Genomic DNA, 129,537 nt, shown 5'->3' on the forward strand with positions numbered 1-129,537 from the left:
CCCTTCTTCCTCATACGGACCAATAAACTTCCTCCAAACATTCCGAGGCCCAAAGCATGATGGGAATGAAATTACCTGCAGATTTGGAGGAGCGGCTGCGGCGCATTCAGGGTAAATCAGAGAGCAGAGCAGCCAGTTTGTCGGGGCTGTTCATTTGTTAGTGCGCCGCAGGTCCGATTCCCCCTGAGGCCGCAGCGCCGCAGCCCGCCCGCATCACTTCACGCCGTGGCGCCGCAATATGGAGGCGGACGACGCTCCCCGCGGAGGACGCAGTAAATAAACTCTTATGGAAATGTCTGTCTGTAATGTCGTTTTGTCACAATCAATTTCCCATTACCCGTCACCGTGGCAACACATACATCACATAACACACACAGACACACTCATATAACACACATAACACACACACATAACACACACTCTCTCTTGTCCCGGTGAGGCTGAAACTCAGTTTGAACTGCAGGGCAGAAAAATGAAAAGAAACCAGGAGGGACGAAGAATCAGAAATGAAATGAAGTTTCAGACGAGGTTGGTATGGAAAGAGGAAGAGGAGGTGAGGAAGAGGAGGGACAGGTGAGGAAGAGGAGCAGGCCCGTGCTTCAGTGGATCTCAGATCAGACAAAAGAAGATGTGAGATTTTAAAAACAAAATTTCATCACTTTCTGCAAACTGCTGCTCATATTGTTAATGTCTCTCTCAGACTAACACACACACACACACACACACACACACACACACACACACTCAGTTACAGTGGTGACATTTGTCTTTCATCATCATGTAAAGGTCACCAGCCAACAACCAAACACTGCAGCTTTATTAGCATCACACACACACTGTCAGTGTGAGTGTGTGTGTGTCCGCTGCTGATTCTCTCAGGTGAGAGTAACACCCTCCACCTGTAGCAACCCCTGACTTCCATGGAAACTGTGACCTGTGAACCAGAGCATCTGGGACTTCCTGCGGCCGCAGCAGCGGCGAGTGCGACGGCCGGCGGCGGCAGCGCGTTCAGGTTCAGCCTGCGGGAACCGAACCGGCAGAATCGGGTAGACGGAGACGTTTGAAGCTTCAGCACTGGAAACGTGCTGAACACGGCGGCGGCGTGCTGATGCCGAGGGACTCGGCACAAAGACAGTTACAGTGTGTGTGAGCGGAGCCACCAGAGAATTGAAGCTTCCAGTTTAGCAGGAACAAATCATGCTTTTGTTTTTAATCTGCAGCTGACTGATCTGTGCATGTGGGCGTGTGCATGTGACTGCAGCCTGCAGACAGAGAAGAAGAAGTTGCTTTTATTGTAGATCCATCAAACTGAAGGATTTGTCTCCACTGGGAGCCTGAAGGAGCAGCTCTTAGAAACAGGAAGTCCATAAGCGTTCGACAGGCGGCGCTGATGAACATCTGCACATCTCATTACCACCAATACTGTTCATGTTCTAACACCTAATGGGTCAGGAGGAGCTGCTGCCTCTACAGCTAATATTTTGGGCGAGAAGCGGGGTCACCTGGACAGGTCGCCAGTCTGTCGCCGGGCGACACAGAGACAGACAGGACACACAACCACACACACACACTCACCTAGGACATGTTTCTGGACTGTGGGAGGAAGCTGGAGAACCAGAGAGACCCACCATGCACAGGGAGAACATGCAGAAAGACCCAGGGAATCGAACCCAATTTTGTTCAGTAAACTTTAATCAAAGTCCAGTCCATCTGCTTAGTCAAAGTCCGGTCCGTTGGGGCTGTATGAACGCTAATTGACCTCTGACCTCTGGTCCTCCGAACCTCGGTCTGGGTTCGGTTGAAGTGAACTCTGGTTTGGTTTGAACGCTAAGCGGACCGGAGACCGCTCCAGAAGCAGGAAGTGGACTACAGCACAGGGCATTCTGGGTAAATGCAACCCTAGCCAACATGTTAGCCTAGTGCTAGCAGCAGAAATGGTTCCTGGTTTTTAGCCAAAGATAAAGAGAAACCCTCCAACTGCTAAAACCTGTGGGAGAAATGTTGGTTTTGAAGAATCCCAGCTGCTGCTGGAGGATCTTTATTCCATGGAATCAGATTAAATCCTGACCCTCATCATTCCCAGGATTCCTGGTGTTCCTGCTCAGCCGACAGACTGTAAGTGAATCCAGGCTCCTGCCAATATCTGATAACCAAATATGGACGTCCTGCCGGGGGCGGGCCATCTGCAGCAGCAGCCAATAGGAAGCTTCCAAACAGAAGCAATAACTATCAATAAACTGCAGAGACTGTGATGGCTGCAGGGAGACGGACCGCAACACAGACCGCTCACCGGGTTCTGGTTCCGGTCGGGTTCTGGTCCCAGTGGGTCAGGTTGGTACCAACTCCTGATCTGAAAACAAATCATACCAGATCTAATTTTTTATACGTTTATCAGGCAATCAGAAGGCAACTTTTAGATTCTGTCCATCCAATCAGCAGCTCTGGTTCTGACCCGTGTGGTTCAGATCCTCAGAAACAGAACTGGCTTCATTAAGCGAGGCCCCGCCCACCGCCCCTCTCGTCCAATCAGAGAGCTCCTTTGATGTGGAGTTTCTGTGAAGGCGTCCTTCAGCCGACCCGTCTGGCGGCGCTGATAGGGCCGGTTCTGACGGGTCCGGCTCAAAGCTCTGGGCTTCAAGTGTCTCTGCGTCTGTGAGCGAGAGCGATAAGCGCCGGCGCCGACCCGGCCGCCTCATCGGAACAGAGAGAGACGAGGGAGCAGAGTGCGGCCTGCAGGAGGCGCCACGGCCGCACCGGGCCGGGTCAGAACCAGCTACATAGAAGGATCGGAACCAGGACCGGGCTGGAGGTCCGGATGGTTCAGAAAGATCAGAACCAGAGCGAGACTGGAACCTCAAAAACCCAAACTTGCAGAGGTCTCGGGGTCAGAGGTCAATTAGTGCCGTGCTGCAGGCGCTGAGGTGATGGATGGCGGTCGCCATGGCGACAGAGAGCTGATTTAGAGACAATGAGATTAATGCTGCGAAGCTCGATTCGTCATCCTGAGACCCGGACCCTGCTCACACACCGCCTGTGTGTGTGTGTGCATCTGATGCATTGTGGGGACCAACGCCGGTTCTGACCCGGTTCTGTGGTGGGTTGGGATGTGATACGTTCACTGACTGCTTTCGTCACGTCAGACTGCAGACGCTTTGGAAACTTTCAGCTTGAGCTCCAGGTGTGGAACTGGACCGGACCGGACCTATTGCTTTGGGGAAGATTGTGACCGGGCCAACCGGACCTGGATTTTTGTCGGGTTCGGCTGACGGAGCTGCGGCCGGGCTGAGAGGGTCTGTGGGCCTCAGGAACTCTGCTGAGGCTGACATCATCACCGGGAGCCAATCAGAAAGCGGGTGGGAGTCCTGCTCGGCGAGGCGTCGGGTCTTCTGGGAAATGACGTCCGGCCGCTGTGGGAGGAAAACAGCAGAAATCCAGCTTTGGTTTCTGGTCCTCACAGATTCACCTTTACAGACACAATTATTCTCAAATATTGGGACGGATTTATCTGTCACACCGAGATGAAGGGACGGAGAGATGAAGGGTTATATTTCTATCAATCATCCTCTCTCTCCTCCTGCGGGGCTCAATCATCCTGCAGATCTGCAGATTGTTTCTGCAGGTGGAGACATTTTAAATTGATCTTCCACCACCTGACAGACGGGGAAGCTGTGAGGAGAAGTCAGCAGTGGGCCCAGATTTAGAAAACTTCCATCCATCCATCCATTTTCTGTTCACCCTTGTCCCTAATGGGGTCGGGAGGGTTGCTGGTGCCCATCTCCAGCTACGTTCCGGGCGAGAGGCGGGGTACACCCTGGACAGGTCGCCAGTCTGTCGCAGGGCAACACAAAGACATACAGGACAAACAACCATGCACACACACACACTCACACCTAGGGAGAATTTAGAGAAACCAATTGACCTGACAGTCATGTTCTTGGACTGTGGGAGGAAGCCGGAGTACCCGGAGAGAACCCACGCATGCACAGGGAGAACATGCAAACTCCATGCAGAAAGACCCCGGCCGGGAATCGAACCCAGGACCTTCTTGCTGCAAGGCAACAGTGCTACCAACTGCGCCACTGTGCAGCCCATTTAGAAAACTTACAGTCTTTAAATATCGTAAGTACTTTAACTAGGACTTCATACCCAGGGGAGGAGCTGATGAAGAGTTACTGATGTTTTTACTGACTGAAGGGAAGAAGGCTGGCGCGTCCAGTTTGTCCTCCGCAGACGAACCGAACCCGCTGAGGAACGAAAGCGTCTCTGTGAGGCCGATGGCTTCGGTCGGTTTCTGCTCGGTTAGCAGAGACATCTGGAGGATCCTCAGAGAGACGATCAGCTCATGACAAACAATCCATCTGGGATTGTTCAGCAGCAGAAGCCACGCCGGAAAAACGATTCAGCTTATTTTATAGCTCACAAAACGTTGACATTCCAGTTAATCCTTATTATCAACCACGCACCAACTTCACTTCATTCATCTAAACAGTTTCTAAAGAAACCCAGCAGAGCATCAAGTCGTTAACCTCCAGGACTCAGTCCTCCTGGACCACCAGGGGGCGACAGTGGAGAGAAAAAAAACTCCCCTTTAGCAGGAAGAATCCTCCAGCTGGTTCTGGTTGGGGTAGAACCAGAACTGGAGTCAGAGTGGAACCAGAGAACCAAACCGTCTGCCTCCCTGCAAAAGTGAAATTAATCAGAAAATAAAGTTTTTAGATGGATCTGATAATCAGAACACCCTGAGCTCTTTCAGCCATAACTTACTGCTAAATCAGCCGTCCAATCAGCTCACAGACTGGGGCCCAACAGCTGTCTCCATGACGACAGGCAGGAAGTGGAGCTGTGACAGGTGTGAACAGGTGCTTCACTTCATCATCACCTCATTAATGAGTCCACCAATAAATTTCAGAACTTGTTAATAATCTGTCACTAATGGATCGGTGACACACACCTTAACCCTGGCAGTGTGTGTGTGTGTGTGTGTGTGTGAGAGAGCGACGCCACATCGTTAGCACCTGTTAGCCTGTTAGCGCCCACCGACGACATGAACTGAGAAAAAGCTCGTCAGTCACACTTGGATTTTTCACACACACACGTTTCAGGCTTGGTGTGTCCGTGTGGGTGTGTGTGTGTGCGTGTGTGTGTGTGTGTGTGTGTGTGTGACCTGCACTTTATATGATGAAGAACATCAAGACCCAACGGCTGCTTGGCGCCATCTGTGTGTGTGTTCTGTTAATGAAGCTATGTCATCAGTAGCGTTCCTCTAATTAGCCTCATTAGGCGCTGCCATGGCAACCAGTTTGTTTACACACGTGCACCTTATGTAAACAACACGTGCACGCTCCTAGTGACGAACTGTGAGAATTATTATGAACAGCAGCGGAAACAAAGTTTCTCATCTTCATCTGACTGCAGAGCCTCCTGATCGTCGTTTTCGGGTTCTGGCGGTCCTCTCTCACCTTCTCTCACCTGCTGCAGAGTTAAAGGAAGCAGCTGTAGTAGTGAATCGGATCAGAGCAGGTTCTGCTGTTCTTTTGGGTCTGGCTGCTTGCAGGGAAACCAGATGGTTCTGTTTGTATCTGAACGGCTTCAGCTGCTGTTGCTCTTTTTCTACTTGATAATCTCATCGCAGACGGAGGCTCCGACACCAAACTGCTGCTCTGATCGGTTACTGTGTGATCAGTGTGTGTGTTACTGTGTGATCCACACACTGATCATACAGTAACACAGTGATCACACACAGTAACATGTAAAGCTGTCTAATCAGAGCGCTCTGCAGGAGGTGACGGGGAGAAGAGGAGGCTAATTAAGTGATGACACCTCTTCATCAACACACACACACACACACAGTTCAGAGTAACGATGTCAGCCATAGAGGCAATTATCTTGTGCGAGGGCGAGCGAGCACAGAGATGGTGGACAGATAAACAGAGAGAGAGACAGAGTGTGTGTCAGTTTTTGTATTAATTAGTATGTTTCTGTTATTGAGCGTTCTCTGCTGGGACTCGGTGTGTGTGTGTGTGTGTGTGTGTGTGTGTGAGAGAGAGAGAGATCTGTGCTGCAGGAGGTTGTTTAATGAAACACAGCAGATGAGCCCTGATAATAAGGCCTCAGCAGTTCCTCTCCACCCATTATTTGGCCCGGTGTGTGTGTGTGTGTGTGTGTGTGTCCACGGCTTATAAACTTGTGTTAACAATTAGAAACTTTACTGAAACTCCAAACTAAGTTTATTTCAGAGGAATCAGATCTGATCAATCACTGTAAACCAGTGGAGCCCACAGTGGGTCCTGGAGGCCCGGCATCCTGCATGTTCCACTTCCTCCCTGCTGGTGGCAGTAACTTCCTCCTCAGCAGGTCAAAGTTCATCTAATGAGTCGTTATTGGATCCAGGTGACTTAAACCAGAAAGGGAACCGACACATGCAGGATGCCGGGCCTCCAGGACCCACTGTGGACTCCACTGCTGTAATGTTTCCATCTGTTTTCTTAAATATTACATTAGAGGAGGATTTCTGGAAATGGCAAAATTCAAAATATTTTTGCAGAAATGTCTTACACTCGAGGTGGTTTTGGTTTTTATGAAAAACAGTTAATGTGATAAATAGGTCTGTGCCTTACCAGAGGCATGAAGCTCTGACTGCTGCTTCCTGTTATGTAGCATCAACATCTGATTAAATCACGTTCTGCGCTGCAAATCAGTAGATGGAAACACGCCCAATTCTGTTTTTTGTTTAACGGCATTTGAAAGGTTCGCTCAGCATTCTCATTACAGTCAGGTGGAAACTGGCCACTGGTTCTGCACTGGTTCCACTGGTTTTGTTGGGAACACTGAAAATGAATGTTTTTGCAACAAGTTTTAGAGATCTGATCATAATTGATTGGAAGTACACGGTTCATAGGAAAGGAGCAGAAATGACTGATTTGAGTTTGACACATTTTTTGAAAAAATTAAATGAATTAGTAGAATAAACCGATGCTGCGTGTTTAACAGAACGGGGATTCCTTGGCTCCAGTTTGCTCACAACAAAAGCTTTCTAAAGTTTAACATGAAATCATTCTTTTTTGATATGTTTTGCAGAACAGTTTGAATTTCTGTCCGATTTCTGGGTTTCAGACACGCAACCCAGATGATGCACGAAATTCAGACGGGGGTCCGGAAGTGAATTTTAAAACAGAGCAAAATGGATCGCAGCCAATAGCTAATGCCCTAAATGGGCTGGCACGTATATTTAGGATATGATCTGTATTATCTCTGTCCACATAACTAACTATCTGAGGCTGCAGAGTTCATATTATACCACAAGCCAGAAAAAAGTTTTCAAAAGCCTGGAGAATAAAATCATTAAGTTTCAGGTTGGATCAACCATTTTGGATCAAAAGAAGCATTAAATGACTGTTGACTTGTTTCTGTCGGGTGAGTTGTGCTATTTTAAGTAATTAGTCTAGGATAACGATGCTATCGCTAGCAACAAGTTTACCCATGCTATTTCATGTTATTTCATTTGCGGAAAGAAATTCAAAATGCTGCATTAGTTCTATGCTGTAAAAAAAGAAGAAATTCCCAGACGTCTGCCATTTCCTGTCCAGCTGGATCTGCACAAAATTGGAAACCCTTCAATTTTTTACCTGGTTTTCTACAAGCAAAACAACTGCAAATAATAAGAATACAACTTCTTGTCAAGTTTTTTTATTTATTTATTATTATTATTATTGTTATTACTACGTTTAATAGTAGTAATTAAACGTAGATCCAGTGTTTCTTGGATCACTTTATGTGAGTGAGAGGTGGTGTAATCCCAGCCATGTTAACGTGAAGGAACAGATTTGTAGCCCGGACATTGAACTTCTGGCTGTGGGAATGCGGCCGTGTTATTTACCGAGGGAGTTTACGTCCGCCATTTTGATGGCTGTTTACATTCCCCCATCAGCTGATGCAGCGGTGGCCTGTGACGTCATCAGCTCTGACACAGCCAAACTCCAGACTCAACACCCGGACGTTGTTATTGTGTCTTGTCTCTTGTCTTGTCTCTATGCTGTAACTGCGAAATAATTTCCCTGCTGGGATGAATAAAGTACTTCTATTCTATTCTATTCTATTCTATCTCTTGGTAAGTAATTTAACTTCTGTAAACCCAAATTCATGTTGCGTCATATTGCATTTCTACAAAGTAGGTCAACCATTGGCAGCAATCTCTTGGTGGCCAGAGAGAGTCAGGAAATAGTCACAGGCAGGATTGGGAATCTACATCACCTGCTGCACTTAGTCATCTTAAAAAATAGTAAAGTAAGATATAAACTGCAGATGTCAGCACTAAGTTAGATGCTAACATACAAACCTTTCTGGGGACAACCAAGCTAGGGTGCAAAAAATAGCATATTTTACCCTACATATGAATTCTTGTCTTTCTATGTAACTGTCCAATAAAAAATCTGAAAATACAATTTAAATGATCCAATCGTTATCTGTTAGAAAGTGGCGCTGCAAACTCTGGCGTTGTTAGTTTCCGCACCTCCTGTTTTTTGATTGTTGATCCACTTTTCTGATCTTTTTTCGTTAAGTTTTTTGAAATTAACTCCCTTGTGACCTTCGAAACACAAAAATAACGTTTATCTTTCTCTCTATTAGAACAACTGGAACAACCGTACAGGACTCAGACTTTAGACATTTTGATGCCGGATCAACAGATTTACTTCCTGACTCCCAACTGCATTGCGTGACGTTGGTGCTGCGTCATCTGCAGCCCAGCAATTTCCACTTTTCTCCAGCTAGCTTAAGGTTTCCAAGGCTAATAGCAGCCAGAGGCATAGCTCACTAAGCTTGATCCAATCAGCAGACTCTCTGTGCCTGGGAGGGGCGGGACCATCAACCTGATTGGCTGATGGGAAATCAATCGGTGCCAGCTATTGGTCATTGAGGACGTCACCAAAATGAATATTAAAGTTGCATTGCATCGCTTTAAAAGATTTTCAACATTTTTTTTTACTTTTTTTTTTTCATACTTACAAACTGATTTTAACTCTTGAATTACTTTTTAATATTATTGTAGAATAAGATATGAAATTGTTATTCATTTCATTTCTACTTCTGTAGCGCCGTCTGCTGGGTTACATGTCCATCCATCTGTCCGTCTGTCTTCCTGAACTGACAGAAAGAGCTAAATAGATGAATGTTTGTCTCTTTCTTCACTCTTCGTCCTCCTGTCAGGAATACCAATCATGTCTCTGTGAATCGGTGCATCAGTGTGTGTGTGGGTGTGTGTGGGTGTGTGTGTGTGTAAGTGTATCTTTGTGTGTGTGCACCGGGGGAGCAGTCGCGGCGCATCATCAGTATTCAGAGATGGGCGGCTCTCTGAGCCTCATCCTGACCCAGAGTTTGGAGAGCATCTCCAACATCTTACCTGTGCCGTTGCCACGGTTACCCAGTGTTTTGATAGGTGATGAAGATGAAACGGGAAGATGAGCCGAAACTGGAGGAGGAGCTGAAGCGGGCCGGGTCCGGCAGAACGGACTCCAGAGTTTATTCTCTCTGTAATCAGACGCTTCCTCACTGCTATTAAAATATCACACACGCTACGCGGGGAGGGTGTGAGGTGTGTGTGTCTGAGGCGTCCGATGGGACGCCGCTGTGATGCGAGATGTTGGGGTCGCGACCCTGTCTTATTAGTCAGTGTGAGACACTTTGAGTCGACTCCATTATTATCTGACGTATCAAGAAACTCTGGAGGAGCAGAACCGGTCCGATTGGTTCTGAGGGGAGTTGCCCGCCTGTTGCCCCTCCGTTGCCCCCTGTTGCAAACTTATTTGTGTAGCACATTACGTCCACGTCGCTCCTTCCAGTACGGGTTTCTGTTTTTGCACGGCGTTTTTTTTTGTTTTTTTTTGTCATTTTAGCAGCTTTAGAAAAATCCATACATTGAACGGTTAGACCCCCCCCAAAAAATTACAGAGCATCTAGTTTGACAGGAGCAGTTGAGTAAAAATCAAGACAAAAAGAGGTAAAGACATGAGTGTAAAGCTCCCATGAAGACTGCACGGCGTTTTAGTCTCCCTGTAGGTTGTTTTGTATTTTTAACTCTTCCTGTCGTGCAATGCGGCTGTGGAACATGAATCTCTCGTCTCTATTGCTAGATTTGTTTCCAGTTTGTCGTTTCCTCTTCCTGTTGCTGTGAACTCGGGTTTTCTGCAGATGAGAATAAAATGTGACGTGCAGAAAAACTTCCTCTGTAATGAGACACAGAGACTCAATAAAATGTGTCAGTGAGCTTTGGAGAAGCTTTCAGCCGCACAAAGCGACGCATTAGCGTGAGATGTGTGTTTGTGGACGGGATGAATGTTGTAGAAGTTAATGTGCAGAAATGTCAGCGTTCATCTTTCTTTCATTACAGACACAAGTTCCCCACCAGAGCTGATGTCTGGCATGAAATAAATATGAACGGGGTTCGCACTGGTCCATTTAAGACGACGTGCAGCACGCTGACACAACACGTGCACGGATTAACACGTGCACGGATTAACGTGCAGGTTAGCATGCAGCCGGTCAGACGCTGCTGCAGCCTGCAGTCGACACTTCAGATTAAAACTTAAACAGTTTTGGAAATGAACATCTTTATTTAGTAATTATTAACATTTAAAATGAGCATCAGCTTGTGTGTGTAAGTCTGTGTGTGTGTCCCAACTGGGTTTGGCAGAGACGCAGTTTCTTAAAAGCCAGAATAAATATTAAAAGCAGATGAATATTTTATTAAAGATAAATTATTACTTCTGAGAGCCTGTGTGAATAATGCAGCGTCTTGTTGCAGCGTCGTGTTGCTGCGTCGTGTTGCTGCGTCGTGTTGCAGCGTCGTGTTGCTGCGTCGTGTTGCTGCGTCTTGTTGCTGCGTCTTGTTGCTGCGTCGTGTTGCTGCGTCTTGTTGCAGCGTCGTGTTGCTGCGTCTTGTTGCAGCGTCGTGTTGCTGCGTCTTGTTGCAGCGTCGTGTTGCTGCGTCTTGTTGCTGCGTCGTGTTGCTGCGTCTTGTTGCTGCGTCGTGTTGCAGCGTCGTGTTGCTGCGTCTTGTTGCTGCGTCGTGTTGCTGCGTCGTGTTGCTGCGTCTTGTTGCTGCGTCGTGTTGCTGCGTCTTGTTGCAGCGTCGTGTTGCTGCGTCTTGTTGCTGCGTCGTGTTGCTGCGTCGTGTTGCTGCGTCGTGTTGCTGCGTCTTGTTGCTGCGTCTTGTTGCTGCGTCGTGTTGCTGCGTCTTGTTGCTGCGTCTTGTTGCTGCGTCGTGTTGCTGCGTCGCACCCTAACCCCACTTATAATAAAATTCACTTTTCATCAGTTTTCTTTCCTCTGTTTGAACTTTTTATTACCTGAAGATTAAAAAAGCTTCAATATTTAGAAACAATTCATATTCAAAACTCCCATCATCTGTATGACAATACATCCAACCGAACATCCAACCGAGCATCCATCCATCTATCTGGATCACTTGGCAGAAGAAGCTGCTGGTGAAGCTCAGCTGATTCATCATTACTGACTTCTTCCAGCTGCTGGAGTGCGTGTGTGTGTGTGTGTGTGTGTGTGTGTGTGTGTGTGGGTGGGTGGGTGGGTGGGTGTGCGTGTGGGTGAGAGAGAGAGAAACAGGTTTTTAGCTCCTTGTGGGGACCTATCTCTATAGAGGGGGTTGTGGGGACCTCTGCTTCTTGTGGGACGTTTTGGTCCCCAGCAGGGAAACGCTGCTCTTGTTTAGACTGAATGGAAATCGATGGCAAGTCCCCACAAGACAGGAAAACACGACTGTGTGTGTGCGTGGTTCCTCACACACCTCCAGCAGGTAAATTGGTGTGACTTCACCTTTGTCCCTCCTCCTGCTAGTGCTGGGCTGTGATTGGCTCACACTTCTCTAGAGTGACAGATTGATGTGATGGCCAGCGGCTAACACTGGTATTAAACACCTACACACACACACACACACACAGAGAGAGAGAGAGAGAGAGTTTGCAGATAATTAGCATGTTCTGGTCAGCGTGGGACCAACCCAGAGTTCCAGGAATAAACCTGGAGTGGTTGTGATGGAATCGGCTGAAATAGTTTCCAGTACAGCCACTGGGAAGTTCCTGCTGGTGGAGAACCAGCTGGTTCTGATGGAGCAGGTTCCACCTCAGAACCTGCTCCATCTCGCTGCTTTATTGTCCTCAGAACTTTACTCTCAACTTCAGTTACTTACAGTAAAAATAAAACCCTAATGACCTGAACTAGTGTTGGACTGAGTAAACATCAGGTTCTGCTGGACCTGGTGACCCCGGTGACCCCGGTGACCCCGGTGACCTGATTTAAACAGCTTTTAGGAATAAACTGCAGGATTGGATCTCCAGCAGCGAGGCTGAACTTGTTTTAATCCCAGAGATTAAAAGTCAGAATGAGCCGTTTTCTGGGATTTTTATGTCTGCATTAATCAAAGATATTATTGATATTAATAACGATGACGATCAGAACTGGGTTGTTCATCGGAACCCGGGTCACCGCAGAACTCCATCGCTTCCATCTCCATTTTTCAACTTTTATTTGTTTTTCGAGAGAAACTCGAGGAATTCAGTTTTTCCTCAGGGATCGTTCTGTTTTATTCTCTTTCAGAACCAGAACCTTCTGGACCCAGTGAGACTTTCTGATTCAAAAATTATGTAGTTACTGAATTGTTGTTAATGGAAACATAAAAACTCTTAATTCGGAGTAAAATTTCCTGCAATATTTTTAACTTTCTTCCTAATTTAATGATTCTGAGTTTAAACAGACATTTTATAATGAATTTACAGACTTTAGTGAATCTGATGTTTTTACTTTAAGGTTCTTTAATAAACAAGAAAAATATGATTCATAGCTGAGCTTGTTGCGTTTTTGCAGATTTGATGTTTCTGTATTTTTCTGCAGGTTTTTAGTGACTGAAACAGAAAGTGCAGTTTTTGGGTCAGGAAGCCTAAAAGCATTCAGATCAGCGATCAATATTCTGCTGATGCTTCCCAAGCTAAAATCTATAGAACTGCCCTTTAATTTTAAGTTTTTATGTTATTTTATAATAAATTTCATTTTGATCATTTTATTTCCACAGAGTTGATTCTCTGAATAAAAACTCTTTTTTTTTCAAATCAGTTCAAACAAAAAAACTGAAATAATGAAAAAGGTTTTGAAAAAATAGATTCTTTATTCTAATCTTGACATTTTTATAATTTGTTTGCCGACAGCCAGAGGATCAAATTTATTCAATGACTTAAACACGTAAGTAATATTTCAGAGGTTTTTATTTTTGTTTTAAAATTATGACCTTCTCATGTAAAATAATTGATAAAATGTTATCTTTGCAAATTACATGAAAAATACATTTGAAACATTGAAAGGTTCATGTAACGTACTCTGAATGAGTCATGCATTAAAAATACAGAAAATTATTCCAAAACAAAATATAATTTCCATCCACACTGTAAAAATACAAATGTGAATAATATTAATGATGATAATATAAAGATGATTTGTGTTCAGTGGAGTTCATTTTACAAACCGCTGAAACAAAGGAAGCTGCTCTGTGTGTGTGTGTGTGTGTGTGTGTCTCTGAGTGGAGGGCAGGACCACAGCTCCCCCTGCTGGCTGCTTCTCTTACTGTTCCAGACATTTTTCTCATTGTTAGAGATCTTTACACACACACACACACACACACGTACACACACACTCACACGCACACACACACTCAGACGGATTCAGGACTCACAGAACTGACCTCTGAGTCTGTTTCTGATCCGGTTCTGATGTGGTTCAGTCTCAACAGAGCAGCAGGTCTAACCAGTCAGAACCAGAACCAGTGATTGTTTCCTTCCAACCGGACCGACTGGATGTTCTGAAGACACAGCTGCAACCCGCTCAGACCTTCGGTCGGTTCTGATGTGACCCGGTTTCTCCCTGCAGACAGGAAAGGTCCAGCCTGATTGAAGCCTGTTAAGTAACCAGGTCTGGCCCAGCGGTACCGGCTGTTTTGCAACTCAGACTGACCCATCCTTTGGATCTGCAAAGCCCCTCCTGGTCCTCCATCTCTCCCTGGGAGCCTTAAGGTTTGTCCTCATCCAGAAATCCCTGGTAGACCAGAACCGATCCGGTCGTCCCAGCAGGAGTAAAGTTCCTGGACGGCACAATGGCTCCAGGAAGATTCAGCAGCCAGCCGCCTTTCCACAGGGCAGGAGAAACGAGTTGCCCTCTGTCACGCCTGGGACCATGACCTCCCTCTGTGCATCCCAGCCCTCGGTCCAGGTTCGAATCCGGGTCCTCTGTTTCAAACCGATTAAGGGCTGATCTATGGTTTCACTTCCTGAGCTGCTGGACTCTTGTCCAGATCATCCTTGAGGCCAACTGAAGGTCTTCCTCTGCAGCCTCTCCAGGTGTTTGAGAAGTTTTTGCTTCTGTGACACCAGGAGCCATCAGGCCGTACCAGGAGCCACCAGGCCGTACCAGGAGCCACCAGGCCGTACCAGGAGCCACCAGGCCGTACCAGGAGCCACCAGGCCGTACCAGGAGCCACCAGGCCGTACCAGGAGCCACCAGGCCAACCAGCATCCAGGAAACAGAACCACAGACACAGACCAGATGATGGGACCTGCAGATGTTTATGGAGTCTGAAGGCGTCTCACTTGTTCCCAGTTTGGTTTCTGAACATCTTCAGCTTCAGTGATACCGGTCCAGTCCCCTTCCAGAACCTCCCGTGGTTCTGATGGGATGTTCATAAACAGACTCTGTTTTCAGTCATCTGACCCCCAGCTTTTTCTTCTCATGTTTATTTAAATGATTTTATATTCCTCCTCCTCCTCTGTCTTTGAGCTGCTCTCAGGAAAATGACATTTTGAGCAGCAGGGTGAGAAAAGCAATCTGCTTTTTTCCCTGGAGAGGAAGAGATGTAAAAACCGAGTGGAAGAGAGGAAGGAATCTGCAGAGAGAACGGGCTCCTGCTTCTCAGTTCAACTGCAGTTTGTGGAGTATTTTATTTTGAAAAATATCAGCTTCCTCCTCCTGACCAGGAAGTTCTATCACCTCATTACGCTAACTGGACACTAATGTGAGACATTAGCGGGACGTCAGAGTCGCTAGCGGGACATTAGCAGTATGTTAGTAGTACGTTAGCAGGACATTAGAGAGATGTCATTGTTAGGTCAACGGTACGTCAGTTGGACGTCAACAAGACGTTACTGGCACTTTCGAGATATGTTAGCGGGACGTTAGCAACATGTTAGCAGTAGGTTAGTAGTATGTTACCATATCCAGCTCTTAGCAGCTGCAGTAGAGAATTTCTTTACTGTTCATGACAGGAGCATGCTGCGGTGAGTTGTCTTAAGTAACCAGGAAAACCTGGAGTGGAGTTTTAGCGGAATGGCTTTCCTGTCAATCAATCAAATGGAACGGATTATTTCACCAAGCAGCAGAAACACTGCTGGAGCAAGTAGGATTTACTTATAAATATGGGAGGGCCATACAAATATTTTTCATATTTGAGAGGGAGAAGTCTCCTTCACCCAAAATGATTGTGATGTTCATGCCAACTGCGACTCCTATCTGATTTTTTTTCAGGGCAGACTGAGCGGCCCGTTTCCCACCTTTTCAGCCTGTTATGATTTTCTTGGGGTCATAATTAAAACGAGAGACGATTCTTCGGGAAAGAGCATAAAACGTAGAGGTAAGAGAAAAGACTCTGGGATGTGTTGGAATCAGTGGCGGTTTGCAATGCCTGGACAGCTGCAGGAGGTTGGACGCTGCTGGACAAGGAGCCACGTCCTGAAGAGCTTTTTTTTTTTTTACCCCTCCAGGGGGCCTTTTGTGGGCTCTGGTGTCTCTTATATGAAAATAGGCTGACAGGAAGGGGGGAAGACATGCGGCAAATATCATCGGGTCCGGGAGTCGAACCTGCATTTCGAGGCCTCCAAATGTGGGTCGCGCTAACCGCTACGCCACCACGCCACGCCCCCTGAAGAGCTTTTTCACAGCTTTTAATCTCCAGTTCTGTGAAATGCTGTAAATCTGGTTAATGTTCAGATTCTCCTGAATTCAGCATCTGATTGCTCAGAATCACCAACTCCTGATCCGACTGACCCTGCGACTACAGGAGCTCAGAGGGGTCAGATGCTGAGTGGGTCAGAGCGGGTCCAACAGAAAACACTGCGGTCCTGCAGGTCAGCAGGATCCAGTTGGTCCTGCATGTGTTGACATTAATGTTTTCCTCTGCTTCACTCTCTGGGAGGCTTCAAGCTGTCTCAACCAGTCGGTCCCAGAACCGTCTGCAGCTGAAAGACAAGATTCTGATCGGTTCTGATAGGCTTTGACCGGCTCTGATCAGTTCTGACCGTGTTCTGTGGTTTCCTGGATGTTTGTGTTCCGGATCTAAAGGAAGCATTTGTTTTATTTCAAGTTTCAATTTAAGCTTAAAGCTGCAGCTGCAATAAACACACTTTTGCAGTGGCAACACACACACACACACACACACACACACACACACACACACACCCTGCAGAGCGATCTGCTGTGTCAGCACTTTGTTGCTTCATAAATATGACTCCTGTTTTGTCCTGATTGGCTTTGCGCTGCAGCGGCAGCGAGGGAATTATTGATTGATTTACTCTGCGTCTCGACAATAATTGCTCACCAGGGGAGGGTGTGTGTCGGTGTGTGTATTGGAGGGAGTTATTATTACCATTTTAAGAGAGAAGGTTTCAACATTTAATAAAGAAAATGATCAATAAACAGCTGAGACACTGAGAGGGAGAGTTTCACCATGAAGATGATAAAGCAGTAAACCTTTAGCAAGCTAATCTACTGTTAGCATGCTAATCTGCATTTAGGTAAGGATGCATGTGTCTGTACTAGTTATCTCAGTGACAGACTAACAGCCAGGTGACCTCTTACCCCTGACCTCTGGATGGACAGATTAAATTGGTTTTATTGGAACAGTGCATATTAATGGATGTATAATTTTATCAATATAACTGATTTAGCAAAATGCTAATTTCCATCCGCAGTCCCATAAAACAAACACAAGTTACAAAAATAACATTAATACAAAAATATTAAAAAATGAGAAACTGTCTTAAGAGATCAAAGTGTTCTGACTTTCAAAATGTTTATGAACTGGAAGGATGTTTTCTTTTTTATTTACTGATTAGCAAATAATGGATTGATAATCAGCACTTACATCAGTAACCCTGGTGAAAACAGCAGCTTCAAACCAGTAAGAGATCAGTCTTAAACCAGTTTAAAACCAATATGAAACCAGTATGGGGTAACTGAACGTTTTCCTTCTACCTGACGGAGCAGAGTCTGTTCTGTCTGTGATGGCCTGATGTCCCACAGTCAGTGAACATGTTGTAGGCTGCTGTAAGGTCAGAGGTCAGACGCTGCCTGGCTCTGAGGCAAAGAGAAGATTTTCCCTCTGAAAGAATCTGCAGCTTCGGCTTCCTCACCTGTTCCTCAGCAACTCCAGAACAGCCCGCTGCCCCCTGCTGATTTAAACCTGCCTCCTACCCCCGCTGCCCCCCGCTGATTTAAACCTGCCCCTCCTCCTACCCGTCGCCCCCTCCTCAATCTTTGTCTCCATAACGACTCCTAAAGACTTCCCACTCGACTAACCTTCTTTCTCTGAGTGCTGCCGCGTCATTGGTCGGCCGCTGACATTTTGTTAGACATCATTAAGGTGGACGACACCATAAAGCACCCGAAGGCGACACCCCTTCACCCCCACCCGGGGTAATACCTCTCGCCCTGTGGGGGACACGCAGCAAGGGGGGAGAGTTATGAGTCTTATTTAAGGTCCCGATTAACCTTCTTTCTGTACGACTAATCAATTTTCACGAGTCGGGCTCCATAAAGACCCTGTACAACACACACACACACACACACACACACGATCCAGATGTCTCCGTTAGAAACAGAACCAGAATCCCCACTGGGTCAGGTGAGGTTCCATCCTCCCCAGGATCAGGCTTCCTCAGGTAAACTCGGTGACCTGAGGCTGTCTCTACCCGTCTGACCCGTCTCACCCTGACCCCCAGGTGAGTTTATGTTCTGAAATCAGGGTCAAGGGTTGAAACGGTGGGCTTGTGTTCAGAGTCGGAGGTCAGCTCAAAGTTTCTACTCACGTTTGGATCTATTTCATCAGGATGCAAATGTTTCAGGTTAAACTCTGATCTTTCATCAAACTGAAAGTAATTGAATCTCTTCATCTTTCCTCCAACTTTTCTTCTTCTGTCATCCGTCTTCATCTGTTTCTCTTTAGCCGGTCGAGCCTCTCCTCCGTCTCCATCACTCCATATTAGCTCCGTCTCTCCTCTATTACCTCCCTCTTTCGCCCATTAGTAACACCTGAATCCTTCTATTAGATTCAGGAAGTCGGCCTCATAAATTCGCCGGCGTGTGCGCGCTGCTGGGCGACGGCTCACTGTTTTTGATAATGAAAGGATCTGGGCTTAAATTCACATTACCTTTGTGATGTACTTCATGCTTGATCATATGGGGCTCTTTGATTTTATTAACGTCTGTGAATGGATTTCTGGCTCTTTTCCCGTCCGTCTCCGTCTGTCTGCCTCCAACGACGGCTTCGTCCTCCGAGGAGCCGTTGAAGGTCGGGGTCGCCGCTCCGCCCGCTACCTGCTGATGGCCTGCTTAAAGGTTAGCGTGTGATTTCTGACTCAGAACAAACCGGAAAGATCATTTTCTCTGTTCTTACTCAACCTGACCTCCTGCAGGCTTTGGACACCGAATGGAACCTGCTTTGGTTCTGAGAGATCTACACCTGAGATTTGCATGGCAAGCTGTTGGCCAATTTAAAAAACTTTAGGAGGACTAGGTTTGGTGTGGAGATACACAGCAGCAGCAACTCGTCATGTATGAACCTCCCAAAACCTCTGGAGAAAAAAGAAACATGGCTGACCTGAAAGAAGCAATGGTTGGTGGAAAATGTTTCACAGAGAGAAACAGATACAAAGACTTGTGTGACGTCCACCAGACGTCTTGGTCCTCCATGTCAGTTTCATCTTCTGTATCTTAGATTCTCCTACATGTTCCCATCACATTCTGGTTAGCTACACATTCAGCAGACTGGGATTTGTTTGTGCTTGGAGAACACCAAACCCTGCCCAGGACACCGCAGGGCCCGGTAAAGGAGTAAAGGAGTTTGGTTAGGGTTAGTCCTACAGAGTGAGGCTAGGGTGGGTCGAGAACTATTGTAAGAGCTGACACAAAAGGTTCTGAGGTTCCTGATCGATCCGCATTCAACCTCAGCTGAACTTCATCAGCTGAAGTTCATGACTGAAAGATCGAGTAGCTAAAATGTGCTTCCTGTTTGCAGCGTCTGGACTCGTCTACCTCCACTCTGTCAGACCCACAGTTCCCTGCTGAGACTATCTGTCCTTTTGGGAATGCCTCGAGGTCCCCAGGATGACCTGGACACCTGGAGCAGGTGTTCTTCCTGAGCTTTGATTGGCCAGAGGTTCACACCTGAAATCTTCCAGATAGAAGAAGCTGAACTGAGTGAGGAAATGTCAGAGAACCGACTGCCTGTAGGGGGCGCTGATCAGCACCGCTGTGTGTTTGTTTCATTCAGGGGTGTGTGTGTGTGTGTGTGTGTTCTGGTCCACCATAAAGCGGATCAGACAGAATTAATAACTTTCAGGTCAATACCAGCCGCTGCTGCTTCCAACAACACCAGTTTGTTGACTCACGTTTGATCCCAGAAGCACAAAATGAAATTGATTTGACTCGAGTTAATTTCCTCTGTGTGTGTGGGCGTGTGTGTATGTGTGCACACAGGGAAGCAAACATTGTTAGCTTTACAAGCTGATCAGTCAACTAAAACTACATCACTAATTAAAAGCCTGCTGTGATGGTGTGTGGGTGTGTGTGTGTGTGTGTGTGTGTCTGGCTGTGGGTCTGACGTTGAACTCTGGACGGGTCAACACACGCGCACTTTTCTGTTTTTTCCATTTCTCCTCTTCGTTTGCTGTCACGCCGTCTGTCATTCCCCCAAACCGCCTCTGTCAGTCAGTCAGTTACTCAGCCGACACATTACAGCTTCGACACACATACTCAGGAGCACACACCCTCAGGAACACACACACACACAGGAACACACACCCTCAGGAACACACACACACTCGTAGCTGACCATCATTGCCAGTCTGCAGTGAGGCAGAAAAGCTTAGTAATAGCAGGTCATCACCTCCTGACTCTGACTGACTGTGTGTGTGTGGGGGGGGCTATGTGCGCGCGCGTGTGTGTGTGTGAACCAGTTGGCAGTCTATTAGTGTGCTGTGATTGGCCGGCATAGAGCAGCTGTGTGATGTCAGTCAGTGTAGCTGAAAACTGTAAAATCTGCAGAAAAGTTTTTGTGTTGACATCAGAGATGATGATGATGATGATGAATGAGATCATGGTAGTGATGATGAAGATGATGTTGGACTTTATGTGTGATGGTGTTTCCTAATAATAAAAGCTATTATTTAGTTGTGGCTTGTTGCCTGTTGCTCCAGTAATAATTTACAACAGGAATGTTGCCGACTGATGTCCCAGTCAAAGCAACCAGAGTTCGGCTGCTAAAACTTTGGATTTGGTTTATAGTGTGAAGAGTTAAAGTGGGTCGATGATAAATGGATTGATAATCTCTGAAAAATGAGTCAGTTCTGACTGGACTACAGGGAGAGCATGCAGAGCCAGGCGGGATTCAAGAGCAGGTCACCACTTTGTTTCTCCGTGATTTCATGTTTACTTGGATCAGCGACTCTCAAGACCCGAGTGTAGACAGAAACCGCCGGTTCCTGGATCCACTGTGTGGTAGGGATGTGCAATACGGCATAAACTTCATATCATGATACATATTGTGATGGGTGGGTAACAATATATGTACCAATATGATACAATGGAAACAAAAGAAATCACACATTAACTGAATGAAATGTATTTGTGTTCAAACTTGTATAACATTTGTTTTTGTGCATGTTATATGTATGTAATGTTAATAGTTTTTTAAAGTTGAGCTTAATCTTGATGACTTCCTGGTTTCTCTATTTTAAAAACTTGAATTTAATGGATCTCTGCATCGATTCCTGTCTTTTCTTCCCAGTTTTGTGACTGGAACCAGTAACCAGCTGCATTCGCTGCCAACTCCTCATTTTATGGAGGCAAAACAGTTTCCAGGGTTTGCTGATCAGGATTAGAGCTGCACATCATTTTTCTGAGTTTGGGCCAGTGCTTGGATCAGTTCCAGAACCTTTTTCTGTGTCCGTTCGGACCGGTACCAGGAGTCGTGTGTGTGTGTGTGTGTGTCTCACGGCTCCGATAAACGCAGCCGTTTGTTTTTGTGTTTTGACGTTTCCAGCTGTTGAGCAGGTGAAGATGATTGGAGCTGAGGTCTGCATTAATATTTCAGATTGCACTGGGATAATTCATGCTCACAAACCAGAGCTCGTTATGCATGTGAGCGTGCACGTTTATACATGCACGCTCACATGCATAACGAGCTCTGCTGTCGCTGAGCTCCTGAAAAATTCACCTTTAGCATCAAAGTTTAAAGAGGATCTTCCTCTCTATCTTAATGAATCTCACTTCATTTAAACATTTAAATAACTGATGACAGCGAGCAAAAAGAACACACTATGCACACACACACTGCACACACACACTATAGACACATACACACACGCCAACACACACAGAAAGTTGCCATGTTTATGTTAGAGAAGTCTTGTAGAAACAGCCTGAGCAGAACCACTTAAACGGCATCTGTGTGTGTTTGTGTCTATAGTGTGTGTGTGTGTGTGTGTGTGTGGGCATGCGTTGGGGTGTGTTTGCGTGTGTGTTCAGCTCATGTTTGTGTGGTCTGATCATTCATGTGTGTCAAATTGCTGAAACAGGAAACCTCTCATCTCTACTTAGCTCCGGGCTGAACGCTGTCCAATCCATAAACCTGCTCTGAGATCGTGTGTGTGTGTGTATAGTGTGTGTGTGTGTGTCTGTGTGGTTTCTCCTGCAGAACTGACCTCTGCTTAATACTGTTGTTGGACATTTTGATGATGTGATTGACACACCTGCACATAGTGATTTATTTATCTGCTGATTGGTCCCAGCGTTTGGTTCCACCTATTGGTCACGGCGTTTGGTTCCACCTATTGGTCACGGCGTTTGGTTCCGGCGTTTAGTTCCACCTATTGGTCCCAGCGTTTGGTTCCACCTATTGGTCACGGCGTTTGGTTCCACCTATTGGTCACGGCGTTTGGTTCCGGCGTTTAGTTCCACCTATTGGTCCCAGCGTTTGGTTCCACCTATTGATCCCGGCGTTTGGTTCCACCTATTGGTCCCAGCGTTTGGTTCCACCTATTGGTCACGGCGTTTGGTTCCGGCGTTTAGTTCCACCTATTGGTCCCAGCGTTTGGTTCCACCTATTGGTCACGGCGTTTGGTTCCGGCGTTTAGTTCCACCTATTGGTCCCAGCGTTTGGTTCCACCTATTGATCCCGGCGTTTGGTTCCACCTATTGGTCCCGGCGTTTGGTTCCACCTATTGGTCACGGCGTTTGGTTCCGGCGTTTAGTTCCACCTATTGGTCCCAGCGTTTGGTTCCACCTATTGGTCACGGCGTTTGGTTCCGGCGTTTAGTTCCACCTATTGGTCCCAGCGTTTGGTTCCACCTATTGGTCCCGGCGTTTGGTTCCACCTATTGGTCATGGCGTTTGGTTCCGGCGTTTGGTTCCACCTATTGGTTCAGGCATTTAGTTCCACCTATTGGTCATGGCGTTTTGTTCCGGCGTTTAGTTTCACCTATTGGTCCCGGCGTTTGGTTCCACCTATTGGTCATGGCGTTTGGTTCCGGCGTTTGGTTCCACCTATTGGTTCAGGCATTTAGTTCCACCTATTGGTCATGGCGTTTTGTTCCGGCGTTTAGTTTCACCTATTGGTCCCGGCGTTTGGTTCCACGTATTGGTCATGGCGTTTGGTCCCGGCGTTTGGTTCCACCTATTGGTCCCGGTGTTTGGTTCTGGCGTTTGGTTCCACCTATTGGTCCCGGCGTTTGGTTCCACCTATTGGTTCCGGCATTTAGTTCCACCTATTGGTCACGGCTTTTGGTTCCACCTATTGGTCCCGGTGTTTGGTTCTGGCGTTTGGTTCCACCTATTGGTCCCGGCGTTTGGTTCCACCTATTGGTCCCGGCGTTTGGTCCTGGCGTTTGGTTCCACCTCTTGGTCCCGGCGTTTGTTTCTGGTGTTTGGTTCCGGCGTTTGGTTCCACCTATTGGTCCCGGCGTTTGGTTCCGCCTATTGGTCCCGGCGTTTGGTTCTGGTGTTTGGTTCTGGCGTTTGGTTCCACCTATTGGTCCCGGCGTTTGGTTCAGGCATTTGATTCTACCTATTGGTCCCGGCGTTTGGTTCCGGCGTTTGGTTCCACCTATTGGTCCTGGCGTTTTGTTCTGGTGTTTGGTTCCGGCGTTTGGTTCCACCTCTTGGTCCCGGCGTTTGGTTCCACCTATTGGTCCCGGCGTTTGGTTCCACTTATTGGTCCCGGCGTTTGTTTCTGGTGTTTGGTTCCGGCGTTTGGTTCCACCTATTGGTCCCGGCGTTTGGTTCCACCTATTGGTCCCGGCGTTTGGTCCTGGCGTTTGGTTCCTCCTCTTGGTCCCGGCGTTTGTTTCTGGTGTTTGGTTCCGGCATTTGGTTCCACCTATTGGTCCCGGCGTTTGGTTCTGGTGTTTGGTTCTGGTGTTTGGTTCCACCTATTGGTCCCGGCGTTTGGTTCAGGCATTTGATTCTACCTATTGGTCCCGGCGTTTGGTTCCGGCGTTTGGTTCCACCTATTGGTCCTGGCGTTTGGTTCTGGTGTTTGGTTCCGGCGTTTGGTGCCACCTATTGGTCCCAGCATTTGGTTCCACCTATTGGTCCCGGCGTTTGGTTCAGGCATTTGATTCTACCTATTGGTCCCGGCGTTTGGTTCCGGCGTTTGGTTCCACCTATTGGTCCCGGCGTTTGGTTCCACCTATTGGTCACGGCGTTTGGTTCCGCCTATTGGTCCCGGCGTTTGTTTCTGGTGTTTGGTTCCGGCGTTTGGTTCCACCTATTGGTCCCGGCGTTTGGTTCCGCCTATTGGTCCCGGCGTTTGGTTCTGGTGTTTGGTTCTGGCGTTTGGTTCCACCTATTGGTCCCGGCGTTTGGTTCAGGCATTTGATTCTACCTATTGGTCCCGGCGTTTGGTTCCGGCGTTTGGTTCCACCTATTGCTCCCGGCGTTTGGTTCCACCTATTGGTCCCGGCGATTGGTTCCGGCGTTTAGTTCCACCTACTGGTCCCGCCGTTTGGTTCCACCTATTGGTCACGGCGTTTCGTTCCGGCGTTTAGTTCCACCTATTGGTCCCAGCGTTTGGTTCCACCTATTGGTCACGGCGTTTGGTCCCGGCGTTTGGTTCCACCTATTGGTCATGACGTTTGGTTCCACTTATTGGTCCCAGTGTTTGGTTCCACCTATTGGTCATGGCTTTTGGTTCCGGCGTTTGGTTCCACCTATTGGTCCCAGCGTTTGGTTCCACCTATTGGTCCTGGCGTTTGGTTCCACCTATTGGTCCTGGCGTTTGGTTCCGGCGTTTGGTTCCGGCATTTGATTCTACCTATTGGTCCCAGCGTTTGGTTCCACCTATTGGCCACGGCGTTTGGTTCCACCTTTTGGTCATGGCGTTTGGTTCCACTTATTGGTCCCAGTGTTTGGTTCCACCTATTGGTCACGGCGTTTGGTTCCGGCGTTTAGTTCCACCTATTGGTCCCAGCGTTTGGTTCCACCTATTGGTCCTGGCGTTTGGTTCCGCCTATTGGTCCCGGCGTTTGGTTCTGGTGTTTGGTTCCAGCGTTTGGTTCCACCTATTGGTCCTGGCGTTTGGTTTCACCTATTGGTCCTGGCGTTTGGTTCCGGCATTTGATTCTACCTATTGGTCCCAGCGTTTGGTTCCACCTATTGGCCACGGCGTTTGGTTCCGGCGTTTGGTTCCACCTATTGGTCCTGGCGTTTGGTTCCACCTATTGGTTCCAGCGTTTAGTTCCACCTATTGGTCCCAGCGTTTGGTTCCACCTATTGGTCATGGCATTTGGTTCCGGCGTTTGGTTCCACCTATTGGTCATGGCGTTTGGTTCCACCTTATTGGTCCCAGTGTTTGGTTCCACCTATTGGTCATGGCGTTTGGTTGCGGCGCTTGGTTCCACCCATTGGTCCCAGCGTTTGGTTCCACCTATTGGTCACGGCGTTTGGTTCCGGCGTTTGGTTCCACCTATTGGTCATGGCATTTGGTTTCGGCGTTTAGTTCCACCTATTGGTCATGGCGTTTGGTTCCACCTATTGGTCCTGGCGTTTGGTTCCGGCGTTTGGTTCCACCTATTGGCCACGGCGTTTGGTTCCACCTTTTGGTCATGGCGTTTGGTTCCACTTATTGGTCCTGGCGTTTGGTTCCGACGTTTGGTTCCGGCATTTGATTCTACCTATTGGTCCCAGCGTTTGGTTCCACCTATTGGTCATGGCGTTTGGTTCCACCTATTGGTCCTGGCGTTTGGTTCCGGCGTTTGGTTCCGGCATTTGATTCTACCTATTGGTCCCAGCGTTTGGTTCCACCTATTGGTCACGGCGTTTGGTTCCGGCGTTTAGTTCCACCTATTGGTCCCAGCGTTTGGTTCCACCTATTGGTCCTGGCGTTTGGTTCCGCCTATTGGTCCCGGCGTTTGGTTCTGGTGTTTGGTTCCAGCGTTTGGTTCCACCTATTGGTCCCGGCGTTTGGTTCCACCTACTGGTCCTGGCGTTTGGTTCCGGCGTTTGGTTCCACCTATTGGTCACGGCGTTTGGTTCCACCTATTGGTCACGGCGTTTGGTTCCGGCGTTTAGTTCCACCTATTGGTCCCAGCGTTTGGTTCCACCTATTGATCCCGGCGTTTGGTTCCACCTATTGGTCCCAGCGTTTGGTTCCACCTATTGGTCACGGCGTTTGGTTCCGGCGTTTAGTTCCACCTATTGGTCCCAGCGTTTGGTTCCACCTATTGGTCACGGCGTTTGGTTCCGGCGTTTAGTTCCACCTATTGGTCCCAGCGTTTGGTTCCACCTATTGATCCCGGCGTTTGGTTCCACCTATTGGTCCCGGCGTTTGGTTCCACCTATTGGTCACGGCGTTTGGTTCCGGCGTTTAGTTCCACCTATTGGTCCCAGCGTTTGGTTCCACCTATTGGTCACGGCGTTTGGTTCCGGCGTTTAGTTCCACCTATTGGTCCCAGCGTTTGGTTCCACCTATTGGTCCCGGCGTTTGGTTCCACCTATTGGTCATGGCGTTTGGTTCCGGCGTTTGGTTCCACCTATTGGTTCAGGCATTTAGTTCCACCTATTGGTCATGGCGTTTTGTTCCGGCGTTTAGTTTCACCTATTGGTCCCGGCGTTTGGTTCCACCTATTGGTCATGGCGTTTGGTTCCGGCGTTTGGTTCCACCTATTGGTTCAGGCATTTAGTTCCACCTATTGGTCATGGCGTTTTGTTCCGGCGTTTAGTTTCACCTATTGGTCCCGGCGTTTGGTTCCACGTATTGGTCATGGCGTTTGGTCCCGGCGTTTGGTTCCACCTATTGGTCCCGGTGTTTGGTTCTGGCGTTTGGTTCCACCTATTGGTCCCGGCGTTTGGTTCCACCTATTGGTTCCGGCATTTAGTTCCACCTATTGGTCACGGCTTTTGGTTCCACCTATTGGTCCCGGTGTTTGGTTCTGGCGTTTGGTTCCACCTATTGGTCCCGGCGTTTGGTTCCACCTCTTGGTCCCGGCGTTTGTTTCTGGTGTTTGGTTCCGGCGTTTGGTTCCACCTATTGGTCCCGGCGTTTGGTTCCGCCTATTGGTCCCGGCGTTTGGTTCTGGTGTTTGGTTCTGGCGTTTGGTTCCACCTATTGGTCCCGGCGTTTGGTTCAGGCATTTGATTCTACCTATTGGTCCCGGCGTTTGGTTCCGGCGTTTGGTTCCACCTATTGGTCCTGGCGTTTTGTTCTGGTGTTTGGTTCCGGCGTTTGGTTCCACCTCTTGGTCCCGGCGTTTGGTTCCACCTATTGGTCCCGGCGTTTGGTTCCACTTATTGGTCCCGGCGTTTGTTTCTGGTGTTTGGTTCCGGCGTTTGGTTCCACCTATTGGTCCCGGCGTTTGGTTCCACCTATTGGTCCCGGCGTTTGGTCCTGGCGTTTGGTTCCTCCTCTTGGTCCCGGCGTTTGTTTCTGGTGTTTGGTTCCGGCATTTGGTTCCACCTATTGGTCCCGGCGTTTGGTTCTGGTGTTTGGTTCTGGTGTTTGGTTCCACCTATTGGTCCCGGCGTTTGGTTCAGGCATTTGATTCTACCTATTGGTCCCGGCGTTTGGTTCCGGCGTTTGGTTCCACCTATTGGTCCTGGCGTTTGGTTCTGGTGTTTGGTTCCGGCGTTTGGTGCCACCTATTGGTCCCAGCATTTGGTTCCACCTATTGGTCCCGGCGTTTGGTTCAGGCATTTGATTCTACCTATTGGTCCCGGCGTTTGGTTCCGGCGTTTGGTTCCACCTATTGGTCCCGGCGTTTGGTTCCACCTATTGGTCACGGCGTTTGGTTCCGCCTATTGGTCCCGGCGTTTGTTTCTGGTGTTTGGTTCCGGCGTTTGGTTCCACCTATTGGTCCCGGCGTTTGGTTCCGCCTATTGGTCCCGGCGTTTGGTTCTGGTGTTTGGTTCTGGCGTTTGGTTCCACCTATTGGTCCCGGCGTTTGGTTCAGGCATTTGATTCTACCTATTGGTCCCGGCGTTTGGTTCCGGCGTTTGGTTCCACCTATTGCTCCCGGCGTTTGGTTCCACCTATTGGTCCCGGCGATTGGTTCCGGCGTTTAGTTCCACCTACTGGTCCCGCCGTTTGGTTCCACCTATTGGTCACGGCGTTTCGTTCCGGCGTTTAGTTCCACCTATTGGTCCCAGCGTTTGGTTCCACCTATTGGTCACGGCGTTTGGTCCCGGCGTTTGGTTCCACCTATTGGTCATGACGTTTGGTTCCACTTATTGGTCCCAGTGTTTGGTTCCACCTATTGGTCATGGCTTTTGGTTCCGGCGTTTGGTTCCACCTATTGGTCCCAGCGTTTGGTTCCACCTATTGGTCCTGGCGTTTGGTTCCACCTATTGGTCCTGGCGTTTGGTTCCGGCGTTTGGTTCCGGCATTTGATTCTACCTATTGGTCCCAGCGTTTGGTTCCACCTATTGGCCACGGCGTTTGGTTCCACCTTTTGGTCATGGCGTTTGGTTCCACTTATTGGTCCCAGTGTTTGGTTCCACCTATTGGTCACGGCGTTTGGTTCCGGCGTTTAGTTCCACCTATTGGTCCCAGCGTTTGGTTCCACCTATTGGTCCTGGCGTTTGGTTCCGCCTATTGGTCCCGGCGTTTGGTTCTGGTGTTTGGTTCCAGCGTTTGGTTCCACCTATTGGTCCTGGCGTTTGGTTTCACCTATTGGTCCTGGCGTTTGGTTCCGGCATTTGATTCTACCTATTGGTCCCAGCGTTTGGTTCCACCTATTGGCCACGGCGTTTGGTTCCGGCGTTTGGTTCCACCTATTGGTCCTGGCGTTTGGTTCCACCTATTGGTTCCAGCGTTTAGTTCCACCTATTGGTCCCAGCGTTTGGTTCCACCTATTGGTCATGGCATTTGGTTCCGGCGTTTGGTTCCACCTATTGGTCATGGCGTTTGGTTCCACCTTATTGGTCCCAGTGTTTGGTTCCACCTATTGGTCATGGCGTTTGGTTGCGGCGCTTGGTTCCACCCATTGGTCCCAGCGTTTGGTTCCACCTATTGGTCACGGCGTTTGGTTCCGGCGTTTGGTTCCACCTATTGGTCATGGCATTTGGTTTCGGCGTTTAGTTCCACCTATTGGTCATGGCGTTTGGTTCCACCTATTGGTCCTGGCGTTTGGTTCCGGCGTTTGGTTCCACCTATTGGCCACGGCGTTTGGTTCCACCTTTTGGTCATGGCGTTTGGTTCCACTTATTGGTCCTGGCGTTTGGTTCCGACGTTTGGTTCCGGCATTTGATTCTACCTATTGGTCCCAGCGTTTGGTTCCACCTATTGGTCATGGCGTTTGGTTCCACCTATTGGTCCTGGCGTTTGGTTCCGGCGTTTGGTTCCGGCATTTGATTCTACCTATTGGTCCCAGCGTTTGGTTCCACCTATTGGTCACGGCGTTTGGTTCCGGCGTTTAGTTCCACCTATTGGTCCCAGCGTTTGGTTCCACCTATTGGTCCTGGCGTTTGGTTCCGCCTATTGGTCCCGGCGTTTGGTTCTGGTGTTTGGTTCCAGCGTTTGGTTCCACCTATTGGTCCCGGCGTTTGGTTCCACCTACTGGTCCTGGCGTTTGGTTCCGGCGTTTGGTTCCGGCATTTGATTCTACCTATTGGTCCCAGCGTTTGGTTCCACCTATTGGCCACGGCGTTTGGTTCCGGCGTTTGGTTCCACCTATTGGTCCTGGCGTTTGGTTCCACCTATTGGTTCCGGCGTTTAGTTCCACCTATTGGTCCCGGCGTTTGGTTCCACCTATTGGTCATGGCGTTTGGTTCCGGCATTTGGTTCCACCTATTGGTCATGGCGTTTGGTTCCGGCGTTTGGTTCCACCTATTGGTCATGGCGTTTGGTTCCACCTTATTGGTCCCAGTGTTTGGTTCCACCTATTGGTCATGGCGTTTGGTTCTGGCGCTTGGTTCCACCCATTGGTCCCAGCGTTTGGTTCCACCTATTGGTCACGGCGTTTGGTTCCACCTATTGGTCATGGCGTTTGGTTCCGGCGTTTGGTTCCACCTATTGGTCATGGCGTTTGGTTCCACCTTATTGGTCCCAGTGTTTGGTTCCACCTATTGGTCATGGCGTTTGGTTCCGGCGCTTGGTTCCACCCATTGGTCCCAGCGTTTGGTTCCACCTATTGGTCACGGCGTTTGGTTCCGGCGTTTGGTTCCACCTATTGGTCCCGGCGTTTGGTTCCACCTATTGGTCATGGCGTTTGGTTCTGGCGTTTAGTTCCACCTATTGGTCCCGGCGTTTGGTTCTGGTGTTTGGTTCCAGCGTTTGGTTCCACCTATTGGTCCTGGCGTTTGGTTCCGGCGTTTGGTTCCGGCATTTGATTCTACCTATTGGTCCCAGCGTTTGGTTCCACCTATTGGCCACGGCGTTTGGTTCCACCTTTTGGTCATGGCGTTTGGTTCCACTTATTGGTCCCAGTGTTTGGTTCCACCTATTGGTCACGGCGTTTGGTTCCGGCGTTTAGTTCCACCTATTGGTCCCAGCGTTTGGTTCCACCTATTGGTCCTGGCGTTTGGTTCCGCCTATTGGTCCCGGCGTTTGGTTCTGGTGTTTGGTTCCAGCGTTTGGTTCCACCTATTGGTCCTGGCGTTTGGTTTCACCTATTGGTCCTGGCGTTTGGTTCCGGCATTTGATTCCACCTATTGGTCCCAGCGTTTGGTTCCACCTATTGGCCACGGCGTTTGGTTCCGGCGTTTGGTTCCACCTATTGGTCCTGGCGTTTGGTTCCACCTATTGGTTCCAGCGTTTAGTTCCACCTATTGGTCCCGGCGTTTGGTTCCACCTATTGGTCATGGCATTTGGTTCCGGCGTTTAGTTCCACCTATTGGTCATGGCGTTTGGTTCCGGCGTTTGGTTCCACCTATTGGTCATGGCGTTTGGTTCCACCTTATTGGTCCCAGTGTTTGGTTCCACCTATTGGTCATGGCGTTTGGTTCCGGCGCTTGGTTCCACCCATTGGTCCCAGCGTTTGGTTCCACCTATTGGTCACGGCGTTTGGTTCCGGCGTTTGGTTCCACCTATTGGTCATGGCATTTGGTTCCGGCGTTTAGTTCCACCTATTGGTCATGGCGTTTGGTTCCACCTATTGGTCCTGGCGTTTGGTTCCAGCGTTTGGTTCCGGCATTTGATTCTACCTATTGGTCCCAGCGTTTGGTTCCACCTATTGGCCACGGCGTTTGGTTCCACCTTTTGGTCATGGCGTTTGGTTCCACTTATTGGTCCCAGTGTTTGGTTCCACCTATTGGTCACGGCGTTTGGTTCCGGCGTTTAGTTCCACCTATTGGTCCCAGCGTTTGGTTCCACCTATTGGTCCTGGCGTTTGGTTCCGCCTATTGGTCCCGGCGTTTGGTTCTGGTGTTTGGTTCCAGCGTTTGGTTCCACCTATTGGTCCCGGCGTTTGGTTCCACCTACTGGTCCTGGCGTTTGGTTCCGGCGTTTGGTTCCGGCATTTGATTCTACCTATTGGTCCCAGCGTTTGGTTCCACCTATTGGCCACGGCGTTTGGTTCCGGCGTTTGGTTCCACCTATTGGTCCTGGCGTTTGGTTCCACCTATTGGTTCCGGCGTTTAGTTCCACCTATTGGTCCCGGCGTTTGGTTCCACCTATTGGTCATGGCGTTTGGTTCCGGCATTTGGTTCCACCTATTGGTCATGGCGTTTGGTTCCACCTTATTGGTCCCAGTGTTTGGTTCCACCTATTGGTTCCGGCGTTTAGTTCCACCTATTGGTCCCGGCGTTTGGTTCCACCTATTGGTCATGGCGTTTGGTTCCGGCGTTTGGTTCCACCTATTGGTCATGGCGTTTGGTTCCACCTTATTGGTCCCAGTGTTTGGTTCCACCTATTGGTCATGGCGTTTGGTTCCGGCGCTTGGTTCCACCCATTGGTCCCAGCGTTTGGTTCCACCTATTGGTCACGGCGTTTGGTTCCGGCGTTTAGTTCCACCTATTGGTCATGGCGTTTGGTTCCACCTTATTGGTCCCAGTGTTTGGTTCCACCTATTGGTCATGGCGTTTGGTCCCAGCGTTTGGTTCCACCTATTGGTCACGGCGTTTGGTTCCGGCGTTTGGTTCCACCTATTGGTCCCGGCGTTTGGTTCCACCTATTGGTCATGGCGTTTGGTTCTGGCGTTTAGTTCCACCTATTGGTCCTGGCGTTTGGTTCTGGTGTTTGGTTCCAGCGTTTAGTTCCACCTATTGGTCCCAGCGTTTGGTTCCACCTATTGGTCACGGCGTTTGGTTCCACCTATTGGTTCCGGCGTTTAGTTCCACCTATTGGTCCCAGCGTTTGGTTCCAGCGTTTGGTTCTACCTATTGGTTCCGGCGTTTGGTTCCACCTATTGGTCCCGGTGTGTGGTCCTGGCGTTTGCTTCCACCTATTGGTCCCAGCGTTTGGTTCAGGCATTTGATTCTACCTATTGGTCCTGACGTTTGGTTCCACCTATTGGTCCCGGCGTTTGTTTCTGGTGTTTGGTCCCGGCGTTTGGTTCCACCTATTGGTCATGACGTTTGGTTCCAGCGTTTGGTTCCACCTATTGGTTCCGGCGTTTGGTTCCACCTATTGGTCCCGGTGTTTGGTCCTGGCGTTTGCTTCCACCTATTGGTCCCAGCGTTTGGTTCAGGCATTTGATTCTACCTATTGGTCCTGATGTTTGGTTCCACCTATTGGTCCCGGCGTTTGTTTCTGGTGTTTGGTCCCGGCGTTTGGTTCCACCTATTGGTCATGACGTTTGGTTCCGGCGTTTGGTTCCACCTTTTGGTCCCGGCGTTTGGTTCTGGAGTCTCCTCCTCAGCAGATGTCCAGCCCGCTCCAGGATCTTTGGGACTTTTTGAAGTCAGAAGCGTTTGAATGCTGCATCTGCTCTGATGGACCAGAGGCTCCAGCTGGGCTGAGAATTTAAAGCTTCATTGTGAAGATGGGATGAGTGAAACCATCCTCCACTCAGCTCTTACCGACGGTATTTTCCAGTTCTCTTCCCAGTTTGTAATTATTGATGCATGCGTCGCCTGCAGCCTGTTTAGCATCCGGAGCTCAGCCGCTCAGCCTTTAGGCTCGCTTGGCTTCTCCTCTTTCTGCTCGCATATTCAGTCAATTATTTGACTCATTTGCTGCCTAATATTTAGATTTCTGGGACTTCGTCTCCGCTAGCTGCCTAATGGACTCAAGGTGGCGTTAAACTCTGTAGCGTTCTGGAGCAGTTTAAGGCAGACATGTTCCTGCATGACCATGCTTAATATTTTACCCACTAAGTAGTTTTAATAACTGATGCTGCCTGAATTAAACATGGCTGCCCAGAAACACACTGTCTGAGTCAGCCAATCAGCAGCCAAAGAGCCCCAACTCTTAGCTTTGATTGAGAAAGAGTTGAAGTCAAAGTTCAGTTCACTTTATTTTGGTAAATTATCAACATTAAGCACAGAAAGTCTGCTGCTTTCTCCTACTACTCTGCTGTTCCTGACATCAACCTAAAGTTCTCTCTTGGTTTTTTATTCTTTGCAGAAGCTGCACTTGGTCTGCCGTTCTGTTTAGCCCAAGGATGCTTCACGTCCGCCCTTAACTTCCCGTTCATGTCGAGTTCAACGGCTGAAAGCTGTAAAAAGTATCATTTCTCCAGGCAGCCATGATGTCACTCTGAGCACAGCAGCTTCCGTAGAATGCAATTTATTAAAAAACAATTTGTTTTAATCAGAAAGAATAAACTGAAGATGTCTCGCCTGTTTCTGTAGTTGATGGGTTCTGTTTCCACCCTCGACCTTTGACCTCCAGCGAGGCTTGGCGACCAGAGGTCCAACATGTAGAGACTTCAGGAACCTCAGGTTCCACTTCCTGCTTGGCGGAGCAGACAGACCTTTGCTGTTTCCTGTTAGAAGTGTCGACTACAACAGAGCTCTGGTGACCGGATCAGAACCAAAAAACCGGGTCAGAACCAAAAAACCGGGTCAGAACAGAAGGAACTGGGTCTGGGAAGCTAGTGGCTGAAGCATCAGTGCCTTCCATGAAGGACGACGGAGTCCTTGCTCGAAATTCTGTGAAAGAAGTGAACGGAGCCTCGTGCCGGAACTAAAACGGCGAGTGACTGAGGGTTACTGCGCATAATGGAAACCCTGTAAATTCTAGACACTAGCAGGTACCATAGAATTGCACAAAAATCCGTGAGGAACGACGGAGTCCCTGAGCGAAATTCCCTGAAAAAGGTGTACGGAGCCTCATGCTGGAAGCCCGTTGAAAGGCTGTTTTAAATTGCATGACTGTGAGCGTGACACAGTAGGAGTGTGTCATGAATCGGTGCGGTGAGGCAGACGCAGCAGACCCAAGTAAGAAGAATGATGATTTTAATCAAAAAGAAACAGTCCAGCAACAGGCAGCACGCACATTAGACGACAAGCGACGAGGACCCGACAAAGAACAGACACACAGGTGACACTAAATACACTGGGGGTAATCAGGGAACAAGAAACACCTGGGAACTAATCAAGGGGAGAACAGGACAACACGGAGACACCGAAAACTCGAAATTAACACACAGAAAACACAGAACACGACAGAGTGGAACCGATAAACCTTTTATGGATGGAAAAGCAAGAACCCCCACTTGATGACTTTGTGTTTCTGTGTTTGATGTGATGTAAAGCACTTTGAAATGCCTTGCTGCTGAAATGTGCTATACAGATAACATTTGATTGATTGATTGATTCAGGCTTTCAGTGTGTTCATTAACTACTGTATGGCATGTCTGTTCTGAAATCCAGTGCTCTAGGGGCCCTCTATCCACTAGGGGGCAGTTCTGAGTTAGTTTCCAAGTTCAGAGGTTGGGCTCAGACAGCAGTCAACATGGCGACCCCCCACTGGGCCTGATGGGATTGTTTGTCGTCACTCTTATGTGAGGAAAGGCCGGCGCTGCCTCAGGCGCCCGTCGATCCGCGCCGATGTGTTTGTTTTTGGTTTTTGGACAGAAACAGTTTCTGTCCAGCTTCCTGCCTGGGGATTGATAAAGTGTATTCATTCATTCAGTAAGTAAGTAAGTAAGTAAGTAAGTAAGACATTGGAAGACCACAAAGTGTCTCGAGCTAAATGAGTGGATTAAATCAATGACGGATACAGCTTCTTATGAAGTCATGCTCAACAACATGGATGGGAACAGGGACATGGAATGGGATAGCTTTTGGGACTCATTGAAAAGAACTATGGCTTCGAGTAATGTATCTGGATGAAGTCTGATTTTCCCGGACAATTACCTTTCTCTCAACTACTGAATGTTTTTGAATTGACACTGTAATATACATATAATATATGACTGTACCCTGGGTATTGGGGGGCGGGGGGTGGTGCACCAGCCTTTTTTGTTTTTTGTTTTTTTGTTCTGTATTTGTGTTTTATGTGAGATAATTTTCAGAAAATCAATAAAAAATTTGAATTACAAAAAAAAATAAGTAAGTAGTGTTTATTTTCAGAGTGAGGCAAGTCTTTTTGTTACGGGTGACTGTGGCTCTGTGGGTAGAGTAGTTGTCTAGTGACCGGAAGGTTGTAGGTTCAATTCCAGCTTCCTACTTAACCCCAAGCTTTGAGTGATGAAAATGACTGGAAAAGCGCCATATAAGTTCATGTACCGTTTACAGCGCCCCCATGACTACAGGTGGTACTGCAATCTGTTGCATCATTGGATCAAGCATCCACAGGTTGTGTGTGTGTGTGTGTGTGTGTGAGGTATAGCAGAGATTTTAATGACAGCTGGAAGGACCAATCACAGGCTGTGGCTCACCTGGCTCAGGATGATTGACAGGTAATTTACCTGCAGGTGAAAACTGTGTTGGGAGCAGTGAGGCCGGTGATGATGATGATGGTGATGTCAGCTCTGGTGATTGATTGTGTTTCCGGGGCGACCGGCTCTGTGCTTTAACATGAATGATTAATTCAGTTGTAATTACCAGGAACTGATGGACTCTGGAGAGCCTGCTGGGAATCCTCCTCATTCAGCAGCTGGTTCTGGTTCTGGCTGGATCAGGATCGGCTGGTTCTGTGTCAATTGTTTAATAGTTTGTTCTTCGGCTGTGACCTGATGTCTGGTGATCATGTGACCTCACAGGGACAATTACAGTTGAGGATGAGGAGGATGAAGAGTATCTAGATGTTGGGTTCAGTCTCAGGATCTGAATTGCTCAGCGGTTCCTCTCCTCTTCCTCACTCTTCATCTCTGTCGTCCCTTCAGCGGGTTGTGGCTGCAGGACTCTGAGCGCAGCGTCTGATTGGCTGCCGAGCCTTACAGGAGGTCGCTGTGATTGGCAGCTGGGAGGCTGCAGGAAGAACACAGACCGGGGGGGAAAGAGGGTGCAGTGTGTGGGTGTGTTGCAGTGTGTGTGTTACGGTGTGTGTGTGTGTGTGTGTTGCCGCTCACTGGATGTTTTCTCGTTTTCAGACCGTTCTCTGTAAACCCTAGAGATGGTTGTGCGTGAAAATCCCAGTAGATCAGCAGTTTCTGAAATACTCAGACCAACCAGGCCACGTTCAAAGGCTCTTAAATCACCTTTCTTCCCTGTTCTGATGCTGGTCTGAACTGCAGCAGATCGTCTTGGCCACGTCTACATGCCTAAATGCATTGAGTTGCTGCCTTGTGATTAGTAAACTGCTCATTTGTGAGCTGCTGGACAGGCGTACCTAATAAAGTGGCCAGTGAGTGTAGTATATTGTCCAGGAGTGAAGCTGAAGGAACCCATGTTGTTCCCTCAGGGCTGGACTCCTGCAGCTCTTACAATCAGGAGGTTGACAAAGTTAAAGTCCTTCAGGTTGTCGCCGTTTTTCAGTCCAACATCCTGTTTGGCTGAAAAAGAAAAAGTTGTCGGTCTGAGCAGGAAATTTACATAACAGACGTTTTTTTACATGTCTGGTACTACAAAACCCACAAACCAGTACCAGTCCACAGTCCGGTGCCTGGAGACGTCTACCCTGAAAACATTTTCCTCCTGAATTTCTACTGGATTATAAAAACAGACATGACCTGACCTTTTACCTCCTGACGGGTCAGCACCACCAGAAGTGGATCCAGGTTCCCAACTAAGTCTGGTTCATTCTCTTTGTTGAGTTAACTTGACCAGAGATTGTTGTTGTCCTGCTGTGTGTGTGTGTGTGTGTGTGTGAGAGAGAGAGAGCCACTAACATAGACTCACTTTTATAGGATCATTGAAGTCTGATCTTAATTGGACATAAAGCAGTCGTTCTGGACGTGAAGTCATCAGAGTTTAAATCTGTCAGACTGTCTAAAGGTCGACAGCAGCAGAGCTAAAAGCTAATGAGGGGGATAAAATCCACTCTGTTATGCAGTGTGTGTGTGTGTGTGTGTGTGTGTGTGTGAGAGAGAGAGAGGCTTGGTATCGGTGTCTGTGTGTCATTAGTTGGGCTCTAAACCAACATTAACGACACTCATAAAAGAAAAAGTGAGAGTTTTAATGTGAGGTGGTCACCATCCAGAGGGTGTGTGTGTGTTGTGACCAGAGGCTGGTCAGCTTGTCCCATTAATGGCCCCTCCCACCTTAACGAGCTAAAAATGAGACCTCGTTAAGGCTCCACCAATAAAACAGGTTGTGATCATGGCAACTAACCTTTCAGTCACGAGTCTCTGGACTTAACTGGACTTTAGAACTTCTGAGTCCAAAGTGGCGAACATCTGAACACACTGATCAATAAAACTGATCAATAAACAATAATTAAACAAGTTAACATATTTCATCAAAATTCTTGAAATACGTTCTGATGGGGAAAGACTAAAACTACTAGTGTTGTAGTTTCCACCAGGCGCTTAATCTGAATTTTTACATTGATTATCAGACTTCTGATCTGATCTTCATTAAATATTGATAAATATTGATGCAGACCCTGAAATGATCCAAGTTTACCATTGGAGTCTATCTTAGATCCAACCGACTCACTCCTGTCCTGCTGGCGGCGCTTTGAGAACGACGGACCAATCTTTAAATTTAATCTCTCCGGCCTGGAGGTGAATTAGATTACTCTAAATATTTATCATAATAATGCTTTGACAACTGCAATCTGTTCCACTCGTGACATTTCTCTAATCTGGGAGAAATCCCAGATTAGATCTCAGTCCAAACAAAGTTCTGTTGAGCCATCGACTCCCAGCAGGAAGGACTTCTTAAATAAAATGGATTCTGTTAGTGCTCCACCCTGAGGAAGTGAAGCAGCGCTGAATGTAACTAAAGAACCCGATCTGATGGTTCTGATCCAACTGAATTTACTGAAATGTCCAAAGGATTTGCTTCTTCTAAACCTTCAACTTGCTTGTTGGACCCAATCAGAACCAGATTATTTAATGAAGTGTTTCCCTTTTATTACTGCCCCCATCATCTGTCTTTGGTCACCAGAACAAAACCAACAGAACAGAACCAACAGATCAGAACCAGCTTTGAATCGGGTAACCCTTTAGCTTCCTCTGGGATTCGGAGGAGATCCGATCTGACTTCCAGCATCCTGAGAACTTTATGAGTGGAAAGGAGGCACCAGGAAAAAAGCGACCTGCCACACATCGAAGAAACATCAGGAATGAAAGATGAAAGGAGGACGAGGCTCGTTAGCCGCCACGTGTTCTCCTACGTTACCATGGAAACGCCTCAGCAAAACTCATGGTCCCACCACTGAAGGAGAAACAGCTTGTTTCGGTACGGATCGTCCACCCAGCAGCTGGAACTGGTTTCCAGTTCAACATTCTGGGATCTCCTTCCTCATCGCTTCCTGGTCTTCATCTCTTCCTCTTCCTCATCTCTTCCTGGTGTCTTCCTCCTTATTGGTCACATGATGCCGCCGCCTCATCAAAGTGGACGAAGCTCTTCTGACCTTTCTACCTGGAAGAGGCACAAAGGCGTCTGGTTGATGGAGCTTGGAGGCAACAAGCAACAACTGGACACTTCCTGTTTCATCACCGACTTCCTGCTCTGCATTGTAACTGTGGCAACAGAAACGGCGCTTTAGTTCTGCTAAACATGATTTATGTTTCAAATGTACAAAATAAGCAGGTAGGTATTTCTACCCACAATTCATCACTGACTGACACCGGCAAGGTCGATGCCACTGGACCAACCAGAACCAGAACCTCTCTACCCTGACCAGGCCATCAGCGCCAGAACCTCCTGATGTCATCTGGACATGTGGTTCTGATCCAGTTCTGTTCCTCAGTGTTCTCCTTTAGAGTTTTGTGCTGCTGAGAAAAAGCTGGAAAATCCTTCATCCTACAGTGACAGTGTGTGTGTGTGAGACTCTGTGTGTCCTCTGATCCACGATCACTCTAGTGCTTAGGACGGGCTCCAGGTCCGGGCCTGAAAACACATCAAACAGGTTCTGGAGAATCCTGGAAGGTCCTGGAGGAGCCGAGGGACGGAGACCGGTTTGGTCCAAATCAGCAGAACAAAGAGACGAGATTTCCAGAAGGCTGGAGTCGATCCAGAGTTGGTTTATCAGAGGAGCCGAGGAGGAGCCGAGGGAGCTGCTGCTGGAACACACACACACACACACACACACACACACAGTTTTTTCTGCTGTCTTAACCTCTCAGTCGTGTCGCCATAACGCCACCTGCTGGCAGGAGGGTGAAATGTCAGAATATCAAAATAGATGCTATTTCAGGTCAAAGGTCAGATGGTCTGAGTCCAGGTGAAGGAGATATGTTCTGGTTCTGGTTCTGGTCCTGATCGTCTGCAGCAGAGTCTCTGCTAAGTGAGGAAGAGGAAGGTCCGTGGGGATGAAGATTTTCCGCTCGGGTTCCTTCGACACGAAAACGATGAGGAACAAGTTGGACCGGGGCGGGGCGGTTCCTCAGGGACCAGAACCAGAACTAAACGCTGAAACACCGATAAGCACTCACCTTCATCCTCCTCCTCTTCCTCGGTTCTTTCGCTCCGTTGGTCCAAAAAGCTTCTGGCCTCATGAGACTCTGGACCCGTCCTCCCTCTGACCTCCACCTGCAGGTCCGGTTCTCCAGGTTCTGTTCACCGATCCGATCCGAATCGACAGGAGGAACCAACCCGTCCTGTTGGCTCTTCACTTCTCTTTCACCTGCAGCTGATGTCACTGACGATGTCACAGCGTCTTCTTTATGACCTTTGAACTCTGTCATTCTGCTCTTACTGCTGATGATTTTTTCACCAGTGGGTCTCAGAACCCGATCTACAGGATGGCTTTGGGCCCCATGAGGGAATTCTTCCTAAATACAGAAGTTGGATTTGTCTCCATCATTGATGCTCGGCAGGTTTCTACTTCCTGTAACTCCATGTTGGTCCTAAAGAAATCGATTATAACTTCATAATTTTCAAATAGTTGAATATTGTTTATGTTCTCAAAATTTGAGCCTATGAGTTTTATATAAAGTTCAATTTCCGCAAAACAATCATAAAAAAGAAAAGATAAATTAACTTCACCGAAATAACTCTGCTGCCCTCTGCTGCACCGTCTGTGGAACTGCAGCACAACGTAGACCATTATTACTCACTTTAGTTTTTATTCCTCTGACATCATGTCAACAACTCTGAGGTCAAAGATCAACAGGTCACAGCTTCCACCTTCGATCCTAACTAAAGACAAAAGTCAAAGGTCAAGGCTCTGCAGCCTTCAGGGTCCAAACATCCATTTCTGGCCTCATCAGGTTCAGACTCAGATTTATTCATGACATTTAATTATTGTTACAGCAAGAATCAAAAGATAAAAAATAAAAAGCAATAAAACATACAAAAAAAGACATCAAATATAAATCAATACATGATGGGAAGAGTACAGTTGCTCCAAACATCAGTGATATGGAACAGAAATTCACCAACAGTCAGATAGGAGTCCTACGGAGGCCCTTAGGGGACACATTAGTTCATGTGTTATGACTGGATACTATAAGCTTTTGTTACGGTGGCCATCTTGCTTTCTGCTATTATATGAGGCTTTCATCTCATTGTTTTCTGTCTTTTTCTTTAGGAAAAGGTTTAGGTTTCTTTTTAAACCTCTGATATAAAAAGAAACTTTCCGTAAGTAGGAAAGAAAAAAATACATCCAAACTATTTGGACTATTTCTGAGTTATTATCGTGGGGTAGGGTTGGAGTTAGCATAACTCTGCTGCAATATTTGCTGGTCTATTTTGTATACAGTCACAAATGTCAATTTAAAATTTCAAATATATACACATTTAAAGAGCCTCAGTGTTTATTCTTAACTCTTTGGTGGAAAAAATTATTTGAAAATTGATTTATTGACTGCATGTTTATGTCTGATTGTGTAGATTGAGATGGAAACAGACCTTTAACCGTTCAGACCAACAAGAGACTCACTCAAAACAGCCAGATGATTTATTACCTGCAATAATAACTCAGAAATAGTTCAAATAGATTGGATGTATTTTTATTTATTTCGTACTTACGGAAAGTTTCTGTTCATGTCAGAGGTTTGTGGTTCATTTCTATACTAAAGAAAGAGATAGAAAACAATGAGATGAAAACCTCATATTATAGCAGAAAGAAAGATGGCCACCGGGAGAAATGCTTACAGTGTTCAGTCATAACACAGGAACTGATCAGGACATGACTGATCACAACGTAAAAGGTTTTGCGAGTGATGTTTAAAGAGATATTGTTTCTTTTTAGTTTAGGCTTAAATAAAGAAAAAAATAAAACTATCCAAAGAGGATAGAAGCATTGTCATTTCAGGCGTTGATATTTGTAGAAAATTCTGTTTGAAAATCAAAAAGTTATCAACCTGATGAGGAGAAACTAGCTCTAAGGAAATATTGCTGGTGCATTTAGTGTTGTTGTTTTTTTTAAAGGGAAAAACTTTTCCAAACCTGTCAGTTATTAAACTTGAAAACACATAAATCGCTCCACTGGCGACCTGTCCAGGTGACCCCGCCTTGCACCCGTTGACTGATGGACGGACGGACGGACGGACGGACGGTCCACCGGCAGGTTGGAGACTGAAGACAATTTTCTAAAAAAACTTCTTTGGATTGTGTACAAATATAAACTTATTGATTAACTAATTCTGAATTTATATGGAAATGTAAACCAACAGAATAAAAACTATATCAAGTTTTTTTTACCAGAATCTTCAACTATCAGCCGTTTTAATCTTATGAACAAAAACTAATAAACTGTTCTTTTCAACCAGAACCACATGTTTCCAGCAACAACCAAAACCGACTGTCTTGAAAACCTTAATGACCTTTAGGATAATCCCTTTCTGAATTTATTTAATACTTACTGTAATTAATGCACTTTTTGTATTTTTGGTGTTGAAATACCTGCAATAAAGTTACAGATGTTTGGTTGCTTTTTCATAATTTCTTTATAATTGGTCATTGACTGGAGAAAGTCCAACTGTGGATGAACATTTTCATGCATATTTATTTGTAATATTGCCCTCCCCATTTATTAATGTTGCTTATTTTTTGGTGTTATTTTTTCATTTGTTATAAGAATGGAAATGTTTTGTTTTCTGTTCAGTGTTATGTTTATTCCATAATGTAAATGTGATGTATTGTTTTTTTGATTGTTCAGTAAAGTTGTTTAAATAAAATATTTGATGTTAATTTAACAGACTGCTTTTACGTCACTGAATTGTTTCAAATATTTTTAATTGTGAATTTAACTCTACCACTGTGTCAGTCTCGCGATAGTTTGTCTAGACGTTAATTGGCTTGCTCTACTTTGACGTCACAGCATTTGAAATCTGAGAAGTCATGGAAAAAGTTACAAAGGCTTCTCAGCGTTACGTATCAAGCTGAACGAAAGACAACTTCCGGCTCAGTCAGATGGTTTCAGAATAAAAGCATCGAGTTGAATAGATTCCAGTTGTGGAATACTGGATGTATTATTACTATTATGGGTTGTCTTTTAGTGTTGGGGTGAAGGAAGATAAACGGGAGGACAAAGTTCAGAGCTCAGGAAATTATATTATACTATTACACAAGTGGCTAAGCAGAAAAGATGGCTGGATATTAAAAATAAAACAGTTTAATATCCTTATGCATCACTTTGGCACAAGAAAGCTGCAGCAGCTGCCAGGACAAGACAAAGGCTCTGGCACGTCCTCACCACCAGGGGCGGCAGAGCTCCCAAACGTAATACTCCAGTACACTAATACTTCTTCAAAATAACTTTACTCAAGAAGAAGTAAAAAATAGCTGCCCAAGACTCAAGTAATAGTAAAAAAAAAAAAGAGTTTAAAAAAAGGTATTTTTTCACTCTTACTTGAGCCCAGGTACTAAATAACTGATTAAAATTTGATTTAATATTTTAAATCTTGACACCAGGCAGACCAAAATATGAAATATAGCATATTTTTCGGACTATAAGCCGTTACTTTCTTCTCACTTTGAACCAGACGATTTGTAGGCCGATGCGGCTTTCCTGTGGATTTTTCTTCAACCACCAGGGGGCTCTTTAGCAGGAAGTGAATCATTGGGAGTCAAAATTGGAAATCAAAGAAGAAAGTGCTGAGTTTCATTTAGAACAAGCTCATGCCACAGCAGGCACGACCCAGAAATGTCTTCAAACTCATTTCCCCACTTCATGGAAACCACAGGAAGAAGTTCATATGATGTCGCTTTTAAGTTGAAGGTTATCGATCTGGCAGGACAGGAGGGAAATACAGCCGCTGCACGTAAACTCGGCGTGAACGAATCCAAGGTTCGGCGTTGGAGACGCAGGGCTGCGTCCTTAATAGCAGATTTATTAAGGACGCAGCCGAGAGCGGCGGAGATACCAGGGGCTTGTAGCCCCATGAGGCTTATATATGTACGTTTTCAGTTTAAAAAACAAAACAAAAAAAACTTTGTGGATCAATCAATCAAATGTTATTTGTATAGCACATTTCAGCAGAAAGACATTTCAAAGTTTGTTGTGAAGTGTGGGGAGTTAATTACAAGAGCTCTTTACATCCTGTAACCGTCCTACAGAAACGAGCCATTAGAATCATCCATAATGTCGGTTATTATGAGCATACAAACCCGCTCTTCATAATATCCAGAATTCTCAAATTTGAGGAGCTTGTAGAATTTAAAATGGCTCAATTTATGTTCAAAGTATCTAAAAAGTTGTTACCTGAGCACATACAGAGCACGTTTTCTGAAAGAGAAGGGGGGTATAACTTAAGGGGTCACTCAAACTTCAAGATCCGCAATTTTAGAACAACAAGAAAGAGCTTCTGTATTTCAATTAAAGGTGTAAAGTTATGGAACAAGTTACATGAAGATTTAAAACAAAGCAATAGCTTAATACAATTCAAAAGAAAGTACAAGGAGGTAATTTTCAATAGATACACATATGGGTGACAGAAAGCAATAAGGTGTGTATTGCAGATAACAACTTGGTGTAAGGGTTTAGAAAGACAAACCAGCATAAAATGGGAAAATGTATGGGTAAATATTAGTAACTGTTACTTCTGACTGCCATTTTGATTTTGATTTTTTTAATGACAGTAGGACTCTAAAGTTTCAAGTGTTTAAGGGGTAGGAGTTTATAAGTTCTCACTTCTTCCTACCCCATTTTGAGCATGATATGTTAACTGAAACAAAAAAAATCTGTATTTCCTCTTCTTTTTTTATGCACTTCTTGTTACTGTGCACTATTTTATTTTTATATTTGTATCATGTTCGAATAAATTTCATTTCATTTCATTTAAAAAAAAAAAAGTGCTTTACATCATTACAAACACAGAAACACAATGCAACATAGAATCAACAATCAAAACACGACATTAAGTCAAGTTCCATCAATAAAGTGGATGTGAGGTGCGATCTATAGTCTGGAAAATATGGTAATTATGACTGAATTCTGGAATTTTAGTAGTTAAAATGAACCAAACAATACAGTTATAGTCAAGTCAATTTCGTTTCAATGTAAGCCCAATACTTCCGGTATCATGTATATGGATCATCAGCCTCTGATGTTCCAGCAGAGAGAAAATAACATAAATATGGAAAATAACACGAGACCAACAAAGTTGGTAAACAAACAAGAGGTCTCACTCTCACATAAACTGTAGGACTGCATCTGATGTTTGTGTGTGTGTGTGTGGTTAAAACCTGTTTTTTCTTCATTCAGTGAAATTAGAGGATCCAGAAAGTTTACTCTACTAAGAGTAACAATTAATCTGACTCAAATAGAAATAAGAAGTGCGGTGAAGTAAAAATACTAACCGAAGTCAATTTTTTCCCAAAAAGTTACTCCAGTAAATGCAACTAGTTACTACCGCCCCCTGGATTTCTCTGGTTTCCGGTGTTTCTCCTCATCCAGGTGACTGCAGTCCAGCTAAAAAGCCTGTTAATAATCCATCTGCTGGGAAACACGCTAACAGACTCGGATCAATCACCGGATCAATGCGTTAAAGGCTTCCGGCCTGCGCCTTACGCACTTTTATTGTGAAGGTGGGCGTCATTTCCGTACCCGAAGTGTATGATTGCTGCAAACTTCATGTTGCCGGTCAGCAGAAGGTCGGACAACAGCACCAGCAGCAGTGTGTTTGGGGCTGGTTACTGGTTAACTGGTTAATTGGGTCCCGAGTTAGTTTACTGGGAGTTTAACCGGAAGCTGCTCGGTCGGCCGGTCAGTTTGTGCTTTCCAGGCCGGAAACAGTTTGGAACTAACAGGCTAATGTTAGCATGCAGGGAGCTAACTTGCTGAAAAGGAAGGGGGCGGAGCCTTGGATCTGCCAGCAGGTGAGACATACCTGGAGGAAAATGAGGTAGAGGAAGGTTAACAGGAAGAGACTAACTCAGCTGTAGTTTAACTAACTAGTCGGTGGTTAATTTAAACTAGTTGTTTATCAGTCATTATGATGTTTTCACTGCTATTTTCTCCTCTTTGTCCTTAATTATGTTCTGGTACCGTCTGACCCGAACCCTTAGAACGCACGGTACTGACCCGGCTAGAACATTCAGCTGATGGACTCCAGTTAGTCATCAGAGGAAACAGAAAGGTCAAAGGTCAAACTTGTATTTATTTCGAACATGATGGAAGTATAAAATCAGACACGTTTTTTGCACCACAATAATCTTAACAATAATCTTAACATGCTCGAAAAGGAGTAGGAAGAAGTAAGAGACTTATGAACTCCTCCCCCATAAACTCATACAATATTTTCAGATAGACCCTCATTATTAAATCAAATAAACAAGGTTAATTAATTAGCCGTTTTATCTGGGTTTACACTAGGGGTTGCTAGTCGACTAGTCGATTCTTTACTCTGCAATGACTTTTACGGGGCCAGTCCATTACTTGCAATCGTGTAACAAAGGTGATTTTTCCAAGAAAGTGAACAAGGTGAATTCGCCAGACAGCTCAAATGCATAAAAATGTAAATAATTTACCAAAGAGAAACTGAAAATTCCAGATAGGGAATAGAGGCGTTGCGTGGCGGCGCAGTGGTTAGCGTGGCGCCCCGCATAGAGAGACTAGAGACCGGGTATGTGCAGTCCGACTCCCGCCCTCGGTTCGCTGGGCCCAGGCCTCTCTCCCCTCTCTGCCTCCTTCCTGTCGGGTTGCTGTCAATTAAAAGCAACTAGTGCTGAAAAACATCTTCCTAGAGACTACAGGAGTAATGTGGGACAAGGCGTCATGATGTCGGGCTTTTTTATCCCTCCGGCTGATCAGCGTCTCTCTGCTATTGAAGCTTCTAACCTGGCAGCTTTACGCTCTTATAAAAATACAAGTCGTTCAACTCCTAGTTTACACATATCTAATTATACACACCCACACACTCATATGCTTTAGCCTGAATTCACACACACTAGTGCTAACTCACACCCATATTTCTATATCTTGTGAAAATGACCTCCTTACGTTTCCCCTTAAATTGTATTAAATTATGACTTTGTTTCAACTCCTAATTTAACTTGTTCCATAATTTTTCCCCATAAATTGAAATACAAAAGCTAAGGGTAAATTACGAATCCTTCAGTTTGAGTTTGAGTTTTATCCTCCTTCTCTTTCATAAACATGCTCTGTCTGAGATCAGGCAGCAGTTTATTAGACGCCTTAAACATAATTTGAGCAATTTTAAATTCCACCAGATCTTCACATTTAACAATTCTAGATTTTCAGAATAACGGGTTTGTGTTCTCATAATAACCAACATTATGGATGATTCTAAAGTTTCTGTCAAACACTCAGTGGATGTAAAGAGATTTTGTAATTAATTCCTCAAACCTCTCAACAATATGTTAAATATGGCAAAATCAGAGAGTTATATAGAATATGAAGTGGTTTATTATTCAGAACATATCTAGCTTTAGTTTATTCTGTAAATGTTTAATTTGAGATTTCCAACTGATTTAGTTAACTACTCTGAGAAACTTATTAACATAAACCCTTTCTAGAGTTACACCCTCTGTCTGAACTCAAATTTGAGCTTTTTTGTAACATTTTCCAAAAACCATGATTTTACTCTCATCCAAATTTAGTGATTTATTGTCAAATAAATTATTCTTTAATTTACTGATTTCTGAGGCGATTATGGAAAGAAGTTGTTGTAAGTTTTCACCAGAGACCAGAATATTTGTGTCATTAGCAAATAACACAAATTTGAATACGTTAGACACTTTGCTTGTGTCGTTTATATACAAATTAAATTAAACTGGTCCCAGTTCTGACCCTTGAGGAATCCCACATACAATCTCCAGACAATAAGATTCAATATCTCCCATGAATGACATGAATGAATTTAACAAATAAAACGAACACATGAATAAAACCTTTAAAAATTTGGACCAAGAGTTTTTCAAGCCAGATGTCGAAAACTCATTATGACCATATATGGTAACAGGAAGCTGAGGCCTGTCCCGGTGGCTGTTGGAGGTTATTGATGGGTCTTTACAGGACATCACTAACTGTGATCGGGTTAAGGGAATATGGAAATAACAATAATGTTCTAACAATAACCTCAGAGCCATATGGCGGCTGGCTGGTCCTGCTGCTGTGCTGCCCCCTGTTGGTGACCCGAGGCCAGTTTCCTCTCATATTGTTGAAATGGAGTCAGAATCTCTTAATGATGAATTTTAAAGCTGCATATGAAGAGCTTTGAGTGGCCTAATCAAAGTCCAGGCTGATAGAGGTGCTGACCTTCAGCAGGTCATTAATGCTGGGCAACCCTCCAATGTGTCTGAGTGAGTCAAAGGGTCAAAGGTCATTGGTGTTCATGGGGAACGTGTGGAGCAGGACTCAGAACCGGTTCTGGTTCTGACCCTGTTGGCAGGAAGCGATTAACACATCTGCATGGAGTAGATCTATACCTCCACTGTCAGCCCCACCCAAACTGCGCCTGATGATGTCACTGATGATGATGTTGATGATGATGATGACGACCTTTGGTTTCAGAAGCGGGTGTGTTTGGAGGCGGAGCTCCAGATAGAGTATCCAATGGAAATGTCCCATGGTGTGCCTGTGACCAATCAGCAGCAGGAGCAGCAGGTGCGTGCCAGTTGCCATGACGCCAGCCAGTGGATTGGTTACCATGGAAACCGAGGCAGAAAACTTAATAAGAGGCTTTGCTGAACAATGGACTGTCGTGTGGGGGCGCCGTTGCCATGGAAACCTGTTAACATATTCTGGTCTGCAGGTCGGATTGACCCGGACCGGATCTCAGCACCGCTGCCCCCGCTGTCTGGGAGGAGAACCGGTAAGAACCCGAGGCTGGTTCTGGTCAGGGAGGGTCTAATCTCTGTTGTCTGTGATGTCATCAATCAATCAATCAGATGTGAGCTATCAGGTGATGTTAAACATGATGATTCCAGGGTCACATCAGCCACATGCTGGGTCAGTGAGAGGAAGAGGAGGAGGAGGAGGAGGAGCTCAGAAACCGTCCAATGACATGCCTTTCCATCCGGTGGAAGAACCAATCAGGTGCCTTTCTGTCGGTTTCCCAGGAAGTTTTATCTGGAAACTCGACGTTCCCTCAAAGAGTCAGTGAGTGATCACCCAGCGTCGCCATGGAGACGGGTCAGTCAGCACCATGTGACGGTGTGTTCAGAGACTCTGATCTAACGTGTCTCTGAACACACCTGATTCCTGATTGGCTGACTCAGACTTGGCGATGCGTTCGCTGCCATCAGGGCTTTTCCCGACTGCAGACGCTTTCTTCTTCTGTGGTGTGGAACCGCTCCAGGCGTTAAAGACTATAGTGCATGTCTTCCTGGTCATGTTTACTAGTATCTTGAGAGGCTTCTATATTTTTAATTCAGACCTGACTGAATGTAAGATAGTGTCCAGCTGACATCATTTCCTGCTCCAGGTTGACCAATCAGAGAGCAGTTTTTGTACTGTAGGCGGTTTTTAAAATAAAACGTCTGTGAACGGCTCTGGTGTCTGATTGTCCCTCGATCAGGTGGCTACAAGTGAGCATCACGTTGTCCAGAGGGTCTGTACGCCATCCAGTGATGTCATCAGCGCCTCACTTTGAGGCTCCACCCACTCAGGTCATTGACATGGCGCCTATTCACAGAAAGCCCGAAAACCGCTGACGGCCATTTTGCTAATGGGCTGAGATAGGAGGAAGGCAAACTAGGTAATAGCACCACCTCCTCTCCTTCACACACACACACACACCCCCACACACACACGACCCCCACCACAAGATCCTGACCTGAAGGACGGACCTACTGGACCTCAAACTACCGGGGAATTTCCTGCTGATGTCTCTGAATGCTTCTGCTGTCTGTCATGCAGTTCAGTTAATTAATTAGTTTAAAGGGTTTCTACGGAAACAGTCCAGCTTCGAGTCGTCGACTAGCAGCAGCTCTACAGATGGTTTAAACTCCAGATCCCATGATGCCCCAGGGCTGCTCCTCCCCCAGCGCAGGGTGGAGAGTGGGAGGAGGAGCGGAGGGGGAGTTTGGGAAAGAATGCCTGGAATTCATTTCCTGTCAAACAACTTTCACAGCAAGGAGGAGACGAAGAGGAGACGAAGAGTCATGTCCAAGTTTGAGACGTTGCTCCAGAGTGTGAAGGAGACGAGGGACTGACTCCTTCTCCTCCTGCTGGGATTCTGCCTCCGGGAGGAGGAGCGCTGACTCCTGGTTCTCCTGAAGGAACCCATGATTCCTGCTGCAGGAGGAACCGGACCGACTCCTGCGGGGAAACTGGGCTCTGCTCCTGCTGCAGGAGGCGCAGCATGGCTGAGCCGCTGCTGAGGAGAACCTTCTCCAGGCTGAGGGGCAAAGAGAGGAGGCGCAGGAAGACGGAGCCCAAACTGAGCGGTGAGCACTTTACCAACTGCCAGTGAGTGCATCACGATGGTCAGTGAATGCATCACGATGGTCCTCAGGGTCAGTAGAACCTGCTGGAACCAGTAAACCTAGAACTGGACCCGGGTCCAGGCGGCCATCGTCTTCACTTCTGCTCTGTCTTCTCAAACCCGCAAACAGCCGCTGTGGTTGTGTCGGCCCTTCTCTGCCAAGGTCAGGGGCCCAACAGGTGGTCAGGGGCCCAGCAGGGGGCGCCAGTTCTTGGGGTCGTCTGGGCTGCTTGAACTAAATGAATCCAGGCCATTTACTGTTTGATACCTGGGATCAGATGAGGATGAGAACCTGCTGGAACCTGGAGCAGACGGTTCTGACGAGGGCTGTCGTACACAAATATTTTAGGAATCGAGTAATCTATCAATTATTCTTATGATTAATTGAGTAATCAGATAAAAAATTTGATAAAATAAAATATTTGTAAATCTAGCATAACATCAGTGTTATCAGATATCAATATCAGTCCAATTTTTCATTTTTGAGCTTCCCTAACAATAACTTTTCTGTAGTTTAGAAAACTAACCTGTAACAATAAATCTCACTTTCTAAGTTAACCTGAAGAAAAGTTATACAAAAATCTGAAATTATATTCAATGTACCAATAAAGAGGCGGGCTCACAAATACGCTTATAAAAATTGTCTATGATCCAGCTTTTGGTTTATATATTCATCTCCAGTCAGTTTAATAGATGAACTCTGACCTTGCCCAGACATTTAGCTTTGTGTTCATGTTAGCCACAAGGCAGCGAAGCGATCAGCTGCTGCTGTGCAGGTTTGTCAGAATCATGGCAGCAAACCAACAAAACGCAAAGAACTTTGCCCATTTTTCCTCCCAAGCTAACCGAGTCAGCTGAGTAAAGCTGTTAGTGACTGACTGGTAAATGTTAGTTAAATGATGACTAGCTAATGTTAGCTACATGGTAACTAGCAAAGCCAATATATCACGTTGAGCTTGTTAACAAGAACAGGCTACTAATTTTGTTATCTATGTTCAAAAGTACTAATTACATTTACTTTAGTAACTTTTTTGGAAAAAAGGTACTTGGAAGAATAGTTTTACACTTTGTTCTCTTACTTGACTAGATTGATTTTGCATAAAGAAAACATTGGAAACATTAGATTTTCGCAACATTTGAGCATAATTACTCAGTGTTTTATACATGTCACTGTTTATATCCTTATTGTTTATTTTACATTAATAAACATTGCTATTTGAAATGTTACGTAAAGGTTTGTTTACGTATTTATATTAAAGTAAAAGCTCATTTTACTTTTATATAATCTGCCCCCTGATAACCTCTGGCGGCTCCAGGCGTTGCGCCAGTTAGGATGTTTGTCAGACATTATCGTCAGTAAAATCCTCCCAGACCGAACTTGAAAATTGGACCCTATGCTGCTAACACTTAGCTTTCATCAACAACTCAGGTGGAAGAGAGAGCGCTGCGCAACCCATATAAGAACCCGACCGGAACCCGGTGTGCGAAATAATAAAACATAATTTAAGGAAGCTGAGCTGCGTCGAAGCTTCAAGGAATTTTAATAATTGAGGTACTTGAATCATTCGAGGAATCGTTACAGCCCTGGTTCTGATAGGTTCTGGACCATCTGGAAGGATTTCTCTGAGCCCCAGACTTGGAAGTAAATCCAGACCCGGGCCTGAGCCTGTGATTGGGTCGCTTAGCACACCGCCTGCACACGTATCAGCTTCCTGTCATTAGCCCTACTGAACTTCCTGTTTATGTGTCCGGATGGACCGTCTCACTGCACTGGTTCTGTTCATACTGGAGCAGAATTGCTGGTGTAGAACTGGGCCTATTGGTTCTGAAGGAGACAAACTGGACCCTTCGGGGAGGACTGATCTCTTCTGACACCAGAACCCAATGAGAGTTACCTCAGAACCTGGCAGAACCGCCGGTCCAACCCAACGTTTCTTCCTGTGTCGCTGACTGCAGGCCGGGTGTGTGTGTGCGTGTGGGTGTGTGTGTGCCTCTGTCCTATTTATTAACTTTCTGAAGACCGATGGGCCTGATGGGGCCCACGGCCCGTTCCTGATACAGTGGACCCCTTGAGGTCCGGTTAAGGCGAGTTCGGTTTATGAGGTTTGGGTCACTAACCTTCACTGAAATGAATGGAAGTTTATACAAAGTCTGAATGTGGGTAGAAATACACACACGTCTGCATCTGCGTGTGTATGATGAATAGTGAATACTCAGCAGTGTGTGTTGAACACAGAAGCTCCTTTCACATCTGTGCAGCTGTTTATTCAACCTCTGCCCCTCCCCCTCCTGTTTCTAGCTCTCAGACTCATTCAGATGACAGGAAGTAAAGCCAGCCTGTGGAGAGGGTCACTTCCTGTTTGGTCCTGCTTGTAGCCTCAGGAAGCAGTTGGGCAGAACCCTCAGAACTATTAGGAGGCATTTTTACCTTAGGACATCTGAAGAGTTCCTGATAAATAAAAACTTCAGTTGGGTCAGTTGGTTCTGGGTCAGTTGGTTGTCAGTGGGCCCGTCACAATAACAAATGTGCTGGATGATAAATTGTCCCAGAAATGATTGCAGCAGCTCTGCATCCTGCAACTTTTCTCTGTGCAAAGGGAACGTGCGCATCAAGGGAATCTCTGACCCACTGGGCCAGAACCGCAGGACCGGAACCGGGTTCTGGTGTTAGTCTGATGGTCCTTGTTTGGCGTTAAACATGAGGCAGAGTTAAGTCTGTGTGGCACTCTTCTCTGTCTCTAAACATGTTTTCATTCTGGAGTGACCTCAGCATCAGGTTAACAGATCGACCAATCAGAGAAGAGGATAAACGTGTTTGTGTTTCACACAGAAACATCCCAACCAGATAAACGCAGAGCAGAAGCAGCAGCCTCAGGTTGCATTCAGCAGAACAACACGGCTTATTCACGCAGCTCGGTCAGACGCTGATGCTGCCTGTCATGAGACGCTGCTCTCTACTGAGCATGCTCAGAACACTAGCGACCAGCTGCCCCTTCACCGGTCTGAACTGGTGAAGGAACTAATGCATGGACTGGTTTTTCTTGTTGCTCGGCTCAGACACAGATGACATTCAGAGTTGTCTTTGCGAATTAAAAAGAAGATTTTATTTACCTTTATACAAAAATACAGCTTGACATACTCGGTGCCTAACGCTCCTCAGAAGAACGGAAACCGAGCACTGCACCCCAACGTTCCAGGAACACACATCAAAAACCGTCGCATTCAATGACATAAAGGAAATATCAGTTGCTAAGTTATCAAGCTACAATGAAAGATGAATGAACTTATTATAATAAACAAAACAAATTGGGTGGGGTACCTGTGAACTATAATACACATGAACAGTATAATAAATAAATAAACTAATAAATTCGGTGTCTCACATTCTGAATCATTCTGGGACCAAGTTAACCAAAGTGGTTCTACATAGAAAGGCTAAAAACCCAAACCTTGCTAACAACTTCCCACGATTTATCAGTGGTCATGATCATGCTGGTATTTCTCTGACAAATGAAGCTTAATGTGACGTAAATTATAGAGTCTTTGAAGTAAGGATGTCATGATAACAGCCAGTCAGAGGTACACCGTCTGTAGAAGACTGTGTGCGCCTGAAAGGCGCTAATTTCAGATCACTCATCAATTGAATCTTCCTCGGTCAGAAGGAATAGGCCAACCCCACCGGTGCAGCTTAGAAGGTTTATTGATAGAACAATAGCAGGTCAACGGGAGGTGAAGTCACAGCCGATGGTGAGGTGAAGACAGCACCGAGGTGCCCGTACTTGGTGTGAGGGGGTGTGTTTGTGTGTGTGTGTGGTTATCTGAAACAGAAAAAACAATAAAGGTACATATTAAGAGCCATGCGAGCAAAAACGGATACATGTACAGTAGATACAGGACGGAAATGGCCTGCAGCACCACAGAAATCCACCGGAGGGCGCCACAACACCACAAATGAACCGTCGGTCAAATGCAACAAACATCCAAAACCATCAGAACACATGAAATGAACGGTAATTCCCTCATATACTAATACAATAACAATATATATCTGGCAAAGTATAATACATAACCTGAGCTATTATAAGTAAACGCCTGCATTGTCGGCAGCCAGAGAAACAAGAGGACGTCATCACCTCCTGGGCCAACAACCGACACAAACACAAATATCGTACATGGAAATGTATATATAGTTACATCATAAAAACGCACACAGGTTTCATACACACGGGATTACAAAAGGATTGATGTGGATGCTACTTCAATGCCACCGAGCCACACAGAAGCACTGAAAAACAACCAGCTCAGCTACGTAAAATTAGAACTACAAAATGAACAGATGCATCTTGGGTAATGCAGTGCCAAACAAACAGACGGACTTTTAACACCGTCTCTTTGTAATGACTTCAACAATTTAAATCTAAATGCTCCTCTTGGGGTGAATCAACTCTGTGTTAACAGTGAATAGTCGACAGTCTGGCTGCTAGGTCCTGAGGAGGTTTTTCATTTGAAACTTGCAGTACACAAACCCAAAGTTGCTCAATTCTGGTCTGCAGGTGTTTCATTTCCTGGCCAAATACAATCTGCCATTGTTTTGGCAAACTTACACACTGAAGCAGAACTAACTTTGGTGACCTCCGGTTGTTGTAACCGAGTGTGGATGTTGCCCCTTGTGGCCGCTGGTGTAAAACCTCCCTGTGGTTGCTGCTGTCTCTAATGTCTCTGACGATGAAGCTGCCAGTTACTGGAGTCTGCTTCTCAGCAGGTGAACCTGGTTGAATCCTGGAGAGACTGGTTGTGACCTGGAGTCTAGAACTGTCGTAGCTTAGCATCAGTGAGCCGGCCTGAAGTCTTGACTGCCTGGTCTATGCTGGAGGAGGGTTACCTGGTGGAAACCCTTGATCTCCTACAGAAAGAAAGCTTTCATCAAAGACTATAGAACTGGATTTGGAAAAATAATTGGGATTCAGTTGAAAGACATTATAAACCAATTCAAGTCCTGATCAGTATTCCAAACTATAAAAAGGTCTTGATGGATTCCACCTTAGAACGAACAGATTAGAGTCTGTTATCCCCACTGTCATTCTTTAAGTAAACTGTAGCTTTAATGCCATGACTTGACATCTGCTCATGATTTTTGTGTATTCTTTTTTTATTTCTTGATGTATGTCTCCAATTTGTCTAATTAATTGTTGCATAAAGGTGTTTGTGTGAATGTGTTGGCCCCCACCACTAGTTGCAAATGAATTTCCGTTCAGAGACTAAATAAAGTGAACAGGAAGGCAACAACACCCTAACCAGAGAAACGGAGAAGCTAAGCGAACCTTAGGGCAGGAAATGTGAGACACCAGCAGGTTATCCAGAGCAGAGGGCGTGTTCACGTGTTTGATGATGCAGAACTTGAAGGTCCATTTCTCAACCTTCTGTTTGTTTTCTTCAGAGCCTCCAGTCAGCTCTACCGCCATTCAGACGTCTCCATCATCACCATCACTGAACATCATATACAGCACTGTAACCGCCGCCCGCCCTGACTCCAGCTCCCCTCCTCGAAATCACATCACGGTTGCTAAGAAACAGCAATGGGCGCGGCAGGAAGCTTCTTGTCCGAGCTCCACCCACATGACCTCTGACCAGTGGTCGTCATGGATATCCCACCATGAATCTGGGCTGACCTGGAGCGACAAGGTATTCAGATGGGAGGTGGTTCCTGTTGATCCATCATTGTTCTCTCTCTGTGTGGTTCCTCCAGTTTTACTTCAGCTTGATTTCAGTTTGGTGACGGATTCTGCTGCTTGTCTCTCTTGAAGGTTGTAACTCGTGTTGCCGTGTTTTCAGGCGCATGCTGAAGCCGTGCCGCTTAGGGACGCAGTCATCAGTACGCACCAGGAAGACTCCCAAGCTTCAGGGGGCGCCACTGAGATTCCCACCCCAGGAGTCAGCGCCAAGCTGTCCGGCCAGCGGGCGTACCTGCAGAGCCTGGAGCGGAGCAGCCGAGCATGGGTTCTGTCTTCAGGAAAGTCCCAGGCTCCGGATGATGAGTTCGGGCCTCTGGAGGAGAACAGCAGCAGCAACATCTGGTACAACCCCATCCCAGAGGAGGAGGACGGAGGAGCCCCACCGACAGAAGAGGAGGTATGGAAGAGGAGAGATGAAGAGCAGGAGGTCGCTGATCTCAGAGGACACGGTTGTAGCTGTGAGTGCCCACAGGAGGGCTCCAATCCAAGCGTCAGTCATCAGGTTCATGACATTACTGAAGAAATCTCAGGTAAGCTGCTTCTTTCCACCAGTTGCTGTGTGATTGCAGTGAGTTGCTCATTGATTATCCGTCCGTTACAGACTGCCCTGTCTCAGACTCAAGCCCCGCCTCCCTAAACAAAGGGGGCGGAGCTGGGAGTGTGATGGACAGGCTGAGGTCTCCTGGTACTGTTCGGAAACTCTCTTTAAAAATGAAGAAACTTCCTGAACTCCGGCGAAAACTCAGTCTACGTTCATCTTCCCGTACTAACCGCCAGACCGGCGGAGGAGGTGGGGACGAGCCAACCAATAACAACGCAGCATCATCCCCGGTGCTGGCCAATCAGAACGTCATCAGCAGGTACCATCTGGACAGCTCTGCCCCCCCAGTGCGTCCTCGCCATCGATCATCAAGACAACGCTCCGCCGGCAAAGGAGGTTCTTCCTTCTTTCCTTCACTTCCTTCCTTCCATCCTTCTTTCCTCCATTCCAGGCCTCTGGTTCCCTCAGATTGCTTAAGTTAAACTATTGTAGTAGTTCATTAGTTGAGCCATTAGTCACTAATATGACTTAGTTACTTAGTTACCATACTAATGGGTGAACTTTTCCTGGTGGAGGTTGACTAGCTGCTGAATTCTTGAAGGCTTAGTTAAAACCTCAAGGCAACAGTCGGGTTGTTGTTTCTAACACTAGCTGCTTGCATCTGCTACATAGATTAACTCTCTTGGTTAGTATCTGGTAATGTTCTGGATGACGCTGTCTTCTGCTGGTTAGCTAGGCTAGCTGGGTTAGCTGGACTAGCTGACCCTTTGCAGTTACTCTTCCTCCTCAGGTCTGTGATTGAATGTGAGGTTGGGAATCGGCTTCTGTATCTTTGGTATTTCTTCGTCCTCCTTATTTGTCCTTGTCAGCAACCAAAGATGTGACTGATTTGTGACCAAACTGTAGAGTCAGGTACGCTGCTAGTTAGGATTTTGGTGAGCCTAACGAACCCAGTAGCCAATGAGCCCCTTTTATTTCTATCAGGGTACCTCAGTGATGGAGACTCCCCTGAGCTGTTGCCCCGGCAACAGGCTGCTGACCTCACAGCATCCCAGGAAGCTTGGTGTGACGTCAGTTCGTTTCAGCTGTACGTGGGCTCAGATCCGCCGCGATGCAGCCAGCGGGTGACGGGGTTACTGACAGTGCACCTGCTGGGCCTGGAGGAGATGAAGAGCAGCAGGTAAACTACAGCTGACTGGTCAGAGCTGGTCCTGGACTTTGACTATAAAATGGAAAATGTGCTTCCAGTTTGCAGCGTAATGTTTCTAAGCCTCTTTTGGTCCCAGATCAGAGAACAGCAAAGAAATCTTCTTGGCCATCCAAATCGATGGGGTGACAAGAGCCAGGACCGCCCTCTTGACCCTCAGAGGCCACACCCGGCCCCTGAACCACACCTTTCACCTCGACTTGGAGAGGGCCCGGCAGCTTCGCATCGTGGTGCTGACACCAGGTACCGGCTTAATTCTAGGGGGTCCAAAACCCAACCCCAGCTACGTTTGGATAACCTGGACCTGGACCTGGACCCGGACCCGGACTCGGACCCGGACCTGGACCTGGAACCAGAACCAGAACCAGAACCAGAACCAGAACCAGACCTGGGCCTGAACCACTCTATCCTGGAACCGGACCTGGACCACCCATTGTTAGGACTCTTGGCATAACAAGTGCTTTTTGTTTAGCTCCATCAGCGGTGGGCGGAGCCAAACCAGACCAGAGTAATTCTGCTGGAGGTCCAAACAGGAACCGGGTGTGCTGCCTGGGTGGCGTCTCCATCCCGCCGCTCTTTAAAGGTCGATCACATTCCACCTGATATTGGTTATTGATCCTGGAGAAGTGATGATGGTTGAAATCTGCCGCTTGTTTCTCTTTCAGGAAGTCGCAGTCAGCAGCTCTGCCTGAAGCTGGAGCCCAGAGGACTGCTGTACGTCAAACTGACTCTGCAGGAAAAATGGGACACCCAGGTAACCTGGGAGATCCTGGTAAACTCCATAAATACTGCTGTTGCAATGCGCTGGGAGTCCCATAGATGGCGCACTGGGTGTAGTGGTTGTCCTGGGTTCCATTCTCGGTCTCAGGTCATTTACTGCTTGTCTACTTCTTCTCTCCCCTCCTTATATACTGTTAAATAAAAAACACTAAAATAGAGGCTAAAATATCTTTACTAAAATAAAAGTCACATACTGCTGTAAAAAGTCTAGAGGTGCTGGGAATCTGAACGTTTGTGTCGGCAGCACGGCAGGGATCCATCAGCGCCGGCTAATGTGTTTGGGGTTGAACTGCACCACCTGGTGGAGAAAGAAGGAAGCGCAGCTCCAGTTCCCCTGCTGATCCAGAAGACGGTGGCAGAAATAGAGAGACGAGGCCTGAAGGTGGGAACTAAGCTTTTTCTATTGCGACCGCTCCGACCCCTCAGTACCGACCCAAGACTGAACCGGACCTGGGTTTGTTCAGGTGGTGGGTCTGTACCGGTTGTGTGGTTCCGCTGCCATCAAGAAGGAGCTGAGAGACGGGTTTGAGAAGAACAGTTCAGCCGTGTGTCTATCCGAGGACCGGTACCCCGACGTCAACGTCATCACAGGTCAGTGACTAGAACCGGGCCAGAACCGGAACCTGGTGCAGGACCAAACCAAGCTCAGGTTCTCACCCAATCCTGAGCTAGTTTTCCATGAGGACTTGATTTAGAACCGGACCCACTGAGTGGTGGACTGTTTGGTTCTAAACTGCTGGCTGGGTCCAAACCCAGAAGTATCAGTCATCAAGTGAAACTGGAAGGAGGGAACTAAACAGAACCAGAGACCTGGTTCCCAAACAAACTAGAACAAGATGATCCCGAGGGTTTGGATCAGAATCAAAGACCCGGTACTCAGTACTGACTGCCTTGTTTTCTGAATCCTGATTGGACTTTCTTTGTTACGGGCCTTGAGACAGTGTTAGGTGTAAACTGTTGTTATGTTGATAAACTGACCGGTCGGGCTGGATCAGAACCATCCAGAACCAACCCTGTTGTTCTCCAGGTGTTCTGAAGGACTACCTCCGTGAGCTGCCGTCGCCGCTCATCACCAGGACTCTGTACCAGGTGGTCCTGGAGGCCATGACCCTTCGACCACCACTGGAGACCCCCGACCCAGAAGCGGCCCAGTGCACCGTTAGACTCCTGTCCTGTCTGCCGGAACCAGAGAAGGTACCACAATCATGTTTGCAGTTCTACAGAACTAAAATCCGTGGGTCTGTTGGTGATTGGGTTGAGCCCATAGGAACCCTTCTGACGGTTCTAAAGGGTCCAAACAAAACCCCAGAACCCTTACAGTCATTATTTATTCAACAAAGATCCAGAATGAAAAACTGAGAATGAAAATGAAACACTAAAATACAAAACCAACAGAATGTAACAAGAGTACTTCCTTCCTGCAGTCACCTCGGTTAAACCTTTATATATTTAGGGGCCCATCGTCACTTTCACGCCTTCATCCAGTTCACTACATTCATGTCATCACATCTGTGACATCACAGCTGCCCTCTCAGGGCTCCATTTATCTGTACCTGATGGGTCCTGCCCACCCCCCAGGCTACGCTGTCCATGTTGCTGGATCACCTCAGCCTGGTCGCATCCTTCAGCTCCTTCAACCGGATGACGCACCAGAATCTGGCTGTCTGCTTTGGCCCGGTTCTCCTCACCCCAACCCAGGAGGCCCGCCGGGCGGCTGGCAGGGGGAGCCGGGGCAAAACCCTCGGTCCGGGGGAGGAGATGGCCAATGCAGTGGACTTCAAGCGGCACATCGAGGCCTTGCACTACCTGCTGCAGCTCTGGCCAGGTGAGCCGAGCCGACCCGCTGCTGCTGCACTCACAACATTCACCTTTCACAATCTTCACGTTCCCCGTGTTCCTCCTTAGTGCCGATCAACCGAGTGCCAGTAGACGAACCCTCTCCTCCACGCTCTCCTTCCATTCCCCGACACCTCCAGGTCGAACCACGCCCTCAGCACTGCCCACCGTGGCTTCCCGGCGCCGACGGCGTGGTGTCCCGTCGGGGGCGTGGCGGACCAGCCCGGTTGGAGAGCCCGCCCCCCGTCAACCGGTATGCCGGGGATTGGACCGTCTGCGGGCCAGACCTGCCGGCAGAGGATGAAGCCGACTACGACGAGGTGGCGGGAAGTGAGAGCGAAGGAGGTAAAACTCCGACCGCAGGGGCGGCTCGGACTTCAGGTTCGGCCGAAGGCTTCGTGTCATTCTCTGCTCCGTGTTTCAGGCAGCAGAGAGGAAGAGGAGGAGGAGGAGCAGAAGGAGGCTTGGCCGCCCGGAGCCACAGGAGGAGGCCACTTCGTAGACGACTTCATGGACTTTGATGCTCCGTTCAACTGTCGCCTCAGCCTGAAGGACTTTGACACCCTGATCCACGACCTGGACCGGGAGCTGGCCAAACAGATCAACATCTGCCTGTAGGGGGGAAGAGGGAGGTGGGGTGTTCATCACCTCATCTGGACCAAAATCCAGATCTGCCCTTCAGGGGTTTGTGAGTCCAGAACCAATCGGATCGCTTCTAGAAAATTACTTTTCTGAAAGTGAAGGAACTTTCAGTAGTAAAGTTTCTCTTTGCACGTTGGAAGTCAAAACGCTCCACTGCTGAGGATAGGCTGCCCCCCCAGGGTCACTGCTCTGCTGCCCCCTGCTGCCCAGGGAGGCGAACTGCAGCCGCTGCAAGGGTCTGGAGATGCTGAAGGGTTTTGCTGTCTTGAGGCCAGTGGGGTGGGGGGCAGGTTTTGTCTGGAGGGTTCAAGGGTTCAGCGTTTATCGGTACAGGTTTTGTCACTGTGAGAGCGTTCTCGGTCCTACTTGATGTTCCTGGCAGTATTATTGTTTTGTTTTGCACGCGCCCAGTAAGCACTTGTGATTTTTTTATCAGTACGTTTGTAAACAGATGATGTAACCAAAGATTTAAAGCACAGCTGCCTGTTTGTTCATTCCAAAATCAAATAATAAACACTATTGATATTATTTTAATTTCTGACTAAATGTTTCATTTTAGATGGAAATGTGATGTTCATGAGCTCATCCTGCAGCAACATGTTGCTCTCTTATTTATGCAACTATCAACAGGTTGTTCTGCAACGTTCTGATCATAAACATCAGATCTTTATTTTATTTTTATTTTTTCAGTTTGGCTTTATAATCCAACTGAGATGTGAACACATTTCAAAACTATAAAACCAAAATTCAATTGCATTTTATTTAAGCATGAACAGTAATGTTACATGGTAAAAAAAAACCATTTTATTTCTAAAGTGTGTTTAAGAAACAATCAAACCTTCAGTAAATATCTGGACAGAATCCAACCTCAAGCTGAGGCAACGAGCAGAAACCCCAAACTTAATGATTAGACTTGATTAGAGTTATCCTCATCATCCTCCTCTTCCTCTTTAGAGGTCAGTAGACTTTTTTAGAGGGGGGGGGGGGGGGGTTGCTTTACTGCGTCGTTCAGTGACTGCCTGATTTATTTTTTAATGACAGTGATTTTGTTAAACCTACCTCCTACTGACGTCACAGCGACCTTTGACCCTTTCTGGTCTTTTTTCGGAACCGTCCTCTTCCAGCAGCTAACGGACTCATCCCGGATTATCCTGCCTTCTAGCCCCGCCTTCGTCGGTTGTTTTTGCTCCGGTGGCGGTGAGAAGGACGTGACCCGCTCAAGTCTCCTCACCGACGCTTCCTATTGGAAGAACAAGGAAGCGGCCGACGTCTCTGAGCTCTGATTGGTCACTCTGTTCTCCGTGCGCGTTTGACAGGGGGCGTGCCGAGGCGCGTGCACAGCAGAAAGATGGCTGAAAGGAGAGAGAAACAGTAAATAAAGTCTAAAACCTGTCAGAAGGTCGAAGAACCGAGAGCAGAACCGAACCTGGACCTGCTGCGGCCCGAAGCTGCCGGAATTCACCGGGAGCTGCCGGAAACTACCGAACCGAACTTCTCCATGAAAGGCAGCAGGTGAGACAGAAATGTATCTGCGCAACATCAGCGAGCGTGCATACACACACACACACACACACACACACACACACACACACACGCACACACACACACAAGTTCATCATCCGGAACCGAACCATTGGGTTTTTGAGGTCAAAACCAGTCCGGAGGTTCTGGTTTTCTGGTTGTTCCGGAACCAGAACCTCAGCTGGACCAGAGAGAACAGGGGACGTCTACTGGTTCCGACCCGGTTCGACTCGGACCGGGTCTTCGATCAAACTTTATTTATAGAGAAGTTTTCAGACACATGATGATGAGCAATAATTATATTGAAAATGTAAGAGAAGATTTAAAGATGAAAATCAATGATGGATGGTTTTGGAATTTCCGATCTATAATTTCAGATCTATAATCAATAAGGTTCATTGATCAGCCAGGTGATGACACCTGGAGGCGATCGATCATCCAAACATGGATCAATAATCAGGTTATTATTGGTGTCTGCTCTCTAAGCTTACTGGAGGCATGCAGTTGGGTCAGGGAGGCGTTGGTTCTGACCCGACTCCAGTGCTCAGCTCCATATCTCAGCCGTTTGGTCCACCAGAACCATCAAAACCACCAGAACCATTCAGAGTCCAACTGGGTCACAGACCCCTAGACTAGTTTCTAGACCAGCTATCATTCTCATTCCTTCCCAGTTTAAAGAATTTGTCCAGGTTTTCCTCCAGAACGTTCGATTCAGAATAATGCTGGTTCTGACCCGGTGAAACATCAAGAACAATCTGGGTTTACCGGCTTCTCCCACTGCTGGAGGACTTCCTGATTTCTGTCCAATCACAGCCCAGAGAGCAAAGAGACTCACTTACTCTCATTCATTCCCAGTTGATTTGATTCTGGCTGGTTCTGGAGAAACTGGACCCAAAGGTTCTGTGGGCTAGAAGCTCCAGAAAAAGTTCTGTTTCATTCTTATTGGACCTTATTGAACCGGTACCTGCTGCCTCATCCTGACTGTCATTTCCTGTTCAACCAGCCAATCAATGCACAGATGAGTCAGCTGTGCACTTCCTGCTTTTGGAGCAATCTCTGTCCGCTTGGTGTTCACATTAGAACCACATCAGAGGTCACTTCCACCAAACCCAGACTGAGGTTGGTAGGTGGACCAGAGTTTGTTGTTTGATCCACAGCAGAGTTGGATTAGCGTTCACACCAAACCGCTTTCCAGGCAACTGGAGTTTGACGAAAACAGGACTGGTGTGGATGCAGGTGTGAACAGTGGCGGAGCTAGACTTTTAAAGTTGGGGGGGTCAGCGATATCCTGAGGGGAGAGGGGGGTTGACAAAAATGAGAATGTGTGTGTGTGTATATATATATATATAAATATATATATATATATGTATATATACAGTGTAGATCCACCTATCTCTACACCGTGTTCCAAATTATTATGCAAATTGGATTAAAGTATCATAAAGATTACATTTTTCGTTGTGCTATTAAATGTATACATGGTATTGTGTGTCTTTGAATCACTATAATTAATTTCAGAGAGCTGCTTTGTCTGCTGAGCTCAATTAAAGGAAATCTACTTCAGAAGGATGTTCCACATTATTAAGCAGGCCGCAGGTTTCAAGCAATATGGGAAAGAGAAAGAATCTCTGCTGATGAAAATCATCAGATAGTGTAGTGCCGTATGACAAGGTATGAAAACATTAGATATTTAACGAAAACTGAAGCGTTTATCATACTGTGAAGAGATTTGTGGCTGATTCAGAACAAAGATGGTTTTACAGATAAAGGCAGAATGAGGAAAGTTTCTGTTGGACACATTCATGGGATTCAGAGAGCAGCTGTTAAAATGCCCTTAAAGCAGCAAACAGTTATTAGAAGCTGCTGGAGCCTCAAGGTGGAGGATCCTCCAGAGGCTTGCGGTGCAAGAACCTACTATTGGGCCCCTAACCAGAGCTCACAAGCAGAACCGGTCCCAGTGGGCCCAGCCGGACATGAAGATTCATTTTCAAACAGACTTGTTCACTGATCAATCACCCTATTGATCAATAGAAGAACAATTTATGTCAGAGTATCATTTCTGATCTGGACCTTTAACGGACCAGAGGTTCTGGAGCGTCCAGCAGCTGATCCGCTTCAGTGGGATTTTTCTCCTGAGCGAGAAAACGAACCGAGTTCTGCTGTCTAATAATCACTTCATTTGGTGAAATGTTACCTGATTTGAAAAACTTTCTCACTGCAGAGAAAAAGCTAAATATTTCGTTTGATGACTGCAGAATGGAAATAAAATGATTTTTTTTTTCTTTGACGGACAACGAAAAACTCAACGAACCTCTGCTCCAAACTACGAACATTGTCGCCCGCCTTCCCTTCTTCAGTTTTTTTTGGTCTTTTTTTGGAGGATCAGTAAATAGGGTTAGGGTTTTACCATCATCGCCTGGTATGAAGTGGTTTACCCTTTGAGTTGCACCACAGCCAGAACTAGAGAAAGCATAAAATATATACTATATCATCACATGGATTTCTATAAAGTTTTATACATTTCCTTTTCATATATTTATTATTGTTTTTCTTCTTTGGATATTAGGTTGGCTTACAATGATTCCAAATAATGTATAGGAATGACCTGGTGCTGTTACATGTCAATCATCTGGGGGGGGCAATCAGATATCAGGGGGCCCAATGCCCTTCTGGCTCCGCCCCTTGGTGTGAATGCAGCTCATGGTGTGATAAGTCAGAGTTCCCATCAGGCAGTGGAGAGTAGTAGTAGAACACGGCATGGCTGGTCCTCCATGTTGTCTAACAGGTTGTCGTTCTCTCCTCAAGACTCCATTTCCCATCATGCCTGTGGACATGGCCATCAGGATCTGCCTCGCAAGCTCTCCTCCTCTTCGCTCCTTCCTCAGTAACCATGACTGTCAGTACGCGCCAGCGGCTGCGGGGCCGAGCTGCCGCCCGCTGCGACCGTGCCTGTCCTCAGGATGCTGCGACTCCGTCCCCATGGAGACGCCCACCTCTGCGCCAAGGAAGAGCCCAAGGAAGAGCGTAGCGTTCGCGGACTCCCAGGGTCTGGCGCTCACCACCGTCTACGTCTTTACCGAAGACGACCCGTTGGCTGAGCTGCAGTTCCACCTGACAGAGCTGGAGGGCGCACTGGAACTGGAGGTCAAAGGTAAACAGCAGTCAACTAGTGACGCGTCTATGCAGATGTTCTGCAATCTCTTCATCAATTAGGGTCTGAGAACCAATTTAAATACCAGGAAAACCAATTGGAACCACCTAGAACCGGCCCAGTTTCCAGGAGGTTCCAAGTGGTTCCAACTTGTTCCACTTGATCCTGGTTTGTTTCAGTTGGTTCCAGTTGAACAGTCTGAACCTGACCTGAATTAGAACCTGTTCTAATTCCCACTTTGATCTCTGGTTTTGCTCTGCTTCTAGACTCAACAGAATCGGGTTCAGGCCTGGTTCTGGATTTCACGCCACCAGCTACAGACTATTTGGACCTGAGGAACCGGCTCAAAGCCCAGCAGGTGTGTCTAGAGACCTGTTCGGTGCAAGACCACCTTCTCTCCGGTACCGTCCAGGTCCGGAACATCTTCTTTGAGAAGTCCGTCTCAGTTCGGATCACATTCGATTCCTGGAGCTCGTTCCAGGATGTCCGGTGCCGGTACCTGAACAACGTCTACGGCTGCCCTGACATCGACACCTTCACCTTCGCCGTCCCCCTCCCTCCGGACCTGGTTCCGTCCAGCCGAGTAGAGTTCTGCATCTGGTACCAGACAAAAGACCAGGTCCACTGGGACAACAACCTGGGAAACAACTACCGGCTGGCGATGGCGGACCCGACTGGCCGTCCAGACCGGGCCTCTGGCAGGAGCCCAGGGCGGGCTGTTCCGAGGGACTGCGGCAGACAGAAGACGGACAAAATGGACTTTGACCCGTTTGGAAGTCCCAGAACTTCATCGGGTATCTTCCCTGAGTGGCAGAGCTGGGGCCGGGTGGAGACCGGTGCCCCCTACTGGTGAGGAGGGACGCTTTTAATCTGACTGATTTTTATCAGGCAGAGATTCTCCAGAACCGTCCGGAACCAACCGGATCTCAATCCATTCCTGAACCAGCTCCAGGGGAGCCTGTGCTGTCCTCACAAAGCCACAACTGAACCAGAACTGCTGAAGGAACCTGATCCAGAGACGCACCAGAGCCAAACCAGATCCAAATATCTCCACACCAGAATCTCAGGAAGTGTCCGGGTCCAGGACCAGCATTGAATTCTCTGAGCAACAATGGAGAGAGGTTCCTTGGAGAACCGGACCTTCTGAAATGTGCAAGAAGAACCTTCAACAGAACCTCAGTCAGGTTCAAAGGAAGAAGCGACTTCCAGAGCTTAGAACTCCTCAAACCTGAAACGAACCTCAGATCCTCAGAACTTCATGGCGGTTCTGAACCAAGACCCAAAGATCCATCCAGCTTTGTTCTCGTCTTCTGGACCTTCTGAGACCCAACCGGTCTTTATGGGCTCAGAGTTCTTTGAGACCATCTTTGTTTTTTCACCATCATGACCAGAACCGGTCCCACAGATGCTGGACCCTCTCCAGAACCGGCTTCTGCAGTTTTATCAAATGCTTTGGACCCTTGATGGCGTTCAGTACCAGTAGTCCATCCCCAGTTCACATGTTGAGTTTTAGCCGGTCCTCAAAACGTTCTGGTATTGGTTCCTGTTTCCATGGTCACCTGCAGGTCCATTTTTTTCCATAGAGAAACTTTATGATTGGACCGAGGTTCTGACCCATCTGGACTTGAAAAAAAAGGGAGAACTACTGTGTCAGAACCAGAACATCAGACCTGTTCTACAGGTGGTCCAGGTGTTGATCCACAGAAAGTTTTAACTTTAGTGTTTCTGTAGAAGCTTTGTTTGTTGTCATGGTAACTGCTGTAACTCACCTTCCTGAAGCCTTTAATTGCTGAACTGCTGCAGTGCCCTTACCTGTGTGTGTGAGAGAGAGAGAGTGAGAGTGAGACAGGAAGTATGAAGGGAAGTGTGTGTAGAGGGGTCATCACCATCCTGCATCGGCTGGCAGCGCCGTTTACCTGACCCAGGTGTGTTTCAGCAGAGAGGTGTGTGACGGGGCCAAGTGGCCCCTGAGATCTGGACTTGGGGACCTGCTATAGAGTTTTATGTCTGTAGATGCTGAGACGTTCCCATGGCGCCTGAAGGCCTCGTGCTGCGTTCAGATGTCACTGTAACAGTATGGTGACATAATGTAGCTTCCTGCTCTAACAGGAAGTGATGTAACTATGATGACTGACTGATCCTTTTGTCTTTGTCCTTTAAGAGTAAAAGTTTAATAAAGTTCACTCTGCTTTTATTTCCTCGAATAAATGTTGATTTAAAATCAAAACAATCTAAGAATGAATTGACCGGTTAACCAACCAGCTGGTTAACCGGTCAGGTTTCAGCTCACCAACCCTTCTGCAGCCCAGTGAAACAACCAGTTACCTTGGTAACCAGCTACCCAGTCTCAGGTTCCACCTGTTGAATTTTTGGACTCTGAGCCGAGCCAGCCGTCTGCCGGTCAGAACCACCGGAACCAATCAGGTTCTGTTGGGATCAACCGTTAGAGTCGGGTAGGTTCTGAGTGGAACCGCTCCGCTCGGACCCGGTCCGTTTGTCTGATTGATCAGAGTTCTGCAGGGTTCTGTTATGGGTCAGTACTTCATCCCGGGCCCTTGGCCCAGTCTGAATTTTGATTGGGCCAACAATTGAAGAACCACTGACCCGTTTATTCAGAACCACCTCAGGTCAGTGAGTTCTATGGTTCCTGGTGGGAATATGGGTCTAAATACAGGTTTCCATGGCAACGCAATGCTGTAGGAGTGACAGCAGAGGAGGAAGACCATGAAGAAAGAGGGGCCTGACCCAAGTTCTGTAGGCTTGACCCGGTTCCGGGGGGCCCGAACCAGGCTCTGATCTCCAGAACCAGAACCATTGGGGCAGCAGCAGAACAGCAGCTGATCCAACCAGCAGATTAACGTTTTAATCCTGCAGGGCTCTGACCTTTGACCCCTAATCCAGTCTCTACTTTCAGATCCCAGTTACAAAACAGAGCAGCCCTGTAGAACGGCCCGGCCCGGCAGTGCGTGGCAGAGATGCCGCCCTGCCTTTATTCGGTCCTGAAGGTCACATGAACTGGACCGGCTGCTGGTTCTGTTCAGAACCGGCTGAGCTACTGGATCAGAACCAGCAGCCGATCCAGTTCATGTGACCTTCAGGACTGGCTGCCAGTTCTGGTTCTGGAACCGTCCGAGTACCGATCCGGATGTAACTTCAGAGAGGTATAGCGAACCGGAACTGGGTCAGGTGATCCGGATTGGATCGATCTGATCTGCAGGATCGACCGAGCTTCTGCAGACCCATCGGACGCTCAGATTTCTGATTTTAGAAGGAGCCTCAAACGCCTCCTGTGGTTCTGCCAGCCTGTCTGAATGGACCAATCAGAACCAATCGGGTTCTACTGTTTTACTGAGGGAGTTCTAGAAGAACCTGGTGAGGTGTTCAGAACCAACAGATCCGACTGCTTCTGGTTCTGACCCGGGAAGTTCTGTAGAACCTCCTGTCAGCGGTGTTGCCATCCTGATGGTTCTGGTTCCGGTTGAAGCTGATCGGGGTCATCCCGAGCCATCGCTGCAGTCATGATGCTACAGGCTCCTGCTGCTATTCCAACCGCTAACGTTTTGTTTTCTCTCCATAGAAGCTCCACCTGATCTGCTGCTCTGATTGGCTGATTTCTTCCTGGAGGCGGAGCATCACCTGATCCTGCTGCTAACTTTCTACTTTGATTAGAAACTTCTCAGTTCTTATGCTCTGTTTTCTCAAACCTCCAGTCGGCCGCTGGTACTGAACCCAGTTCTGGTTCTGGTTCTGCTGGAGGTTTCTTCCTGTTAAAGAGGAGTTTTCCTCTCTGCTGTCGCCCCCTGCTGGTTCAGGAGGAGTGATGCTGTGGGTCAATGACTCCATGTTCTGCTGCGTTTCCTCAGAAACTTTATGAATAATAAACTGAGTTTAATGCATCGATTTATAACAAGGATCAGAGGGTTGAACTGAAACCATTAATTTATAAAGAACAGCTGAACTGAACTGAACTGAACTGAACTGAACCAGCAGGCTTGATGTTCACCAGAGACCGGGTTTGGTCTCCTGAACCTTCAGGTTAATGTTTCAGTTGAACCGGGTCTGTGTATATTCAGGCAGTTATTTTATTCTTGTTCTTTCAGGTTCTGTTTCAGGTTCTGTTTGTTTTCATACCTTTGCAGCTTGTAGAATGGATCACTGAAGGTTCTGATTCTGGGCCTTTCACCAGAACCAGACCCATTACAGCTGCTGCAGGGGCCCTGATGTGGATCAGAACTTTCTGTGTTGATACCGTCCATCTGAAAACGCTTTTTAAGGTTCTGCTGGTACTTAAAGTTCTTCAGTACCCGGCCCAGTTGTCAGGTCTATATTTCTACTACTGGTTCTTCAGACCCATCAACAGACCAGCTAGTTCTGGTTCTGGACCTAGAAGTTCAGAGTGAATGATCTTGAGGGTCTTCCAGGTTCTGAACCAGAACCAGTCTGGGCAGTTCTAGACTCTGAGCCCATCAGAACCAATTCCAGAACGGACCAGAACCTCCTCAAGGCTCACAACGATGATGATGATGATGATGATGAGCCTGAACTCTGGTGACCTTTAGATGTGTCTCTGCTTCAGCACACCAGAGTCACATAATGACGTCATTATGACGTTGGACTCAGCTGTTTGAAGCGAGTTGGACCCGGGAGAATTCCGGCCAACCCGCGTTAAGATTCGAGCGATGAAGAAAACGTCACTACGGTCACGTGACGCGTCGCTTCATATTTGGCTCTCGCGCATGGCCGCTGAACTTCCGGCACGGCTCGGTGCAGCGTGCAGGTGAGTTGAGCTCAGGTGAAGCAGTTGATGGGTCAGAACCTGAACCCACGTTCGGAAAGGGACGGGTTAATCTAACAACATTTTAAATTAGAATATTGTTTTTAATCAGAACATTTTGATGACTGAAATGTTGGTTAATTGCTGAAAACCTAAAAGTCCAGAAGAATAAAACTCAGTTTCCTGCAAGTGAAGCAGCTTCGGCGGCTTCCTCTTCCGGTTCTGGTTCCGTTGGATCTGACCTTTACTGAAAAGATTTGAGTCGAAGTTCTGGAGAACTGCCAGCCTGTCTGGTCCCGAACCTTCATGAAGATGATGTGATGATTTCAGCCTGTGGAACTTCACAGGTTCTGTTCTTGGTTCCGTGGTTCCGGTCCGACAGCGTCAGCCTGAGGTGGGTCTGGTCGCTCAGACCGTGTCAGCAGATTTTCTCTTTTTTTCATTCTGCTGAAATCTGCAAATATCCAACACTGAAAAAAGGAGAATCGTTGGTCCAAGTCAAATAAATGGCTTCAACTCTCAGCCTTTTATTAAATGAAGTTTATCCAAATTAATTTCTCACTTTCAACTTGATGAATGTATTTTTAACTTCAGTCACTTGTTGTAAACTGAAGTAATTTACTGAACTTGGATGAGCTGTTCTTGTTTTTCAGTGCAGGAGCAACAGTTTCATCTGAACATTTGCTCTAGAACTTGGACCAGAACAAACTGAAGACCTGGGTTGGAACAGAAACGGCCTTAGTGAAGGTTTTTAAATGAGAACCTTTTATCTAAAGGCTCTGGTCACTTGGTGATCAAAGGGCCTTTGACCTTTGACCTGGTCTACCATGCTGTTGACTACAGAATCCTTTTATTGCTGTTGGGGATACCGGAGCAGCCATGACACTTTGTGTTAATGTCAGCGATGCTTTTCCACTTCCTCTCGTCTCTGTTCTAAGGCTGTGGTCTGTTGATTGTTGCCTGATTGCCAGATCGATTAATGGTTAATGGGTCAATGGTTCCATCAACCCTCTGTGGAAACGTCCAGATGGCACCAAACTTTAACCATGATAAAACTGAAGGGATTTTGTTCAGCTGTGTTTCTGTCAGGATCTCTTTCTGTGAATCTTGGCTCTCTTCAGCTGAATTTGAAAGTCTGTTGCTAATCTGAGAATGATTTAAACTCTGAGTTTAAATCATCCAACAGTCTTAAAGAAGCGTTTCTTCCAGTTGAGGCCTAACCAAATGGTTTGTAATGTGATCATGTTGGGTTGCTCAGAATGCTGCAACTCGGTTTCTAACAGAAAATCTTAGGTAAACTGACAGTTTTCTCCTCCGTGTCACATGTAACCTGCAATTAGTAAAGGACTTTTATTTTTGCGGGCCCACTTCCGGTGTTGCCCAAACTCTAACCCAAACTTAAAGCTCCGCCTCCAGCGCGCAGTAAAAGATCCTCACCTGTTCCACTATGATTGTGGTTTGCTGTTGGCGTCTCCCTCAAGAATTCCTCCAAAAATCTTTGAACCTATTGATTTGATTGCTGGGTGAGTTTATTTGTTAACTGTGTTACTTTTTCATGTGGTACTTCTGCTCGATTTCTCATTGGAGCGTTGTTTTATTAGAATCACTGGCATTGTTTACCTGGACCATCACCGGGATTCTGTTGGTGCTGATTGTGGCTCAGTACGGCCCACTCTCTTCTAGAAGGTAACTTGTTGCTGAATTTTGTGTTCTGACACGTTTACATTGATGCTGAGGCACTGAAGTTTAAGGTAAAATTGATCAGAACAGAATGTAGCTACACTTAAGTTGATATTGCGCAATATATTTATTTATTTTCCTTCCCTCACTCTGCTTGGGTATTTGATGATTAATTGATTTTATTTTTCTTAATTGATATTTTGGAAGTGCACTTTAATTTTAGCACTTTAACTTTAAATTGATTAGTTGAAATATGATAGTTTTGTTTTATTTAAATTATGGTTAATTTAACCTGATTGAAATGTTTAATTATTAGGAATCTAATTATTGCATGTAGTATGCATAAACTAGATGTTTAAATTTAATAATTATTTCCTTTGTATTATATTTGTACATAATTGTTTTTGATAAACACTTAATGGGTTTTCTGACCTTTTAGGTCGAGTTTTTTTTCACCTGTCGGATCAGAACCTCATCTGGATCGAAAGATGGCGAGCTAGGAATGGACTATGGACTTTATGATTTTTAAATTAATTTATTCTGAGTCAATTCTCATGTGTCTCATTGTGTTGTTGTAATTGTATGTTTTTTTATTCAAATCACTTAATATATATTCACCAAAACTAAAATCACTGCCTCCTGTTTTTTCACACCTCAGGCTCCTTAAAGGCCAATCATCTGATGCTGCTCATGTAGCCACAGTTAGCTGCTTAGCCCATAACTGTTACACAGAATAGATTTGATTGTTTTGGGGGGTTTTGATGATGAATAAATGCTTTCGTCTTCGTCAGATTCCTGACACCGACCCGCTGATCTATCTGATCAGCTGCTTCTGGTTTTTAATCAGGATGGAGATCGACTTTCTCCAGCTCCTAAACTTTGGATCAACCTGACCTCTGACCTTAGACAGACATCCTGACTTCCACTGTTAAATCTTTTAAAACTAATCCGGCTTGAGTTCCTGTTTAATTAGCCTTAAAGTTATTTTTTTTTCATTATTCCAGTTCATTTTGTTCTGATTTGTTTCCAATATTATCATTAGATATCTATATTCATTGCGTATCATCATTAGTAACTGCCAGCACTGAAAGAAAGATACTAATTTATGATTATTATTTATTTATTTATTTATTCAGACTATTTTGTTAATAAATTCTCTGATTTGTTTAGAAGTCAGCGCTTCACTCATCATTCCTTCAATCAAGTTTTATTTGTATAGCACATTTCAGCAACAGGGCATGTCGGATCATAAAGTTATGCAACAGAATCAACATTTAGTTGCGAGCCGTCGTTAAATTCTTCTGAAGGTTTTATTGGCTCTAGTGACTTTTATTTGACAGGAAAGAGGGTGATGAGAGAAGACATAGGGCAAAGGTCACCAGGCTGGGAATCGAACCTGCGACGGCCGCGTCCAGGACTAAGGCTGTTCTCCACCCCTGCGCCACAGCAACGCCCGTCGTTAAATTCTTAATCAATTTTGATTCAGAGCTACTCCAACCAGATGGGTTTTAGTCGGGACTTAAAGAAACTCTGTTTCGGCTGTTTTGTAGTTTTCTGGAAGTTTGTTCCAGATCTGTGGTGAATAGAAGTTGAATGCTGCTTCTCCATGTTTGCTTCTGGTTCTGGATGGAAACCAGAACCAGAACTAACGGGTTGATCCAGCAGCAGCAGCAGATCTTTAATCTGTTCATTGATTTCTAAACTACCAGCAGTTTAAAGTCTCTCAGTGAAGGACTGTAGAACCGGGTGGTGTCTCTATCCTCCTGGTTCTAGTCAGAACTCCAGCAGCAGCGTTCTGGACCGTTGGGTTGTCAATCAGACCTGTGAAGATGCTGCTGCAGGAATCAAAGTCTGGATGAGTTTCTCTGATCTGAGACTTTAGTCTCTGGTTCTGGAAATGTTCTGCAGCTGGGAGAAGGCCCACTCTGGAACCGGCTTTATGTGGCTCTGGAGGGTCGGGTCAAAGGTCATCATTACTCCCAGATTTCAGGCCAGATAACTGGTTTCCAGCTGTAAAACCTGAAGCTGTGTGTTGACTCTAGATCTATAAGTCTAGATCATTCCTCTTTAGGTCCAAAAATGATAACGTCAGTTTTGTTTCTGTTCTGCTGGAGTTTTTGACCTGATTAAACAAAAGAATTTACATTTCATTAATAATTTATTGATTACAATTATCAATGATTACATAAGCTAAACATTGATGTGAATTCTGGTTCCCAACAAGCCAGAGGTCCAGAACCACCCCTACACTTTCCAGTCAGAACCGGTTCTGAAGAACCAGAGTAAGTTTCTCTGGCAGTAGAACTGGGTTGCTTCCTGAAGCTCTAAAGATCTAATTATATCTTTGGTTTTATATTTGGGCCAGATTCTGATCCGGTCTGGTTTCACTCTTCTCCCATGCCTCTGTCCTCCAGGTGATGGACGCTCGACTCCAGATGGAGGAGCTTCTGGCTCTGGTTCTGCAGCGGATCCACATGGAGGAGAGCAGCATGGCTGTGGAGCGAGGCGAGAACCAATCCTGGCGGTCCTTTTTCTGACGGGTCGTCTGGTTCTGATGGTCTCGTGTCCGTGCAGAATGCCTGAGCGTGGTGCAGAACCTGGAGGCGGTGAGGCGGAGCTGGCAGCGGGCGGAGGCAGAGCTGAAGCGCTTCAAGGAGCTGCTGGTGAAGTCGGACGTGGCCAAAGCAGCTCTGGAGATCCAACTGAAACACGCCCGGAACCAGGTGGACGTGGAGATGAGGAAGCGGCACAAGGTGGAGGCCGACTACCAGCACCTGGTGAGGGAAGCTGACAGGTTTCTGATCTCAGCCGCAGCCTGCGGGAGACGCTAACGACTCCGACCGCTTGCAGGAGAGGCAGATGCAGCTCATGTGTGACATCCTGGTCCAAGACGGAAAGTTCAACGTTTCTCTGAACGACGACCAGAAAAACCTCTTAGCAAAACTCAACCAGCAAGGAGCCAACGCCACACTGCGCCACAGCACCAAGAGGTGAGGGGACAGAAACAGGTTCTAGTGGCAGGACAGGAGGTAAAGCTGCAGACGATGCTCCTGGTTTTCCAAGCACAACCGTTTCAGAACCAGACCAGACCAGTCGCGTCCAGAGCGGCTCTCTAGAACCATCCAACCGGGTCGGCTGTCGTTGACCTGTCTGATCGTCTCCCAGCAGGTTGTCTGTCATCGACGAGTCGTCCTTCCTATCCCACTCCGACATCAGCTACGACCGCACCGAAGACTATGTGGTAGGATACACACACACACACACGGACAGGACTGTCCCACTGATCAGAGGACGTTTGTCTTCATATATCAGGACCTGGACACCACGCTGATCAAACCTCTGAGGTCTCGAGCCCGAGAGCGGAGGGTGAGTTCTGATTGGCTCTGAACCCGAGAAGCTGACAATGATCTTGGTCTTCATCCTGTCCTCTTGATGTCCTCCTGTCTTCCATCCTCACCCTGTTGGCCCGTCTCTGTCCTTGTCGGTCCGGTGGGTTCGTGAAGCGCTCCTCTATGGGTCAGCCGGTCGGAGGTCCAGTGGCGAAGTGGAGCAGAATTGGGAATGTGTCTGCAGAGATCCAGGAGAGGAGAACAGTTGAGAAGGTGAGGAAAAGCCAAAGATGGTTTGTTTTCTTCTTGAAGACCAGAACCTCAGACTGGAATAGGAGTTCCTGACAGCTGGACCCAACAGAACTGATAATGGTTGTCCTCCTGTTGGTCAAGTTGAACATTGGAACCAGCTGATGAAGTAGACTGAGGCACATCTCAGGAAACTGATGGCTGTTCTGGTTCGGGTTAGGTGTGGCGGTCCGGGTCGGGTAGACGAGGAGTCGTACCTCATATTGGATCGACCAGAAAACGATGGATAGATCCAGACTTCCTGCTGGTTGTGGATCCATTATTGTTGTTTGTTCTTGTTATTGAGCAGCATTAATCTCAGATATGAAACACAATCTAAGAATATACTTTTGATAACAGAGCATAGGCGTAAATCGCAGGGGAGTCGGGGGGTCCGGACCCCCAATCTTGGAAAAGTCTAGAATTGTCCCCCGCCCCCCAAAAAAACTCATTGAAGAAACATTTGCATTTAAATAATACCAATATGAAAAGGCAAAAAAAAACAAAGAATTATATAAATCTGCCATTTATCTCAGAAAAAAATAAGAATGAATTTTTAGGTCCCCCCTACCATTATTAGAACAATGGTTCAGTCCAAAGTGTAGGAGCAGCAACAGCAGCTGAACAGAGGAGCTAGCTGTTAGCTGCTAGCTGTTAGCTATTAGCTGTGGCTCTGCATCTCAAATAAAATACCCTCCAGTAAGTAAATACTTAAATCAAAAGACATGTAAACATTTTATTTACTTTCACTTCTCAATAAGAAACACATGAACAATAAAAATCAGACTGCAGTTTATTTCATTACTTTGGCTGAATTATGATAAGCTGCCTCTTTAACAAAACTGCTACACTGCTTTCATAGACCTAAGCTTTTTTTTTGTCAAAAGTAGTAAACATCTCATTCATATTTAGCTCTTTAACTTTTAGTTCATTAGAAGAGTTTAAAACAGGAGGGAGGTTAAAGTGTCGGAGCCGAGAACAGAAGAGGGAACGGATAGAAAAAATAGAAAGTTGTGCTTTTATTTCTCACCGTCTTCAACGTAGAGCCTTTAAAACCACAAAATAAAATCTGAACATTTTTCTATATAAACCCTGGTGCTTTAAATCAGTGGTCCAAACCTTTTTCTCACCACGGACCGGTCAAGACTTGGCTATTTTACTGCGGCCCGGTTGGGATGGGTTGGAGTGAATCGTCAGATAAGGGTTCTGCATGCTGGTGTGTAAGCTAAAGCCTAGTTCATATGGCACAAGTTTACATTTTTTGCCCTGGTTTCCTTAACTGGGAGCGAAAACGCAACCTGTTGAATATGACAGGTAGCCAATCAGAAAACGCGGTGACTGAAGCACGGAGGGGAATCCCAAACCGACAACATGACGCAACCGAGAGTCCGGTGGACATCGGAGATATGTGGAAACGATCATGTGCTTAATAAACATGGATGTTAATTCAGTTAAAAATGTTAACTACGAAAACATTAACTCACCTCCAAATCATAGAGCAGCAAATAGAGCAGCTGCTCCGCCATCTTTTATCAAACTCCTTTTCTTTTTGTTTCGTCTTTTATCGCTTAAAATGAGCCACAAACTATCACTGCTGCTTCTACATCCTCATCCTGTTTGATTATTCTACATTCATGTTTGGTCTGTTGGGGTTTTACTGGATTTTCTCCTGGAATCGGTTCTGTGGTGTGTTGCTGCTGGACTCACGGACCGACCGAACCTGTTGGACTTTTATCGGCTCTGTGGTCACAGAGGTTTGGAAAATCGGCCCACAATCCTTAAATGGTGTGAACCAGACCTAAAACTCACAAGCTCCTCTCCTCTCGTCTCTCCACTGCCCTAACGCTCTCTGACTCTGGTCGCTATGGTAACATTTACATATCCCTTCAGAATAAGATACAGATGCGCCACAAAAACGAACATTTTACTTTGGTGAAAACTTTAACTCAGGGTAACGACTAATGGAGCCCTGAGCTTGTTTCTCTGCAACCAGACGGTCCATCTGGGAGAGATGAGAGACGATGAGACCGGAAGTGTTGCTGATGCTCCGGGTTCTTGGTCTCTAGTGGAGAAGCAGCTTGAAGCTTCATTTCCTCATTAACATCCGGTCACCATATCATGCAGAGCTTGGACTGTGGGAATCACCTGCTGGGATAAATCCATCCTCCTGGCTCTTCTCTGGGCCTTTTCCCTTCACAAAGAAACTTTACAAACAATCTGATCCGTTTCTGACTCATTTTGCTGCTTGTGGCTCCATGTTGGCGGCAAGACGGAACCGAGAGAGTCCGGTTAAAGGATTTACAAAATAAGAGATGTTTCAGACTCAGATAATACATAAAACGGAAATATTTAATTATTTCTTGTGCGGCCCGGTACCAATTGGTCTACCGACCGGTACCAGTCCGCGGCCCGGGGGTTAGGGACCACTGTTTTAAATGTTACATTTAAGTTATAATACCCCCCAGACATTCATTTCTATCTAATTATTTCTTTGTCACCAAGGACATGGCAAAACTAAAAACTGCTTTAAAATAAAGCAACTTAACAAGTTATCATTTAAATAGCCCATAACTTCTATTGGGAGCAATTTCAATAAATCAATGTTTATGAGGAATTTTAATAAGAGCAGTTATTCATTAAAGCTTTTTTATTTAGAACCTTAAATTTTTGTAAAGGTGTAGCAGCGATTAGATCAGTGAGACTGAACAAAACTCGTATAGAAGCAACATTTGAATTTTAGTTGCATTTCTCTGCAGGCTGTTTGCTGAGAATAAAACATGTTTATGCATTACTATTCATTTTTGGTCCTACAGCTTGAATGTGGTTTAAAAACTTTCTAAACCACATTTTATGTTGCATTTCTATGTAACTTTGCCGACCCCCCACCAAAATTGCTCTTCAATCAATCAATCAATCAATCAAATGTTATCTGTATAGCACATTTCAGCAGCAAGGCATTTCAAAGTGCTTTACATCATATCAAACACAAAGTCATCAAGTGGGGGTTCTTGCCTTTGTATCCATAAAAGGTTTACCGGTTCCACTCCTACTGTGTTACATGGAACCAAATACCTATTGGTATTTTTATTCAATCTCACAGTCACGCAGTTTAAAACAGCCTTTCAATGTTTTTCTTCCGGCACCAGGCTCCGTTCACCTCTTTCACGGAATTTCGCTCTGGGACTCCGTCGTTCCTCACGGATTTTTGTGCAATTGCAAGATAAAATCAACAATCAGACCATGATATTAAGTCAAGTTCCATCAATAAATTCGTAATTGATTACATTTCAGATACAATCCTAAACAGGTGGGTTTTTAGTCGAGATTTAAAAGAAGTCAGTGTTTCAGCTGTTTTACAGTTTTCTGGAAGTTTGTTCCAAATTTGTGGTGCATAGATGCTGAAAGCTGCTTCTCCTCATTTGGTTCTGGTTCTGGGGATGCAGAGCAGAACCAGAACCTGAGAGGTCTGGAAGGTTGATACAACAACAGCAGATCTTTAATGTATTGTGGTGCTAAGCCGTTCAGTGATTTATAAACTAACAACAGTATTTTAAAACTGGTGTTATGTGCTCTATCTTCCTGGTTTTAGTCAGAACGCCAGCAGCAGCATCTGGATCAGCTGCAGCTGTTTGATTGATTTGTTGGACAGACCTGTGAAGACGCTGTTGCAATAATCAATACGACTGAAGATGAAGGCATGGATGAGTTTCTCTAGATCTGGCTGAGACATCAGTCCTTTAATCCTGGAAATGTTCTTCAGGTGATAGAAGGCCGACTTTGTAACTGTCTTTATGTGGCTCTGGAGGTTCAGGTCAGAGTCCATCACTACTCCCAGGTTTCGGCCTGATCGCTGGTTTTTAGTTGTAATAACTGAAACTGTGCATTGACTCTAGATCTATAACTCTAGATATATAGCTCTAGATCTATAGCTCTAGATCTATAATTCTAGATCTATATATCTAGATCTATAACTCTAGATCTATAGCTCTAGATTGTTCCTCTTTAGCAAGCACTGGACCAGAGAGTACGACCCAACTCTCCAGTCGATTCAGTAATATGTCATGGTCGACACTGAGGTCCAACAGAACCAGCACTGTGGTTCTGCCACAGTCCGTATTTATATGGATATCATTAAATACTTTGACTAGGCCAGTCTCTGTGCTGTGGTGAGACTGGAAACTAGACTGGAAGGAGTCAAAGTGGTTGGTTATCATTAGGAAGCTAGTTAATTGTTTAAACAACTTTTTCAATAACTTTGATGAATGGGAGGTCAGAGGTCAGCCTGTAATTCTGCAGTAGTGATTTGTCCAGATTGTTCTTTTTTATCAGTGGTTTGATTACTTTTTTACTGCAGCCAGCTTTTAATCTAAAGTTGGCTGCAGAGTTTATAGCAGAGCCATTGTCTCATATTTTAATCTAATCTCTAACAAAATCCCAAGTGTCTGGAAATCAGCATTTGTTTTGCCTCTATTTAAAGGTGGGGAATTGTCACAGGTAAACAATTACAGACCAATTTCTAAACTATGTATCCTAGCAAAAAGTTTTGAAAAATGATTCGCAGATCAATTGAATATTTTTTCAGATTCAAATTCTGTTTTACAAAATGTACAGTCTGGTTTTATAAAGAAACTTATTACTGTTACTGCCACTTTAAAGGTTTGTAATGATCTTATCCAGGCTCTTGATAACAAAAAACTTTGTGTTGCTTTATTTATTGATCTATCAAAGGCATTTGACAGTAAATCAGGCTTTTAATTGAAATTCTACACAGGATTGGGCTCTAGCATCAAGCTACCATGTTGGTAGCTGATTATCTGTCAAACAGAACCCAGAGAGTTCAACTGGCTTCACTTCTTCTATCCTTACTATTTTAAATGGTGTACCACAGGGCTCAGTTCTGGGTCCACTTTTATTCTCTATTTATATAAATAACTTGTGTGACAATCTGTCAAATGATTTTTATCATTTTTATGCAGATGATTTAGTAACTTACTGCTATTCTGCATCACTATCACAGGCCACACAGTATTTGCAGTCTGCTGTCAATGTAGTTCAAACACGTTTACAAACTGAAGTTGGTTTTGAATGTGGATAAGACAAAAGCAAAGGTTTTTTTCACATGCTAGAAAACTATCAGAAATCCCCCTATTGTTTACCACTGCTGTAGGAGCACAAATTGAGTTTGTCAGTAATTATAAATAGCTTGGCTTTATTCTAGATAAAGAGCTTTCTTTTAAAAATCACATAGCAAATTTGTTATGAACATTGAAAATGAAGATTGGGTTTTATTACCGAAATGGATCTTGTTTCTCTCTCAAAGCTAGAAGTAAATTAGTAGCAGCGACTTTCCTGCCACTTTTGGATTATGGAGATGTTTTATATATGAATGTTTCAACCAAATGTCATCAATCATTAAATACTGTGTATCATTGAGCTTTAAGGTTTATAACCGGTAGTAGACGTCTTACACATCATTGTGATTTGTACGCAAAAGCTGATTGGCTCCTTTAAGTGAACGGAGAAACAATCATTTAATGATCCTGATCTATAAATCTCTACTCGGTCTAACCCCAGCATATTTATCCACTCTCCTACATAGAACTGTCGGTTCTCTTCGCTCCAATAACATTATTCTTCTGCATGTCCCACGCTTTGAACTGAAAAAGGGAAGCAGGCATTCAGTGTTTTACCCCACAGCCTGGAATCAGCTGCAGTCTGAACTTAAGATGTCGGAAATGATTTCACTGGACTTATTTCAAGCAGTTCTTAAAGATAGGCAACAAGATTCTATTAAACAGTGTCATTGTTTTTATTGTGCATATGTATTAATTGTTTTTATTTTGTAACCAGGTTGCTGTGTATTGCAATGTTTTTTGCCCAGGTCCCTCTTGAAAATGAGATCTAGATCTCAGTGGGGTTTACCTGGTTAAATAAAGGAATATATATATATAAATATATACACTGCCTGGCCAAAAAAAAAGTCGCCACCTGGATTTAACTAAGCAAATAGGTACAAGCCTCCTATTGGATAAGTACTGCATAGGCGATTATCTTTCAGCTGGCAACAAGTTATTTAACCCCAGCTGATGCAATGAGTAACTCCTCATTTCTTAAACAACCATGGCAAAAGACACTTCCTGTGGTCGTGGAAAAGACGTTAGTCTGTTTAAGAAGGGTCAAATCATTGGCATGCATCAAGCAGAGAAAACATCTAAGGAGATTGCAGAAACTACTAGAATTGGGTTAAGAACTGTCCAACGCATTATTAAAAACTGGAAGGATGGTGGGGAACCATGATCTTCCAGGAAGAAATGTGGTCGGAAAAAAATCCTGAATGATGTTGATCGGCGATTACTTAAACGTTTGGTCAAATCAAATCAAAGAAAAACAACAGCAGAACTCAGGAGTATGTTTAATTGTGAACGCAAAAGCATTTCCACATGCACAGTGCGAAGGGAACTCAAGGGGTTGGGATTGAACAGCTGTGTAGCCGTAAGAAAAGCTCTAATCAGTAAGGCTAACCAGAAAAAATGGATTCAGTTTGCTAGGGAGCATAAAGATTGGACTCTGGAGGAATGGAAGAGGGTCATGTGGTCTAATGAGTCCAGATTTACCCTGTTCCAGAGTGATGGGCGCATCAGGGTAAGAAGAGAGGCAGGTGAAGTGATGCACCCATCATGCCTAGTGCCTACTGTACAAGCCTGTGGGGGCAGTGCTATGATCTGGGGTTGCTGCAGTTGGTCAGGTCTAGGTTCAGCAACATTGTCTGCCCAAAGAATGAGGTCAGCTGACTACCTGAATATACTGAATGACCAGGTTATTCCATCAATGGATTTTGTCTTCCCAAATGGAACGGGCATATTCCAAGATGACAATGCCAGGATTCATGGGGCTCACATTGTGAAAGAGTGGTTCAGGGAGCATGAGACATCTTTTTCACACATGGATTGGCCACCACAGAGTCCAGACCTTAACCCCATTGAGAATCTTTGAGATGTGCTGGAGAAGGCTTTGCACAGTGGTCAGACTCTCCCATCATCAATACAAGATCTTGGTGAAAGATTAATGCAACACTGGATGGAAATAAATCTTGTGACACTGCAGAAGCTTATTGAAACAATGCCACAGCGAATGCGGGCTGGAATCAAAGCTAAAGGCGGGCCAACAAAATATTAGAGAGTGTGACCATTTTTTGGTGCCGACTTTTTTTTTGGCCAGGCAGTGTATATTACTGCTGTTTTCAAAGCCTGGGGGAAAACGCCTGATGTGAGCCATGAGTTACTATTTGGATCAGATCAGTAACAATAACAGGCAGGACTTTCTTAAAGAAATGTGTGGGTCGGACATCCAGACAGCAGGAACTGGAGCTTAGTTGACTTATAATTTCCTGTAGGGATTTATAATTAAGTAGTTGAAATTGGGTCATTTTTCTTGTATTTATTTTGTTTTGCACAGCATTTCTTAAGAAATGTTCCTGTTTATGGTCCCCCAATAATGTGATGAGATTTACAAACTTGTAATAGAGATGGATCTCCTCTTGTTTTATTTTGAACGCAAATAAAAAGAGTCAAATACAAAATATCCCTGAAAGAAGTTGGAAGTAAAACTCTTCACAAGATCTAATAATTAGTAATAGACTCATAATTAATGTAGACTCATTTCATCTTCTATTATTTCTCCTCTGCTGTGCTATTCCATAAATCACACAAACTCCTCCATGAACAAACACATGGATCTCTGTCCCATGCGATCACTAAACATTTGTTGAATGTGTCGTGGAAAATGTTTCCAGTAGATTCTTTGGTGGGTTGTTGGTTCGATTCCGTCAGTCACTAACCACCGTCACAAGGTGAGTGACTGAAGGTCATGTGAAGCCTCATATTTAACCCGTTTTCCCAGAACTGCAATTGTCAAAATAGTTCTGGTGATGTTCCACACTGGACCTCATGGTTCTGGTTGTTGTGACTCTAATCTGAACACAAAGCGGTCTGCAGTCATCAGACCAGCCGGGTCTGTAAGACCCAATCCTTCAGTCCTGAGATCACAGCTTCTCTTTCTTTGGTTTAAAACGAACAAAGTTCAAAAAGCTTCTTTCAGGAAAATGTCCCATGATGCTTTGCTGTAGAAGACATGAGGCTGACATGAAAAAGCTAGCAGAACCCAGCAGGGACCTGTTGGTTCTGGCTTCCAACCTGTGTTCTGCTCAGGAAGTGGAAACAATCGTGAAGGCATCCGTGGCGACTCCAGATGCAGGCAGACAGAACCACGTGGTTCTGGGAATCGCACAGGTTTGTCCCGATGACCCGGCTCGCTCCGCCTCCCAGGAGGGGGCCGTCTCCTTTCGGGCCGCAGGAGGAAGAGGTGAGTGGTTCTTCTTTCCACAGTTGGGTTACATCTTTAGATTCTGATGATCAGGAAAAGATCTTCATCGGGACTTTGACCTTTAACTTCCTACAGGTTCCACCGCTGCTTTACAGCTAAACTAGCCCTCCAGAACCAGATCTGAATTGTCTGGTAGCATTCCTTAAGATGACATTTGTTGTGGATTTTGGACTTTAAGAATCAGAACATGGAGTCTGGATCCACAACAAGCCTGGATTATCTAAACCTATTTAAACCTGGACCGGGTCTGGACTTCTCCTGGGATCAGAGCAGAAAATAGTTAAATACAATATGTAATGCATGAGAACAACCAGCAGAGGGCAGTCTGTCCACAAAAAAACTCAACATCAGCTGACAGAAACCAGTTAAGAGAATTGCATGTTTGGACCGTAGGGGACAGGATGGACTATCTTGGACGTTGTGGATCATATTTCTTCTTAGAAACCATTGTTGTTGTTAGAGTTCTGTTGGTTCCTCATACATTTGTGGTTCTTATTTCTTGCAGAATCGAAACGCATGGAAAGTTCTGGTCCTCATAGTTGGATCTGTTCAGCTGGCTGCAGTTTAATTGTGACAGCGTTCTGATCCTGCTTTATCCAGTGTTCTGGATCAGAATTGGTGCTGGTTCATCTCCATTAGATCATTTGAACTCAGGTCCACCCTGAAGCCCTTATTTTCTCCTGAATTTTGTCAGAACCAATCAGAACCCTACTGCAGCTTTGGTATTGGTCTATTTGGTACCAGTTCAGCGCTGCATCCTGTCTGGATTTCAGTTGCATCAGACCTGCTGTAAGGCAGGGAAATGGACCATGAGGTCCAACTGGTGATGAGAAGGTACTTCTGGTCTCTGATTGGTCTTTCCATCTTCTCCTCAGATCAAACGTCTTTGTGGAGCTCCAGCAATGAGAAATCGGTGGAGCTTAATGCTCCTGTGGAGGACAGAAACGTTCCGGTTCTTCAAAAATCCTTGAGACACGAGTTTCTGTCTAAAACGGTACATAAATCTTACTGGACATGATCTGGGACCCTATGTCCAATGCAGGGCTCTCCAACTGCTCAAGAGCTGCTGCCCTGCTGCATTCCTGCCCAACACAACGGCATCAAATGCTTGAACTACACCTTCAGCATGCCTTGAGTTGATCCACGTGTGTTAGAGTAGGGATGCATCGGGACAGAAGCCCTGTGGACTCTTGACCTTTGAGACGTCTGACCTAAAGTTCCTGAGTAACCTGAAGTGTCCTTCCAGGTGATCCGACCAGAGACCTGCACGCCATGTGGGAAGAGGATTCGCTTTGGGAAAATGGCTGTAAAATGCAGGAACTGTCGGCTTGTTGCTCATCCAGAGTGCAAACAGAATTTCCCCAACAGCTGCTCGTCCTCCAGCGGAGTGACAGGAGGTGGACCTCTTAAGGTACCTCTGTTGGTTTAGCTCAGTGTGACCCGTTGCATTCGGTTGCCTGCAGAATAAGCGACCGACAGGCTGGACTCGCTCTGGTCTGCTGGGTTTGTAGAGCTCATCGCCTCCAGGCTCCTGTGGGACTGAAGGCGAAGACGGGGACAGAAAACGGGCTCTGGATTTCCCTGCAGGGAGGAAGAGAACCTCCCTGAGTGTTGAGAAGACGTTTGAACTGACTGAATGATGGTCAAACTAAGCTGCAGGGCCACAAGTCCACCATCTGGACTTCATCTGACAGACATCAGAATACCAACAGAACCAACTGATGTGTCTGTAGCTCTGATTTAAGTTCTGCTCTGTTTTAGAACTCTCTGGAAGCTTTTGCTCCTTTGACCCATCCCAGAGTTCCTCAGGTCATCTTGGACTGCGTGGCTGAGATTGAGCGGAGGGGTCTTCATGAGGTGAGACCTTCGCTATTGTTCCTTCTCTGATCTCTGTAGGAACAGTGTACTGTTTAAGTGTACTGTTCTTGGACTTTAACAACCTTGATCCACCAGAGAACTATCCACTTGTATCTTTCTACCCCGTTGTCTCATGTGTGTCTGACCTGTCCTCTTCAGAGAGGCCTGTATCGGGTTCCTGGGGGAGAGCGTCCAGTGAGAAATCTCAGAGATCGGATCCTTCAGGGGAAGCCTTCTCTGATGCTCAGTAAAGTTCAGGACATCCATGTAGTCTGTGGGGTCCTGAAGGACTTCCTGAGGAGGCTGAGGGAACCCCTAGTCACTTTCAGGCTACACAGGATCTTCATGGAGGCTTCAGGTAGAAGAATCAATTGCAAGTTTGTTTCGTAACCGGCTCTAATCATCCACTGAAAAGTGGCTGTCTGTGTTTTAGAGCTGGATGAGGACAATGGTTCTGCTGTCCTGTACCGGGCCGTATCCGAGCTGCCGAAGGCCAATAGAGACACCCTGGCTTTCCTCATGATTCACCTCCATAAGTAAGAACCTTCATCAGATCAGAGGTCTGCAGACAGAACCCAGACCTGATGTCATGTCTTCAGAACCAACCTGTTCTCCTTGAAATTCAGGGTGATGAGGAGTCCGCAGTGCCAGATGGACCAGAACAACTTGGCCAGAGTGTTTGGACCGACCATAGTGGGTCACAGCATCGCTGAGCCGTCTCCAACAACCATCATGAAAGACACTACCATTCAGCCAAAGGTCTGTTTAAAAGAACTACCGGCCTCGGTTCTGAGCTGGTTGTGGTCCCCTTGGTGAATCTAGATCAAATGATTGCTCATGTCCCCAGGTTGTCTACTGCCTGTTGTCCATTCCTGAAAACTACTGGAGACAAGTCCTCACCGTGGGAACGGACCAGAACCCGTCTCCATCCTCCTCTAGTAAGCTCAGCCAAGAGGAAGGGCTCAGTGGAACCCAAATACACAGATACGAATTCAGAACCTTTTCTCAGGTTTTGCACTGAAGTTCTGATCCAATTGTTTTCAGGTCGATTGTTCCAGCCATTGACGTCTCCAGAGCTAAAGAGCATCTACAGAATGACCAGCCCAGGTTCTGTGCGAGAAACAATCGGAAACCCGGGGAACAACTTCAGCACCACGTAAGACCAGAGCAGACCGGTCCCACTATAGGGTCCGCGTCAGATCCACTGTGTCTTACCGTCTGTCCTCTGTGTCCCTCTGCCGGCCCCCTGTGTTCACCAGGTTCCACTACATATTTCATGATGTTTTTCATCCACGATAACTTGTTAGTTTGTGCTGATCTCCTCATTGTTTGCTGTTTGTTTGGATGTTTTCAGAGATGGAGTGGAGCCTGGAAGGAAGTTCTTCACTTCACCCTATTGACCAACAATAAGTACTGACCCAAGCCTCTTTGCAAAAGATACCATCATTTCACCATAAATACATTTATTATGAAATATGCCACCAGAAATGGAAAATAAGTGAAGCTTTTCAGCTCTTGACTTGACCTTCTCTACAAAACAGAACTTCTTTCAGCTGGGCTTAGCTGGACCAAGTGGCCATTAACTAAGACAAACTGGATGGCTTTTCCAGGATGTTCTGACCAGTTGTCTTCTAAACTTTTCAAACTTATTTCTAAACTAAGAATAAATCTGGAAGTATTTGACTTGAACTTTTAATCTAGATGATGTTTACAGAAAACTAGATTTTCCTGAATGTGAAATGAAAAATGTTAAATAAAGCTTTGGTCTTGCAGAACATTTGCTTGTGAGTTTCATGAGATCCTTCAGATGGATCTGAAAGCGCTTCATCGTTTTCTGGAGATGTTCCCAGAGCTACCATCTCAGCCTGTTTGGAGCGTCCAGCAACAGGAATACTGGATCGGTTCAGTTCTGCTCTGCAGAACCTCAAGACCTTCCACATCCAGCCCGGTTGGTGCCGGTCCCCAGATGCTGTCTGCCTAAACGAGTTCCTCACGTTTATGGGATGCCGTCGCCAGTTGATCCAAAAATGGTGTAAAATAAGAGACGTCTTACTCCGTTTTTCTCTTCACGCTTTAATCATGCAACTGTTATCACAACAAATTACATCCATCACAATACCTACTACATCACAGGTGTGGTTGCTATAGTATCGCTCCTCATAGACACTCAGTGTTTCTGATCACTGTGAGAGAACAGAAAGATGACTAGAAACCACCTGGCTGCCATCTTGGACACCTACCAGTCTGCTGATCTAATCCAAGTTAATCTGAGTTTAGATTAAACAAACTCTTAAACTCAGCTCCTGCTGGTCAGGTGACCCATAGACACAGTACCCTATGGAAAAGCCAGTTTATTAAAGATTAGATCCTTTTGAAATCATGTGGTCAATGTTCCCATAGCAACAGCTGGACTCCAACATGGAAGCAGTGATGCTACCTATTGAGTGAAGACCTTCACTCAATAGGTACAAAGTGAAGGGACAAAGAGGGTGTGGTCACTGAGGTGCCATTGATCAGGTTGGGTGTTTGAACAGCAAGGTGAAGCTGGTGGCTCCGCCCACCTTAATGTCCAGCCAATGGTTGCCCTGTTTGACAAACTGATGATCTCAGTTGGCATCAAACTGTTCCGACGATGCTGGACATACTTGGTGCAACCTGGACTGGCGGGTCTTGTAAAATTGGATCCAGTCATTTATATCAGAAACGGATCATATTCAGAACACAAATGTAACCCTTGACCCAAACATTGAACCAATCACAGCCAAGGTACAAAAAACAGTAAAAATACAAAATTAAGACAAAGTCTTAGAAAACGCTACATTAAAAATGTAAATGTGACATCACAGGCTGCAGAGTCACATGATGTCAACAACTCTGACCGTGACCTCTTTCCCTCAGGGACAAGGCCTTTCAAATTAAAAGCCCTCAGTATTTGATTCCAGGCCTTCAGTGTGGATGCTAATGATCAGCTAGAGCTGGGCTAGCAGTATCAACAGTCAGAGAAAACAACTCTAGTCTACAGAACCAGGTTCTGAAGTTGCTACATGACCCAAACAGCCAAAACCATCTGAAGATGGACTGTGGTTCTGGGATCATCTAAAGTTATCCAACTACTGCTACAAAGGCTGCATCTGGTTAGACTGAAACCATGAGCTGTTGGTCACATGACCAGGAAGATGGTCTTAGGGTCCTACCTGTGGGGTGGTACTGCCACAGAATCCAAAATACCCTCCATCTAGAACTCTGACTTGGGATTAAGGAGGCTTGTGTTTGGACAGTGGAGTCGAACTGAGGTCCAGACTGTTTAGAACGGCAGCAGAACCGAGCCTGGTTCTGACCACAAGGCTAGCTTTAGCCTGGGAGGCCAGCCTGCCCCTTCAAGTCAGCTGATGCAAAGATGTGACTACCTCACTGGGGGGTCAGGGGTCAACCACAGGCAGGTTGGCTGGAATCATTCATCTCACAGATGGCTGGAAGTATTTTGAGAGGCCAATGTGGTCGTAATGTTCTGCTTGATTGGTGTTTTATGCCAGAATTACTCACATCACTGTGATGTCACCAAGACAAAGACGATATCTTTCTCGTCGGGCCGGTTCTGTTGCTGTTGATGTGGTTGGTCCACATCTGCAGCAACAGATGCTGATGCGGAGGGCTTCAGAGCTGATGGGTCAGAACCGGTTCTGTCTAGTACCAGGTTACATGGGGTTGACTAAGCACTATGGTGAGGTTCTGGGTGGGACAGCTACATTCAGGACTAAAGTTGTCAGTTTGAGCTCAGGAGACCCAGAAGGTTCTGGGAAGTTCTGGAGTTAAACTACATATGTGGGCTAAGAGGGTCAGACGGTTTCACCTGTAGAGTTCACTGAACCCTACAGGTGTTCAGTGAACTCTCTACCTGTAGAGTTCAGTGAACTCAGGTGGATCATAGAGTAACAGACGTTCTTCAACACTCGGCTGGAAAATGAACAGATTAAGATAGAGATGTAATGTTGGAACGTCCTCCAGGTGGTGCCACGATCCTTTGAGCAGAGCGACGGGGTATGTGATCGTCAATCTGAGCCCCTGAAAGACCAATAATTTATCACATTATCAGCAGTTCACCCAGAATGCGCCTCACCTGGCTAGTCACCACTAAAGGATCCATACCTGCCAGGGTGAATCCTGATTGGTGAAGGTTTCGGGGGCCAGTTGGTGTTTTGTTCCCCGTAGGACCCCTGGTGGTTGGAGTTGGTGGGACTGACTTGGTCACACTGATGACATCATGGACTGGACCATCATAGTTACCACGGGGAACACCGCGGGCCTCAGCCATCTGGAGCATGGAAACCAAAACATCAGAAGATTCTGATTCTGATTGGTCAGTTCACAGATCTGTTTGTTAACCTGCAAGTTATGACTTAACTGGTGATATTGTTGTTCAGCGGTTACCTTGCTGCGTGCCCTGATCCGCTTGTAGACGGTGTCAGGAAAAGCCTTTCTTGCTATAAAGCGTCCAGAACCTTCGGTCACGTTGAGCTGTCCGTCCTCCAGAACAACCCGACCGCCGCTGACCACTACTGTGGGAACACCTCGAAACTCCAAACCCTCCAAGATGTTTACCTCCAAGGTCTGCACAGAGAGGTTTTTGGGGATGTAACTACTGATCAGATGGACTAGTTTGAGTAACTAACCAATCAAACCAGCGGTTACCAGGTTGTGAGTTGTGGCAGAAATGGTTAGAGTCTCTTTTGGGTTCCAAATTACAATATCAGCATCAGATCCAACAGCAATCCGTCCTGAAGAACGAGACACACACAAGCACATCCAGTAAGCTGGGGTTACGAATGACTAAAATCTGATCACCAGTTTCCAGTAAAACATCCAGAAACACCACCCTGGATTTTACCCAGAAGCTCTAAGTTTGTCCTCCAGATCTCATAAGAGATGAGGTCTGAAATTAGAAGCTACATGATGCCTAAGTCCTTTAGATCAGCGGTCCCCAACCTTTTTAGTCGTGTGGACTGGTCAGGCCTTCGCAATTTTGCTGCGGACCAGGGGAGTGGGTGCGCATCCTAAGTATCGAGTCCGATGCTGTTGTTCGCGTTGGGGGGGAGCGCGGTACTCCGATGTTGTTTTGTTACTCATTCTGCTGCAAGTTGGCTCAATTTTGACGCGCAAGACGTAACCGGTAAAATCCGGTTTAGGATTTTCAAAGCTGTGGACTTCAGCTGTGAGGTCCATAAACTGACTCCGGCTCACAGGCTGGACCCACTGAACCGATAGGCCTGTAAGCCAGACCCCTATGTCTGGCTGTTTACGAAACATCTTGATGACTTCAACCCATCAGCCGACTTTCTGGGAATGGGAAACATTTCCCGTCAAGCCTCACCAGTAGAAATGAAGCGCTGCGTACCTTTGCGTGGGTACATGTTGAAGACCTTGGCAGCGTTGGTGCTCGTCACTGCAACAAACTCATTCTCGTCCATCTTTCCTGTGGACTGCATACAGAACGAGATAAAAATCAGCGAAGCCTGAAAAAAACAGGTCACCATCCCCCTTCAAATCTACCAAACCTGCTCTCAAACGTTTGAAACAATAAAATTCTCATTTACGCTGTTTTAATTTTAAAGATATTAAAATTGGTACACGTAGGAAATAGTGTTTCAAAATTCTACCAGCAGAGGGTGACCTCATGAATTTTAGCTTGTTAAAGAATCTGTAAGTTTTATTTGTTTTTTCAAAATGAACTTTATTTAGATATGAACATTGAACAGCTCAAACATAAATGTCATCATATGATATGCTATACCAGATTATAGCCTAAGCTAATTTGCATGTGTGGTCCCAACTGTCCAACCATATCAGCCATTGTTGCTAATGGGGTGTCCAACCTGACCTTCCACCAGCAGCTCGCTTGTTTTCTCGTGGAGCTTAGGAACATCTGACCTTTGGGTGTGATGTCATCAGTCAGAGCGGCTTCAGGTGAAGGGCTCTTACCACAGCTCTGTCCCAGATCACCGACAACCTCTCTTCAATGCCGCTAGTTCCCTCTGGGATCAGCGTGAAGTCATCTTTACCAACAGCCTTCTGAGCTGTAGAGAAGCTGGCCTGAGCGCTGGAGGTCACCTGGAGATCGCCGCTGGAAAAAAACACCTATTAGACTCACCTGCTGCTAGACTAAAGTGGAGTCAGAGAGGTGTGTATTCACCATGCTAGCAGAGAGGTCAGATACTGTGGCGTGGACGGATCCGGGTTCAGGGGAGGGCTCATCACAAAGGCAGCTGCTGTGGTCCAATCTTTGGCCCAGTAGTGAGAGCCATCAGTGGCCAGGCCAGCTGTGATTGGCTCCCCATACACAACCACACCTGAAGACAGAAAGAGAGTTGCAGCTTGGTGGAGCAGGTCTGGTTGGCTTCAACCTGACTCCTAAAGGTGAGGCATTCAGTGACACCAGTTCAGTTCTATAGTCAGAACATAAGAGCTTTGTGGAGCACCAGGACCTGGAGCTGCAGTCCTGCACCTGAGGAAACTGGTGTCAGGTTTGACATGAGATGTTCACCTTAGACCAAAGATCAGGTCTTTGCCAAGTCTGAACTAAACCTGTCTGTTTCCTCCAGACTTGAACTCTGACTTCTGAGTAGATCCAAAGTCACATCAACAGAAGCTGAAGTCAGTGAACGAACTGGTTCATGAGTTCCTGGAGAACAGTTAAACCTCAGAATCTGACGTTGACCTGTAGGAACTCTGGTTCGGGTTCTCACCTTTTTTCCTGGCTTTGGCGATAACATCAGCAGCAGACTTGCTCATCACCTTGGTAACGTAGAGCGGGCAGTTGGCCTGCTTGGCGATGGTGATGGCCCGATAGACTGCCTCAGTCTCCACCTGAAACACAAACCCAACAGCAGTCAGATCTGGGGCCTGTAGATAAAACACCTTTATTCTTGATCAGTGGTCTCAATCTCCAGTCCCTGAGGGCCGGTGTTATGCAACTTTTAAATGTATCCCTTGTCCTATACACTTAAATTAAATGGCTAAACTGCCTCACTAGCATGCAGTCCAACTCTACAGGGCTCTACTGATGAGCTAATACTGGAGCAGAGAGACATCTAAAAGTCGCAGGATACCTGGAGTTCGAGACCACTGATCACAGAAAACCATCCTGAGTGGATGAAATTATCGGCAGAACAGGTGGAACCATCACTCCCAATGACCCACCGAACCAGAACGCGTAAAGAGACCACACCGGTGGCGTCCATTTAGGGTTCAGGTACTTTTACCTCTTCAGGGTGAGATAAAACATGGCCTTCAGGTCCAGTAATACCCACACTGAGAAGTTTCTTCTGCTCCTGAAACACAAACCATTTCAGACAACTTAGAACCAGTAAAATCTAGTTAAGACCAGTTTGAATGTATTCAGTGGTTCATCTTGTTCAGGTGTGTTACCTCATCGATGATGTCACCGTTCTCAGCATGGACCTGAGCAACTGCTCCAAGATCCCGGAGGATCCCAAACGCTTCATAAAGCTGAGCCCCAGGAAGCAGAAAGTGATGAACAAATAAACAGGAAGTGGACAACAACAAATAAACAAGAACATGTTTCTGTTTCACCTGAGAGTCGGAGCTCTGGTACCGGTCTTTGTAAGCCATAAAGAAGAGGAAGGAATTCACCCCTGAAACACAGCGGGACAGTGAGCGGTACCATTCTACTGATGTCATCCTGAAGGTTCTGGTCTTGCTATGAAGGTTACTGGTAAATGGCTCTCAAGATGTTCTCCAGGTCTGCATCTGAAATGGACCAAGTGACGGTCCAGAACCTGGTTTCATTTGGGTCTTTGTGGAAGGATTTTAAAGGTTTTCTAAAACCTTCCTCAGGGATCAAGAAGGATCATTTGGATCAGTCTGGAAACAGTCCAGAGCCTTCCTAGATGTCCCCAGATATAAGTGGGAGAATCAAGAACCCAGTAAAACTTGTCAGAACTTTCCATCTAAGCCATGATAACACATATTGTTGACTCAGCTGCATATCGATCATGAGAAACGTTCCATTGGCTGCTACATGTTTGATCACCACCCCGTCTCTTTAACCTTTATTGATCACCTTTATCTTTGACGAGCGTCTCCAGCTCCTCGTAGAGGCCTTCATGCCACCTGGTGACATCCAGATGGAAGGAAAAGTCACAGCACGCCCTCTGCTCTGCCATCTCCTTCCACAGATCAAACGCTGACAGCAAGCTAGTCCCCGGCTCCACCAACACATGATCAACTGCAGACAGACAGAAATGAGGTGGCATGCAGGTGGGGTTGCTGATGGATGATTGGTGGTCACTGACTGATGGTGGTGGTTCCTCCACACAGGGCGGCTTTGGTTCCCTGGTAGAAGTCGTCACACGGGATCAGGCCTTTCTGAGGAGCCTGGAGGTTGGTGTTGGCATCAACGCCTCCAGGGATCACCAGCTGACCGTACGCATCCAGCGTCTTCACACCAGATGGGATAATCAGGTTCTCGCCTATCTGCCTGTCAGGAAACAGGAAGTGTGGTCGTGTCAGAAGAGCTCACACTGACACCTGGTGACCAGGTGAGATCATTCAGCCGCAGGAGTACTGGCTGAAGATGTACCTGATAATCCCGTCCTCGATGTAGATGTCAGCGTAGAATGACTGATCGTCATTGACAACTTTTCCTCCTTTGATGATGAGACGGTCTCCCTGGAAACAGAGAAACAGAGAAGTTTGTGGGGAAATCTGAAGGAGGAAGAGATGGCTGCTGACATCCAGGATTCTCAATTTGACCCAAAGTGACCCAAAAGAACACAGCTCAACATGACCCAGTTTACCACCAGGTCCGGCTCAATGTGACCTAAGTCTTCATATGGACGTTCTCAATGAAAGAGAGATGTTGGAGGAACCAGGAGGCTCAGGAACTTAATGACCTAAAGACAAGATTTCCTGAATCCAACATGTCCTCCTCTGTGAGCTGGAAGAACATCAGAGATGAGATTCTTGAGGTGAACGGAGAACCTATCTAACCTGGACCAGGATTCTCCTCTCTGAGGAGGATAAACTATTAATCCAAAACTTCCAGAACAGAACCAGCCACATGACTGGGCTCTGGGTTTGTTGAGAAGGAAATGGGTCCTGGAAGTGGTTTTGGTTCTGGAGCATCAGCGAGGGCATCATCTGAATGGAGGGTTTTCCTGGTTCCTCTCTGGAAGTTAGTGGTTGACAAGGAGAGGCACTGGAACTCTGGATCTATGGATGGGATCAGAGGTTCTGGGTTCAATCCCAGACCAAACCCTGATTCCCAGACTGGGATTCAGAACCAGACTGGGTTCAATGAGGCGTTTCATCTTCATCTGAACCTGCAGCTTTCATGAGAGCCAGGGAACGCCAATTAATCCTGGAACCTCTGAGCATCATGAGCTAACCTCTAACCATTGGATGAAACGCCTCATCATGGAGGGACTCGGGCCAGGGGGGAACTGATCCAGAGGGGAACTGGTCTGGGGAAAACATCCTGAAGTCTCCATGATTTTGGTTTGGTTTCTTTGCCCAAACCGAACCAACTTCTCTGGTTGGAGAACGGTTCTGACATGAGGCTAAAAATGAAACTAGACTAACTTAAAGTTCTGCAGAACCAAATAAGCGGAACCCAGAAAATCAGCTTTCAATGCAGGAACATGAAACGTCCCACTGCCCCTGAATGCAGCGCGCTGCATCCAGCAGAACCCAGATATTCATCTCGGACCGAAACAAAAAGAGCTCAGCTAAGATGAGCTGAGCGGCCCGGAAGCTGCACACATCCTCTCGGTTCGGTTCGGCGGGTCTCCTCCCTGTCAGACAGGCGGGGCTTCAGCATCACCGGCCTGGTCCCATCTCGGCTGCACTCGGCTCGGTTCGGTTCGGATTGGACCTACCGCGGGTCTCTTCTTGACCGGGAAAGACATCCTGACGGATCTGGGTCGGTCCGGATCAGCTGGCTGAATCTACTCCTCACACGGACCCGCAGCTATTGTTGCTGCAGCCACCTGTGACGTCAAGCTTCAGCTGATATACACAGACACAGTTTCCGGTGTGGACCTTCACAATAAAGGCCCAAGCATGACAGCAGTGCTTTGCAGGTGCCATGGTGACCACCAGAGGTCCCATAGACTCGTTTTAGATGAGTTAGGATAATCTGCTGGTCGGTTCCGGTTCAGCAGAAAAACTAGTTTATTGTTTTCACTCTGTAAGAACTTCCGGTCTGAAGAATAACCCAGATTGGCTCTGAAGAAAGAAATCCGGTTCGGTCCTGAAGAATGACCAGGTTCGGATCTTTTTCCATGGTGACAGATGTTGGAATCTGAAGCGGGTCTAGCTCAGATTGAAGTCAGCCAATGTAAACAGGAAGTGAGATCTCGGCTTCCTGATGGACTCCAACCCTCAGAACCGGGTTGGTTCCATCTCGCAGCTGTGATGCTCCGACCTGATACCATGAGAAGTGCCGCCTCTAATGGGCCACTGGTTCCGAACAGTTCAACTGCAAATTGAAGAAAAGAAGATGGCGGAACCCTGGAGGAATCCGTCAGCGCTCCTGATCCTGACCCGGGAATCTGCAGATGTTCTCCAGGGTCTGGATTCTTCCTCAGCAGCGCCAGTCTTGTGGACTGTGTTGTAGGGCTGAAACGATTCCTCGAATGATTCGAGTTCCCCGATTATTAAAATTCCAAGAGGAAGATTTATCTGCCTGTTTAGACCGTTTTCCGGCCGGGTTCTTATTTGCATTGCGCAGTTCTCTCACTTCCGCCTGAGTTGTTGATGAAAGCTAAGTGTTAGCAGAGTAACATCCATTTTACAGGTTCGGTCTGGGAGGATTTTACTGATTCACGATAATGTCCGGGTTTTTGTCGTTTTTCGGGAACCAATAAACATCCTTAAAATGAAGCCTGGATAGCAGCAGGTGTATTTATACAGGTGAGCGATGCTAGCTTTCTGGACAAACCGGAAATGAATTTCCTTCACTCGGCTCGATGTCTTAAGTTAACCTCAGCGCGGATCACAGGCTGACCTGAACGGATATTTCCTTCAACCCCTGTGAGGAATTAGGATTCTTTGGCGAACAGCACATCAAGGTCAGAGTCTAAACCAGCCGCGTTAGCTCTGGTTGAACCTCAGGAATAACTTATAGTTGAGCTTTCAGAAGTGCGATGAGAATGATTTATACTTGTGAACAAAAATTATATTTGGCGTTTACATCTTTCCTGTAAAGTTCATGTCTGTGTTCCCGGCTGGCCAGTGGCTAACCTCATCACGCAGGAGCTTTCACGCTGGTTTTATATTATTTTATTATTATTTTTAGTATTATTTTTCTGGCACATATCAAATGCTTTGTCCACTTAGTCAGCCAGAGTTAATGAGCGCAGAGATCAGAGAAACTCGTCCCATAAACTGCAGCAGTCAGAACAGTTTCTGTGACTCTTATTAAAAACTCAACACACAGAAATGTTAGAGCTACTAAAACCACATTAGCAGCATAAAATTAAATCTCAGTTTGTTGCTCATCATCAGTGCAGCAGATTGAACTCATCCTGCAGGGCCGGTTCAAGTCTGCATGAGGCCTGGGGCAGAATCTGACCTAGGGGCCCCTCTTGCTGCTAAAACCATCAGCACCTCTAACAGCTTCTGGGTTGGATTTAATCTGGGAGAGGGAGAGTAGATTAACTGGCCAACCTAAAAACAATCAGTTATAATTGCAGTTTCTTAATTTATTAACTCAAAGATTCAACTCACAGCATCAGATTGTTGCTATGGTAACAAAACAATCTAACTATGAATATTGTTCTTTAAACCTTTACAAAGTAAACTTGCCACCTCCTTAAATTCTTACATTTAAATGTTAAGTAATTTAAAATCTTTTTATTTATGTATGCTGAAACCATTAAATCAAATTTAGCAGCATTGATAATCTCAATAAATAAATGTTGCATTTATGTATCTGTGGTTTGTGTTAAAATATTAGCATTTATGGGCCCCTGAAGCCCTGGGGGCCTCATGGAGCCGCTGACTTCATTTGGATTAAACAGAAGTGAAATTAATTGATATTCATCTTAATTGTATTTTTTAATTTGCTGTTTTTAAGACTAGTTGTGGGTTTAGATAGCGTTTCGCTGGAGATGTTTTCCCGTAACATATAATTACCCTGTAATACTTTTACTTCTCCTGTCTACTTAACAGGAGTTAAGTAGACCGTGCCGGTGGACCTGTGGACCGGTGGACCGCCTCGGCGCCCCGACCGCCGGGCTGAGCAAGTTTTCTGGGGGAAACCCTGATCCCGGTCTCAACAAATGGTGGCGGAGCTGAGCTGGTAGATGAGTTTCTGTGACGAACTAAGGAGTCAAATCCTGTCGCTAACATGAACACAAAGCTAAATGTCTGGGCAAGGTCAGAGTTCATCTATTAAACTGACTGGAGATGAATATATAAACCAAAAGCTGGATCATAGACAATTTTTATAAGCGTATTTGTGAGCCCGCCTCTTTATTGGTACATTGAATATAATTTCAGATTTTTGTATAACTTTTCTTCAGGTTAACTTAGAAAGTGAGATTTATTGTTACAGGTTAGTTTTCTAAACTACAGAAAAGTTATTGTTAGGGAAGCTCAAAAATGAAAAATTGGACTGATATTGATATCTGATAACACTGATGTTATGCTAGATTTACAAATATTTTACTTTATCAGATTTTTAATCTGATTACTGGATTACTGAAATCTTCATTTAGAACAGCCCTACAGTGGTGTTGTGGTCTTCTTGACACTAACTGGTTTGTTACTGGGCCATTAATGGGTTTTAGATGAACAACAAAGAGACTATTGGATGCTAACTGGACCAACCGACCCAGCTGGTGGACGGGTTGTCTTCTCGGTCCAGAACCGAGGCTGTTTGGATCTTCTCTTCCTGAAGGTTTGGTTGCTTCAGGTGAATCATGTTCTGTTTTTATTTATTCTCTGGTCATCTGGACCAGTTCTGGACTGGTTCTGTTAGGGTTCTGCATACTGAACACACCACAGCAGACCCTGATACCTGGTTGGTTCTGATCAGCGGAGTGGGTCCAGATTCCTCAGCGACTCATTAAAGCCTTGAATGAAGGTTCTGACCTTTGACTTTGTTAGATAATGTGAAACTAAACAGGACCAAAAACCCAGAAATGGCAGAAATCAGAACCAAACTGGGGTCCAGTCGGAACCAAACCCAGTTTATACTATTTCTTCCTATTAAACTTGGAGCCAATATTTAGTTTTGTACTTTTACCTTTTTGTCTTTCTTGTGGTTTTGTTTGTATTTCCTCTAATTCCTGTAAAACACTGAACTGCCTTGTTGCTGAAAATATGCTATATAAATAAAATGACCTTACCTTACCCGGTCCAATCAGAACCAAATCCGGGTTCTGTTGGATTCTGTTAGGTATATTTTTCTACCATCTATAAACAAATACAGGTAGAAAGTAATGAACCTCTCTCTTGCCGTAGTTTTCCCGGGTGTGTCCAGATGGAAGGACTGTGGTCCGTCCTCCATGTTGGCCTCCCGTTTGGGTCGGACCGGCGCCGCGCCGCTGCAGCCGAGGACTGAAGGACTCGAAGTTCAGAGTTTTGTTCTCGAAAGCTCCTTCCACGTTGCAGAACATTCCTCCGAACTTCATCCGAGGACGAGGAGAATCGGAACCGAGCCGGGACAGGAGAGAGGAGCGGTCGTCCTCCTGACAGAACCTCCGCTCAGACATGCTGCCGACAAATGATGAAGAGGAGGAGGAAGAGCCTGCACTGGCTGACTTAGAGGGGGAGGAGGAGGAAGAAGAAAATGACCCAAAAGAGATCCACAGAGGAGAACAAACGGCAAATAATGAAAAGGAATCGCCTCATTAAAACCTGACAAGTTCTGGTTCAATTTGAAGAACCCGACTAAGGTTCTGGGTTTCTGGTTCTGTTCTTTCTTCGGGTCAAACCCGGAGATTCCAGAACTTTGAAGGAGGAGATGGTTCACCAGAACCGATGGTTCTGTTGGCTGGAAAAGAGTTCAGACTGAGGTCATGTGACCTGGACTGTTTCAGCTCCAATGAGCAGGAAGATGAGCACACACACACACACCTACACACACACACACACACACACACACACACACATTCATAGCCATGCTTTTGTGTCTTGTAGGGACTTCACACTGATTTCCATTCATTTTCTACAGCCTAACCCAAAAACGTTTCCCCTCATGGGGAGCAAAATGTCCCCGCAAGGACAGAAACACCTGGTTCACTCTCTGAGTGTGTGTGAGGAAACCAGACGTTCTGATGCAAATCGGACTCGGCGTTGTTTGTGAAGCTACTGGACCTCACAGAGACGGTAAACCGGGCCAGAGAGACGAGGAGCCTGACCTGGAGCTCCTCTTCTGTCAGCTCTCCTTAGATCCCAGCCTGACCCGGATCACTGCACACTGGGTTTAATGGGATGACTGGGTTTAGGACTGAACTGCAACTGGGTCACTGAAGCGGTCCTGGAACAGCTCTTGAGAACCACAGAGATGTAGTGCTGTTGGTAGGAAGCTGGTTGGTTCCGGTCCAATTTGGAAAGATTGTTCGACGCTGTTAGTTGTTGTGGAGCATTTTCTTCTTCTATGGTCAGCAACTCCCGGTTTTTCTTCTTCTTTCTAGTTCTAGATTCAAGTTGGGTCAGCGCATCGTGCCAAACAGAACATCAACTATTGGAGATGTGGACTCATCTTTGGCTCCGCCCCCACAGCCAATGAACCAATCAACAGCTGACTTCACACCAGTACCGCCCGGCCTGAATGGACCCACAGGGTTCCAGGACTGGGTACGGACCGGGCCCTGAGGGCTTATCCAAAGACGCTGGACCCATGTTCGAGGCTCGACCCGGCTCAGCCCGACTGGACTCGACCCGACTCTCCAGTTTAAAAAAGACCTTGGGCTTCTGTCTCTGCTCTGTGTGGTTCCGGATGGTTCTGGATGGTCCTGGATGGTCTTGGATGGTTCTGGATGGTCCTGGATGGTCTTAGATGGTTCTGGATGGTCTTAGATGGTCCTGGATGGTCTTAGATGGTTCTGGATGGTTCTGGATGGTCTTAGATGGTCCTGGATGGTCTTAGATGGTTCCGGATGGTCACACGCTGGGAATTCCAAGGGGGCAGATGACTGCTGATTCTGAGCCCGGTACTGGTTCTGGTTCTGTTGGAGGTTTTTTTCTCTCTACTGTCACCCCCTGCTGGTCAGAAGGTGGTTCTGTAGGTCAGGATCCTCTTCAGGGTTTCCATAGAAATGCTTAACTAATTTGAATCATGAACTGAACTTGAGCCGTTGATCAACTCGGATCAGTCCAATCGATTGTGTTGGAAAGTTCTGTTGGTAAAGAGCCTGTAGAAATGAACAGATCCGATTTATTGCAGGATCCAGTCCAGCTCTGATTTTGATCTGCAGCATTTCTGGGACTTTAACCTGTTTGTGATCTACATGAAGCTGGACCAATCCTGACTCTTGACCCTGATTCTGTGGAAACAGCGTCTCATGAAGCCCAGCTGGGCCGGATGATCTGGACCCACCCTGCTCCTGCCCGGAGTCTGGTCCAGATGGAAACCCGGACCGAGGCGGCGCTGCAGCAGCTCTGGCCTGAATCTCCTATAGAAATATATGAAACTATTTGGTAATTTGCTCTTTAGAATGAACAAATTTCCAGAGATCTGTAAACATATTCTTGTGTGTTCTGACCCAGTCAGCTGAAGCTCCTCTGACAGAACCCGGCTGCAGCAGAACTTCATTATTAACCTGATAAGAGCTGCTTTATAGGGAAACAGCTATGAAGCTTTCTCTGGCTTTGTGTTTTTTCTTGCGTTTGAATGGAGCAGATGAGTCCTTCCTTAGTTTGGTCTCTGAGGCGACCCGGGTCAAAGCTGCCGGTCCGGACCGTCTGCCGGGGTTTGAGGTTTAACTGCTCTGGCCTTAAATCTTACCCTAACCCTAACCCCCTGACCCTGTCAGTGTTTCCCATCATCAAAAACACAACACAAACACCTGGAGTCTCATGTGCAACATTTTAATCTCAGTGATGACGTCAGAGTTTCACAGCAGGGTTAGAAAAATAGAATCTGGGATCATAAAAGTCCAGAATGCTGGAAGTGAAGATGAGCCGGATCCACACAGAGTTGTGCTCTTTCTACACTTTGACTGATGATGACCACAAACTGCAGAGCTCACTTCAAAATTAAAGCTGATCTGAAGGATGACTTTAATTTAAAAAAATTGAAAAATTGACTTAAAAGTACAAAATATTCAATAATGTTTGTATTTCAGATAAATGAGATTATCTCCAGTAGCAGAATAAAAACGTCATCTGTTTTATTAAATCAGCTGAAAGCAGTAAAGTTATCTTCCATCATCAGTAACAGGAATAAAACCAGGAACATTTTTCCATCAAGTAAACACTGTTTGGGTTTTAAAAGTTTCCACTTGGAGTTGGATCTCCTTATGAACATGGAGGAGGTTGGATCCACCTCCAGCACCTGGTGAAGAAACTCGGCGTCCTCTGGCAGGAAGTTTTTGCTTCGGGTCTAGACGAGACCTGCCGTCATGCATGTTGCTTTCTAACATGCATTTCTGAAAAGCTCCCAGGCATCAGATGACCCGAACTCTGACGGTCATCGCAAACTCTCTCGTGTCTGCAGGTAGGACTTTAGTCGACTCCAACTTGAGTTGAATGCCTTCCAGTTCCCCACCTTCGATTCCTGACCTCTGACTCCTAACGACGCAGCAGGTTTGTGTCTGAACCGGGTTTCAGTTGGACTTCCTGGTTCTGTTCAGCAGACCTCCTAGTGTGGTAAAGACGTTTCTGGGCTCAGCATTCGGTTCTGAGACGGATGGTGTTGCATTCCACCTCAGTGACTCTAGAACCAGTATACAGGTGTCATTCAGCTGAAACCCAGATGTTTTTGTCTCATTTGAAGCATCACTGGCCTGAACTCAGCTTTGTTTCCACGGAAACCACTTTTAATCTCTGAGGCAGTCCTGAAAGTGGCCGTTACAAAGCAGAGGCCAGCTGACAACAAGAAGGGTCGAGTTGTGCTTTGTTGCCACTGGCTTCAGAGCTGCAAAGTCCTGCAGTGTCCCGGTTCTGGTCCAGACTGAGCCGGCGCTGCTGAGTGTCCACCTGGTGGTCTCTGGTGGGCTGAGAAAGAGAAACAAGGGCTCAGAAACTCTGCTGTGAGACCAAACACCTGGGAACAGAATGACTCCGATTCTGAAAACACTTGAAGTTCCCACTGACAGACTGAACATCTGGACCCCAAACTGAACATCTGGACCCAATGATTAGCCCAGACTACAGAATCTATCTGAGCATCTAAAACCAACTGAAGCCACAGTTTGAGGGACCACACAAACCAGTAGGTGGTGCTAGGAGCAGAAATTTTTTTATTTCACAGCGACTATGGCTGTGTGGGTAGAGTAGTCTTCTTGCGATCGGAAGGTTGGAGGTACGATTCCAGCTGTCTCCTGCCACATGTCGATGTGCCTCTGGGCACTTAACCCCAAATTGCCTACTGATCTGCGTATCGGTGTATAAATGTGAGTGCGAATCGGTCAATGTGACTCTAGTGTAAAGCGCTTTGTGTGGTCAAAATGACTGGAAAAGCACTATATAAGTTCAGTCCATTTACCATTCACTAAATGATAAATATAAATAGTTCATGTAATAACTGAAACAGAAGAAAATGAGCTTTGACAGATGAGTTAAATTGTGTCAAGGTGCTGATCTCTAAACGTTTGGAAAGTCAGGCTGCTGAGGCGTTCAGGGTCCTGGTGGTTCCTCTCAGATCTCCAACAAAACCCGTTAGGAACCTTTTTATTAAACCTCTTTTGATCAAACAGCTTTTTCTGTGCAAGACGTTAATATGCAGACATCTTTAGCTGAGGACTGGAAACTAGGGGTTGGACCACTTCAGATTTTTTAAGGTCGACTACAACATGATAAAAGTCGAGTCGAAGTCGATTAGTTGCTGTGACGTTATAGTGATGTAAGTTAGACTTTATCAGCTAAATTCACCGCAAATATTGATAAAAACCAGCTTTTAATAAATTATTATGCAGAATTAATAGAACAAGAAACAGAACTTTATCCTGGACTTCTTCCTGAGTGACGGAGAAAAGTCCGACAAGTTGCACAAAGTCGGTTCTGACTTTTTCTTTCAAACACCGGCTGATGCTGATCTCTGGATAGCTGCACATTTAGGAGTTAAATTATCTCACTGACCACAGCGGAACATCACAAACCAAACTAATCATGACTGGGTCCTGTTTGGTTACAGTTGAATCCAGCGCAGCAGGACGCTCCGCTGATCAGCCGGAGGGATAAAAAAGCCCGACATCATGACGCCTTGTCCCACATTACTCCTGTAGTCTCTAGGAAGATGTTTTTCAGCACTAGTTGCTTTTAATTGACAGCAACCCGACAGGAAGGAGGCAGAGAGGGGAGAGAGGCCTGGGCCCAGCGAACCGAGGGCGGGAGTCGGACTGCACATACCCGGTCTCTAGTCTCTCTATGCGGGGCGCCATGCTAACCACTGCGCCGCCACGCAACGCCTCTATTCCCTATCTGGAATTTTCAGTTTCTCTTTGGTAAATTATTTACATTTTTCTACAACTTCAACTATCTGACGAATTCACTTAGTTCACTTTCTTTCATTTTCTTGGAAAAATCAATTTTGTCCTGTGATTGCGACTAGTAGACTGGCCCTGTAAAAGTCATTGCAGAGTAAAGAATCGACTAATCGACTAGTTGGTGCAACACCGGAAACCTAATCCACTCTACGGTTACCTGGGTAAACCCTGGCGATGCTTTCACTGCCTGAGTCAACCTGGGCTTCCTCAACAGACCCTGACATCTTGGATGAACATGTTTGAGCCAGTACTCCTGAACCTGGACTACACTTGTGTGTGTGACTCACCTGCTGCATTCAGGACCAGAGGATGAAGGCCAAAGAGAAGAACAGAAATAGAAACAGAAACTGGAAAAAAGAAAAGAATCAGTGGAGCTCGCAGTAGGAATATATTGACGGTTTTCTGGTTGTTCTTACCTTCTCCTCCAGCTCTTTGATCTGTCGTTTCTGTGCTTCTATACATTCCTCCAGCTCCTTGTTCCTCTGTGCAGCACAAACATATCATCATTACAAGGTTCCATGTTCATTCTGCTCTACTTTCAATCCTTTCTTTGGTATTAATCTCACTGCCAAAGCCGTTCATGTTGGTAAACCTCACAGAAATTACTGATGCCGAGTTTGGACGTGTGTGTAAATCCTCATTCTTACTCTGTTAATTAAAGGATAAATGAACAAACAACTTTGGTTAAGCTTCTGGCTCCCAGGAGAACAGAGTGCCAGAGCCGATCCATGATCCTTTAACACAGCAGCAGAAAGAACCAGGAAGCTGGATGTGAACCAGCAGCTCCGCAACATCTTCACTCCTGCTGAGAGCCGGAGAAGCAGCTGCACACCAGGACTGATGGAGGTTTTCAGAGTGGAGCTGTTCTCAGGGTTTTCTTCATTGGGGTAATTTTTTATTTTGCTGTGTGGTTTTCATAGCCCAAATAAATTATGACAAATAATAATTAATAATAATAATTATAATCACATGTCACACCATGGTGGATATTCGTCCTTAGCTGTTAGGTTTCATACTGAGGGGAAGACTTGATGTCATCTGGAGCTTTTTCCTACTTGACATGGCTCTAATTATTTTGAAATGAATAGTAATAGAATTCTTTGTGGATTATGAACCAGACTGTGACTAAAACTAATGTATCTATAATATATGAAGCTGCTCACCTGCTGTGTGAGCTGAAGCAGTTCCATCCTTTCTCGGAGGATCTGGGCATCTCTTTCTCTTAGCTCACACATCACACATCGTTTCCACTGATCCATGGCTCTCCTCAGTTCCTCTTTCTCTCCTTCTGTCAACATGTCAGACAGTCGACCCTCTCCCTTCATTAGTCCTGGAGTCCTGGAAGCCTCCTCCTGCTGCAGAGCCTCGAACAACATGGCCTCCAGCTCCAAGATCCTCTGAGTCAAACACAGACGGTAGAAATGTCCTTTTAGTTTTGGTCTCCCTGGAACCAAAGACTGCAGGAGAAACTCCATCTTGTTATCAGTATGGAGGATTATGTTTCTTTATCATGATGTAGTGATGACCTTTGACCCGACCCTCCAGAGCCACATAAAGCCGGTTCCAGAGTGGGCCTTCTCCTAGCTGCAGAACATTTCCAGAACCAGAGACTAAAGTCTCAGATCAGAGAAACTCATCCAGGCTTTGATTCCTGCAGCAGCATCTTCACAGGTCTGATTGACAACCCAACGGTCCAGAACGCTGCTGCTGGAGTTCTGACTAGAACCAGGAGGATAGAGACACCACCCGGTTCTACAGTCCTTCACTGAGAGACAAATGGATTAAAGATCTGCTGCTGCTGCTGGATCAACCCGTTAGTTCTGGTTCTGGTTCTGGTTTGCATCCAGAACCAGAACCAAACATGGAGAAGCAGCTTTCAGCTTCTAGTCACCACAAAACTGAAAAACAGCCGAAACACCGAGTTCCTTTAAATCCAGACTAAAAACTAGTTAGTTTAGAGCTTCTTTTGACCAGTAATAACTGGAACATCGCAAAGTGTTTATCAACTGATCATCGTTTCCCTACTTTTCCAATTCAATATAATGTTTCTGGGCTTGTTTTATTTTCTTTCTAATCATGTAAATAGCACTTTGAGGTAAAGCAGCTTATTAGCATAGCACAATAAGGTTGTTGGATATGTTTGTTCTTATTTCTATATTGTTTTGAAATACAGTAACTGTTGTGGTTGGACTGACTTTATGGGCCTGATCCATGGACTGCTTCCTGAAGTCCAGCTCTTCATCCAGGTAACCTTTCTGTTTTCTGAAGAGATCCTGGAGAAATATCAGACAAAATATGATGAATTTCAGCTGATAGAAATCATTCTGATGATGGAATTATCTTCAAACACTGTGAATCGGTTTGCAGCAGAAGTGACTGCAGTTATTCACTTATTGATGGTCTTAAAGTTCATGTCAGTGAGTAAAACCTTCAGATCTTCCTGCTTAAAATTATTATGAAACTGTCTGACACTCTTTTTTTTTTTTATCAATTCAGATAAAAGTTCTTTCTTCTGCTGATGTCATGAGATTTCATTTATAATTTTTGAAAGTTTTTATTAAAAACAGAGAGAAATGCTGGTCCAACAGTTTTACTTCCTGATGAAAGATGGTTTCAACCCTCACTCTCACTGACCTTTAACCTTTTACCAGGTTCTGCTGAGATATTGCTTCAAACCATGAGTTCAAACTGAACTGAAGCTTCATGCTGTGATGATTCGTTGGATAAAATCAGATCCTCTGCATTAACGCTTTGACCATCATAAAGAGTCCAATAGAAAAGGGTTCTGTCGCCAGAACATCAGCAGCAGGTTGACTGCTGTCATGAGACATCACTTATTAACATTTTTGTCCAATTATAGAGCCGGTATGACAATAGAAAGGTCGTATTTACCTTCTCATTCTCAATGTCCAACATTTTCTGCTGCAGAGCTGACTTGGTCACTTCGATGGACTCCAGCCACTGGAAGAGCAGACAGAGGCAGTCAGGTGGGTCTGAACTGTGCAGGTGCTGCTTCTCCTCTAGAGGACAAGAAAAACTCTACAACATTATACTTAGCTTGTTTCCACAAGTGGTTTGAATCTGGATTCAGTGATCTAGATCAGTGTTTCTCAGTCTTCCAGACTGCCCTGCATGTTTTAGTGTTTCCTTCTCACAAACACACCTGACCTGTATGAGTGGGAGGTTAAGGGGCCTCTGCAGCATTGATGGCTGCAGAGGAGGTCATGAAATGATTTGTTCTGGAACAGACACATGTTGAAGATGCAGGGCCAGGGGGCTGAGGACCACTGATCCAGATGAAACACGTAGATGAGGTCATTGCCTCTGAAACACGGCAGCTTCCCTCCAACCAGCAAGTACCATTGTTACCTTTAACAAAGTCATTTCATTTTTCATTTGATATTCAAGTAAATATATTGAAACCAAACATTTCTCTTGCTTCGTGTGTTAAAATCAGTTGAAGTTGGAGCCTTTGGACCAAATGTTTCTTACCTTTTCTGCCAGAGTGAGCACCGTCCTTGCATGGATCACGGTCACCTGCTCCTCATTGGACAAATTCTACAAGAAACAACCAGCAGGTAAGATCATAAGAACATATTTTCATCTGAGTATCAACAGAAACAGGGAAGACTCATGTGAAAGGCCTTTCAGCTAAAGTTGGGTCTGTTCAGGTTGGATTTAGGGCCTATAGCTGCCTTACGCCAAGTTCTAAGGACGGTCTCTAAAGACAGTTTCACTGGTTCTCAGCCAGCTGCTGATTGGTTCACTGGTTCAGCTGGGTGAAGGTCCAAGCTGAATCAATTTTAAGTTGCTGACGGTTTCACTGAACACATTGTCTTTGTGAGGAAATGGACATGTTGGACCTTAAAGTATGATGTTTGAGGGCAACTGCACACAGTTTTAGATTTCAGAAGATAATTATAAGCTTGTCCTTGTTTCAATGAACAATGAGGACCAAACCAAGGCAGGATGGACCAGAGGCTCAGTTGACCCAGTTGTCCAGCAGGGACATTTTGATCCTAAAACTATGGGGGCTTAGCCAGGCCAAGGCCAGTTGAATTTGAATATAAGAGTAGAATAAAGGTTATTTCATGTTCAAATGTTAAAATGATACAGATCATGCTGCTGAGTCTGAGTTCGGAGTCTATAGGCCTGGTTCTGTGGAGGAAGCTGCTCGGTTCTGCTGGTTGTCCTGCAGTCTGAACTGACTTCTCTGCCTGAGAAGAAAATCTAACATGACGTGATTGTAGAGCAGAAACACAAGAGTCACATGCAGTCACTCTGCTGCTGCTGCACCACAGAGGCACATATTGGTTTTTGTTTTCTTTTGAAGAGTTCATGGTGGTGGGCTTTATGCTGTGGACTTCCTGTTGGAATACTTACAATAAATAATAACAATGCTTTTTGGTATGTGTTCTGTGTTTTTCAATGTGGTCCTTCATGAGATCCCAGGATGTTCAAAAAACATCCGTGACTTAAACCCTGAAAGCTCAGGTGTGTTGGTGTAGTATGAGCAATAAAACTGAAACTTTCAGTCCTTCAGAGCCAAAGGAGACAAACAGGTTCCTCTGTCTGGTGATCACAGTGACCAACTGGGAGCCTCCAACAAACCAGTAACCAGTGAGACAGACCGGAGTCCCCAGAACTGGTTCTGAGATCAGTGGGATTATTTCTTTTCATTTTGTCATCAGTGATGTAACAGACATGTAGTTTTACTTAAAGCGTTAGACAAAGTTATAGAGTTAAACATGGTCACACACAGATCTGATGGTTATATTTAGCACATACATGTACAAGATAAATTCAACATACACTTACGGCGTTATCCCCCAGGATGTCCAACTTCTTCAACATTTCACTGATGACAATGTCCTGTTGGGACAAGAGTTATTCCATCGGTGAGTTCATGTGCTGACGGGTCATCTTCACATGTTCATAATGAGCCACAGAATGTTTTCACATGGATGTTGTGCTGTTTTCTGCATGAACAGAAAAGTTGAGGAGTAGTCTATCTGAGTGTTTGGTGAGTTCAGGTTAGTCTGCAGGTGAGACCAGGTGCTACTCACAGTGACCCCTTCGGCCTCACAGTAGATCTGAAGAGGACTGAGACCTTCTGGGAAGTGCAGTTGTTTGAAGTTGATGCCGGGTGAACGGCGCTCCCTCTCCTTTCCCCATGGGAACAGAGACAATGACAATGAAAGTTATTGATTAATCAGTAATTACAACACAAGAGTCGCTCCATGACCCCAAAGCCAGCGGTACCTCTAACTCCAAGATCCTGAACTCCAGCAACTCATTTTGGTCTCTGATGTCTTGAATGTCGTTGTTCAGTCGCAGCGCCTCACCTTCCATTTGCACCACCTGAGAGGTGGCAACAGTTTGAGTGGATCAACACTAGGATCATAGTTTGTATCCACACACATCCACACACGTCTGTAATCAGAACTGTGACAATAATAATAATAATTAATAATAATAATAATGGAGGAAGGGGGTTGCTGTCTAAGAGAAAAATTCAAATAATTGACTTACTCTTTTAAAGATGTACTGTCTACTGTTACTCTTTTAAAGATGTGAATAAAACACATTTATTGACATCAGATTTTGGTGTCTTCTTGACCTGTGACCCACACTGAACCTCTGGTGCCACCAATCTGACAGGAATTGGTCAAAAGACTGATTCCCAGTCCAGAACCACCTTAACAATAACTCCAAGATCTCCACTTTTGAGGTTAGTTAACCCTGAAGAAACCAAGAAGCTGTTGACGGTTCAGAACATCCTCAAAGCTGCAGGAGTTTAAATAAAGCTCTTCACCTTCTCCACCAGCTCCTGGTTCCTCTGATACAGCGCCTGCTTCTCCTCCACCCACTTCATGTCCTGAGAGCAGAGACATGGCACAACTCAGACACCTTTCACCATGTTCTACCAGTTTACACACAAAGCTACACAGAATATGTTCATTGCATATTTTGTGTAAATCATTCGTAAATGAGATTTTAGCCTGCTCCGTTTGTTCGGGCAATTTTTATAGCAGTTGAGACCCAAACAGGGTCCAGAACCAGAAAAATGGGCAAAATGTGAATTTTGCATAATGGGCCCCCTTCAAAGATAATGCTGAACTCTAACACTTCCTAGGAAAAGAACCAACATTTCTTTCTATGTTTGAAAGAGGAGGAATGTTTGAGTTTAAGGATCGACATTTGACCTGTGCAGGACAAATTGCTGCTTGGATAGGATCAACTCCCTTGGAGGGAGCAGTTCTCTTAATCACAGACCAAAACAAGATGAGGAATACCTGGCCCTGATTGGTCCGATCTGAGAAGTCATGAAAGCAAAACGTCAACATAAAGGCCCTCGGCCCTCCATGAAGTGTGCACTCAAAGTGAACAAGGGTTCAAGTGTTCAGATTACAAATGTGCAAAAATGTGAGAATTGGGACAGTTTGCCTCTGCACTGCAACTTTGAGGTCCAAAATTGCGGATCGGTCACTGTTTAGGTATTTACTGCTAAAATGTACAAATACAACCAAAAATTGACTTTAAAGTTACACTGGAGATGGTTTTGCTTTCCAGGTTCATTGCTGGAGATATTTGGCTGTTCAAATCAGTTTTCTTATGACGTGTTGAATACTGAACACCCCAAAAACATTGCCATAAATCCACTGTTTAACTCCAAACTTCACATGCAGCAATGAATTGTGGGTAATGTACTTGGATCCACCTGCATGCAGGATTAGGCAGAAAGGGTGGAAATAGGACCCAAAAGGGGCGTGGCTAAGGCAGGAAGTGGAAGAATCTGGACGCACTCAACATGAACGCGCATCTGAAGGACAGGAAAGAGGACGGATTGGACGGGCTGTCAGTCAGGTGATCTCTGATAGCCAATAAAAATCCAGAAATAAACTCGGGGGGTGCTGTGGGTAAAGCACGGCCTTCGACCTCGACACGGATGTCACAGGGTCGAGTCCCGGCCTGATGACCTTTGCCGCATGTCTTTTCCCTCTTTCATACTCAAATAAAGACCACTACAGCCAATAAAACTTAAAAAAAAATAAATAAACTGAAGGCTGCCCCTCCCCCACCCGTTGGTCAGGCTCAGCCTTTCTGAATCTCATCTACGTCTGACTCTCAGCAATTTGCAGGTTTATTTTTTTTACCAATCCCTGATGCTTCAGCGCTGATTCCAGATCTGCCACTCTGCTCTGATATCGACTGATTTCATTCAGCAGCTGTTCTCTGGTCTGAAAGACATGGGACAAGAACATCATTCTTAGCATCAGCGAGAATTCTCCACTCTACTGCTGCCTTGCTCAGAGGCCATCTACCTTGATCTCCTTCTCAGCATCGTAGTTTCCTCCGCATGTCTCGGCCAGAAGTGCGTACGCCCGCTGCAGCGCCTGGTACTCCTGCGTAAGCTGGCGGTAGCGAAGCTCTGCCTCCTCACGAACACAAGTCTGAAACCAGCAGTCAGTCAGAAAAACCAGTCAGACCAGTTCCAACATTTACTGTAAATCTGCTTCTTGTTCTTGCTCTCGGAACCTGAAGCTGCTGAGCCCGAGGTTGTTAAGATGGGCCTGCTTTAACCCTCTGATGCATGAATTATGATCCTTTGTGTCAGATTTTTTTTTCCGTTTTTTAAAATTCTTTTCTTAAGGCATAAAAATGGTAGGAAAATTTTTTTGTAAAAATAAATTTTTTTTTATTTTTTATTTTTATGTGATCAATTGTAATTTTCTCCAAATACAAAGTTGTTTTTTGAAAAATACATCAGTAGTATTGTTCCTTAGGGGTTATCTGATGTCACAATATTTTTTTTACTTGCAAGAGTCGTCTACAGTAGAAGGAGGGACCGGGTCGGTTCTCATGCTTTTTTGTCTGTCGGCCATATTGTATTTAACAAAAATAATTTCTTGCATTTGCAGCTGATGGCCAGTAGTTGATGGTATATTTTATGATGCATTAGTGTCCACTTCAGTGGTCTGTGTGCATTTATAACATAAAAATCCACAGGAAGCACAAGAAAATGGCTTTTAGAAAGCTGTCCACTGTAGTGACCACTATGCATGAAAGGGTTAAGTTCTGAACTTTTACCTCGTCAGGTTCCGTATCTGGAGTTCTGTCAGTGTGGAAGGACAAAGATGATCCGTCAGAATCCATCGATGCCTCTTCATCATAACCATAAAATGTCTCTATGACCTGCAGACAAACACATGACGCGTGTCATCATGCAGGTCAACAAGTTCTCAGAAACAGCAGAGGAGTTGTTGGAGTCCTGATCTGGGAGTTCTGGGTACTAACTACTTATGTTTTTATTTTAGTCTTTAAAATATTTGAATTTGCAGATAACTTTATAATTTTAACTAATTCCATAATTTTTAAATATTAGATATTCTAGCCAATTCCTCAGTACTTTAGTATTTTAGCAAATACTTTTTCACTCTTGAACCAGTTTAAGAAGACTACTTTTTACTCCTGCTTAGGTATAAATATAATGGAGTACTACTACTTTTACTTGAGGACAGTTTGTCGCTCCTTTGGACATCGGCCTGAAATGAAGACCAGAACCAGAACATTATTCAGAACCAACAACCTGAAGGCTTTGAAACCGGATACCTGAACTATTCAGAGTTCTTCCACTGAACTATTTGTAGTAGTTCTATCAGATAAACGACTGGTTCAGTTGGAGTACACATGGTGTACTACAGGTATCTGTAGGAGCACAGCTATCAGCAGCACAAGTACAAATATTAGTAATACGTGGTTTTGTGGTTCTGGTACTCATGTTGGAGTAATGACGACGGCTCGGCTGCTGGGTGGTTCTGGTGGTACCAGAAGCTTCTCACCCTGCAGGCTCTGAAGGTTCTCCTCCTCCTCACCGGTTCCTGACGTCGGTACCTCAGTAACAAGTCTCGCTCCTAGAACAAACCAAACGTCTTTATTCATCCTCACTGACCTGAAGCTCATCAGCTGACTGAACATCACAGATAAGTACGCATCGTCATCTCCTGATGTTACATGGATTACACAGAAAGTACCTCATAGGTACTGACAGCGGCTGCTCAATACTTACAATAACGTTCTTTACATAACCTGCTGTCTCCAGAGCCTGAAATCACAGAGAGGAGATTTAAAATGGCCGTCAAAGTCATATTACCGCTGTAATACTGCTGTAGTTTCTGTCGTACCTTAGAAAGGTCATCGATGACGTGTTGCTGCTCCACCACTTGTAACCGTAAAAACTCCATCTCGCGCTCATCCTGATGGTAGCCATGGTAACTTGAGGAGTGACTCCGGTCCAGATCGTTGAGGGAACTGGGTCTCCTCTGTAGACAAACAAAGAGATCAGTCTGGTACCGACGGTTCTGTTGGCTGTTCAGAACCAACAGAACCGGATCACGGCTCAGTTATCTGGCTGAGCTGAAAGGTGTCTGCCTGTTTGGGTTCAGTGGGTTCTACATGAACACTGACACCTGCTGGTGCGATGCAGTAACTGAACTCAGTTGTTTTTCTATGTCAGCTGATATCTGGATGCATTTTTATGCTTTTATTGTTTAATTAGTTCAAATGGAAAAATGAGTGTTGTGTGTGGTCACCATAGTTGCCATCTCCAGGTTCTCTTGGGTCACAAAGCGAAGTTTGTTATCAAGGCGACGTAGGGCGAGGGCCAGCTCTTCGTTTTTCCTGCTCAGACGTTTGTTTTTATCCAGAAGGGGAAGAAACTGACTCTCCGTTTCTCTCAGACGCTTCAGCTGAACAGGAGAAAAATATTTTAAAATAAATTCAAAGATTAAAAAGACATTTTAACTTTACAGAGCCTGAATTCAGCTGAGTAGGAGTGAGCCCTAACTGTGCTGGTCTGGGGAAAGCTCTTTACTTTAGATGGGTGTGTTCTGGAGGGCAGCACGTCTTTACCAGTTCATTTCGCTCTTCAGACAGCAGAGAGTTTCGATCTTCCAGTTTCCTGACGACTGCGCTGAGCTCAGCGATCTTCAGCTGAAACCTGCGAGTTTCTCGATCATCTGTCTGTTCAAGAGAACAAACACAGTAAACAGAGCTGTTCAGAACATTGATATTTAGTTTTCATCATTTAAAGAAAGATTATTGATCAGGGTGGCTTTCATTGGCCGATCAGCTGATCACATGATCTTTAACTTTACAGATGAGGATAAGAGCAAACGGTCAGTGGATGGAAAGCTAACGTAGGTCAGAAGATCAGAGTGTTTGGATAGTTCGGCCCATAGCAGCCACAGGTGTTATGTTCTGGTACCTGATCTTTAACAGTATGTTGGCAGGGCATCTTGTACCCGGAAGTATGCCCATATATGGAAGACGCTGTGACAGATCGCAGGTAAATCAGCACTTATATTTATTTCGCTGAGCAGAGCAGATCCCATGCTGATGACTCTGGCAGAGATATGTCAATTAACACTGGTCTTAGAAGGTTGGTTTTGTTTCTAATTCCTCCATTTGTGTAAGGATTTGGTTTTTCTGTGTGTTTACTTAGGTTTCTGTGTTCTGTGGAGTCTCTGTGTTGTCCCGGCTACCCCTTGATTAGTTTCACCTGGTCCTTGTTTCCCCCGATGGTCTCCCTGTGTATTTAAACCCACCTGTCTTCCTTGTTCTTTGTCGGGTCCTTGTCTAGTGGTCTTTGCTACTGGCAAGTTTGTCATCATGAACCAGTTGCTACCAGTTGTGAGCCATTAGCCTTCCGCTCATTTGTGCTGCCTGGACTTTGGTATTGCTTACTTACTTATATAAATACCATCATTTTCTTGACTTCAACCTGGGTCCTCTGCCTCACCACAAATCATGACATCTTGATTTTTGAAGGTGAGATTCTTTTAGAGGGAGTGACACACAAAGAGCGCAGTTGACTGATTTCACTTATGAGGAGGTGAAGCTTTTTATTATTATTGCTTATTATTTAAGGCGCTAGTCTAATTCTACTAGACCAGAGCCGAACAAAGTAAGGCGCACAACTTTATTAGGTGCCACACACACAAACCAACACACACTGTGTTTTGTGTGTGTTGGTTGACCTGCACACCAATTATTTTATCCTCTGTCTTTGATAAGAACTAGCACCAAAGTGTTCTTCATGCAGATGGACAATAACCATTACTGATGAGAATAGACATGATTAAGATGAACATGTTACCTAAACAGGTTGATATCAGCTGGTATCTGACCTGCAAGCAGATTTCAGACACTCCAACTAACCAACAATCAAAGCCGCCCAGTTCCTGCATATCTGTACTGGGAAAAACCCAGAACACAGTCAACCTGATAAACCTCCTCAAATGATACTTGAAGACAGGAAGCTGCTAGGATCTGCTGATAAATTAAATAGTTGGGTTCCAGTTGCACTCAGCAAGAGAAATTTGAGAATATTATCATCCATAGATTCAAACACCAGATGCACAGCTTTGGCTGTTTACTGCAAACTAACCTCTCAACAAGAATTACCTCAGAGATTATTATGATTTGGACAATCAAGACTTCTTCAACTTGGGCATTATTAAGACAAAGCCAGTATACCTTTGGAAATTTAAGGAAGCCATTAGTAAAGACATTCTAGGGCAGCATTGGAAAGAATTAAATCTCTTAAACTTTATTTTTCACTGCAACCAGAGAGATTTCTAAAAATGATCAAGCCAAATGGAGGAAAAGAAGCCAAGATGAGATTGGCTCAATATATGATGGATGGAAGAACAGCAGACGACTGTCCTGGGGTCAGAGGTTATGAATACAGTTAGTGAAGATAAAACTGAATATTTAATTCTGGGGAAATTATGTGGGACGTTATAACTAAAACAGACTGTATCTGCCACAGACTTCATTGGCAGAAAGTGAAATTAAAATGGTTGAAAAAGGAATCTGGCTGGAAATTTCCAGGAAATAATTTGAATGAAGTGGATTGGGACATTTTTCCTGCAACGGCCCTTAATAGTTTTGGTTCTCACAATGTTGGTTCAATTTAATCTAGAAGATGACTCCCAGCCCTTTCACAAATATATGATAGGGAACCAGCAGGAGCTGAAAATGCGTCTAATGTGGCCACCAGGGGGCAGCAAAGATAAAATCCCAGACTTTTTTCATGCATTTTTAATTGAGCAGGAAGAGGCGGGGCTTACAAAGAAAGGAGCATTGTTAGGGGTGGAGTTAGCAGGATGGTTTAGCCCCGCCCTTTGTGCGTCTCTCAGAGCAGCGATTTGTTGTTCAGCAGCCTGAGTCTGTAACTGGAGGCGGTGGGCGTGGCCAGCCTGCAGCCCCAGAGCTTTATCCAAAACACTGACTGCTCTGTCCTTCAGCTTTATCTCATCCATCTGCACACGGTGAGAGACAGACAGGGAGACAGGCGGAGGGTTAGTCAGGCATCATCACACAGGTAGAAGAGAGGAACATCAGGGCAGACAGACAGGTGATGGGCGGGGTCATGACTCTGCTGCTTTGGAAGAAAAACTGCAGCTGCTAGTTATGAGAGCTTGCTGGGCTGAAATGAGACGGAACTGGATTTCAGCTGGTTTCCAGTTAGGTGAACCGGGTCCAGCTGGAAAACAGGTTTTTGTTTTGACCTCTTGCCTCTTTTACACCCACAGAAACAAAAATGAAGCAAATAATTAACTTTTTTTGGATAAATATTCCAAAACTTTGACCTGAGTGTGCCGTCTACTCCAGACAGAAAGCGGGCCGGATCAGAACCTGGGACCTAACTGAACATGATTCAGTTGTTTCACCTCCACTTAATCACTACTATCTTCTCTCCTCGATGAAATCTGCAGGGGTCAGAGGTCACATGCTGATCAGCAGCTAAAGTGATGCTGGTGGAGCAGGACAGCTGCTCTTTGTTTCTGCTCAGTACCAGTGAGTGACGGAGTGAAACATGGCTGAATCATCCCAGTCTTTTCCTCCAGCTCTGGACTCTAAACTACGTTCTGCTAATCAGGATTCAGTGGATCAGAAAATGGATCAATGTTTTCCTTTCAGTGAAAGTTGTACAAACTATCAGCTGTTGGATAATTTGGATTTCTTCATGTGTTTGGAAACCTGGAGAAATCTCAGCAGATAAATGAAGTAACAAGATCAGTTTGTCCTGGTAACTCAGCTGTCAGAAACAGTGCAAACTGTGTTTGTGCCACAGCGCCCCCTACCAGTCGCCGGATCTCCCTCTCACAGTCTCTCTTGGTTCTGTGGAGCTCCTCCTGGTGCTGGTGATGTGCCGATCGGAGCTCGGCTGCTCTGGCCTGGCAGGCCTGCTGAGCCAGTGCCAAGGTCTCCTCTGCATGTTTTTTTGCTCCCCGCAGTTCCTGCGCCTCCTGCTGGAGGCGACAGCGCTCCGTCTCCCAGCTCCTCCTCGCCTCCTCCATCTCCCCCATCAAGGCGCTTCTCACCTGCACAGAGGGTCGGGGTTAGAGCAGGAGCGCCTTCTGGGGCAAAATCCACATTTAGTCACAATGTGAGAAACAGAAAAGAGACTCCCGTTCTCTTCTTTCCAGTCCAGCTGAAGTTCAGACTTGAAGTCAACTTGGTTTCAAAGCAGCCAAACTTAAAATCTGTATTTTATTTTAAAAGTAACCAGTGGAGGCAGTCTGGTAAAAACATCAAACCAGTTCTGACCCTGAAGCTGATGGAGAGAGTGACCTTTCACCCTGACCTTTAAAGCTAAGCAGTTCAGAACTTGGTCAAAAGGGCTGTTTGGACCAGAACTGTTACACAGTAGCAGAAATAGAAACAGGAGAGATGGGTTAGTGTTCTCACTGAACATCTGATGATGCTCTGATTGCTGGCATCTGATTGGCTCCTGAATTAAAGGAAAATCTATGGTTCATTAGAGCAGGAAGTCTGGACCAGGAAGGATGGACAGAAAGTGATGGATGGATGGATGGATGGATGGACGGACGGACGGACGGACGGACGGACGGACGGACGGACGGATGGATGTTGTAAAATATTGACCATCAGTTGTCGATCACCTTGTCCGTTGATCCGTCTCGCAGGTTTTGGACGAGTCCATTCAGACGTTGGATTTCTCCATCTTTAATCTTAATGACCCTCATTAGCTCCATCTCATGTTGCCGTAGCAACGTCTCCCTGGTGACCGCCAGCTCCTTCTGCTTCTCTTCATGGAGTTTGGTCTTCAGCTCCGTTAGGGTGACCGTTGTACGGTTATGCTCCGCCTTCAACTCCTGACTCTTCTCTCTCTCCAGGCGGCTCACCTGGTGGAGCCAGAAACAACAGACATAGTACTACTGACGGTACCGCAGTACATTAAGTACTACTACTGTACAAAAACTGTCCTCGTCCCAAAAAAGTGACAAATACAACTATGGTGTTATTACAGAAAGTACTTTAGGGACTATAGAAACTTTTGTAGCATGACTAGAATTGCTACTGTAATTGTATTAATACCACTAGAGTTACTACAGTAACTGAAATTGGTAAAGAAATGCATTGGGTTACAAAATGTACTACAGTAACTATAGCAGAGGATACTATAGTTTCTGCAGTAGTGCCTCTGACAGCAGCACAGTAACTGTAGTAGTTCTGGTTTGATAATACATGTAGTTCTACTAAAGAAACTACGGCAGTCACAGTGGGACATTTGGATCTCCTGCCCTTACCTTATTTTTCTCCTGTTGGAGTTCAATCTGAATCTCCGTCAGTTTGGCTCTCAGTTCCTCATTGGCTGCTTGAAGGGTTGCCATGGCGTCCGGTCGCTCTCCCTTTCCTCGCCCTGCTACTCCTCGTTTTGACATAACCAACAGCTACTGGCTCCTCGCCCTCCTCCAGCTAAATGTCAGCCTGATCCTTCCTACATCTGCACCTGTGGACACAGGAAGTTGTCACTGTAGCTCTGTAGGATGTGAAGGATTTGTGTTGTAGCTCAACAGGTTTTGCAGATGATTTCTGGAATATTTTTGATTTGAAAGAAATTAAGTTCTTTATGGTCAGCATATTTGAAGAGAGAAAGACAGGCTAATGTCTCACAGCAACCGCCTGTGAGTGTCAGGCACTATATTCCTTATATGTTTGTGAGACAAATGTGACTAAATCTGCCTGTTGCATTGGAACCTCTGCACTACTGAGACATTTCAATCTGAGCAGCATCACATCACTGGTTCATGCACAGACTGGCTGAAGTTTGCTATAAACACCTGGAGACAGGATGAGGTCAGCTGAGCTGAGGAGCAACAAGTTGGGTTGCCAGGTATGGAGGTAGAGAAGTACTGAATGAAGCAAAAGACACCATCTCTGCTGTCAAACGTGAACATAGAAACTTTATGAGCCGTTTCTCTGGTAACAGTTCAGGAAGGCCTCACCACAGGCAGAGCAATGCATGAGGCTATGTGCCATGACAATCTGGTAACCAGAATCATAATGGAAGAAAGGAGAAGTTAACCTTAAGGTCAAGTAAATCTAGAGAGAAAAGTTGCCAACAAACAACTTTAAAACCTTCAGGATTTTGGAGTTTTTCTGTAAAGAGAAACAAAACAAAATCCATCTCACCAAACCTGTTCACCAACTTCAAGAAAGATCTGTGCTGCTGCAAGAGTCCAGATTCAACTGTTGAGACACATTTTGCTCCAGGGTCTGCAGGAAACTTTAATAAATTAATTTCTAACCTGTATTTCATGTTTTTGTTGATTTTCTTTCAACAGACCTTCCGTAAAATTACAGGCTGTTCATTTCTTTGTGAGGACATGACATTGGCTGGGGATTGAATAATTATTCTCCATAAAGTGTTTGTGTTTAGTTTTAGTGGAGCGACTCGATCTGAGATGTTTGTCGTATCTCTGCTGTCGTGTTTCTCTGCAGTATTTATTTCTGAAGTCCCAGCTGGATTAGTGTGATGTCACTCTAGTATTCACGGTAATGTTATGTAGTTTGGATAAATGTCAGTAATATTTCAGGAGTCACATCCATCTGTAGTGTTTGTGCAGCAGCTGCATCCTGGTAGTTTCTGCTAGCTCAGCTGCATCCCTGTAGAGTCTCTGTTCTGAACTGTCAAGTATTTTATTCGTACTCTGCAGAGACGTCCTGATCCTTCTGTGTGATGAAGGGCAGTGACAGGTTGATTGTTTCCATGGGAACAGGATCAGCTGTCAGCATCAGCAGCAGAAAGATGCAGAACTTACCGTGCAGCAGGATGCTTCGGACGCCTCATCGTTGTTTGTGCTGATCAGCCTCCTGTGCAGCATGCTATCAGGCTATGAGACGCTAGCTCCACTGCAGCTTACAGTGTGTGTGTATCGGGGTGAGTGTGTGTCTGGGGGTGTGTGCTGCTGTAGATGCTGGTGGGCTCCGTCACTTTGGGTTCCTCTGTCACTCGGCTGCTAGCATCTCTGCAGCTTCTGCTTACATCATCGCCTCCTCTTCCTCTTCCTCCTCTTCCTCTCCTCCCAGCATCCCTTGCTGTGAGCTTTCTGATTTGTCTCCCCCTGCAGGACAAATCCTGTCATCACAACTGACTGGAAGTTTAGCATCTCTTAGCAGTGAGGCATTCAGGTATCTGACTGTTGATACTATGAAGATGGTTTCTATGACAACAGAAACATTGGCTGACATAAAGTTGATGGTTAATGTGTAATTAATGTTGGGTGGACCAGGAGTCCAGTGACGATCACCCTCAGCACAGGCTCCCCTCAGGGCTGCGTCCTGAGCCCTCTGCTGTTCACTCTGATGACACACGACTGCGTCCCCAGGTTCGCCACCAACCACATCGTGAAGTTCGCGGACGACACAACGGTGGTGGGCCTCATCAGAGACGACAACGACCTGGACTACAGAGAGGAGGTGGAGCAGCTGGTGGACTGGTGCAGAGACAACAGCCTGATCCTGAACGTTGACAAGACGAAGGAGATGATCGTCGACTTCAGGAAGAACCGGCCCAGCCACGCTCCACTGCTCATCAACAGCTCGGCTGTGGAGGTGGTCAGCAGCACCAAATTCCTGGGGGTGGACATCACTAACGACCTGACCTGGACTGTGAACACCACGTCTCTGGCCAAGAGGGCACAGAAACGTTTGTATTTCCTGCGGAGGATGAGAAGAGCACACCTGCCCCCGCCCATCCTCAGGACGTTCTACAGAAGCACCATAGAGAGCATTCTGACCAGCTGCCTCTCTGTGTGGTGTGGAGGCTGCAGCGCCTCCGACTGGAAGAACGTGAGGAGAGTGGTGCGGACAGCAGAGAGGATCATCGGGGCCCCCCTTCCCTCCATTCAGGACATTTCATCCCAGCGCTGCGTGTCCCGAGGCCGAAACATCGTCAGTGACCCCTCACACCCCCACCATGGACTGTTCTCCCTGCTGCCCTCTGGAAAGAGGTTCTGCAGCATCCGGTGCAGGTCCACCAGGTTCTGAAACAGCTTTTTCCCACTTGCCATCAGACTGCTGAACTCTTAACTGGACTGCACTTAAAATCTGGTCTCCACTTTATACCTTGCACATGTACAGAGCTAAATAACTTCTATTTTACTGTCAGTCCTGCACTTTATATTTTATATTTAGATTTATATTCATATTTTATACTGTATTTTATTTTATTCTGGAGTAACCTCACAACATTGGAACCTCAAAACATTGTCCTGAGCCGAATGCAACAAAATTTCGTTCTGTATTCACCCTGTGCATGCAAAATGACAATAAAGTCAGTCTAAGTCTAAGATCAGAACCTTCCTGCTGCAGATGGAGATGAATCTGTTGTCAAAAAGCTCTTGGTTCCACCGACAGTCACTTCCTGAGTTTGATTTCCATCAGAGGGAAAACAGCGGCTAATGGTGAGAAATATTCAGTAATGAATGTAACTCACCAGACCGGCTCACAATAGAGCCATCAGAGACCCTTTGGGCCCAACAACACCTCCTCTATCCTAACATTCAGGTATTTGAACCAATAAGCTCATCAATATCCAAAACTAAACATCAACAGCTGTTTAAAGTTGATCCACCACTGCCACATATGTTGCTCAAATCTTAAATAATAAAGGCTTGCCAGAATTGTTTTATTGAACTGAGTTGTAAACTGGACTAAACTACCATGGCGATGGTTTGATGGTTTGACCCTGCAAACCTTCTGCCTGGGCTGTTTGTAAAGTCCATGTTATGTTTCTCATCTGTTTCATTTTGATTCTTTCAGATGGTCGTTTGGTCTTGATGTCCGTCACCATTTATAGAAGCTTAGATTAAATGTGGTGGCATTACTGCAGTCAAGCTGAGCAGTTTTTGATCCTGATCCAAGTCCTGAGTCATCAGTTCGGTTCCTGTCAGAAAGCGATGAGATCCATCCCAGAGTTTCCACAGCTGAGCCGCTGCTGGATGTGAGGAACAGACGACAGACATGTCAGGAAAGAAACAGGAGAGGAAAAGCAGCATAATGGTATTTCAGGAAACACTTTAACCAATCAGCTGGAGGGAACGATGCTGACTGCAGCAGTTTTCATCATCACAACACGACAGGCAGAGACTCAGAGACGACATGGCTCCCATCCTTTCGCTTTTTATTATTCCTTACTCTCTGGCTCTAGATGAAATCATCTCAATTTCGCCTTTCACTAACTGTGTGTGTGTGTGTGTGTGTGTGTGTGTGTGTGTGTGTGTGTGTGTGGGTGCAGGAGACCAGCGGCCATAAAACACAGCAATCTAACACAAAGAGCAGAAATGATAAAAAAAAAAAAAGGATTCAAGTTTTCTGACTGTGGGTTTCTGGTGAAACCTTTATCCACATGTTAGGCGCTTATTTAAAACGTTTTTTTCATGTAACCTCTAGTTGCTCAAACTTTAAAAGATTAAAAGATTTGCTGCTCCTCAATCAGATGCAAACTTGCTTTACAAACAGGATTGTGTTAAGAAAATGGGAACATCTATCTTTATTCTGGATATTTGGGTTTAGTTTTGTTATTCTGTTATTGCTGTTCATCTTATTTATTATGTTTTAGCTCACTTTTTGTTTTACTCTTGATTATTTGTTGTTACTAATTTTTGTTAGATCATTCATGAGTTTCTTTATTTCAGCCCCCTTGTGGTGTCCTCTAGTTCTTATTTTGTTATTCTTCTATCCATCCAACCATCCATTTTCTGTTCACCCTTGTCCCTAATGGGGTCGGGAGGGTTGCTGGTGCCTATCTCCAGCTACGTTCCGGGCGAGAGGCGGGGTACACCCCGGACAGGTCGCCAGTCTGTCGCAGGGCGTTATTCTTCTATGTCTGAGGCTATTTAGGTCTATTTCAGTTTATGTCTCTGTTTAGACCTTTATGTTATTTTAGTTCTCATTGGATCAGCCTTGTTCCTGTTTAGTTCTGTTAGTTTCCCCTCATGTCTTTGTCTCACCTGCAACCAGTTAACCCATCAGGCCAGGTCCATTGTCCCCACTCTGTAACTCACAGTATTTAAGCTCCTCATTGTTTGTCACTAATCACCAGTCCGTTTCATTACCCCTCCATGCCTCCTGTATTCCCTCGTATCTTCAGTTCTGGATTTGTTATTGATTTTTTTTTGTGTACCTCTGGATTTTCACCTTTCTGTAATTTTTTTGTTTTTGATTTTTGCATTAAATGTTCAACATCACCTGACGTCTCTTGCCTGCTGCATTTGGGTCCACACTCCAACCTCACAACATGACACTGTCTGCCTTCATGAATATACAAAACATATGCTTATCATCAAAAGGTCAAAATACAGGGAGGAGGATATGTAAATATAATGACTTATTACTGAAAATGAGATTTATTAAACCTGAATCTGATTGTGGATCTACTTTTGTGTCTATATTTAAAAAATTTGAAAAGCAATCTGGCAATAAAAATGGCTGCCAGCTGGAGTTATAAATATGAGGACACAAGTCAAAATAATTGTAACATTTAAAAACCACCATTAAGCTAGATAAGAGTAACAATAATTCCCCCCAGTTAAAATATCACTATGGTCTGACACCAGGTTCAGGAACCTGATAATTATACCAGGACTGTTTAAGCAGAAAATCTTCTACAACACAGGTGTCAAACTCCAGTCCTCAAGTGCTGTTGTTCTGCAGTTTTTAGATGTGCCACAGGTACAAAACACTGGAATGAAATTGCTTAATTACCTCCTGCTTGTGTAGATCAGTTCTCCAGAGCCTTAATCACCTAATTATTCTATTCAGGTGTGGTGCAGCAGAGGCTCATAGGTGGAGAATGGCCAACCTTCCAGGTGGAAGGCTGGAAATGCATTGGCCATCACCGCTGTTTTCAGTTGCGTGTTTTACATGAACTTAAAAAAACCCTCTACTTTGTTTAGGCACCCCCTATATTCTTTCTCTTACATTCAACTAATTGGAATTATATCTGTCTTCTTTCTTCCTCATTTAGCAACACTTCGCGACGTTTCGACATTTCTTTTGTCTTCATCAGGCTATTTCTTAGTGATGGTGAGATGAAGCCTCATGAGGCATTGAACCACTTGAGCCAACTGGTTCGAGAAAGGGTTCATTTCTTGAGGCTTCATGTGCACACGAAACCACCTACTGGCCAGGTGTATAATCACAGCCAGCTGTATCTTAACACGTGTGATGCATTGAATTTTTGTCTATTATGGCTCTTGGGAATGACGTCACAAAAGATGTAGGACGAAATCATTTGTCTACATAAATTATGTATACACATATGTGTATAATAAAATATTGTTTGAATGTATTCTCTGTGTGTGATTATTCCCAAAATAGTAGTATCATGTGATATGGCATGTTGTGTAATAATGTTTTTCTATAACTCTAGAAAAATGGCCTGGGCTTAATCAGGCAGAGGACAGTGAAAGTGCTTGTGGAACTAGGGAGGAGGTCGTGAATAGGCTAATGCTTGTGTAACTTGGATGATTTCATGCATTTTTATTAAGAAACAACAATTTCTCCACAGTTTTTGGTTTCAAACGATTTCTCTTTTTTGACACTACATGGATGAGGTGTTATTATTGTACCCCAACTCCTTGGAGCACAATAAACACCTCACCTTTACAGAAAATAAGAAACAGTGAAAAATACAGTTCCTCATAAGCAAACCTAATGCATCTGCAAATGTTCAGTTCACCTTACCTTGTTAGGGCTGAATGGAGCCTGTGGGGTTTCTAAAGCTGTCAAACCCCGCGCCAAACTCTGAGCCACTTCCCGAAGCAGTCACGTGGTACAGCCGGGCAGCGAGGCTTCGGACGTCATCGTTTTCGGCTCCTCCCCTAAATGAAGCAAGCCTCGATACGCGCTTTACGGAAACGCCCCCTCCATTACTCGACACACGCCTCGAAGCCTCGGCACATCACCTAACATCACTAACATTCACATAGTTTGATAATCTACTTGGATACAGAACAGAGTGAGCACGCCTCTTTCACTGGGAGCCATGAGAGATAAAGAAACGATTCAATAGAGAAATTATCATCAGCCAGTTGACTGATGATACGTTATTTCTAAAAAAGTTCTTCTCAAAACCTTTATCGGTTCATGTGATTAACATTTTCCCTGCTGCATCTGGACTTTTCCTAAATATAAAAAATGTGAACTACTTGCTCTTAAATATTGTTACATTTCTGCTATTTGTAGCATACCTGTAAAAGAATCTATTAGTTACTTAGGACTTATAAAAAACAGATTCCAGATATACTTAACTTTAGTTCCATTATTGACAAAACCCAGAAAAAACGAGTTCAAATTCTGTTAACCATGCGGAGCGACTTTCACGTCTTATGCTGCTTTATCTCTGGATTGAACACAAAGGTCTCCAAAGATATTGACAAGATGCTATTTTATATAATTTGGAAAAACAAAAATATATTTAAAAAATCACTAGTTATGTATTCTTATGAAAAAGGTGGACTCGGCTTTTTAGACCATGACACCTTAAATAACGCATTTAAAAGAAATCGGTTAAAACAATTCATATTCACTCTTAAACTTCATATCAAACTGTAAGGATTTGAGTTTTTCTGCATGTTTATTTAGGATTCTGTGTCAGTTGAGTTTCTCTGTTGTTCTGTCGACCCTTGATTGATCCCAGCTGTGTTTCTTGTTCTCCGTTCAGGTCCTTGTCTAAACTGTCTAGTTGTCTCATCTCTGTATTACTGTTTACCAGTTGCTACCAGAGACTAGCTCCTAGCTTTTTCTCTTCTGTGCTGCCTGGATTTTTGTCCTTTTTTCATCATTAAACCATCATTACCATTTAACCACCTGGCTCCTCTGCTTTATCCTCACCATCTTCACCTCCACTTCTTGATACAAACTGTGTTTTTCTAAATTAGCAGGCCTTAATTTTATTTCATTTTGCAATTATAATGTTAATAAAATGCCCTCAAAATAATCCAGTTTTCATAAACAGATGCTTCTTTCTTGATCATTGATTTGCAAGTGTAATTTCTTTCCCCAGAGCTATTACATCTGGAACAATAAAGACATTTTAAAAATAAATCCTTATTTTACTCCCCTTGGTCAGAACAGTTTTAGTTCATCTGTTGCTCAACCGCATGCCAGGCGCATCCTGGAGGAGAGAGAGGGCGGAGGGGTGAGTGAAAGGGTTTGAGGGTTCAGAGTGGCATTCCCCCTGCTGGTCGCCCCATGCATAGCACCATAAAACAACATGATGCACTTTGAAAATATAAACAAATACATGAATACAAAAAAGAAAAATATTTCTACAACTAGATGGGCCTTGATTGGCCTTACAGTGTATTCCAATAACATGATAGAACATATATACATTAATATCTTGTTTTCTTGATTTCATGCAGTGTTGTGATATAATCAAATTAGTAATTTGTTATAAAATAAATGTGTGTTTTTTTAAAATTATGAATATTTGTCAGTTTGTTTCATTTGATTAGGTTTTGATCTGGGTTGGGCTTGTTTACAGAGCTCCATTTTCAATGACAGTCCTATGCTGCCATCTAGTGGAGGATATAGGATGAAACCCACTTGCACATTTGAGCAAACAAAATAAACTAAAAGTGGTAGGGGAGACGATCTTGGCACACAGAATATGTGGAAGGGGCCTCACATACCCTCCAAGTTTGGTGGGTGTGGCTCATTCCTTTAACATAGCTGCCATTGACCTCCATTCATTTGAAGAATTGCTCACTTAAAACAACTCCAAAATTCGAAGTTGTTTTCACCAAACTTGGTGTGTATGCTCTCTCCAACCCTCTGCAGGTGCCTACCACGTTTGGTGGCCCGAGCATACTCCTGTCATATAGCTACCAAAGACTCCCATTCAATTATCTGCCTAGTCAGTATGGCTAGAAAAGTCCTATCAAGCTGGGATTTAACCCTAACCACAGTGGCCTCTTACTTCAACTTCACCAGATTTTATTTTATTTCATTTTTATTTATTTTGAGCTTTGTTGTGTAAATAAATCACACTTTTAAAATGCCATCTCTGAGCCTCTGTTGGATGAAGGAGTTGCTGCTCTAAAGACTGGACTTTGTTTTTAAGCGTCTACTCTTTTAACCATGTTTTATTTGATTTGATTTGTCTTCAAACTCTGTTTTTAAGACATAAGTCACAGCTCAGATTCAAATCTCATCTCTGAGCTTCTGCTAGGTGCCAGAAATGTTTGCTAACGCCATTCAGAAGTCAGAAATGGACTTTAACATGCATTTCCCAGAATGCATTGCATGGTGAGGTTTCAGATTGTAGCTTCTAGTTTTTCTGTTTGTGCTGCAGACTCTAAGAAACCATATACTGTTGCGATCAGCATGAGCTCCTCTGTTTAACTAGATGAATTAGAATGAGCTTTTAAACATCTTGAAAATCGGCACCATGAGTCAGAATCAGGTGTGAATTGTTGAACTGCTGCCTGCTTGATCATAGAAAACTTTCCTGCTGGGAGCTTTGGGTAAGTTTCATCACTTTGTTAATGTGGTCATGCATTTTTGGACCATATATAATGAGCTTTCTAGAGGTCTTGCGGTGTATGATGGCACTAGAATCGCTCTTATTTCAGGGATGATGGTTTGAATCCCATGAAGTGTGTGGAGACCTGGAAGGCAGCAGCTTGCTGTGGCTTAACCAGGTTCTCCTTCCTTGGGATGATGGCTGATTAGTGAGACCTTGCTATGGCTGATTTTGCTTTTCCTTCTTGGGGCACTACAGCATGGGGTCCTGCAACAACCTGGTGGAGATCTACTGGTGTGCAATTCACTCTGCACAGGATATCTAAGGTGAGTCAGTGTATTTGCAGACTGCCAGCATTCAACGCAGACCAGACCAGAGAATCAACGGAGAACTCTTCTGCTTCCTGGGCATGCTAGTTCCACCTTGCGGTGTTAACGGATAGCGTGTTTTTGAAACCAGGGGCCCGGTACGTATCAGCCTTCCCAGGTTCCGCCTATAGGAACAGCACGTGGGAAAGGTGACTCTAGGACTCAGGAGTCTTAAATGCAGTCCAGTCTTCTATGAGGAATAGCCTCACACACACAGCAACATACACACCAACTGGTATTCTTTCTTCAATTCTACAGCTCCACTGCTTCTAACTGCAAAAGGAATGAATGTTAAGAAATCTTCAGCTTAAAGGTCTCTTTGCAGTACAACAGCCAGCTATTGGCTATACCAAGATCCTTAATTACTACTCTCAATTTCCATTTTTTGCCACTTCTTTGGTAGCAACTCATAAGGTCAATTACACCCATCTTGGAGTTATATATATATATATATATATATATATATATATATATGGACAATACGGGGCTGTGAGATGGTCAGTTATTTCAGCTTCATGTCTTTGTGAGGTGTCTTGTTCCAGGGTTAAGTAATTATGCAAGTAGTGGCACGCTAACCCTGTGCCACTACTTTCTTTTTTTTACCAGAATACCGTTTGGATCAGATGCTTCCATGGGAACTTTGGGTTCTGTAATCATCCATTTTCACTGTCCCCTGTAATGTTTTCTGGTCTACAACTAGCATGTGGCAGTAAAATTACCTCATGTGGACACCAGGTGATAGGAGGTTATGTTCCACATATATTAGTACATGGCCCCTTAAAATAAAATGGTTAGTAATGGTTGTAAGACAATTGGAGTATAGGTTCATACAACTTTTCT

At 45.5% G+C, this 129,537-nt stretch overlaps 5 protein-coding genes and 2 long non-coding RNA genes across 11 annotated transcripts; 4 read left to right on the forward strand and 3 right to left on the reverse strand.

The window, feature by feature from the left end:
• The first annotated feature begins 13,696 nt into the window (after positions 1-13,696).
• On the forward strand, positions 13,697-21,077 carry LOC114150384 (uncharacterized). The gene is made up of 3 exons (XR_003596733.1): positions 13,697-15,445; positions 15,574-18,660; positions 18,738-21,077. It is a non-coding gene; the product is annotated as an uncharacterized LOC114150384 (long non-coding RNA).
• Positions 21,078-49,270: 28,193 nt separating this feature from the next.
• On the forward strand, positions 49,271-61,359 carry syde1 (synapse defective Rho GTPase homolog 1). Its single transcript, XM_028005683.1, has 14 exons — positions 49,271-50,049; positions 55,525-55,769; positions 55,920-56,349; positions 56,421-56,756; positions 57,345-57,540; positions 57,647-57,810; positions 58,040-58,150; positions 58,233-58,321; positions 58,592-58,729; positions 58,812-58,938; positions 59,375-59,541; positions 59,926-60,172; positions 60,253-60,528; positions 60,608-61,359. Exons 1-14 carry the CDS (start codon positions 49,965-49,967, stop codon positions 60,799-60,801), a joined length of 2,805 nt encoding a protein of 934 aa, XP_027861484.1. The 5' UTR covers positions 49,271-49,964; the 3' UTR covers positions 60,802-61,359.
• On the reverse strand, positions 53,770-55,498 carry LOC114137556 (uncharacterized). Its single transcript, XR_003594013.1, has 2 exons — positions 54,282-55,498; positions 53,770-53,905 (listed from the first exon to the last, which is right to left on the reverse strand). It is a non-coding gene; the product is annotated as an uncharacterized LOC114137556 (long non-coding RNA).
• Positions 61,360-61,885: 526 nt separating the features above from the next.
• LOC114137456 (protein phosphatase 1 regulatory subunit 3C-B-like) lies at positions 61,886-67,691 on the forward strand. Its single transcript, XM_028006053.1, has 3 exons — positions 61,886-62,337; positions 65,152-65,497; positions 65,764-67,691. Exons 2-3 carry the CDS (start codon positions 65,167-65,169, stop codon positions 66,348-66,350), a joined length of 918 nt encoding a protein of 305 aa, XP_027861854.1. The 5' UTR covers positions 61,886-62,337; positions 65,152-65,166; the 3' UTR covers positions 66,351-67,691.
• Positions 67,692-70,295: 2,604 nt separating this feature from the next.
• LOC114137205 (rac GTPase-activating protein 1) lies at positions 70,296-87,584 on the forward strand. The gene is made up of 17 exons (XM_028005828.1): positions 70,296-70,665; positions 74,366-74,456; positions 74,526-74,728; positions 74,802-74,941; positions 75,117-75,192; positions 75,264-75,317; positions 75,455-75,553; positions 83,776-83,929; positions 84,826-84,944; positions 85,197-85,361; positions 85,712-85,807; positions 85,967-86,165; positions 86,241-86,343; positions 86,434-86,566; positions 86,655-86,745; positions 86,852-86,963; positions 87,162-87,584. The coding sequence occupies exons 2-17, from the start codon at positions 74,369-74,371 to the stop codon at positions 87,205-87,207; spliced, it is 1,878 nt and encodes a 625-aa protein (XP_027861629.1). The 5' UTR covers positions 70,296-70,665; positions 74,366-74,368; the 3' UTR covers positions 87,208-87,584.
• A 276-nt stretch (positions 87,585-87,860) lies between these two features.
• Positions 87,861-99,578, reverse strand: dpysl4 (dihydropyrimidinase like 4). 3 transcript variants are annotated; one of them, XM_028005777.1, is made up of 15 exons: positions 99,277-99,576; positions 94,404-94,492; positions 94,117-94,301; positions 93,885-94,049; positions 93,395-93,456; positions 93,230-93,310; positions 93,064-93,132; positions 92,548-92,668; positions 91,995-92,151; positions 91,784-91,925; positions 91,200-91,284; positions 90,497-90,582; positions 90,236-90,415; positions 89,954-90,119; positions 87,861-89,869 (listed from the first exon to the last, which is right to left on the reverse strand). In XM_028005777.1, exons 1-15 carry the CDS (start codon positions 99,541-99,543, stop codon positions 89,778-89,780), a joined length of 1,947 nt encoding a protein of 648 aa, XP_027861578.1. In that variant the 5' UTR covers positions 99,544-99,576; the 3' UTR covers positions 87,861-89,777. The 3 variants fall into 3 exon arrangements, with proteins under 3 accessions (XP_027861578.1, XP_027861568.1, XP_027861589.1); XM_028005767.1 differs by having other exon boundaries at positions 93,230-93,456; positions 99,277-99,578; XM_028005788.1 differs by lacking the exon at positions 99,277-99,576 and adding an exon at positions 95,701-95,858 and having other exon boundaries at positions 93,230-93,456.
• A 2,269-nt stretch (positions 99,579-101,847) lies between these two features.
• Positions 101,848-121,087, reverse strand: jakmip3 (Janus kinase and microtubule interacting protein 3). Of its 3 annotated transcripts, none has more exons than XM_028005692.1 (24): positions 120,618-121,087; positions 119,103-119,305; positions 118,455-118,697; positions 117,633-117,872; positions 116,616-116,807; positions 114,394-114,504; positions 114,075-114,230; positions 113,667-113,804; positions 113,552-113,587; positions 113,325-113,396; positions 112,573-112,677; positions 111,807-111,935; positions 111,639-111,722; positions 110,297-110,359; positions 109,744-109,842; positions 109,548-109,646; positions 109,294-109,353; positions 107,974-108,039; positions 107,374-107,442; positions 106,677-106,754; positions 105,645-105,878; positions 104,898-104,963; positions 104,769-104,828; positions 101,848-102,991 (listed from the first exon to the last, which is right to left on the reverse strand). In XM_028005692.1, the coding sequence occupies exons 2-23, from the start codon at positions 119,235-119,237 to the stop codon at positions 104,778-104,780; spliced, it is 2,526 nt and encodes an 841-aa protein (XP_027861493.1). In that variant the 5' UTR covers positions 119,238-119,305; positions 120,618-121,087; the 3' UTR covers positions 101,848-102,991; positions 104,769-104,777. The 3 variants fall into 3 exon arrangements, with proteins under 3 accessions (XP_027861493.1, XP_027861501.1, XP_027861512.1); XM_028005700.1 differs by having other exon boundaries at positions 109,300-109,353; positions 120,618-121,086; XM_028005711.1 differs by lacking the exon at positions 116,616-116,807 and having other exon boundaries at positions 120,618-121,086.
• Positions 121,088-129,537: the final 8,450 nt, after the last annotated feature.

This window comes from Xiphophorus couchianus, chromosome 2 (genome assembly GCF_001444195.1).
Source record: "Xiphophorus couchianus chromosome 2, X_couchianus-1.0, whole genome shotgun sequence".
Classification (NCBI taxonomy): domain Eukaryota; kingdom Metazoa; phylum Chordata; class Actinopteri; order Cyprinodontiformes; family Poeciliidae; genus Xiphophorus; species Xiphophorus couchianus.

Bases quoted from the DNA above. Each gene is read 5' to 3' on its own strand.
- LOC114137456 (XM_028006053.1), top strand. From the start codon at position 65,167: ATGCCTGTGGACATGGCCATCAGGATCTGCCTCGCAAGCTCTCCTCCT. The intron at 65,498-65,763 runs GTAAACAGCAGT...CTCTGCTTCTAG, and splicing joins ACTGGAACTGGAGGTCAAAG to ACTCAACAGAATCGGGTTCA.
- LOC114137205 (XM_028005828.1), top strand. From the start codon at position 74,369: ATGGACGCTCGACTCCAGATGGAGGAGCTTCTGGCTCTGGTTCTGCAG. The intron at 84,945-85,196 runs GTACATAAATCT...GTGTCCTTCCAG, and splicing joins ACGAGTTTCTGTCTAAAACG to GTGATCCGACCAGAGACCTG. The intron at 85,362-85,711 runs GTACCTCTGTTG...GCTCTGTTTTAG, and splicing joins CAGGAGGTGGACCTCTTAAG to AACTCTCTGGAAGCTTTTGC.
- jakmip3 (XM_028005692.1), bottom strand. From the start codon at position 119,237: ATGTCAAAACGAGGAGTAGCAGGGCGAGGAAAGGGAGAGCGACCGGAC. The intron at 109,354-109,547 runs GTGAGTAGCACC...TTGTCCCAACAG, and splicing joins GTGAGGCCGAAGGGGTCACT to GACATTGTCATCAGTGAAAT. The intron at 106,755-107,373 runs GTAAATACGACC...ATATTTCTCCAG, and splicing joins TGGACATTGAGAATGAGAAG to GATCTCTTCAGAAAACAGAA.
- dpysl4 (XM_028005767.1), bottom strand. From the start codon at position 99,543: ATGTCTGAGCGGAGGTTCTGTCAGGAGGACGACCGCTCCTCTCTCCTG. The intron at 94,302-94,403 runs GTACATCTTCAG...GTTTCCTGACAG, and splicing joins ATCGAGGACGGGATTATCAG to GCAGATAGGCGAGAACCTGA. The intron at 91,926-91,994 runs GTGAATACACAC...GTTTTTTTCCAG, and splicing joins CTGACCTCTCTGCTAGCATG to CGGCGATCTCCAGGTGACCT.
- syde1 (XM_028005683.1), top strand. From the start codon at position 49,965: ATGGCTGAGCCGCTGCTGAGGAGAACCTTCTCCAGGCTGAGGGGCAAA. The intron at 56,350-56,420 runs GTAAGCTGCTTC...CGTCCGTTACAG, and splicing joins CATTACTGAAGAAATCTCAG to ACTGCCCTGTCTCAGACTCA. The intron at 60,173-60,252 runs GTGAGCCGAGCC...GTTCCTCCTTAG, and splicing joins CCTGCTGCAGCTCTGGCCAG to TGCCGATCAACCGAGTGCCA.